The sequence below is a fragment of the Triturus cristatus genome, chromosome 10 (genome assembly GCF_964204655.1).
Source record: "Triturus cristatus chromosome 10, aTriCri1.1, whole genome shotgun sequence".
Classification (NCBI taxonomy): domain Eukaryota; kingdom Metazoa; phylum Chordata; class Amphibia; order Caudata; family Salamandridae; genus Triturus; species Triturus cristatus.
This window is the reverse complement of record NC_140593.1, coordinates 167,071,052-167,215,230: the sequence shown is the minus strand read 5'-3', so window position 1 is coordinate 167,215,230 and position 144,179 is coordinate 167,071,052. Positions and strand designations below refer to the sequence as shown.

Here is a 144,179-nt window from a genome sequence, read left to right as displayed (position 1 = left end):
TAAGAAAAACATGCTAAGAAGTGGCTGTTTTACTTGCGTGTTTTTAACTAATAAACCTTTCAGTTTTACCAAGCATGTTACTGTTAATATTTGGGAAGGAGACCTGATTAAATTACTACCTAACCAAGTACTCATAATGGAGGTAGCCACCATGTTACAATGCCACATAAACACTTTATAATAGCAATTATTAACAAGCTTTAGGTTTCGCCTATATGATTAATAATTAATTTTGGTAAGTTTTAAGCTTGTGAGCAGTTGTGCAATATAGGTTGAAGAAAGTCCATAAAAGTGTTATGACTTGTTTTTTTTGAGAAAGGCAATATTGTGAAGTGTCTGGTGGTTATATAAAGCGGTCCTGTGCCTTCGGGTGAGGTTGTGAAAGTCAGATATATCCACTGTCTGGAATATAAAGGGGGTGGAACGGCGATGCGCAGTCTGTCAATAGGTGTCCCTGCAGGCAGGTCAAAGGGCACTCCAAGTGATAAATGTAATTAATATGGACCAAACTCATGGGAAACGTGCTTTACAACGAAGTTTCAGAACGAAAAGCCTTTACAACGAAACCTGAATCACAACTGTGTCACTACATTGCCAATTATTACAACAAAAGTGTTATTACAATGAATGGCGTCACTACAACGAAATCTAGTACCCGCGCAAGCAGACTCAAGTAATGGGCGGATTTAGGGCTAAGGGGGGGGGGGTGTTTGCCCAGTTGCGTGATTTATGGCTCAGGATTGGGGGGAATAAAATGCGTTCATTAATGACTGTTTTTAGGTCTCGACCTGATCCAGCGCTGGCGCTGATCTGGCCGAGACATTTTGTATACAGGCTTTTCAAAGTGCTGCCGTGGCCTAAAGCTGCAGTGCACGTGAACGTGCACGCGCGCAGCGCCATAACCCCGTCCAGGCGGCGAGCACTCCCTCCCCACTCCCCCATGTTTGTTGCCATCGCTGCGCGCTTTTCCCTTAATTAGCACTTGACCACTTTTTGGTGCCTGAAAAGGTCGCAGTTTTATTTTCACAACAAACATTTTGTTAACAGGAAATCTTCATATTTCAAATTTCAACACTCATGGTCTTATTATAGTCCTTCAATGACCATGTTTCATTTTTATCCATTGCTCATCATTTTTCTATTCGCATTCTGGACCCAGCCGCCTCAATTGCCTGGGAGAGGAGAGAGGGGCCCCAATCCCTGTGTTTCGATTCACGGGTCTAGGCTTCAACTTGCTACCGATTTGGAGGGTGTCCCTTTCTGGGCATGCCCGGGCTGCAAGTGCCGTCCCGCTCGTCCTGTATCCTTTCAGGGGCCCTCCCTTCTCCCAGCGGTCTCTGCCGTTTGGCATCCCAAGGACCTTACTTGAGCATCTACTCTATTTTCTTGCGGCGGGGTCCTCGTCATCTTCTCCGTCTGTACCCCTGCCGTAAGGCATCCCCGGGGTACTGCGGGAGTGTCATCTTTGTTCTTTGTCTGGCGGCACGCCGCCCAATGGCTCCCCCAGTGCCCCTGCCGTGAGTCATGACAAGGACACCATGCGAGCCTTTCATCTATCTCCTAGTAATTTTGTTCTCTACTAGGTTCCTCGTGTCAGCTCCGCTACCCTTCCCCCCTACGGCTGCGACGCCCGTATCCTTAGGTGTGGGTGGGTGGGCTTCTCTTCTTCTTTTGCGGGGGGGGGGAAATTCGAAATGTGGTTTCCCGGGCCGTTGGCCCTTCTTAACCCCCCCCTTGCCTATCTTTCTCGCCCCCTGATTGGGGGGGGGAGCTTCCTTTGTTTGCGGGCCTATCCCTGCCCTCCCCGGCCTAGCCGGGTCTTTTAATTGCGAGGGGCGTGGCGTGGGGGGGTCCCGCCGCCGGCCGGCGTTTTACCCGGGCCTCCATCGGGTCCGGCTTTGCCTTCCCCGGCCCGGGTCCTAACCCCGTCCAGGCGGCGAGCACTCCCTCCCCACTCCCCCATGTTTGTTGCCATCGCTGCGCGCTTTTCCCTTAATTAGCACTTGACCACTTTTTGGTGCCTGAAAAGGTCGCAGTTTTATTTTCACAACAAACATTTTGTTAACAGGAAATCTTCATATTTCAAATTTCAACACTCATGGTCTTATTATAGTCCTTCAATGACCATGTTTCATTTTTATCCATTGCTCATCATTTTTCTATTCGCATTCTGGACCCAGCCGCCTCAATTGCCTGGGAGAGGAGAGAGGGGCCCCAATCCCTGTGTTTCGATTCACGGGTCTAGGCTTCAACTTGCTACCGATTTGGAGGGTGTCCCTTTCTGGGCATGCCCGGGCTGCAAGTGCCGTCCCGCTCGTCCTGTATCCTTTCAGGGGCCCTCCCTTCTCCCAGCGGTCTCTGCCGTTTGGCATCCCAAGGACCTTACTTGAGCATCTACTCTATTTTCTTGCGGCGGGGTCCTCGTCATCTTCTCCGTCTGTACCCCTGCCGTAAGGCATCCCCGGGGTACTGCGGAAGTGTCATCTTTGTTCTTTGTCTGGCGGCACGCCGCCCAATGGCTCCCCCAGTGCCCCTGCCGTGAGTCATGACAAGGACACCATGCGAGCCTTTCATCTATCTCCTAGTAATTTTGTTCTCTACTAGGTTCCTCGTGTCAGCTCCGCCACGCTCCCTACGGTTTTTCGATCGGAGGGAGCTCCCCCCTTAGCTCGACCTAGCCTCGCGACTTCCTTGCCCCCTCCTAGTTCGAATATGCCCGCGATGTTCCGCGTGAACTTGTCTATTCCTATCCCCGAGTGGTGTACCCCCTCCTCCAGGTGTTACCCCAACTGCCAGTTTGTCGGCCCATGCTGCCTGACGCCCGCCCCCGGGCCTTGCAGGCTTTGGCCCTGGTGCTGTGTGGCTCTCTTCTGGATTTTTCTATGCCTTCTAGCTTCGCCCTCTCCGCTATGCTCAGTGTGTGGAGCCGGTATAAAGGGCTGGCTTTTCGTAATTGACACTAGGGGAATTGGTTTGGCCATTCTTTCCCACCGGGCTGGTTGATTGGTGGCGTGCCGGTAATCTGGATTGTTATAGCCCCCAGGCTGTCTTGGTTCCTTTCTGCTGTTTTTCTAGGCCAGCTTGGTGTCCTTTTCTTCCTGGGACCCTCCTCTACCCGAACGGTAACTTTTTTCCCGCCCTGACACTAGGGGAATTGGTTTGGCCATTTTTTCCACCGGGCTGGTTGATTGGTGGCGTGCCGGTAATCCTGATTGTTATAGCCCCCAGGCTGTCTTTCTAGGCCAGCTTGGTGTCCTTTTCTTCCCGGGACCCTCCTCTACCCGAACGGTAACTTTTTTCCCGCCCTGTCCGGGTCCTGCTCTACCCGAAATGCCTCGTATTTAAAATGACACCCAGAGTCGGGTTGTCCTACCCCCTCGGGAAAACCTCGCCCGCACTGCCTGTCTGCCCCCACTATACCTGGTACCACCCCTATGCTTATTTTCCGCACCGATGTTTCTCAGCCAACTTGTCTTTTATCTGCAGTGACCTGCCACTCCCCGATCTTCGTTTAGTGACGAAAGAAAATCATACTGTTTTCCTTGTGTAACTGAATACCAAAGCCCTGGAACATCGTCTGAGAAGAACATCTCTCAAATATTGTGTACTGCATTATTGCCTCATTGGATGTAGAATTTCTATTAGCTGCAATGGGGGCATACATATTTGTTAACCGTATTTTGCACACCAACCTTCTGTGAGATGATCCTCTTGCAACGATAAGCCGGTTGCGCATTCGCTGGCCACTATACCTCCGGATTGCTCTAGCTAAGGAAGCCAAACCCCCCCTGGGTACCTGTAAGTGTGTTTATCGCTGATGGTTTGGTAACTCAAAACGGTGGTACAGGTTGATTCTTTCTGATGGTATTCTGTCAGGTGCTGGGACTTGTGAGGTAGTTGGGTCATTTGTCATGCTGTGTCAAACCAGCCCCGAATTTGTTGTCAAGCTCCACAACCAGGTGCTTTAGCGCTGACCTTGTTATGGGAGCCAACCGTTGCACCCCTCTATTTGTCTGCCGGAGGTGGATGTATTGGTTTGGCCTAGCCCCTCCGGTGGGGCAAAGCGGTGGGCACCTTGCAGCATAATGCCGCCATACAGACTCTTGATTCTGGGCGTTAGCCTGTCACAGCAAGACCCGGTCTTTATTCTTCAATCCCCATGCACGGAGCCACTGGACTTGCCTCTGCTGAGGAATGTTAGTCCCCGATGTACCCAAATTGTTTTCACAGGCGTGCCCCTGACTGAGGCTCGGCTGAAACAGTTATTCACCGCCCCGACACTGGTTGTCTCCTCCTGAATATTTTGGAAGCGGTTTCCGTGATTAGTCAAGTTACGGGCCCTCCGCTCCTCTGTTTGAGACACATGCTTGCCTCCCCGTGCGTGCGTGCGTAGTGCCCAACCCCACTCACTTAAGCTTACTGGGCTAACTGCGCAGCGGGTTAATATGCCTGCTGCAAAGCACTTTTACCAAGCACCTTACAGAATGTGTATGATGTAAACGGGTCCGCCGATTACTGCGTTCGAAAGAGCCTCCTTTCGTTACTTGCGATTTATCCTTAAAGTCCCCATGAGGCGTAGCGAGCTATTAACTTTCCTCCCCGAACTGCATAACCCCCGCCATATTCGCCTTATTATAGCCTCCGTTAATGTCGCCACCAGGTTTTGTTATGGCTGTAGATAGATTCTTATCTTTAAAGAAAGCTCCCGCCTATGCTGTTTCTTTTCCGACTCAGCGTGCGTGCTTCTCCTTCCTGAGCACTCCTAAACTATGCTGCCTACCGGTCTGAATGACCTGTGACTCCTACCCTTTCCGTCCCTTGGCTTCTGTGTCCTTTCCCTAACGCGGATTTACTCCTATGATTGAGTGCCTTTACCGCGTAACAGACAGTGACCAATGTTTTCATAAATATCTATTTGTAACTGCATAGTTAAATACATCTATCTGTGCACAGCCACATAACTATACGAAAGTGTATTTGTAATTTCGCCCTTGCCTCCCTGCGTGTGCTCTTGCAAATAACCGAGGGCTGATATTAAATTGCCTCCGAAAGGATAACAGTGGTCTCCTAACTCAATTATTTCCTTCTCAGCCATGTTCTAGAATAACATTTCATTTGCGGTTTGCATCTGAACAGCAGTTTTCTTTTCAAAAGATGAACTGCAGAGTTCTCTGTGCTAATTAAGATTCGGCGCAGCGATCGTGGTTGTGACAGTGTTACTGCTTTATTTTGCAGGTGCGAATAAATCACAAAGTGTCGGAAGGAGCGCGTTTGTAAAGAACAGCATATTATACAAACCTGTCCAAAACAAATAAACGATGCAAGGAGATCGCTTGCACTTTATTAGGGAATGTTAGATGATTTAAGTTTGCTTTCCAAGAGTTGTGACATAATAGATTCTCCACTAATGGGAGTTTGCAGGTTATAAAGATAGATGGTCTCTCCATACTGCCAACGTAAAATATATTTCTATATATAACTGCAAAACGCTCAGCCGTCATTGGGAAACTGGTGTATGATTTAGAGAAACAATTAAGTGAAGTTCCCTAACTTAAGCGTGAGAAGGTTGTGAGAAGGTTATGAGGAGGCCAATAGTCAGTGCCTAATTATCTGTGTGCAAGTGCACTTTCTCCCCACTACCTCGAACGCATCTGCGTCATCGTGTCCATCTTATCACCATCAATGTGTGCCTGAGGACTTCCACCTCACCGCCTACACACCCCTGAGCCCGCACCCTTCACCTACCTCGCCTTCAATGTCTGCGTACTCCCGCTCCCTTCATTTCAATATGTGCCTGCGTACCATCTCCAATATATACAGCCTGTGTGTGGACACTTACAACCCACACTCCCACGTGTACCTGGAAACTACCGCCCCACATTCAATGTGTGCGTGCGCACTTCTACCGCCATCACGGTCCTTGTGTGCCTGCCTGCTTCCATTCCATCACCTCCAACATGTGCCTGCACATCTACTCCCATCGCCTTTAACACGCAGCGGCCAGGGCTGCCGCCTCGGGAGCTGGGGATCCGGGTTCGAGACACAGCATCGACGCAACCTCCCCGTGCCCATGGACAGCGCCTTGATCCCCTTGCGGGTGAAAAGCCGCGCTCTATAACTCTATGAACTTTTAAAGGCCTGTTCACCTTCACTCCAGCACCTTTTATGCGTGATGCGTACTTCTGCCTCATTACCTCCAATGCCTTCAGGCCCACAATTTGCTTGCGTCTCAAAGCGTCTAGCGGTCTCATGCCTGGGTGAGTGGCCTCCTAGCCACCACCCCACTTACGCCAGGACGCCCGCTGTACACCCGTCCCCCTCAGGACTCCCACACTCTCAGGCCTTTGTGCATGTATCTTTTCCTGTCTACGGATTCACACACCTACTGTTACGGGGTGCTAGTGAGAGAAACCACACGCGACGTTACATTCTCTCTGCGGCCCCCGCTCCTTACCTTCCTATTTTCACTCTTGCTTCCGGGCTCGCTAAGGGGGCACTGCCGCCCGCACCCGTCTTCCTCCATTCGGGGGCACCGCCGCCCGCACCGACCCCCGCGTGGTTCGTCTGCGCCAGTTGCGTGCTCCTACTCTGCTCCTGTTGCTCCGGGCGCTGCCGTCTTGGCTCCAAGTGCCCTTGAGCCTGAGTCTGTGGTGGATCCTGCCCGTACCCTCGCCGACAGATGGGGGAGGGGTGAATGGCCGCCTATTTCCCTTTCGATCAACGGCGCGAAATGTCGTGTAGCGTCCTTGCGTCCCCTTCTCCGGTCCGGTCTGTCAGCTTCCCCGGCATTCCTTTCTGCCTCTTCAGCTTGGATCCTCCCAGCCGGCTTGGAGGCTCCTGCGCCCGCTGCTCCCTTTGTTCCGTGGCTACCAACTTCGCCGCCGGTCCGTGCCCGTGCCCGGTTCCCCCCCCCTTGGGAGCGCAGCCCCGTCGGCCGGAAAGTCGCCTGGAGCCTGTCGCCTGCAGGGGCCTTTGTCCGGCCGGTTTTTGGCGCGAAAGCTCGATGATCTCCGCTCGCTCTTCTCTTCTTCTTTTGCGGGGGGGGGGAAATTCGAAATGTGGTTTCCCGGGCCGTTGGCCCTTCTTAACCCCCCCCTTGCCTATCTTTCTCGCCCCCTGATTGGGGGGGGGAGCTTCCTTTGTTTGCGGGCCTATCCCTGCCCTCCCCGGCCTAGCCGGGTCTTTTAATTGCGAGGGGCGTGGCGTGGGGGGGTCCCGCCGCCGGCCGGCGTTTTACCCGGGCCTCCATCGGGTCCGGCTTTGCCTTCCCCGGCCCGGGTCCTGAGTCTTTCCTCCGTAGCACCGTAGTCACTTTCACTTTCGCGGCCGCGTTGCCAAAGCTTGTGTATGTTAATGCTTTTGTTATTTCAAAGCTTTTGTGAATCGCGGCCGCGTCTGCCTCAATTTCGCCCGCGTGGCCAATGATTGTTTTTTTATTTTCAGTGCGCAAGTACACACACACACCACTGACGCTGTTGTCTCATTTATATTACGTCTTCCTGTGCCGTGTTTGCCCGCCCCCGCCACCGTTCCGAGATACCTGCTTTAAAAAAATTATTTTTAGCACCGCACACCACTTGCGGGACACCTGGGGATCTGCATGGCCGAGGTTACTTTACTGTTTTGGGGATGTGGTGGAGGCCGGGTGCTGGGCCTGCTCCGATGCCATCGCTGCTGCTATCCCAATTCTAAGGCAGTGCTGCTATCTCTCCCTTGTCCCTTCACCAACAGAGCTTTCATCTGTCCTCCACACCCCCTTATAGAGGGTGCTGCTGCTGAGCATACTTCGGGAGCAGGGCCGGCATCTCGCTCGGCAGAGTCAATCGGAGATATCAAACTCTTTTTAATCATGGGATTGCAGCCACGGGAGTTCAGCGACTGCTACCTGGACAGTACGTGGTTGCTGGAAACGATACGAGCTCACGAGGTGGAGCTGGAAAAAACCAACAAGTTTATTAAAGAGCTGCTGAAAGAGGGCAAGAAGAACCTGACCTCTGCGACCAAAAGTAAGTTTAGACGGGTTCTGCTTGAGCAGTAGCAGGGGAGCACAGCTGAAAAAAGCGCATGGCACCAGAATAAGTTGCTCGTTATTTTTTTTTGCTGGTGCCTTACCCTGTCCCTCCTTGCTTGCGTCTCCTGCTTTGGATAGTTACCCTTTTTCTGCCTCCTTCCAACTCATGCGAGTTGTTAAACTTACAATACCTCATCCAATTTGTTCATTTAAAAGAAAAAGCTTCATAATTCCCACATGTTTACATTTTTTATATGTCTTTTTTGTAATACTGATGAATCATATCTGAACAGGGACGACCCTCTTCGTTATTGCAATCCACACTTTAACTGTGTTTATATAGTGATGTTGCGCCCTCTGTAACCCTCTGAGATCAGCTTATTCCTTAATGATAGTTAAGAATTTGTTGGAGGCACATCTTTTGTCATAAAGATTAAGCCAGCGCTGTTGTCCACTACTACGTTTTTCAGTAATTGTGCATGTATAAGCAGATTGTTTGATAAAAGCAATATAATGAAAAAATAAATATGTGGCATTAACCTGTGCTTCAGAAGTGATGCCGTAAAATGTTGTTTACTTTGTTTATATTTTTGTGAAGCAATTAAAATGTTTAAATACATTGCTTTATCAATTATCGTCTCGGGTTATGACTCACAAACCAAAGTCAGAGATGAAATCATTAGATGAGGATAAAATGTGGAGCAAGAGAACCTTTTAATACTTGTATTCTGCACTTTTATGGTTCAACGAACCGAAATAAAGTTACTTGCTGCTGATTAACTTATTGAAATAATTCTAGGTGTCACACTACTTAACCTACCTACACTAACATTTCTTTCAGCATAATGCCAAAACTATTGGAAAATCATTCATAGGACAAAAGGAGCATTTCAAGAAGGCAACAATAAGAGAAATGGCGTAGCTGAGAGAAACCATCATCAGATAGCTTTGGGACTTCATAGCATTTTGGTAGAAGTAATTTTAACGAAACTATTGGAGACAAAAAACAGATTTTATGAAAAAGTACTTTTGCATTCTGTGCTTTCATGTCCAGTTCCGATTCCGAGATTTTTCCTAGAAAGACACACATTTTGGCTGACAAATGCAAAATGGCAAATGTATACTTTTCAGCCTCGGGGTGAGCGCGCACAAGCCTTTCTGAAGGAGGGCAGTGTCTTTGGAGTATTCCTGGAAAATGTTGACCTTCCCACAGGATCTGTTTGTTATATCACGAATAGTCCAAAAAGTTTCTACCTGTTGGTATCGGAGGACTTTGTATACAATGGTCCTTGGAATTTTGAGACTTAGGAGTTGACAGTGTGTGGGCTACTTCACGTTCAAAGTCATTTTTTACGTTGATTATTAGTGCCTTCGGGAACCACATTTCGAGAAATTCCACGCTTGATTTAGGGTCCTCTTTAAACACCACAAGCAGCTGCGAACTTCCAACTCAGCTAAGTCTCTTTGACGAGATAAACATAAGGATTTAGACAAAGCAATTACTCTTTTCTTATTTTTGCTTCTGAGTATCCAACATTGTATATTCTGATTTCAGCTTCTGAGCTTCTTCCTGGTGGATCCCTGTTATGTCAGACTGCATTATTTCCGAGTTTGCCTTGGTGTTGTGTGCGAGATCATTCACTTTCAAATGGTTTTTGAGACTCACTGTGATGGTGCTGTTGATGTCTGTTTTAGTCTTCAATCGGCTTCTGTGGATAATGCTGTGATTGGATCTAATATTGCAGGTGGGGAGTGGGATTACAATACCTACAGAAATGGCTGGCTTGTGCTCTGCTGAGAAATTGCATGCTAAATGTGCAATAGCCCTTTACTATTTAAGTAACATCCAGTGTTGTCCTTGTTTAATCCTGCCCCAGGACTGAAAGATTGTTCCCTAAAAGCATCAACAGGAGTGGCTTCGTTACTAATGTTCCTAGATGTTGAAGCCTGTTTTGCAGAGCTCAGGACTATCCACGCAAAGGATGCTTTTAAAAAGATACAATCCGATTTATAGAAAATGCAAACTCACGATATTTCAGTATGCTCTCAATTTTAGTCTTTGGAGTTATCTTGATGATGGCAGGTAAATGTATGTTGTTTCTTCAGCAGTTCGTAGACAATCCGTTGCCATTTTGTAAAGAAGATTTTGTAGAGAATGTTGAATGTCATAATGAATCAGCAGCAGCCAAGAATCCAGTGTCACCTTGATGTACACAGACAAAAACAAGCATCTGCAATGCAATAGGTCTCGCATTTACGCGAGTTTGAGCTAATGGCATTGTAAATGACAATGCCTTTTATTTATGTTTTGGTTTTTGAAACATAAATGAAACACATTGTCATTTACAATGCTAATAGCTTAAACTCCCGTAAATTCGAGACCTATTGCATTGCAAATGCTTGTTTAAGTTCTGTGTCTCCCACTCAAGGCCAATCAGCTAAGGTTAAGGGTGTTGGAGGGTGGTTTTGCACAGTTGACGAATTTAGGGTTTCAGGGTTGTATAAGGGGCAGTTCTAACGAGCATTAAAAAATGCAATAGGCCTCGCCTTTCATTAAGTTAAAGCCATTTGCTTTGCTATACAATACCATTAGCAAAGCAAATGGCTTTAACTTAATCAAAGGCAAGACCTATTGCATGTTCAATGCTTGTTGGTGATGTGATGTAGTGTGATATTGAAAGATTTGCATGTAGGAGGGCAGAGCACAAGCTTAAAAACCCCTTTTCAAATATGCAGTCAAACACATGGTTAAACATGTATACATCATGGAATTTCATGACTTCTCTATGAACATTAAGACTACTGCTCTATCCCGAGAATTTAGCCCAATAGAACAGGCAGGTCTATCCTTTTGTAAAATGACGCTAATGAAAGCAGCTTTCAACATTTGCAAAAGAAACAAATAAGACACGGGGACAATTCAGTGGAGACGACGGAGTGGGAAAAGGCTACACTGCGCAATAAGTGGACCACTGGTCGGCAACTATTACATTTAAAGAAGCATCAATAGAATTCAAGCCTTTGCTCACAACGATACCCTTTTGGGCTCTTGTCAAAAACCTACTGAAAAAGAATGGAGATTTACACTTTAAAAAATGTGTGCACTAGGTCTGTGCTTTTAAAGACATTTCAAAAGGCCTAATCTCCTTGTACAGGCTCTTCATGTTTTTTCAGATTTATTTTTTACGTTATAGATGGGGCCATATTCACAAACCTTTCCTTTGTGTATGTGGGCCTTACTCTCAGCTTAGGTGTGTCTTCTGAAATTTTGACGAATATGACATGCTGTCAAAAACAATGCTTTGTGAATTGGGCCCAGAGACTACACAGTAATTTTAACAAAAAATCCTTTCAAGAACTAAATACCCTCTACAGAAATCCAGGAAAGAAATATGCTACTTACCAGTATGCATCTGTTCTTGGCATGTAGAGCTGCAGATCTACACACTTTTGCATAGATCGCCATCTGGTGTTGGGCCCGGATGCTTGCAGTTTGTTTTTCCTCTTGGAAAGTCTTTGGAAGTCACGAGGTCGGTGACTCCTCCCTTGGTTCGTATTGCGCATGGGCTTCGGCTCCATCCTCAGATTGTTTTTCGCCAGCAGGGAAAGATGGAGCGTAGTAATCACAGTGAAGAAACCCATGTGTGTTGTATCTAAATAAGATAGACTGGAACAGATACAGGTAGCCGGGGAGGCGGGTGGGCGTGTGTAGATCTGCAGCTCTACATGCCAAGAACAGATGCATAACGTAAGTAAGTAGCATATTCCGTTCGAGGCATATGAGCTGCAGATTACACACTTTTGCATAGACTATATAGCAGTTCCCAACCCTAGTGGCGACCACCGGTATCTGTTGCAGTGGTTTGAAATAGTGTTTTCAGTACAGCCTGGCCCACACTAGCTTGTTGCTTGGTTTGCACATCTACACAGTAATGTTTAGTGAAAGTGTGCGGTGTTGACCATGTAGCTTCTTTGCAGATATCATCTAATGGGATGTTCCCTAGAAAAGCCATAGAAGCCCCTATCTTTCTTGTAGAGTGGGCTTTAGGGGGAACAGATAGCGTGCGTTTTGCTTTGTGGTAGCAAATCTGTATGCATTTTACAATCCACCTAGCTATCCCTTTATGAGGTGGAGAGAAAGAGACAAACAGTCACTGTGGTCCTGTCTGCGGTTGGGGCACTGCTTGGGTGCTACTAACGTATTGAAAGTGGCAACGCCGCCGGTCCTCCGGGATGTCGGCTAAATGGCTGTGTAAGAGTGATTTCAACTGCCTGCACGAGGGGTTCCCCCCCTGTGTTGTGATATGCCCGGAGGGCGACTGTACCTGTATTGCCTCTTTGTATTAATAAAGACTTGTTGAAAACTAAAAAAAAAAAAAAAAAAGAGAGACAAACAGTTGCTTTGTCTTTCTGAAAGTCTGTGTCCTCTGGATGTAGTAAAGTAAGGCCCTTTTAACATCCAGTGTGTGTAGAGCCCTTTCTGCAACGGTGTGAGGTTGTGAGAAAAAAACCGGTAATTCTACCGATTGGTTTAGATGAAAGGGTGAGATGACTTTGGGTAGGAATTTTGGGTTGGTACGGAGAACAACCTTGTTTGGGTGCATTTGGAGAAAAGGTTCTTGTATAGTAAGTGCTTGTATTTCACTGACCCTTCTAAGGGAGGTGATGGCTACCAGGAAAGCTGTTTTCCATGTGAGGAATTGCAGTTCGCATTTATGCAAGGGTTCTAAAGGCGGTCCCATTAGCCTTGTGAGCACTATATTTAATATTCACACAGGTGAGGGTGGCACTCTGGGGGGAATTATTCGTTTTAGGCATTCCATAAAGGCTTTAATGGCAGGCACTTTGAAAAGTGATAGGCGTGGTCTGTTTTGTAAGTAAGCAGCAATTGCTGCGCGGTGTAGCCGAATAGATGTATATGCTAGGTTACATCTTTGTAGATGTAGTAAGTAGCATATGATGTGCTGTATGGATGCGTCTAGAGGGTTGATTGTGTTATGGCAGTAAACAACAAATCTTTTCCACTTGGCAGCGTAGCAGGCTCTAGTGGTAGGGTGTCTAGCTTCTCTGATAACATTCATACAGTCGGGGGGAAGGTTAAGGTATCCAAATTCTATGATCTCAGGAGCCAGATCGCAAGGTTGAGCTGAGCTGGGTCCGGGTGCCTGATCTCTCCATGGTTCTGGGTTAGGAGGCATGGTGAGAGGTGTAGCTTTTGGTGTGGTACTACCGAGAGTTCCAGCAGTGTGGTGTACCACGGTTGTCTGGCCCATGTTGGAGCTACTAGGATCAGCGTGAGGGAATGCTGTTGTAGCTTTCGCACCACTAATGGAATTAGTGGGAGAGGTGGAAAGGCGTATGCAAATTTGCCTGACCAGTTCATCCATATCGCATTGCCTTTGGACAATGGGTGTGGGTATCTGGCGGCGAAGCTTGGGCATTTTTTGTTTTCGTGGGTGGCGAATAGGTCTATTTGTGGATGCCCCCACATTTGAAAGAACGGGTGAAGAACTTGCGGGTGAAGTTCCCACTCGTGGATCTGCTGCGTTTGTCTGCAGAGCAGATCTGCCATGGTGTTCTGGACTCCTGGGACATGTTGGGCTAGGAGAAAGATTTTGTGTGGAATTGCCCATCTCCATATGCTCTGTGCTAGTTGAGAGAGCTGTGGAGAGTGTGTGCCGCCTTGTTTTTGGATGTAGTACATGGCGGTCATGTTGTCCGTGCGGATAAGGACTGCCTTGCCTAGAATCCGTGTGTGAAAGGATTTTAGGGCTAGAAAGATTGCCAGTAACTCCAAACGATTGATGTGGAGTAACTTTTGTTGCGGCGTCCATGTGCCCTGCACTGTGAGGTGTAGCAGATGAGCTCCCCAGCCGGAGAGCGATGCGTCTGTTAGGATTATTTGTGGAACCGGGTCCAGGAACGGTCGACCTCTGGAAAGATTTGTGGTGTTCCACCACTGCAGAGAGCGATGGGTGTGACCGTCTACCAACACCAGATCTGTCAGTTGCCCCTGGGCCTGGTTCCATTGGCGCGCTAAGCACTCTTGGAGTGGACGCATCTGGAGTCTTGCACGAGGTACTATAAAAATGCAAGAGGCAATCATCCCTTTCAGTTGCATAAACACTCTTGCTGGGAGGGAGTGTTGAAGTATGAATTTTTGACGCAAAGCTTGAATGCTTGCGATCCTTGCCGGATTGGGGCAGGCAATGGCTTTTTAGGTGTCTATGGTGGCACCGAGGTATTGCTTTATGTGGGATGGTGTTCACTGGGACTTTTGGTGGTTCTTATAGCTACAAAATAGAAACCTATGGTCAAACTTTGAGAAAAATCAAGAAGCACGTGAGTACCACTACTAGTGGAAATGGTGGTTCACCGTGAAGCCTAGTTGGTGCAGTAGCTGGATTGTAGTGGCGGTGTGGTGTACACATTGGTTGTAAGACGCGGCTTTTATGAGCCAGTCGTCCAGATACGGGAAGACGTGAATGTGCGGTCTTCTGAGGTGTGCTGCCACTACCGCTAGGCACTTGGTAAATACCCGTGGTGCTTTTGTGACCCCGAATGGGAGCACCTTGAACTGGTAGTGTTGCCCGTCCACTACGAATCTGAGGTACTTTTTGTGGGCATGATGTACCGGAGTCCAGTGTGGTGAGAAAGTCGTTCTGGGAGAGGAGCGGAAGTACCTGTTGAAGTGTTACCATGTGAAAATGGTCTGAATGTATGTACATGTTTAGAGGCCGGAGATCTAAGATAGGTCGTAGAGTCTCGTCTCTTTTTGGTATCAGAAAATATAGGGAGTAGACTCCTACATTTTGCTGATGGTGGGGGACCTGTTCTATTGCGTGTTTTTGTAGGAGGGAGATCACCTCCTGCTTTAGTAACGTGGAATGTTCCTGTGACATTGGGCGTTGCCTGGGTGGAATGTTGGGAGGGGTAGATGTGAGTTCCAGGCAGTACCCCGAACGAATAATTTGGGTCATCCACTTGTCTTATGTGATGGACTCCCAGACGTGAAGGAAATTTTGTAGTCTGCCCCCGACTGGAGTGGGATGGTCTGGAGGGAGCAGGGGAAAGTCATTGGGTAGGTGGTGTGGCAGAGCGGGCAGTACTTGTTTTGCCTCTGCCTTTATTGTTATTTCCTCTATATCCGCCCCTTTAATAACCTTTTGTAAAGGTGGACTGAGGAGGGGATTTGTAAGATGTGGCCGTGGTATCTGAGGAGTAGCCTCTGCCCGTGCCACAAAAGGAAGAGCGGCGAAAGGAGCGTCTAGGAGGGTGTGACTGTAGGGCTCCCATAGATTTCGCAGTATCTGTATCTTTTTTCATCTTCTCGAGGGCCTCATCTATTTTTGGGCCGAATAAATGTTCCTGATCGAACGGGTGGTTTAATATAGAGGCTTGTACCTCCGGTTTAAAGCCGGACACTCTCAGCCAAGCGTGCCGACGGAGTAGGACGCTGGTGTTAATGGCCCTGGAAGCTGTGTCTGCTGCGTTTAAGGCACAGCGTATAGAGGTATTGGTTATGGTTTTACCCTCTTGGATTAGTTAATTGGCCCCGTTTTTATATTTTTCTGGGAGATGGTGCATGATGGTTTCTAGCTCATCATAATGCGCCCTGTCGTATCTGGCCAATAGCGCTTGAGTGTTGGCGATACGCCACATGTTAGCTGCCTGTGACGCAGTGCGTTTTCCTGATGTGTCCAGGAGCTTTGAATCCTTGTCAGGTGGTGGTGCTTCACCTGACGCCTGGGAATTTGATCTCTTTCTTGCGGTGGATACCACTAGGGAATCCAGTGGTGCTGGCTCTTTGATGTAGGCAGGGTCTGTAGGGGCAGCTTTGTACTTTTTTTCTATACGGGGGTTTAGGACCCTAGCCCTGACTGGGTCTTTAAAAACCTCTGGCGCATGTTTTATTACCCCTTTGAGCATAGGCAATATAGCAGTAGACCTATGCGCTGTATCAAAGGTATCTAGGAGGAAATCTTCCTCTACTGGGTCAGTGTGTAGCTCTACCCCGTGATAATGTGCCGCCCTCTGAAGTAGGTGGTGAAAACCTAGTGAGTCTTCTGGTGGTGATGGCCTGGATGGATATAGGTCATCTTGTGGGACATCTGGAATGTCTGGATTATTATAATCATCCCAGGGGTCTGGGGATCCTGTAGGGGTGGGGTATTGTGGCACATCTGCTGGGTCGTAGTATGGGTCCCATCATGGTCTGGAGACGGGGTCGGAGAGCGATGAGGCCGGGGTAGAGGGGGGGAGAGGGTGGAGGAGGTGGAGGAGGCGGGGAAGGCACTCTGAAAGGGGAGGTAGCACAGTCATTCCTCTTTGGAGGTGGAGTGGAGCTGGTCTGTCCAAAAGTCTCTTTTTGGAAGAAAGTGCCAAATGTCCAGTTTTTGGATCCTTGGTAAGTGTCTTTTGTAAAGGATCCGGTGTAAAAAGTTCTTGCGACACTGGTTGTTCGGTCGGCGCCGAAGTTTTCGGGGCCGACGGCTTCTTTGGCTTGTCTGTGCCGTGCTTTTTAGGGACCTCTGATTTTTTGTTCGGTGCCGATACAGGCCTCGGCGCGGGAGTGTCGGTGCAGAGGGCCTTATGATGTTTGGTCGGCACCGAGAGGCTAGGTTTCGACACCGAGGTCTTTGGTGTGGAGCTCGGTGTCGAGGTAGAGGCCGATCTTTTCTTCGGTGCCGAAGGGTGTTTTTCGGCACCGCTGGCAGGCTGGCTTGAGCCCGAGCCGCCGGAAGGCTTATTTGGCTTCGTTACCGGGCCCGAAGGTGGGGTGTTCGAAGCAGTGTCTTTGGTCTTGCCTAGGCCCGAAGGTGAAGGCGTGACCGAAGCCTTTTTGGGTGTTGGCGCGGGTGTGGGAGGGGGTATTTTACTCACGACCCTCTGCGCCGGGGTGATGTCCTCCACATCCGATTCGTCGGCTTCGGAAGCACTGACTAGGTCCTCTTCGGTGTGCTGGTGTCCCGGAGCTTCAACGTCGTCCCCGAAAATGCCTACTGGAACGGAGGTCGAGGAGTGCGCCATTTTTCTTCTGGCCCTTCGATCTCGAATAGTCTTTTTAGACCTAAGACTTGCAGGCGGGACAGTCTCGAGCCTCGTGTTCAGGGGGGAGGCAGAAGTTGCACACCTCATGAAGATCGGTGTGGGGGAATTTGGACCCACATCGAGGGCACTTCTTGAATGGAGTTCGTTCCATCAGCCGGGACCGGAGCCTGGAGAGGCCCGAAGGCCGCCGTCGATGACTGGAATCGAAAGTGCGTCGAAGAAGAAGGTGATTGAGGAGATTGGTATCTAAACAATACCGCGGAAAGCGAGGATTTGCTTCGATCGTCGAACTGGAATGTTCGGAGCCGGAGCACGAAGAATTACATCCGAGTCCGATGGCGGAAAAAAACAATCTGAGGATGGAGCCGAAGCCCATGCGCAATACGAACCAAGGGAGGAGTCACCGACCTCGTGACTTCCAAAGACTTTCCAAGAGGAAAAACAAACTGCAAACATCCGGGCCCAACACCAGATGGCGATCTATGCAAAAGTGTGTAATCTGCAGCTCATATGCCTCGAACCTGTATTTTTACACTCTATTTCAATTGGCTTTCACTGCGCCTTAAAGAAAGTATGCGGTCTGGGCACAGTAGCCTACAATACTGTTCCAAGGCTGATCTCTGGAACGCCACCAACACTGGAGCCCTGTGTGACTGAATAGTTTCAAATGAGGAAATAAGGAAATGAATCTGAATGTGGAAGGCTCACTCGACCATTTCCTACACACAAAAATCCCAGCTCCTATTTTTTTCTCTTCTTTTCCTGCCAAGTCTCTCCTAATCAAAGATCTTTCAGGCGCCTCCATAAAAAGCCCTATTCATTTTAAACTACCTTTTCATCTGGTGCACAGAGAACTTACTGCAAATAATTATAACATTTCTGCATTTCTTCTTAATTGAACCCACCAACCAGCTTTAAGGCAGTATGTTTAACTGTTGAAGATTGCATTAATCTCTTAGCATGAGCTGAAAGCCATTTTGTACTTGGCAGCGATTTTAGTTAGCTATGTGCTGGACATTTGCTGTTTCCCTCTCCCAGAGTCTTGCACATGCGTAGATGTGCTTAGCTAGTAGTGTGCACCTGTTCCTAGTATAGAACTGTCAGGCTGTTCTAACTGATGTCAGCAACTTATTACTCCTCCTACTTGTTGACTGTGCAGTTTCTGTATGACCATCTATGTGCATAACTCTTCTCATGTGTACTTGTACCGCCTTTTTCAGCCCCTGTGTGGGTATAAAAGGACCATGCTTCTTCTGTTCAGTGTGCTACTTCACTCAACAGCGAAGGGTGCTGTGTGAATGTAGTTCCACCTCATGAGGTTTATTAAACTTTGTATTTTCTATTCCAGTTTCTGTGCCAACTTCTTCCTATTGGTCTGATGACTCTGTGCAGAGAAGGGCGAACCCCTTGCACTGGTAGGCCTAGCTGAGGTCACCATCAACATAACATTATATTGAAACTACTACAGTCTGAGCGAATTGTAATCTTCCGTTTGATTCAAAGATGAACAATTAAGAAAGGGTAACAACAGAAAAAGCGGCCTGCGCGTTTTAGCACTTCCGTATTTTCCTCGAACATCCATTACCACTTTAAGAGCGGCCGCTAATTCACATGCAATCACACACAGCAGCGGTATGGCTGTGGGCTCTGCATCTGGCACCAGGCATCCATTGCATTCTCTGACAACCAACATTAAAGGCTGCATTTTTGGCAAACAAGTTTCTACTAGCTACATCCCTCCAATAATAAATTATCCGTTGCACCGTCACAGCACCTTCAAAACTGCTCCCCAAGCTTCCCGCTTTGTCTCTAAGACACCTGATAGCAGACGCAGGGCAAAACATAGGGGGGAGAGGGGGACTGGTAACTCATGCTGCCCGTCTAGAAGCAGATGAAACGCATACTTCTGGGTCAGGCTGCATTTGTTCGATTGTCTCAAGCACATCATTATTAGAGTCAAACCATTTAGAAACAAGCGTGGCCAGTCATGGGACGGACAGAAGATGTGCACGCGGGGACTGCCTTTACTAGCGGCGAAAATAAAAAAGTCCCCAGTGTATCACGCCGCCAGTAAAGCATCCAATCCCCGCGTGCACATCTTCTGTCTCGTTTTTCTCCCCGCGTGCATGCTGGAATCGTATCGATTCCAAAAGGCCTCTGCATGGCAGAGCAGCGCATGCGTTGCTTTCGCCAGGCCGAGACCTAAAAAGGCATGTTTTGCTGTCTTGTGACGTGACACAGGAAGCATTGGCCAGTTAGGCCCACAGAAACAAGAACAATCGGAAACAGTACTCACCCATGGCCCCACTGCATATACAGGAAGTAGGAAGAAATCAGAAGCAGCGAACAGAAAAAAAACCTCAGACACTCCTCATTGGTTCTCACTCACGGCCAATCAGCTACACCGAATGCCTTAATCCACCAATCCACTCAACCCCCTTCATACGGAAGCACAGCTCAACTTCTTTTCGACAACGTAATTGTTGTACATGTGTGCATTTAAATGACATTCGTTGACGCCCTCGCCACCATCCCCCGCATCCGAAGAGTGACCTCCGGCGGCAGATTGTTCTCTCACCTTGCCGCCAAGACCTGGAACACCCTCCCCATCCTCCTACGTCAGACCCAGGACCTGCTGACCTTCAGAAGACTCCTCAAGACCTGGCTATTCAAGCAGTAGCAGCATCCCCCCTCTCCCCCCAGCGCCTTGAGACCCTCACGGGTGCGTAGTGCGCTTTACAAATGTTCTGATCGATTGATAGCAGTACTTTTAATAAATACCTATGAGGTGGCGTGATAATGGACTTTGTACCATAACCATGCATTATAAAGGCATTGGCGTTATTCTGCTTTCGTTCTACAGGCCTTCGTTATAAAGACTTTCGTTCTTCCATCATACAATCCAAACGCAAATCTTAATGTCAGAAGAAAGTTTTAGCAGAGATAATAAAAACCCACTGATCGGTACAGTGGGGTCCATAATGCACTCTGATCATCCAGCTTTATGCCAAATTAACCACCATCATGAATATTAGAAGGTTACATAACTGTGCTGCAATGACAAAAGAGCGAAACAAACACTTAATCCTGTCTCTGGATGCCAAAAAGGCATTTTATTCTGTAGAATTGTTCTTAATGTTATGGGTGTTTGAGAAAATGGGATTGGTTTTAAGGCAAGTGGCATGGATTACGCTGCTTTATAGGTCAGCAATGCTTGGGATAGGTTAAACAGGGTTGTCTCACCCCTTATCGAAGAGAGGCTGCAGACAGGTTTTTCCCGCATCATCAGTTCCTGGTGCTGTGGTGCTCAAGGCACTTGCATGTGGGATACAAAGATGCATAATTAGGGGAGTGGGATTGTGCCTGGAGTAAGAAAGACAGAATCAGGTTGCAGGTAGACAATATTTTGTTGCATATTACAAGCCCTTACAAAACAATAAATCCATATTTAATAATATTTCAGTAGTTCAGCTGGTTCTTGGGTTTTTGAATTATCTGGGGAAAGTGAATACTCTACTATGCAAGCGAGAGGCAGCCCACAGCCAACACTACTTCCCCACTTAAACATAAATGCAGAAGGGTTCCAATATCTGAGGATATCTGCAACAAGAACTGAAGAGAGGTTTTTTGAGCTAAGTTAGGAACCACTGCTTGATCGGTCCGGGCGGAGACTGCTGGCAGGTGGACTACCCCCACTGTTTCTACAGGGCAGGTTAGTGTTATAACATGATATAATGCTTTCGAATTCTTTATAATTTGGAAAGTGCCTTTGTGGATTTGCAAAGTGTCCTTGTGGTTCCCAGACTTTAAATAAAAAATAAAAAACACCACATCTTACAGGATTTCGTATGGGAGGGTGGGGGGCCGAGAATCTCATTGCAGATCCTCTTTAAGGGATGATGGAAGAATCTCCCTGACTAATGAGCAGAATTATTATTTGGGAATAATCGACTGGGTTTTTATGGATCAGAGTGAACCATCTTTTAAGATAGCTAGATTTGCAATGGTCTTGAAGGGATACTTGCTCTATTGATTTAGGGGAAGTACACCCCTATCCCTGCTCTCGCCAACGAAGGCGGTGATAAGATAGGCAGGACGGCCAATGGCACAGGGTGGTAAAGAAAGCAATCCATAATACTCCATTATGGATCGAAATATGCATGAAGGAGGTCAGTAACCTCGGTTTCAAAAACCGGGACAAGGACACAATTGGAACAGCCAACATGAGAGACAAATGGAGACTAAATGCTATGCAGTCTTTTTCTCACCTAAATAAGAATTAGAGATGCTTTGGCAGAATTCTTTAGATATCTCTAATTGCACTACACCATAGTAGGGGAAGATGCGACAGATTACTGCTCGAAAATAGTCTGTTGAACCACATGATGGAGAGTAATGTCGTTGCATGGCCATATAAAATATATACAAATAACTGCCAAAGACATGCTAACCAAACTGAAACTAAATAGGGGAAAATATACGGATAATGCAACATGATGAATGACAAGAGGCAAGGTAGTGTTAGAAACGAGAGCAATCTTTATATTCGGGGACGCGCCGGAGGAGCCGAGTACCATCATTTTGTGACTCCACTTACCTGCCGTGAGGGGAACGGCTCTCCTCGTGGGGGAATCTAGCCTCGTGCATCCAACTCCCGTGCCGTGAGGGGAACGGCTGTTCAGATTTCATCCCCCAGCACCCCCTGACACCGGCGCAGCGCCTGACGTCATCCCAGCGCGCCGGTGTCCTACAAAAGCCTCAGGGAGCTTCCGCAGCGCGGGACGCGCCGGAGGAGCTGAGTACCATTATTTTGTGACTCCACTTACCTGCCGTGAGGGGAACAGCTCTCCTCGTGGGGGAATCTAGCCTCGTGCATCCAACTCCCATGCCGTGAGGGGAACAGCTGTTCAGACTTCATCCCCCAGCACCCCCTGACACCGGCGCAGCGCCTGACGTCATCCCAGCGCGCCGGTGTCCTACAAAAGCCTCAGGGAGCTTCCGCAGCGCGGGACGCGCCGGAGGAGCTGAGTACCATCATTTTGTGACTCCACTTACCTGCCGTGTGGGGAACGGCTCTCCTCGTGGGGGAATCTAGCCTTGTGCATCCAACTCCCGTGCCGTGAGGGGAACGGCTGTTCAGACTTCATCCCCCAGCACCCCCTGACACCGGCGCAGCGCCTGACGTCATCCCAGCGCGCCGGTGTCCTACAAAAGCCTCAGGGAGCTTCCGCAGCGCGGGACGCGCGCGGGCAGCGCCCGGGCAAAGCCCGGGCCAAGGGCGGGCCCGTCCTTGCCCGTCAGTGACAGGAAGAGGCAGGGCTGGGCCGCCCCTCTAACAGCGATACTGTGACTGGGAACAAAGGATTGGGAAGCCCGCTTATCGAACTGTGAGTAAAAATTCACCTGAAAGCACTTGTCAAGCAGAACATAACCAGTAGCAAGTATCCAGGACTGACTCCCATTTATACATTAGGTTACTGGGATTCCTGTCAATATAGACTTGCGAGTGTGGCTAAGAGCAACCTGGAAGATACAAAAGACACTGAATAAAGGAACTGGTGATTATTTGGGGCGTTGAAGACTCATACGGGTGTCACAGGAAATCCTGCAGGGGTTGTCGAGTGATTGGCGGGAGCATAAGTTGATATATACCACTAGGTGATTTAAAGAGTAAAACAGAGGTAGCATGGCAGTCACTATTAGAACACGCTCAATTAAATCAAAACTAAGGATACCGACCCAGATACAGCCGTCCACTATGGAAGAAGGCATATTGCCCCTACAGGTCCAACCCACGGCAATTGACCGTATGTTGCAAAAAGCCATAGGAGTGGTCTCTAGTGAAATAGAACGTACTGAGAGACGCCTATCCCTGACCCCAATATTAGAGATATCGTCCCCAACACAGGTGATAGTTTGCGAGAGAGTGGAATCTCCCCTCCACCAAACCCAAGAGTCGAGTTCTCCAGATCTCCCATGTGCCCAGCAGACATCGGAAAGGGACACGGGGGACCAAACTTTGGGTATATCAACAGGGGCATGTAGGAAACGTAAAGCCGGCCCAACGAAAGTTAGATCTAAGAGATCTAAAATTGGCAATGCCCCAATTATAACAAAAACCAAAATTGGGACAGGGAGGGAGGTTGAGCCTAAACAATACGCAATCCCACCACTCTGGCTGTCGCAAATTATGGCTGACCTGCAATTACAACTGGAAACCTTCATAGCCAGCCAGATCAAACCACTTGTGAGTAGATTGGATAAGATAATAAACGAAGTCAAAAGCAGGGATAGGACATGTAAGCCAGTGTCGGATGCCACTCTTACTCTTAGTGTCAGTGGTTCCAATTGTGCCGCAGCGGAGGAGGGACAACTTAGCAATTTAGAGGAGAGACAAGCCCAAGCCATACAGACCTCAGCACGTGAGGTTCACGTAATGCAGCAGATGAAGCCCACAAGCCAAAAGGGGAAGTCCCAGCAAAAGGGAGTGCAAGGGCAGGACCCAAATGTTACACCAAGGGACTACTTAAGTCCCTTAAACACACTACGAAAGAATCAAGTGCCCTGTCAATCGACGAGTGCGCTCAGGTTAGCACCCTTAGTTTCCCTCCCAACGATAAATCTACCACCAGAGGCATGCCCATTAGTAGTGATTCTCACAGGGGTCCCAGAACATAAGGGCGATCAGAAGGAGTCCCATCAGGAATTGAAAAACAAGGTCATACACTGGCTGAGCTGTAATAAACCCTTGCCACAGGGGAAAGATGGAGAGATCCTTTTAGTCAGAAGGGTGAACTGGCTTGGTAACAGGCATAAAGATATCAGCGGAAACTGCATCATTATCAACTTTAGGGATAGTAGTGTGGTTAAATACATCTTAAGAGAGGACATAGTAACACATAGCAGGATTATTAAATCTCTACCCCTGGACTATTTTTATCCTCGCCAATTTGTCCCAAATATGGAAAGACACAGTGAGGGCAGACAAAGGGACACAAGTCGTACAAATCCCCATGTAATTCAAGGATATCAGAGAGTAAGGATGGGGTTGCAGGAAGTAGGCCTGGCTATGTGGGATAATAGATTCACCCCCCTCATGTCCCTAGAGGATAACGACTGACTAACCCATTCTCCTGTTGTAATGTCACATCAAAGTATTGAAGGGGAATTTAACATTCTGAGGGTTGAGACAGATGAAGCGCTGAACACAGTACAGGCTGCCTCCCCTTTAGTTACATGGCAACTGAACAACACAGACCAATTAGTACCATCATCGGAAACGAGAGAGGTCGTGTCCGCTGATCAGCTAAATATCCCCAGTGGAGATACATCACGCCCCGATAGAGCGGAAAGTGAGATAGAGGACGGTGGAACACCTCAGGGGCACGAGGGAATAAGAGGGGAGGGAGGCTTAGGTGGGGTACAAGACACTGTTCAAAGATCGGGCCAGGCAAGGAAGATAGAGGGAGGTTTAAATATTATCTCCTGGAATACGGCTGGATTGGCAAGCAAGTTTCACAATCAGGAGTGGAGGGAATATATTACAAAATTTGAGGTAATAGCCCTGCAGGAAACCTAGGTTACCGAAAATAGCAATTTTCATATAGAGGGTTTTAAATGCTTTTTTTATTCCAGCTTTAAAACCCAGTTCTGGCAGAGCTATGGGGGGTCTATCTATATATGTGGATTTGAGGGTGCAAGGTAAATGGTCAAATATATTAAGTCCATCCCGCAATGTACAGGCCGTAAGGTTCGAGGGGAAAGGACTTGGCCTGATATTATACAATATATATAATCAGGGTGAGGGTAATGAGGAAAATGGCATTTTGGGAGCATTAGACTCGATATTGAGTAAGGATTATCCATATGCAAATGGAGCAATGCATCCATTCCACATAATCATGGGCGATCTAAATACTCATTTATGCCCTTTCCTGTTTCCAATAAGCACTGACTGGTCACGCTGTCCCTCTAAAAAAGGTCCCCATTTTGCCCATACACCGGAATGTAGAGTCCTGAGTAAACTTTTGATTAGTTACAACATGGAACACACAATGGACATGATGGCCATGGGAAGTGACGGCACCCTCCCCCCGACCTTCAAAGGGAGAGGGTGTTCGTCAATCATTGATTATTTTTTAGTCTCCAGGTCCCTCAAGCGCTGGATCGTAGAGGTTGGAATTGAGTGGAACCCATTTAGTGATCACAATCCTTTAATTATGAAATTGCAGTACCAGGTTTCACCCAGGACATGCACAGTGTGTGGAGGTTTAGTGAAGGCAACAGACCAAGGAAGGCGGCTCAAGTGGGCCAAGATTGAGTGTTCAGCATTTTACAGAGCCCTAATTGAGAAAGGCAAACAGCCCATTGAAGAATGTCTTGACATGACAACTGAGGGACCACAACTATTAAGTGCATTATGGAGGATTACCAGTCTGGTCGATGGGCTTCTAACAACGCGAACTGCAAAAAGAATCCCAAACCAACCAAGATGGTTTGATAGTGACAGTTCACGGGCCCTTAGAGAACTAAAAAGTAGCCTAAAACAGAAGCCCAGGAATATAGACAGGGTTACTCAGTGCAGAGTAAAATATAAGGCTGAGGTTAAAAGAAGGAAATTAGTTCTCCAGGGGGAAGTGTGGGCCGATCTAAGGGAGGCAGCAGAAAGTAGGGATCTTTCAAAATTTTGGAGCATAATTAATAAACCCTGCTTTCATGATAGCCGCACCCCGGAGGTTGGTGCAAATATCCTTCCGGAGGAGTGGGTCTCACACTTCAAGAGTTTATATAACCATGAGAAGAAGATTGTCGCCCCCGAAGAAGTTGTTATCCCGCAGGAACAGTGGGTTGAGTTTACCCTAGCGGAAGTAACCATGGGAATTGAGGGCCTATCAAAAAACAAGGCACCAGGTCCCGATGGGGTGCCACCTGACCTGTTCATTAGCAATGTGGAGTTATGGGCCCCATTAATGACCAGGGTAATAAATGCAGCAATTAGGTTTGGTTTGCCGCGAACCTGGTCGACCGCCACTATTGTCACCATCTTCAAGAAAGGCAACAGGGATAACCCCAGTGTTACCGGCCCATCTCACTGATTGACGTCTCCGCTAAGATCCTGGGAAGGGTAATCCTTAATAGACTAATTGAATGGACCGAGGATAACAACATCATCTCGGACATTCAATATGGATTTAGATCAGGAAGGTCAACCAGTGATCAATGTCTGAACCTGTATATGCTAGTCGCCAAGTATACCATGACAAGTAATGAATTCATCCATCTAGGGTTCATGGACTTGGCGGCTGCCTTTGATCATGTAAATAGGGATAAACTGTGGTTAATGATGAGCCAACTTGGGATTGAGCAGGGACTGATTACAATTCTTAGGGAGTTACATAGAGACACAACAGCTAGGGTACGCTATAATACTGAAGGGGGCCTCACTGACGCTTTTGTGTGCTCTAGCGGGATGACAGGGGTGCATACTTGTGCCCTTTTTCTTTTCTCTTTACATTAACAACTTAGAGCAGACCCTGATTGCCTTAAACACTGACTGCCCGAGAATTGGTACGCGTCAAATTCCAGTCCTGCTCTATGCAGATGGCGCAGTTTTGCTAGCTCGTACCCCGAAAAGTTTGCAGATTCTAATAGACGGGTTCGTAAGGTTTATCGGTACTCTAGACTTTTCTGTAAACCTTGGTAAATCATTTGTAATGATGGCAGGCAAGAAATCCCAGTCCAAGTTTACACACAGAATTGGGACTCACTCATTGGACAGTGTACAGATCTTCTCCTATCTAGGGATATTGTTTGATGAAAGGTTAAAATTCACATTCCTGATAGAAGAGAGATGCGGAAAACTAATATCTTCAAATGGTGCAGTGACTAGTTACGGGCGAAGGCTAGGAAGATGGTCCCCAGAACAAGTAATGTATCTGTATAGCTCCATCTGTTGTTCTAAAGCTTTGTATGGAGCAGAAGTCTGGGGCTTCGCAGATACTAAACAACTACAGCGGGAGGAAAATAAAATCTTTCGATCTATACTAAAAATCCCTCAGAGTACCCCAGCTATCATTGCCCATAGAGAGCTAGGGAGGCCATATATTGAAGACATGGTCAAGTATAGACCCATTTCAGCATGGCTCAATGTTTGGTCAAACCCAGAAGCTAAGATAAGTAGGCTAATATTGAGTGACTGTCTAGGAAGAGAAAAATGGATGAATATACCTTGGTTTAAGTATGTTAAGGCTACCTTGGAGAGTTTGGGTCATTTAGAACTTTTCACTAACCCATTAGTAATCAGAGCGCAGGATAAACCCTTGTTAAAAAGCTTGTTCCTGGCCCAAAGAAACGCTAGTAGAGCGTTGGAAGAAGGGACTAAGGGGTCAGTGAACGCACATAGCCTTATCAAGACTACTGTGGGAATGGAACCCTACCTTTGCCTAATGTATAATGCTCAGGACAGATTTTTAATAGCTCGTTTTAGGCTCAATCTTTTATCATATTTATTAGCTGACCCACAAGGCTATACTATTTAGATTGAGCAGAAGGGTGCCTGCGGCTGCGACAATCTGTCTCCGCAGGACACCCTTCATTTTGTATTTTTTTGTTCTTATTATTCCATTCCAAGGCGAAGTTTTTTAATCAATATTTTGAAAAAGGCTAACCTGACCCAAGCCAAACCAGCGCTAATGTTTTTACAAAGGGCAGCTGATCCATTAACCTTGTGGTGTGTATTGAACTTCATTAAAGTAGCATTGAGATTAAGATTAACTAAAGGACAGGTTTAAACTGTGATGCTAAGAAGCCATGTATCTACTATGTGATATGTTCTTTTTCCTTTTATCAAATGTTCTTATGATGCTGATTTAATTGTTTTTTTAAAAAAATTTATATTGTGTATATATGCTCTTTTATGGTGTTTTTAACATCCGAATAAAGAACTTTTGATTGATTGATATTCAATTAAAAAAATAACCTGTAGATGGCAGTGTTGTCCAGTTCTTCCAATATAGGGAGACAGTGAGTAAAAGAACTTAAGCCCACATAAAATGTAAAGTGACACCAAATGAATACTCCTCCGTGGCGTCATGAGGAAAAGATCAGGATTAAACACAGCTGTTTCAATGCGTGCAGCCAGGGAAAGTAAACAAAAAAAAAGGCTCCACACAACAGCCGATGGACACAGTAATTCAGCGACGGGAACTGATAAGAGCCCCCTTTTAAGATATATTAAATTCAAGAGATGTCACGCACAGCGCAAGTGCTGCGCAGGCGAAATCGAAACGTAAAATAAATCCCTATCAAACTGAGCCTCCACTATGCAATTAAAATAATTATACTGTATTTAAAGTTAATATAAACAGATAATATAAAAAAAACACTTTGAAGCTGATTTGTCACGGAAGAGAAAATAACTACTTTTAGGTGGATGAAAACATTTTGCACTGCCTTTGTGTAGTCAATAAAAGTGAAAGGAGTCAATGGGTGAGGTGGGCTGACCCACTAGCCCATGCCGTATGCTGTGATCGGCGGAAGCAAAATGTGAATGGCAATTTAAAAGACCAATGGATGAAGCCTGCAGAGGGAAAAGCCCCTTTACGGATATATTATGTATGAATGTGTTTTTTAGAAAACCAGCAGTCTGGCAAAACAGGTAAGGCTATCAAAGCCAGACATAAAAAAAAGCTTCCCCCACCAACTGAACACACAAGACAGGACGTTCCTTACCGGGAAATAAAGCGTATGATTTTCGTGTGTCTGTGTAGCAAAAATGCACTTCTTACATTTTAGTGGAACTAACTGAATCTCATTAAAGTGTCCTTCTGTCTGTAAAACGCGTGTCTTTATGTTACATCTTTCTCAGACCCTCCTTTTACGCTAACACTTGGATGGAGAGTGGATTTAAGTGTGGCTGGCTCTGGATATTGAACATAGTTACAAAAGCATTGTTTCCCTTCTCCATGCATGTTGTAATTAAATGTAAACACCAACATGGTTTTAGTACGGTAAGCCGAGCAACAAGCAGCAGCAGGAAACATGCCCGAAGACACCCCTTCCAGTTACAGAGCTGGCAAAAGTGTTGCTGGAGTTTCATGTGGAAGTGGGACCGCCAGCGTAGCTCCGTGTGCAATTGTCCCGGCTGCTGCTCAGCCTGCTAATAGTGAAAATAGTAATAATTATAAACTAAAACAGCAAAGTAGCTAGAACCGTAAAACACCCGCCCCTATGAACTAAGGGGCAAATTTAAAAGCCCCTTGTGCGGACAGTGCGTCACTTTTTGTAAACACACCAGCGGCGCAGTGTACTGCCCCATATTCACTAGGCCAGATAAAGCCACCTTGCGTGGCATTTCGTGGCTTTGTAAATAAGGCCCCTTATCACGCATCACTTTGCCATTGGTGGTGGGTGCTGTGGGTGTTCCCACACAACCCCCACGGATTCTGACGCAATTCCAGATTTACTAGAAATCGTAAACGTGGATATGCGTCAGAATGTCTAGGCCTGATAGGTGGAGGGGCAACGAGGAGAAACGTCCCATTTCTCCTCGTTTTTCCCCCTTCATTCTATGCATGCTGCATTCTGCCACCGTGGTGCAACAGTGCCTGCATCGGCGTATGGCACCCGATTGTACGCCAGCGTAGGGGAGAACAGAGGGATCTGTCATGTCATATTGTAGATATGACGCATCCCTTTGCTTCCAAAGTAACGAAGCGTGGCGCAGCCAAATGGCTTGCGGCACCGAGCTGCGTTACCTTGTCGTAAATAAGGCCCCCCAAGTCTTTAATGGCACTGAGGAAAAGGAAAGATTGGCAGGGCGGGGAACTTCTCCGCGGTGTTTAAGCCCACATTATGTCAAGAAGGACAACATTATGCTACCGCAATGCCTAGAAAGGTCACACTTTTGCAAAGGAGGTCCACCATAATGACCAGAATGTCTACAATTTGCCCAGGAGGGACATCTTATGCCTGGGCCACCCTGATGCATAGGACACCCATCAAATTCTTTACCCGAGTCACGATTACCTGACTACCTTTATCTGATTCGATTACTTCAATGTCTCACTTTCTCTCACCTCTATTAACTAACTGGCTTGTCTTTTGCCTGAATGCTAAACTTTTGTTCTTTCCATCCAAACAAATGCTCGGCCACACTTTTCGCCCTGATTTACTGTATAGTTCTCATCACTCCTTTATTATGTCTTTTGCCGTTCCTTATTTCTCTTTTCGTTTTGCTTTATTCTCACCCATCTCCTTCCTCTCATCTCTTCACTCTAATAATGTCAATACATTATTTTGACCATCTTTTCTAAAGTTGAGTAGCCTCAATTTCTTTTGCTACATCCTTTTATGACCCCCTCCTATTTTTTTTCCTTCTTCCGTGGCTTCAGGTTGGCAGTGCATATTTTGATGCCCCATAAAGTTCCTATCAGATACTGAACACAACAAAGTGCATGCAAACATATGTACCGTAAGTGGTGTCTGCGGGAGGATAGTTTTAAAGACAAGCTTACTAGACATGTAAAAAGGGCAGTGCTTTTATTATTGGACAATAAAATAAGATTTAGTAAGAACTGAATGAACGAAAGCACGACCTTCTAACAAAACACAAATTGATGCCATAAAAGAGTCTGCAAGACATTAGCAACTACAGCTTAAAACATCCCAAAATTATCTCAATCAAATATACTTTAGAGTTTTCAAAAAATAAACTGTATATCAGTTTTATTTGCAAACAGATTATTTGACATGTTGGGGTGGTATTAAAAAGTTTATAAGCTTTGAATTTCTCAACTGAAAAGGCATCGTAAGCATGTTATTTCTGTTCTCGGTGTAGAACTGTCTTTGAAAACATTTTAAAGGGCTTATTCAAAAGATGCCACAAGCTTCTTACCAATAGACAGACAACACTGAAAATGGCCTTTATTATTTCCTCGTGCTTCTAGGGGAGCTGATGTAAACCAGGCAAATGATGGATGTTTTACTTTTATATTCAACAGATGTTTCTGTGATACACTAAAGTGTGATGTATTCGTACTTTGTCGCCTGTCATAGTGAATTAATATGGCAAAGTATTGTGAGCGGCACAAGAAACAATATTGCCTAGATCCATGCAGTCTAAGGGTGGTCCGCAAGGCCCCCAGCCATGCCAGGTTTTCAGGATAACCAGTGAGCATCGAGACCATCTTCTGGATAGCTTGACAACCTGCCCTAGCTCTTGCTGCTTTTATGCCCCAAGTTAGTATATCCCTACATACGTGATTTGTCGGGTGTTTGGTAAAAATGATGAGGAAGGACTCTTCATACCAGCCTGTGGTGGGTGAGCATGTGCCATGAATGCCAGGATAAGAGATGGGTAAAAAGACAAATGCAATTACATGGAGGAGGAGAATCAGCTTTGAGACCATCTCTTCAAGCTCTCTGTCTTCACAGTAAAGCAAGTTAGCACAGGATAGCCAGCTAATTACCGAGTACACACAACGTTATGCAAAGTACTGAACTGTGGTACATTCTACAATCTGTGTTTGTGTCGCATCCTCATCCAGGTATTAATATGTTTCTATTGGGTGGACAAATTGTGTAGTTGGGTCTTGCCACTCGAGACAGGCAATCTTGCCGACTGGAGTATTTGATCTTGGAGAGGATTCAATATTTTTTACTGTCTCAGAACGTCTATTTTCTTCCTTCCACCATGATGATGTGGTATCCAAATTTGGTTTTGACAGGAGGGTCTGTGTACACTGGCTTGTCCATGGTACTGACAGGCAAAGCAAAGGCGGCTTCTTGAAAAGGTCCAACCATGGATCCTCTGGTCATCCAACCCAAGTCTCCCTACAAGAATCAAAAGAAAGGTGGAGAATCAGACAAACAAGGTTTTTTCGACATCCTTATTTACAAGAGATTGCTATCACCGTTACTTGCCGTTACATACACTGTAATTGTAAATGGATTTATATAGATCTTATGACTCCTGACAAGGTATTGAACTGCTTTTTTGGACAGCAGTATGCTACTCGTAACGCAAGATTAATAGTTACTGGGTTAGTACAATTTTTTTTCTTGTGCATAAATTGTGTTAGGATTATGCTCTTAATTTCATGTGTGTTGAGTAGAGTTCAGAATAGGGATATATTGATAGGAATGGATATGAAAAGGGGCCGTAGTATTTTTTTAAAGTACTGGTTGTGTGTGCTTGTTAGATGGATGGCAGGGAAAAAAGGAGGGGTGAAAGTTTGAGAAGGATGTTTGGGAGTTTGTGGTATATTTTTTACGGTTTCAAATAACTGCAATTAACATATATTCATACATATACTGCTACCTGAAACAGTGAGATAATGCTCTCTGCTACAACCACACTGGACTTGTACAAACCATCAATACCCTTAAGCCCTGCACACGAGCACCAGATAGGAATAGCAGCACATGAGAACAAGCACTGGCAAAGCCAACAGGAATCACCATTTATTTTTGCCAGTGTGGACCTATTGGCTAAAAAAAAAATATCATAATTGCAATACTGAACCCCATTGGCAAAAATAAATAAAAAATAAACAAGTGTAACGGAGAATGTGTGCATGCTACGTTGAGATGCTCAGACGCCCCCTGTGTCATAACGCATGCGCACTCATGTGTAATAACGTAACAGACATTTTAGGATTTTCATTGATTAAATTCTCTGTTTTAAGATGCTGGAGCCCATCTTGGAACAGGAAAAATAACCTGCATCAACATGAGAACAGTAGCAGCTTGGCAGTAGACCCAATCGAAATTGGCTTTAGTTTAATTAGCATAATTTTAGTAATTTTGTGCGTTACTTCTGTTAAGTGAAATATTCCCAAAATTACAGCTGTGTAAAAAGCAATGATTAACAGTGACACAACACGTGTTGTAAAATAGTACATGTGATAAAACTAGAAAACAAGCATTTCAAAAGCTGCAGGCACAAACAGTATTGCCTGCTGGCTACCACTTAATAGTTAGCACCATTATCACAATAAGTGGTACTTGTTTCAAGCCTCGTTGAAAAGATAACCGTGTAAGTTGGCCCCGTTTGAGTTCGTGAAGCTGCGGCTTACAAACGGGGCTGATGCAGGCGCGTAATCCTCTGAGCTATTTCACCAATGCCAGGAAAAACTTCTAAACTCAGTGAGGTTCAGCAGGACACGCTGAAACTCACGTGAAACAATGAAGAAAAAGAACGAGGCAGACCACAAGCAGGTCAAATAAGTCTTTTGAAAAAAAAAACAGAATGGTACAGTATGCTTTTTTTTTTTTTGCAGAGTTTTATATAGCGCGAACTTGACCCGAATTCAATTGGGTATCAGAGCGCTTTACATAGCACCAGTTACGTTACATGAGGACACATTCATTTTTTGTTGAAGTGGAGATTAAGTTAATAGCGATATTCTCTCTCCCTCCTAAATGCTAAACTGAATAGTCTTAGATGCAGAAAGTTTACAGGTAAAGCATAGACTGACTGGGACGCTGTTGATTGTAAATTCATCTTTAGTGCTCCTCTCCTGAACCCCTTCAAATGTGGATCACAAACACATTGAGTAACAAAACTGTATGTCCTGCCTTATGTAAACTTTGCAACAAATGTCATAAATTGGGTCATTTTCAAAGTGTGCGCAGAAGTGGAAGAAATGTTATTCAAGTGTGGATGTAGATAAAGACTTGAATGATTTAACAAAACTGATTCTCACAGTTGTTGCTAAGATACCGTGAACTAAAACACTGAAAATCCCTTCTGTGAAGTTTAAATTGGCAATGTAACTTTAAATACAATGGCGGAATCTGGAGCACCTATTAAAATAATTTCTGATGTTTTATACAACCAATGATGGTTTAGAAACAAATCTCTTAAACCCACATATATTATTCCCAGGGTCTATGGAGATTAAGACATTGAGATGTTGGGGTACTTTTTGGATGACGTAACACGTCTTGGAAGACATTTTATGACTAAGGTGTATATGGTTTTCAAAGGGAAGAATATTGTAGGTTGACAAGATCTTGCAAAGATGGGTCAGAAACTGGTTCCTGGTTCGAACAACCCAGTTCAACTTAATGATACTTGCATTGCTCTACTTGATAATGAAGCGAAAATGAAATAAATATGATATTAGAAAAGTACCCAGAGGTTTTCTAATATAAATATAGGGAATATTAGCAGGTTTGGACATGCAATCAAACTCAAACAAAATGATGTTCCTGTGGTTCCCAGTGTCTGATTGGTCTTTGAATTTTAGTGACGACCTAAAAAAATTATTGGACTAACTTTCTGAAGAGGGCGTTATTACCACAACGGATTCCTCTGAATGAGTCAGACCAATTATTATTGTGTGAGGGAAAAAACAGGAGATAATCGTCTGTGTGCAGACTTACGGACACTTAATAAAAATATCATAATAGACTGTCACCCTCCTGCCACAAATTCAAGATTTATTGGCCATTATTGCCAATGCCAAATTTTTCTCCTTATCTCAGGTCAGCATATCACCAAACTCCACTCACAGCAGAATTGCTGAATTTTACCACGTTTGTAACCCGATTGGAGCCTACAAATTTTTAAGACTACCGTTTGGTTTAACTTCTGCAGTGAGTGTGTTCCAAAGACTTATGACAAAGTTTTGGTAGCGATTAATGGTGTTCAGGCTTATAAGGACGATGTTCTAATATTTTCTGAAACGGTCACTGAGCACAATAAAATAATGATATACGTTTTAGACATCCTCAGGGATATTGGCATTACCCGGAGACGTGATAAATGTCAGTTTCTAACCAGAGGCTTGGATTATTTATGTCATCACATCACCTCTGTGGGCATCAAACCTAAGTTTTCCCTCATACACCTCAGAAGCTACTCCCTCTAAAGATAAAGATGCACTTATGTAATTTTTGGGCATGAGTGAATAGTATTCAAGATTCATTTGTGACCATGCCAAAGTTGTTCAACCTTTACTTAATCTTTTAAAAGAAAGGAGTCAAATTAGTGTGGGACACAGCTGGGAACAACGCCTTTGAAAAAGTTAAACAATTGATTGTTAATGCACCAGCTCTTTCACCTTTTACAGCAGGAAACAAATGTTTTCTTACTGTGGATGTCAGTCAATTTGGATTAGGTGTTATTTTATCTCAGTGGGTGTGTGGTTAAGAACAATAAGTAGCGTCTGCTTCTAGGAGCTTGAAACAAGCAGAAGTGCATTATAGAGAGTGGAGAGTATTCAGAGTCATGCAGAGATAACTGAACCATACACAAATCCTATTCGAGTTACATAGATAAATTCTCTAGTTGGTGCAACTTCGTGGCGAGATGCTGGAAACCTTCCGGGCGGTGCACCTACTTTGATGTAAATGTGACTACAGGGGGTCACCCCGACACCTCACCAGTTCTAGAGAATTTATCTATGAAACTTGAACACGATTTGTGTGTGGTTCAGGTATCTCTGCATGACTAGGAATCCTCTCCACAGATACCAGAGGTAGGAACACGGGGGACCTCCCCTTTTTGGGTCCTGATGAATGCAGAGTGACCCCTTCTGTATGGGCACACCTTCCACGGCAGAAGCATGTCAACACTTTGGCAGTAAAGGAGGGGTGAAGGAATCCTTAATTTTCTCCTTTCACCTCCATCCTTCACGTTTTTTAATCTAGCCGGATGGCCACGGAATAAAACTGTCAGTGGGTATACATCTGAGCTAGTTTTAAACTTCACTATCAGCACTTTTTCTTTGGTGGTCCCAAAATATTTCATTGTTTGTATTGTATGTCTTCCCCTCCCTGTTGTTTGTATTGTCTTCCCCTCCCTGTTGCTCCACCCCAGGCGTTGGTCTGCGGTGGGGTGTCTGTAGCACGCCCTATGATGAAGGATGTCACAATTTTGGGAGTGAGGGCAGTTTTCTCCACATCACACACGTGCCACTGTTTTCTATGTATACACATTGTTGTACACTTCTCTTTTGCCTATTCCTCTACGTGATATTCAGTGATTGAACGGGGAGGCTGGAGTAAGGAGTTATCCTTTCCCCCCCCTTCCTATTGTGGACATTTTCCATTTGACTTGTTACCTGCTCATAAGAAGTACCTGTTGGTGCTAATTGATTACTATTCCAAATGGGTTTATTTTGATTTCACTTCAGCACCAACCACCATGTTGGTGTTAAACTTGGAGTACATTTTTAACATTGAGGGGCTACCCAAAGAGTTAGTGACAGACAATGGGGCACATTTTACTTCTGTTCAATTAAGGATTTTATTAAATTGCATCACATAAAACATTTGAAAGTGACATTCTCCAACCTCAAATGGATTAGTTGATAGGATGAATACATTTTTAAAGGAGGGAGTTCAATCAGTTTTGGCATGAGGGTTTCAGTTGAATGATTTTTTAGGCAAATGGTGTGGTCATATTTGATTACCCCACACAACAGGCGTATCTCCATTTCATCTTTTGGACAAAAGAGATCCTAGGTCTAAAGGCTGTCCTGATAGGGTTAAAAATGAAGCACCCAAGGCTGATTGTTGTTCCTTTACTGACTGTAAAGAAGTTGCAAAAATAGTTGCATCTCAATCTCTTTAAAAAGTTTGACAACAAACACAAGGTAAAGGAACACGTTTTTAAAGTTGGAGATTGGGTGAGGATTAAATATCTGGCTAGAGTAAAAGAAAAAAGGTGAAGCCATCTTTTTGCCACCTGTTCAGGTCATTAAAGTGTTAAAAGGTTCTCTATTGTTACATTATAAGGGATGGTAGAGCAAGATAGGTTTAGTAAAACTACCTCAAAGCAAGGCAGGGAAATTATGGAGTGTAAAGATTGGTGAAACATTTAATGATATTGAGAAAATAATGTTATAATGCATAGAATTAATGTATAGACTTGACTCAAGAATAAAAGTGTAGTTAAAATACAGAAAATCATACTAGACAGTCATATTAAAACACACTAGGCCTACATAACTGAAGCAACATTTCTCTGACAAGTTGACATGACTGAAAACACTAATTTCATATAAATGTTTTATTTTCCTGACCTTCCCATGGACATGTATTTCTTAATGAATAAAAGTTGCATAAATGTTTTCAACTAATTCTGCACGCTTCTACTTACACAATGTTCGCTGTCAAATGATGAATGAAATGTTATTTAGAGAGATAGGTATGCAGAATACCCCATGTAAAAGTAGTTTTGAATATGAAAAATAACTGCTACGTAGACTAAGAAGAAATTACTGGCCGATAAGTTTTAAAACAGTTGTGATTGAAGCTATTGTGTACCCGGGGAAAAGACAGAGTGATCCTGTTCCCAGGAAAGCATCAAAAGATGATTGAGTGGCTTAAGACCGAAGCCACCGCAAACAGAAACAATGGCAAAATATGTTGCATATAACAAGGAGTGTTCCTAGAGTAGGTTAATGCTATCTTCCCAGCTCTTTGTTCTGTGCCACACTGCAGACCCTTCGGTCATGTTGCTCTAAGACTCTTGGGTTTCTTGAGCCTCTCTTTATGGGAAGTTATGCGTGACAGATGGAGTATTGAGCGGATGTGAAGCTTAATGCTTATGTTCTCACTCTCTCTCAAATTAGAAGTCTTTATGGGTTATGACCGACACCTTTCTGCTCTATATTCTAGGAATAGGGATTCTTTCCTTTATGGAATGCACTTAATGCATTTAATGATCATCAATGACTACTTTTTATTTTCTTTTTATTAAACAATTGTGATGGTACAATAACAGGTCGCAAAGCCACTCTGCAGTAACATCGCAAAGACTGGGCAGCTGTACACATTTACCCATTACATCGCAGCACATTATAATACTAGACGGGAAGAGCATCAATGTCATTAACATTTTAGGGCAATTCAACTGAGGGAGACATACAAATTTCGCCTCTGGATATATTCCACTTTGCCCATTTATGATCCCACTTCGCAGGACACCCTCTATTTTTAAACACATCCTTTTCCGCAATCATGGCATTGTCCATATCAGTGGCCCATTTTGAGTATTTCGGTAGGACACCCGTCCCCCACCCCTGAGCTATATTTCTTTTAGCCAGAGCAAACCCCAGAGATGGCCATGTACGTTCGGTATGAGTCAGGTCCGTGGCTTCCCATGCATTCAATAAACAAAGCTGCGGGGAGATAGTGATAGCTTTCCAGCTCACCCCCGCCAACTCAGACTATTTGATTTGATTTATTATTTTATAAAGCGCAGTGAATCACCCCCGAGAGGGTATCTCAGCGCTCGGAGGCGGCAGTGAAGCATAGATCGAGGTAATCAGGCTGGGAACAGGGCGGTTTTGAGAGCTTTCCTAAATTTCCAGTAGTCGGGGCATTGTCTTAAGGCCAGCGTTAGCTGGTTCCAAATGCGGGGGGCCTGGTAGGAGAAGCATTTTCCTCCTGTCCGTGCTTTCCTAATCTTGGGGACTTGTAAGAGCGATTTGGAGCTGGAGCGTAGGGATCGGAGGGGAGTGTAGAGGTGGAGTTTCTCAGCCAAATAGGGAGGGCTGTTTCCCCAGATCGCTTTGTGGGTGAGGCAGCAGATCTTGAATTTTACGCGTAGTCGTATGGGCAGCCAATGTAGTTGATGGAGGAGGGGGCGAGAGGCAGATCTATAAGGTGCATTTAAGATCAGACGAGCAGCGGTGTTCTGTATCACCTGTAAGCGGTCAAGTGAAGACTCGTTGGCTGCGATCAGGAGAGCATTGCAATAATCTAACTTACTCAGCACTAAGGACTGGGTAAGGGTCTTTCTGATGGAGTCGGGGAGATAGGGGGAAGGCTTTCCTTAGAAGGCTCAGTATGTGAAAGCATGAGCCCACTATGTGTGATACGTGTTTTTTCATAGTGAGGGACTGTTCGAGGAGCACCCCGAGGTTTTTTACTGAAGTTGCCGGGGTGGGAGGGGTGTCCAGTTCTGGAGGCCACCACTGCGGGGTCCACAGGAGATGGGCATCACCGAAGAGCATGACTTCCGGCTTTCCGGCATTCAGCTGGAGGAAGTTGTTTTCCATCCAGCGATATATGGCCATCATGCCGGAAGAGAATGTGCATTGAGCTGTCTGGGAGGTTTTGTTGAAGGAGAATGTGAGCTGTGTATCATCCGCGTAGGATATTGGGACGAATCCATAGTGTCTCAATAAGGTAGCCAGGGGGGAGATGTATATGTTGAACATGGTCGGGCTTAGGCAAGAACCCTGTGGAACTCCCTTGGTAAGATCTTGAGGATTAGACCGGAAAGGTCCGAGATTGATGGTCTGGGAGCGATAAGCAAGGAAGCTGTTCATCCATTTCAGGGCCGTCGCCCCGATTCCTGCCTCTCTGATTCTTGTGAGCAGAATCTGATGATCGACTGTATCGAACGCCGCCGAGAGGTCTAATAGCACGAGGAGGGAAGGTTGGTTTTGATCTAGGGTGCATCTGATGTTGTCGGTGATGGCTACGAGGGCAGATTCTGTGCTATAGTTTGGGCGGAAGCCCGATTGGGTCGGGTCAAGGTAGCCGATTGCTTCGATGTGATCGGATAGATGTTTATTCACATGTTTTTCTATGGTTTTGCTTAGATAACGCAGGAGGGAGATGGGGGGGGAGGTTAGACAAGTTATCTGAGGGTAAGTTAGTGTTTTTCCTGATGGGGATGATTTGGGCTGCTTTCCAGGCGAGAGGTAGATGTCCTTCCTCCAGTGATTGGTTTAGAATGGAGCAGACTGGGTGAGAGAGTTGTTTTGCTAAGGATGCCATGATCTTGGCCGGAATTATGTCTAAGGGAGAGCCGGAGGTGATTTTGGCCATTATGGACTCCGTGTCTTCTTGTGTGAGTGTTGGGAATTTTAGGAGGGTAGTGAGGTTGGGTGGGAAGTGTGGGGGGATATCAGGGGTAGTATCTGAAGAGGGGGGGTTCTTTGAGGAGATGATTTTGTTATAGATGGTGTCTATTTTTTGTATAAAGTGGTTACTAATTTTATCGCAGAGTGTTTGAGAAGGGACTTCTGTAGCCTCACATGCTATGGGATGAGTGAAAGTTTTTCAGAATTTGGTACATTGCTTTAGGGGTGTTTTTAGCTATACTGAGTTGAAGAGCTATGTAAGATTTGCGAGTACGTTTAATATTTTTATGGTAGTGAGACAAGGCGGTTCTGTACTTCTCTTTGTTGGCATCAGGATTGGTGCGACGCCATTTCCTTTCAAGGTTTTTACAGCTGTTTTTTTCTACATGGAGTTCCGAGGAGAACCATGCTGCCTTGGGTGATGTGGGTTTGGATGAGCTCTTTTTTATAGGAGTAATCTTGTCGATGGCCGCTAGGGCGGATTGATTGAAGTGTGCTAGGCTGTCTTCTAGTTTGTCATGGGGAGAGTTTATTGGTGCGATAAAGGTGGCGGCAAACGTGTCAGGGTTGATCTTATACCATTGTCTGTATGAGGGTCGTTTTTGAGTAATAGAACGATGGGTCGCATTAAGTTCCTGTAGCTGGAAATTAATGATGGGATGGTCAGACCAAGTGACTGGTTTAGGAGCGTTGCATGTGAGAAGGGGGAAGTTAGAGAAGATGATGTCCAATGTGTGTCCGGCTGAGTGGGTGGGGCCATGGTTAATTTTATTAAGGTTGAGGGTGGAGAGATTGTTGAGGAAGGATGCGATATCTGTATTGGCTAGGATTTCACTATGGATGTTGAAATCTGCCATTAGCATAAATGTGTTGGAGATCACATGGGGGGCAATTAATTCCAGTAGCAAGAGAGAGAAGTTAGCTAGGGGGCCCGGAGGGCGGTAGACCAGAGCTCCCATCCAGTTTATTTGAGGGGAGAGGTCGAGCTTGAAAATCAGGATCTCAATCGTGTTATTAGAGTGTTTTTCCAGGATGGCTACTTTTGCCCGATCGTTGTGGATTATTGCAATCCCACCGCCGGTTCTGGACTGTCTGTCGAGCCTAAGGATTTTATACCAATCGGGTAAGGTAATGGTGATTGCTGGAGTGTTTGAGGGTTTTAGCCATGTCTCAGTGATGAGGCCAATGTCGGGAGAGTTGTTGTCCAGAAGATCCCAAAGCTCTACTGCGTGCTTAGGGAGAGATCTAACATTTCCCAGGAAGCCTTTCCAGTTACACCGAGGGGGGGAGAGTATTCCCAGAGGGTTTGAGGGAGGGTGCCCACCTTATGTTCTCTTGGTGGTGTGTGGTGGGCGGGGAGGAGGGGGAGCGGGTGTTACAGTGGTCTATAGCGCAATGTACGCTTTGAAATGGACAATGGGGGCAGGAGAAGAAGCCTTCCAGGGTTAGAGGTAGAGTTGGCTCTTTGCTGTGGCAGTGGAGGGGGGGGGGGGGAGGGGAGCTGCTTCCAATCCACATCAGCTCTTTGCTCGAGTAGATGAGTTTGGCGCGGGCGCCATGGTCTATGTTGGATTGGGCAGGGTTTCAGGCAGCAGGCGGGCGCAGACGAGCATGCCTTTGGCGCGCCCGCTGCGCACTCCGTTGCCCTTGAGTTTTATAATGAGCAAGTAAGGAAAAGCTGGTGCGCTGACCTCCTTCCGCCGGAAGTACCTCCCTCCACACAACCGGGATATCCCGTGGTGGACCGGGGAGCCGGCTCAGGAGAGACAGCGAGGGGGGTAAGTGCAAGTTTTAAAAGCGCGAAATTCCTAATGAGTTAAAAGGCGTAGGCTGCTTACAATCTGTCAGGCAAGCGCGATTTCAAAGTTACCGCTATGTTGTCCCCGATGATATTTCTTTTGGGAAGATCAGGGGAGTTAGTCAGCTAGTGCCTGCTGCTCTGCCTAAAATGCTGTCAAAGCATTTGACTTGCAGTAACACTGTTACTGCAAGCACTCCCAGATTATATGAAAGAAGGTACCTTCAGAAGCACACCCCCTAAGGCAACTAGGTCGACGGCCCATCTTAACCAGTGTGTGCGCGGCTAGGTAGGATCTATGTAAAATCTTGAGCTGGACCAGCCAGAGACACATGGGGATGGCAACCACCAGGGGGGAGGAGAGGGCTTCCTGCCAGTCATCGTCCTCTAAGTAACCAAGGTCCTTTTATCAATGACTATTTTTAATTAATGACAAACTAATGATCGATATTGATGAATTTACATCTCATCCTAATAAAGGTGAAATACTAAAAGATTTGATTAATAAAACCCTTTAACTAACTATTAGATTAATGATCATAGAAATGATTTTTGTGATGTACAGTGCCTGATTAATCTCACTCAACGCCAAAGGTCCAGTGACCTGCACAGTGCGGATTTCTCCCTGGTGGTATATTCTCTCGTAAACCAATAACTTAAATGAGACCCCCGCTACAGCAAGATGAATTGCTTTATCCCTCCTCTTGGATTACGGAGAACCTAAATTACAGATGAATGAATGTGTCGATTATTTTGTTTCAAGTTCGCCTCTACTTATTACTGGAAGTTGTAGTACCTCAATTATACAGGACGAAGAGTCATCATTCTCCTTACTAAGTTCTACTACTGAAGTGCATGATAATCAGTCGGATGGATTACAGTCAGTTCAGACAGGGGTTGAGAGGAAACACATCGTTTGGTTGACAGTCAAGATGGTAAACCATCTTGCACTGTATCCATGTTCATGAAGTATAAAGACTTATCTTCATTAGCATTACTGTTTAGGGGGAAGAAAATGTAGTGTATATCTGTAGTCCTTTATTTGTATCCATCCATTTCATTACTTTTTCGTATACTTACTGTGAAATAGAATTGTTTTTGTTTATTCCCTGATCTATGTTCTGCTCCTTGTTCTCTGAGTTCCAGTTCTGGCTGTTGGGACTCACAGGACCAGGACCTGCCGGATGTGGGTTCCTTAAACGTCCACAAATAAACTTACTTAAATAACCTCAATTTGCCATCTGACCACCTTTCTCAACACCAACTCACCTCAGGCCATCACAAATACCATCTCCAGTCCGAGTATTGCATGAGAAACTATTGCGTTCTAGGTGCTGTAATTTTGGCTTATATTGACAGAGCCTTTATGACCGATTTTCAGGGTAAATGGCCCAGGACTTGTATGGCGGGATTGTAATGCCAACGAATGAGGTCACAAGAGAAGTGACAAGTGGTCACAACGAGGACGTTTTCATGGTAAAGGTTTGTGTAAATGCACCTCCTGCTACCCCTGTTTTTTGGTGAACCGGCGTCCATGAAAGAATCCATACAGCACACTTTATTATAGCACACCGCATCTGGGCCCAGTTCGGGTTTGTTGCTGGAATGTTGGATGTCTGTGAATGTCAGTTGGGTGTGGGCTGAGCAGCAGGACAGCTGCTCCTGGTGGGGTTTCTCTTGATCACTTAACAACTTGAATAAAGATCATAACCAATCTACTTAAGAAGATCGGACTATCATTTCATTGATTACAACATTTTGGCGACGAGGATGGGATATTACAATATGCGGCTGTGTGTGTGCCCGGGAAGCTGTCTCATCCCGGGCTGCCACACACGACGGGGGTGGGGGGGGTGGGGGGGGGGGGGGCGGTGATGAAGCCCTTTGAGTCCAATGGGTGTTGCGCGCCTCTTCTGAGGTGCGGAGGGGCTGAGGGAGGTAAAGGAGTCTCGGGCTGGGGATGCCGAACTAGAGCCGCTGAAAAACCATCTATGTGGGCTCGAAACCACGGCCAGGCTCTGGCCTGGAATGCTTCCCACTCTGTTCCTTCCTCACTCTGGGCACTAGCGGTCATTGACTCACACATGTAGCTGCAGATTTAGCTCCAGGTACAAACACAGCACACTGCCAACAGATGAACCTCTGCACCCTTATTACTCCCCTCGTAGTGTTTTTGTAATGCAAATTTTGTTTAACGCCGCCTCTCCTTTGTATGCCAGGTCACTTTCCTGGTTGAAGTAGAGAAAGGTAACTTCTTGACAAGCCAGTGATTGGTACCAAATAAATGACCTAGTTTTGGAAGGGTTTAACTGAATTCAAGTCCCCTTTTCATTTTCTAGGTTTAGGAAGCCGCTGGTGAGATTGGTAGATTGACCGGAACTCCAGGAGTCTAAAAAAAGCTGTGATCCCTTTTGTGTAAGATTGAAAATCCAGCTTGTGGTGCCGGAGGTTTTCAAGAAGTGGTCGCACGAACATGTATAAGAGCGATCCCTGAAGAACTCCACCGGTCAAACCAGAAAGAGACAAAGTTGGCAGAGGCTACTAATTTATTCACATGCACCTTCTGCCAAAGCCAAAACACACCTCCTCACAGCAGACGTCAAAGCATCAACAACGCATGCCTGTTGATGAGACAGACTGGCGTGTTCCACTGCATCAAACTCGGTGGCAAGGTGGTACATTATGAACCGGGGTACGAGACCCTAGGCTTAAGACTATCCAGAACATGCAATGACAGTGTCTCAGAACAGCGCTTAGTATGGAGTTTCTACCTGTTGACATGATCCTGCACGGCACAGAGGGTACTTTATTTTGATCGGGTGTACTTAAGGGTGTCTTAAATCCTAAGGAGCTACTCCCCCCCCCCCCCCCCCCCCATCAACGGTGCATCAATACTGGTTCATGGGAACATAAGACAGAGAACAGGACAAGCCATCGGTCTTGTGTAGAACCTTGCAGATTCCGTGGGCACCATTTTGATAATTGACGTTTTGACCTAATCAATCAGGATTGGTGAGAAGACAAACAGTTACTTCTTGGACTTGGCTCTCTGAAGGTCATCCAAAACCTTTTGCCTTCACCCTCCTCCCACCGTTTTCTGAATCTGTTTTTGTTGGCATTAGGAGTGTAACCAGTGCTAAAGTGCTTGTGCTCTCTCTTTAAAACATGGTAACATTGGCCTACACCGGATTGGCACATTTAATTTACTTGTAAGTCCCTAGTAACATGGTAGTGCATATACTCAAGGCCTGTAAATTAAATGCTAATAGTGGGCCTACAGAAATCATTGTGCCACCCACTTAAGTAGCCTTTTAAACATGTCTCAGATGTGTTGTTGCAGCCTGTAGTACAGTTTTACATTGCCAATTTGACCTCACAAAATAAACATTTTTCCAGGCATAAACCTCACATTTTAAATACATGTACGCCACCCCAAAGGCAGTCCCTAACATGCCCATGGGGTAGGGTGCAGTGTTCTGGTTTGCTTTGATCCTATTTAAATCTTTGTTTGCATCACACTTCTGAATTACAAAAAAAGTACGACCACCTTAGGAGTGGTGCTCGCTGAATGTGGGCCCACCTCCTAATCACATCCTAATCCAACTAATTTTCTCGCCTGTTCTCCTGCCAAAGTTGGGTTCTGGACAGGGGGCTGGCACCCTTCCCTAACTGATGGAGCCTGTGTTGCATTTCAAAAATGGCCTCACCTTTGAAGCTTCCCGCCTTGGAATGCAATTCCTGCGTGGAGGAGGGGTGGAGCGCATCGCCGGAGCAGGCATTGTTCCCGGAATCAGAGAGCGAAGGCTTTCACCCCATGAGGTCAGAAACATGTCTGTTGGAAGCAGGCTAGTAAGAGACCACACCAGTGTTTGGTAAGGTTTGAGGGGGCCCCTCTAAGGGGCCCCTCTAAGGGGCCCTCTGTGTGCATTTATTAATACAGCAAAACTGGCATCAGTGTGGATTTATTAAGACAATATGTGTGGTACCAAACATTCCTGGGTATAGTGAAGCCACCATGGTGCTGGGGATCCCGTAGGGATGGGTGTCCAGCCCATGTACTCTATATGGCTTCCCTGTGCACTGACAATATCCATGAATGGACTTAGATATTGTAGGGACATATCTGCTCAGGCTGATATGACCACACGTGATATAGTGCAGTAAAGCCTGCAGTAAGGGTGGCTTACCTATACCTCATGCTGTGTCTGAGGGCATGGCAAACAGGAACGTGTGCCATGTCGACTCTTTAGTTTTCTCTGCACCAAGGCACGCAGCGTGCAATGGCAGTTTGCATGATCTTGGTAGGGGGTCCCCAGGATGACACAATTTGTGCTGCATCCCTAATGGACCCTCTTTAGTCCCAATGCCCTAGGTACCGGGGTACTATTTACTAGGGACATACAAGGGATGCTGAAGTTGTCCCAATCGTGGTACAGTTTTAGGATAGAGCTCTGGGACTGGGAACCTGGTTAGCAGGAACCCAGTGCACGTTCTCTCGACATCACATCATGTTCAAGGCAAAAAGTGGGGGCTAACCATGTCAAAAGAGGCCCTTATCTACATGACCTCTAACACCCCCCACGCCCCCTTCCCAAACGGAAGAGGATGAAACAAACCTTTCCCTGGGGAGACTAAGTGGAAGAACCTGGAAAGGCCATCTGCATTGGAATGGTCAGTCCCTTGTCTGTCTTCCACTGTAAAGTCCATTCATTCCCTGAAGAGATATGGACTACCTTAACAGTTTGGGGTTTTCACCTTTCATTTGCATGAGCCATCTGTGAGGCCTGTGGTCAGGCTGAATTAAGAAGTGAGAAGCAAACAAGTATGGTCTCAGCTTCTTCAGGGTACAAACCACAGCAAAGGCTTCTCTCTCAATGGCACTCCCAACGCTGCTCTCTGGGGAGTAGGGGAGTAACCTCCTGCTAATGAAAACAACAGGTTGGTCATGGCCATCATTGTTCTGGGATTGGACAGCTCCAATCCCATGAGGCATCTGTCTGCACTATGAACTGCTTGGTATAGCCTGCAGCTTCCAGAATTGCTGCCGAGCACATTGCTTACTTCAGGGTGTGAAAAGACTTTTGAAAGCTCACTGTCCAGCTAACCTTCTTGGACATCATTTGGGTAATTTCTGTGAGGGGGGCTACAATGGATCCATATCCTTTTACAAACCTCCTGTAGTACCGAGTCGAGCCTAGGAACGCCCTGACTTGGGTCTGGGTTGTTGGAGCTACCCAGGCCAGAATTGTCTGGATCTTGGGTTGAAAAGGCTGAACTTGGCCTCCACATACGAGGTGGCCCAAGTACTGAACCGTGCCCTGTCCTATCTGGCACTTGCTTGCCTCGATAGTGAGGCCTGCACTTCTCGGGGCCTCAAGAACCTTGCTAAGGTGGATCAGGTAAACCCGCTAAGTGGAGCTAAAGACAGCAATATCATCAAGATAAGCTGCCCTAAAGGATTCCAACCCAGTAAGGACTTTATTCACACACCTTTGGAAGGTGGCATGGGACATTCTTTAATCCAAAGGGCATTACAGTTAACTGGTAAGGCCCATCTGATGTTGAAAATGCAGATTTTTGTTTTGCTACAGGGGTCCGATCTATCTGCTAGTACCATGATGTGAGATCAAAATGACTGAGATATTTGGCTGCCCCTAATCTGTCAATCAGTTCATCAGCCCTAGGAATTGGGTGTGCATCTGTTTTGGTTACCAAATTGAGCCCCCTATAGTCCATAGAGAACCTCATCTCTTTCTTTCCACCCAGAGTGTGAGCTTTGAGGGCTAAAATAACTGGGCAGGCCCAGGGGCTCTCAGAGGGTTCAATGACTCAATTCCAGCATCTTGCTTACTTCAGTTTTGATGGCCTCCCTAACATGATCAAACTGCTTGTAGATTTTGTTTTTGAGAAGTAGGATGTCCCCAGAGTCCACACCATGTGCACACTAGTTAGTCTGACTAGGGGTCAAGAAGAACAGTTTAGCAAACTGATTTAGGACTTGCCTGCAATCAATCTGCAATGAGGGTGTCTGACAACTGACCCATCTTTAGAATTGTGGGAAGAGGTTCACTCTCTACTTCCTGATTCTCATCTGTGACCATCAACATGGTCACTTCAGCTGTGTCATGATAGAGTTTTAGGCGGTTTATATGGATGACCCACCTGGGGTTCCTGCAAGTGGCAAGGTCCCCCAGGTAGTGGACCTCCCCTTTTCTCTCAAGGATAGAGTAGGGCCAAGTCCATTTGTCCTGAAGAGCCCTAGGAGCCACAGGCTCAAAAACCCACACCTTCTGCCCTGGTTGGAACGCTACCAGGGCATCCTTTTGGTCATATCGGAGATTGCGAGGCTCTTGGCTGGCTACTTTTTCCATGTACTCAGCCATTCTGGAACAAAGGCCAAGCACATAGTCCAGAATATCTTGTTTAGGCTCTTTGAGAGGCTCCTCCCATCCTTTCTTTTTCAAGACACAATGGTCCCCTTACAGGATGATCACACCGAAGTTCAAAGGGGGAAAACCCTACTCCCTTCTGTGGCACCTCCTTGTAGGCAAAAAGCAAGCATGGTAGTAAGACATCCCATCTCCTGAATTTTTCAGGGAGTCCACCAATCAAACTTTTCAATGTCTTCTTTAACCTTTCAATAATTCCATTGGTCTGCAGATTATATGGGGTAGTGAACCTGTACGTCACTCCACAACCAGCCCACGTGTTTAGGTAAGCAGACATAATGCTTGTACCTCTGTCTGATAACACCTCCTTAGGAAATCCCACCCTGGTAAAGATACCAAGGAGAGCCCTAGCCACTGCAGGGGCAGAGGTAGTTCTAAGGGGAATAGATTCAGGATACCTGGTAGCATGATCCACTACTACTAGTATAAATCTGTTTCCTGATACTGTCTGAGGGTCAAGGGGGCCAACAATGTCAATCCCTACCCTTTCAAAAGGAACCCCAACCACTGGAAGTGGAATTAAGGGGGCTTTCAGGTGGCCACCTGTCTTGCCACTGCCTTGACAGGAGGCTCGGGAGCTACAAAACTCTGTTACCTTCTAGGACATACCTGGCAAGTAGAAGTGGTTCACCAACTTACTCCATATTTTGGTCTGGCCAAGATGCCCAGCTAGGGGGATGTCTTGGCCAATGTAAGAAGACACTCTTTAAACTGCTGAGGCACTACCACTGTCCTAGTGGCACCAGATTTGTGGTCTCGGACCTCAGTGTAAAGGAGTACTTACTCCCAATAGGTCCTGTAGGTGCCACTGACATCTCCCTTTTCCTGATCAGCAGCTTGCGGTCTCAGGTCTTCAAGAGTGGGGCAGGTTCCCTGCCCCAGGCACAGATCTTCCCTAGAGGGCCCCCCTGGGCCCAATAGATCTGCCGGGTAAGGCCCAAGCTCCTGGGGCTCAGTTTCCTCTGGGGGTGACAAGTTTTCGCCCTGAGGAGAGGGGACTTGAGCCGGTGTTTTTTTTAGAAGCTGGTTTCCAAGACTTCTTGCCCTTTCTCTTGGAAGGTTGGTCCATAATGTCAGGCTCCAACACTTCTTGTTCACCCAGGGTTCCACTCTGTGCTCTTGTTTGTTTTTACACCCACACCCACTAAAGTATACCCAGCATGGCTGATTGTGTCTTTCTTTCTACCTCAGCCCATGCTGGAGACTCCAGATCATTGCCGAGCAGACACTGTACAGGAATTGCAGAAGATACCACCACCCTTTTGCAGCCAGTAACCTCTACCCATTCTATGGACACCAACGCGTTAGGAGGTTCCCTAGCCCGATTATCAACATTGAGGACTGTATAGGTATCTACAGGCAAGTACTGGTTCAGGACACCAGTTGCTCAGTCACCATGGTGACACTGGAACCATTATCTCTGCTGTCTATATTTCTCCAGATTACTGGGCCAGACTGCCAGGGTAGCTATATCCACCTCACCCTCTATGACTATAGCTGCCTCAATGAGCTCTTTGACATAGTCAGGTCCCACCTGTGATCCCATCTGGAGACTTACCACTGCATTTACTGCAGGTGCACTAGAGGCATTCTTTTTGTTTTAACAGCTCTGGTCTTCAATTTGGTGTCATGACACCAAGTTGTTTTGGGATCCCAGTTCTTACCCTTGTACCACCCTTAGACTGAGAAGACTTGAAGTTTGAAGTAGTAGTTAATCGGCTTTCTAAGAAATTTGTCAAACTCAAAATCACAGAGGAACCAGGCGCCCGTTCACCATGGTCCTGGCTGCCTGCTACCCGTTAACTGTAGTTTTATCCATATCAAGGCATGATTGGTTAAGGCTCGGGAAAGGATTTGGGCATCCATCAGTTTGTGTATGGCCACACAAGGGATGAGGGAGTCAGAGTAGATTGTAAACTGTTCAGCATTTATAAATAGCAGGCGCCATATGTCTGATAGGGTCAGTGTCCGGGCCCATGTGCCTAGTGCGGCAGATTTATGGGGTTGGGCACTCTCAGTATCCACCTCAGGAGCCATGACTGTGTTAAAGTCATGCCCCACTATTGTATGTCCCACTGGAGAATGTAGTAACATGTTGGTAAGTGTTTCTTCAATTAATGAAGAGGGTTGTAAACCAATGCAATGGACCAGTTGACCTCTCCCAGTTTCCCCTTTACCACCACAAATCTACCCAGGTCAACATAGCGCCCCAATGATGTAACCATATGTTGAGGGGAAGGAGGCCCTGACATCTGAGAGTTGCAGTAAAGTCAAGGATATCATTGAACTACCGACCCTGTTTGAACTCTGTAGACTCTTATTATGCTAACATGCTTCAGATATGCAACAGTAACAACCCCTTTCTCCCTTTCTGGTTCCATAGCCCAATATAAATCAGTTCACAAGCTTGAAAGGATACTGACAAGTCAATAAACTTCATGTTCTAAAGTCAGTGTGGGTTTATCTCGGGGCCTGTTTCATCAATGTGATGTATCTCACTGCCACTCTCGCCACCATCTGAGCTATGTCCCTGATCGGGTATTCCTTTTTAGGTCTCGCCTGGCGAACGCAGCGCGAAGCGCTGTCGCCAGCGAGATCTATTTTTGCTGACTTGCCTCGGAAGTGGGACAGGAGATGGGCATGCACAGGCTTTTGGCAGATTGGAGCCTGTATACGCGCTAACAGCCACGCGGCGTGCACATCTCCTGCCCCCTTCCGTCCTCGCAAGCCAGCATGCACTTTCACTAAACCTCGCCCCATCGTTGGAGCGGCCCACAATGGCGGGTCCGCTCAGGAAATAAATATTGACACTGTGCCTTCATCGGCACAACCACTGGACAAATGGAGAATCTCCCACTCACCCGTTCTGCGGGGGGGAATCCTCCTGAACGGCAGCTGGCTCTTCCGGAGCACTCCAGCTCCTCTATACTTCTGGCAGCACGACGCGGGGCTCTCTCCTTAGGCATGGGAGCCCCGCACTTCTGCCTTTTTAGTACGCACGCGTGTCATCGTGCGCATGCGCACTGCGTAGTTTGTCATTCCATTCGAAGCTCCGGTGGCAGCGTTACCTCACTACTACCAGTGATTGTGGAGAATTATCACGCTACAAGGACCAGGCCGGGCGTTTAACCCTTGAGAAGCCCAACCCGAGGACTCGAGAGGCTGTTACAGGTACTGCGCACTATGATATTTGTTTATTTTGAACCTCCCCGTGGCAGGGTTACCCATGGTCATGAAGAGCCTTAGTGCCAGTTGTCCTAAGTGGTCGGATCGGCAGTGCACTTTGTGCCCCTATTTTCTTTTCCATTAAACTGAATGCGCAACACTACAGCTATCCATGTCACTGCGCTTACCATCTGCTTGTGGGCAGGCCTCTGGGGCTGGGCAGGTAGTCCAGTAGCTCGCAAGCCCCTTCGACTGTGAGGAAGCACACACATCGGCCCGGAGAGCGGACTGGTGCGCTGAGGACGTGGGAGCGCCATGTTCGGGTAGCTTCTTCACAGCAGTGTGACAATCATGGCCACCTCAGTAGAAGGCATCTCCTAGTGCCTTGGTGGGGTGTGCAGATCGTGGGCACCTCCGTGGAAGGTGTCTCTTACTCCCTCGGTAGGCCTCCTCAGTGCACAGCGTGGTTGCTGCTGTGGGGAAGCAGGAGGCGGTAAGCTGAGGGGAAGGGAGGTGAGGTAGATGGCTAATAGCGCCGGGGAGAAGGGGCTCGTCGGGCCCTGCATGTCGCCATTGTACTGTCTGCAAGGATGTTGGTGCGTTGGTCACCCTAGTGATAACAGTACCCAGGTGTGCTTTTTAATCCCAGCTATGCTCGGCTGCAGAGAATTTTTATACACAGACCTTGCGTAGCTCTGGCCAAAACACTGCCCCGTGCCAACTGGTGATATTGGGGTCCTCCCCAGTGCTCCCCCCAGTTCAGTCTGCCATCCCCCCTCGACACTACAGGGCTAATCCTTAAACTCCCCATTCAAATGGACCTATCACTCTTTCGTCACCTCTTTTTTTTTTTTGATGCTACCCAGAAAGGCAGAAATTGGTAAGGCCTATTGATAAGACTCAGCCGTCGCTGGCCGTTCGAGGACGGGCGGTGAAGGCTGAGGAGAAAAAGGACTGTCTCTTCCTTTTTTCCCCAGATCAGACAAGGACAGTCTCCAATTCTGCTGCTGGCCATCCCTCCCCATAATTCTGTCTCTCTCCTTACTTAGTGAAAACCACTGACTCTTACCCTAAATATTCTCTCCATTCGTTCCCCTGTAAAATGGACACAAAAAAGAAAAACACTTGTTGGAAATGTTGTCTTTCTATGACATTTTTTAATTCCAAACTGCAGCCTGGAGACGGATAGAAACAAGCATTTGCAATGCAATAGGTCTCGCATTTACGAGACTTTGAGCTATTGGCATTGTAAATGACAATGCCTTTTATTTATGTTATGATTTTTAAAACATAAATAAAAGGAATTTAACAATGCCAATAGCTTAAAACTGTCGCAAATTCGAGACCTATTGCATTGCAAATGCTTGTTATCCTATGCCTTCTGGTTCCACAATCAACGATTTTGGGAGCTCCTTCATCTGCCCAGTCCCATGTGCACCCTCTGTTCCTTTGGGAGCAGCCTCGCTTGTTAGTCTCCGTGTCCTGGTCTTCATATTTTGAGCCAATCCCATACAGACTGTCGCAATACTTCTTGTGTGTAACTTTTAATTGTGTTGGGATCATTAACATATAGGTTAACTGCATAGCTTTCAGTTTCTGTTTTACTGCTACGTAGGACCTTCAAAGCTGCAGCACACATGTGGTATAGTCTTCGTAAATGTGAGTTGAGTCTATTGTTAGGTCGGTGTCAAGTTGGACCTGCCATCGTGTGCTGTCCCTGTCAGCATAGTTCTGGAATTGCAAAAATCACTGGTTGCGGTGAAGCCCCAAGGGTGGCCGGACCATCAGTCATCTGTGTGCCCTCTTGATTGCGAAGCAGGTAGACAGCACATCAGTGGGCATCCAGTATCCTAGCCAAGCAGTTAGGAAGTCTGCCAACTAGAGCCCTCCACTCCCTCTGGCATTCCGACAAAGTGTAGGTTATTCCCTTGAGTTCTGTCCTCTGCATCCTTCATCTGACGTTCAAAGTAAGCTTCTGTTATATGGGTCATATCGTTATCTGCATAGACTTTTGTGCTTTGGAGATCCGAATTTCAGCTTCTGTGACTTTCTCTGCAATTATTCCCATGTCGTGGCTGAACAGCCTGACCTCCAGGTCCACTCCTCCAATCTGAATCTCCACAGTGGAGCACATATAGCCTGGAAGATTTGCTCTTGGATAATCTAATGCTCTGTGCCATCCCCAAGAGCCTCAGCCCTGTCTGGTTTCTTAGGAGTCGCCCTGGTGCATTTGTCAAATTTGTTGTGCTGCTGGAGTGTTTTGTTGTCTGTGGTTTCCCCATGGTAACAACCGTTGGCCCTACTCGTGCCTGGTAGTGTGCTTTTGCTAAGGGCACCTTTGGGCCCCCGACCTCCTGTGGAGGGATTCCTTTCTGGATGGGGTGGGCACCGGCACGCATCCGAATGCGATACTGCACCTACGTTGGACATCTCCTGGCTGGCCTTGCGGTCCAGTTCTCTTGGCTATCAATCTCCCTCTGCTGTAATCAGTGAGAGCGATTGGCCAGCCTCACTATGTCCATTTCTGGCAGCACTCCTTTTTCACTCATGCGGTCATCTGATCAGGCGATAAAGGTGGTACTAGGGCACGACTGCCCTCATGTTCCCTTTTCCTTGGCACGAAAATATTCCAGCTCTAACAACCGTTCACATAAAAGTGTATTATTCTTATAGCACTGTGTATTACAGTAATTAAAGTTTTGATTATGAGATAGAAACAGACTTTTCTTTTCAGACTCACATGCATCAGACAGTGGATGTATTCTGTTGGACATGGTCCTCTCTGCAGGGTTGCCCTCAAACATTTTGCCTTCAACCCTCCTGTTTTCTGAAGTAGGTTTTGTTGGCATTAGGACTTTGTGCATTTTATCACTGCTAACCAATGCTAACATGCATGTGCTCACTCCTTCAAACATTGTAAAACTGACTTATATCCAATAGATATATTTTAATTTACTTGTAAGGTCCCAGTAAAGTGGTACTACATGTACCCAGGGCCCGTAAATTAAATGCTACTAGTCGGCTTGGAGCACTTATTGTGTCACCCACGTTTTAAAACAGGTCTCAGGCCTGCCACTTCAGCCTTTAGTAAATTTGTTTGAAACTGCCATTTTGACCTGGCAAAATAAACCCATCCTTTTAAAGATATGTAAGTCACCTTTTAAGGTAGGCCCTATAGGGCCACAGGGCATGCTGCATTGTATTAAAAATGTAGGGCAGGTGGGTTTAAGTTTTACAGGCTTGGTAGTGAAAAGCTCACAAATTAGTTTTTCACTGCTGCAAGTCCTACCTCTCCCATGGGATAGCATTGGGTTGCATTAGTACATTTAATAAGTGATAGCGTTTGATTGGGAGCAGTTAGAAATTTCTTTTACACTCTAATAAATTGAAATTTAAAATCACCTTTAATGGTAACGTCAGATTTAAAGTCACAATTCTGAAAATGATTTTCTTGTATAAATTGTTTTCTGCCTCTGCCACTGTCCTGTGTTACAGGATTCTGATCTTAGGCTTTGTATATTCCTCCCAAACAGTGTGACAAAAGGGAGTAGGTGTTGGCAGGTGTGCCTTCCTGACAGGATGAGTGGAGGCGGAGCTGCTCCATGACCCACTTGCACTACAAACTGACTTGCATCCAGTACACACAAAGAAACCTAACACTAGTCCTTTGCCACCACAAATTACATTGAGCCTGGAAGGTGACGAGAAGACCTATCCAGAGCTAGAAGTGGGAGGTAGGCCAGGATGTTTTCCCCACTCCATGACTGCCTTGTTCCCCGGAGGACTTTTCTGCTGCTTGAGGCCTGCCTGGACCCCCACAGGGCTGCCCTGCTGCTACCAGAGGACTGCACTACTGCCAGAGGCCTGCCTTGCTCCCAAGAAGACTGCTCTGCTGAATGAGGCCTGCCTTGCTGAAGGAGAACAGGACCATCTCCTTGATCCCAGGCAACCCGAGTGACTACAAGGGTCAGTTGGCTGACCTGTTCTGAGCTACAGGGGCACAAAGTCCACAGGCCTCCCTTAAATTGCTCAGCGGTCCTGTTGGACTGGACCTGCTCAGCTTTGCTGGTGTGAGTCCCTGATCCCCTTGGCTGGAATCAGAGAGCACTCTTCCTTGCCTAACTGAAGGTCCATCAAATCAGGTGGGAAGCGATGCAAAGCGAGAGGTCTCGCCACACAGCTGCAAGATTCATCCTAACTGACCCCGAACGTCACAAAGCCTTGCAAAGAACACTGCACAAACCTCACAAAAAGGACACAAGGTACAACTCCCAGCGGACCAAACTTGGTGCTGTGCCTGGCCTGCGATCCATTACAGTTGGCTTAAACTTGTGACTTCATCCTTGTCCAGCGCGACCAGATAACCACAGATGGTGCTTTGTGCTTTTAGGCACTTACTTAAAACTTTGAAATTACATATATCTGGTTCTACTGGTTTGATTTTTGCTGTTCTAGTGTTATTTTGTTTATTAGAATATACACTATATGTCTAAATTGATTTAGGATTTTTGTTGTGTTTTTACTTCATTACTGCTTGTGTGCTTTATTAATACTTTACCAAGCACCTGTGTTAGTTAAGCCCGACTGCTTTGTACCAAGATACCAGAGGGTTAAGCACAGGTTAATTTAATGACTTTTACGCTTCACCCCGGCAAGGATTATGGTTGTTGCTTGGGAGTGGTTTCACCCCCCTCAAACAATAACCCAATTTCCTACGTATTCTAATTGTGTTTAGTGAGGATAATGAATACATACCCCTTGCCTGGCTTTGTCTTCACTATACTGTGTTGCCACTTCACTGAATCGTACTCCTGACTTCAGCTTTTCCATGGCCTCCATTACTTTGCCATGTTTTTCACAGAGAATGTGTCGAACCTAAGGAGCAATAGCAGTACAAGAAAACAAAAGTTAACATTTTTACTCATGTACAGCATCCATCATTTTGTTGACAATGGGTTTTATCATGAAGATATTCACCTCATTTTGGAGTTTTAGAGATACAATAAAACCTTCAAATGAAACTTTTTTGACAACCATATTAATTCTTGTGTTTTAATGGAGCCCCTCCAGGTCAATCCACAGATTGCATTGATCTTGATTACTACCTTTCTAAGTCATGATTTGTCAACATATTTTTTTGCCTGTAGAAAAACAGTTTAAATTTACACTATACAAACCTGTCAAATTATTTATTATATTTGTTTAAAGTTTTGTATCCATTGTCTATCTTTGACACAGGTGGTAAACATATGCCTTCCCTCTGATCCCTTGAAGTCTCAGCAGGTCTGCACTGGAGCCAAGATATCTACTTCGTTAACATTTAATTTGGTTTACTTCAACGTTCTATCCTTCACTTCTCACTTGTAATGGTATGGAATTTCATGGAAAAACTAGTTGATAGGACAAATTCAGAGAAACCATTTCACTAAACAAATTAATACAATTTTTCAAAATGACTCACATTTACTATTTGGTAGAAACCAACTGTAAGAAAAGGACGTTTTTGTACGGTCACCCCCCTTTTGAGGTTGAGCCTTGGCATTGTGTATTCAGTTAGGGATTTGAAGCTCCGCCGCTCTCCGCCCTTTTTTTTTTTCATTGGCTTGTGTCATTGTCTTGTTAATGCTGGCTTCTGATTCCTTAATCGCCTTGTTAGTCCCTCCTTAGTACCGCCTTGTCTTTATTTGAAACCTCCCTGGAAGACTGTCCCTTTTACTTCAGTTGCTACACGGTATGTTTTATTTTGTCTGTGAGCACTATTTTCTTTAATGCGTTATGCCCTACTGAAGGCACGATGTGCTCGCCTTACACTCAGCGCGCCCTGCGTGCTTTCACTTTCCAAGCAGCCGGGACAATGACGGCTGCATCTTTGCAATGCCATAGGTCTCGCATTTAGGAGAGTTTGAGATATTGGCATTGCAAATATTTTTTTGTTGTGAAAGCCCCCATGTCGCACTTTCACGTGCATGAAGGCAGCATCCCCTTTTTTTTTTTTTTTTTTTAAAGAAGTGCCATGTCTAAGGAAAGGTGCCTGGCCGCTATTGAAAATAATCCGCGGCATGGGGGCTTTTACAACAAAAAAACATATGACAAACAGATGCTTTTTTTTGTAAAAGCCCCCCTCCCCCCCATGCCGTGGGTTCACTTTAATAGCAGCTGTGCATCTTTTTTTAGATACAGCTTTTTTGAAGAAAGGGGCGCAGCCTTCATGCACATGAAAGTGCGGCATGGGGCCTTTGACAACAAAAAATTATTTGCAATGCAATAGGTATTGCATTTGCAAGAGTTTAAGCTATTGGCATTTGAAATGCCAATAGCTCAAACTCTGTTTTCTATACTGATGGTGTTGGGTTCTTTTCATCTGCGCACTGAGACGCTGCTCACAAGGCCCCAGTGCATGTACTCTGACTCCTCAATCATGTCAAATTGGGCTATACTACTGATTGTCATATTTAACTTCCCTATAAATCCCTAGTATATGGTACAGAAGTGTACCCAGGTCCTGTAAGTTAAATGTCAATCGTGGTTTGCAGCACACGTGTGCCACCAGTTCATAGCTTGTCCCCATGCCTGCCCCTACAGACTAAATATGCAGTTTTCAAACTGCGAATTCGACCTAGCCAATTAAATATTTTGCCAGACGCCAGACCTAAACCTTCCCTTTTAAAACTTATAAGTCAACCCTAAGATAGGCCCTAAATGTGTACAGGGCAGGAGCATGGTATTTAAAAAGTAGGACATGTATATTTTATGTTTTACATGTCCCGGCTGTGAAAAAACCACCATAGTTGGTTTTCACTGTAGCAAGTTTCTCTCCATTAGGAAACCACTAGGTTACATTATAACACCTCAACCTAACTTTAGTTTGGGAGTATTATTGAAGAACTCATTTTATTGGTTATTTCAAACACAACTATATGGCCAAGTCAGATTTTACATGACTATTTTGAAAATGACACTTGTAGAAAGTTGTAATTTTCCTCCCTGATCCAAATGTGCTTTCCTGACAGTGTTCACCATCACTCAGGATTGGAGTGGCTTCTTAATTAGCTGTGAAGTGGCTCCCAGAGCTGAGACAAAGGGAGTAGGGCTGACCTTCCACTGACAGAATGGCCACCTGGGCTGTGTTCGCAAACTTAATTAACTTCAACGGATGCCTACACTGTCACAGGTAGATGTAGTCCACATCTGGGCCTGTCTCCCTCCATTGTCTTGCTAGCCATCCAGGCATCAATCACAGAGCTGTCCACCCCCCTCCCCCCCCCCCGAACTGGTTTTGAGTAACCACAAGGGAGAGAGTGAAGACGTTTTGTGACATGTTGGTTTTAGGCAGAGAGGGTACTAGCCTGTAGTAAAATCCACAGGAGGTGCAGCACAAGTGGGTAGGGGTAGGGTCACCCTGCGATCTTTAATCTCATTGGTTAGGGAATGGTGTGGAGTGGTCGCCACCGACAGGCTGGCACTGTGGCACTCCCAGTACCCTCTTTAAAACATCTGTGGACCTGTTGAAGATAGAAGGACTGCACCTGTGTTGCAATCTGTGAGGAGAACCCCAAGGGAAGGACCTGCTCCCACTTGTAACCAGTACTGAGAAGTGGACTCCACGGTTCAGTTGACTGACCTCCTGTTCAGTGACACGAAAGCTATAATAAGCCCAATTTCCTGAAAATCACAGTTGACTAGTTCCAACTGGAAATGCCCTGGACCCAGCTGGTGGCTTCTGCTGGAGTGAGTCCTGACCTGAGTGGTGTACCGAAGGTCTTAGGGCAATTAGATAAGCGGCATAGTGTACTCCTTCCCAAACCTAAAACCTTGTACTTGGAAACGTTTTCAAGGGTTTTTGCCTACAGAACTGAAAGAATACCGGGCCAAACCTGCCAATGTGACAAAGGTGTGTTGTTGCTGGGTCGAAGATTCATGTTGCTCCCACTCTGGGCTTTTACACAGCAGAAAACCAGTTTCAGCGGAGCGTCGCAGAGAAGGTACCTTGTTCAGCTACAACTCCCTTGGCCTGCTGTAAAAATCTGAGCTCCATAAAAATGACTAAGACCAAAAGGTACAAATCTTCACCAGACGGAGGCGCCATAAAAATCCAGCTGGTTAAGGATCTGCCTTGGACGTGAATTTTGAATTTCTCCCGCTCAATTTCAGAGGCTCAGTTAGAAGGTAAAACTAGGATACACCTGGTCTCTGTATCCAACTCATGATCCATTGCTGTCAGCCTTAAAGCTTACCTTTCTCCGGCTATAGCTTGATCTGTTGCCGAAGGCTGGCCCTTGCTCCTTTGACGCTATGTCTATTTAAAACTTCAAAAATTCATATCTCTGGTTCCCCTTATTGGAGTTTAGTTGTTTTGATGCCATTTTGTTCATGAAATGTTCTCTATTATTAATTAGAATGGAATTTTTAATGTTTTGTGTTTTCAACGTTTTAACTCTTTTGGTACTTCTAAATGCTTTCATCTTTTTTTAAGTTAAGCCGGTCTGCTCTGTGCCACGGTTACCAAGGGCTGAGCTCAGGTTTTAGTTACTGAAACCTTTACTGAATCTAAAAAGAATTGCAACATTAGTACTCGCGGTGAACTGCTGTTCACCCAAACTAATATTCCACTTTCTCACACCAACCAACTGAATGTTTTTTTCTACATTTCAGTTTACATGCTTTTTCAATGTGCAATTAATCTTAAAACAGGATCTGTTTTCTATGCAAGGTTTGCATAGACCCAATCTCCATCTCAAATCATCTTATCCCTATCCATGTTCACTCTCCCACCCTGGTCGTCCTCCTTCCCACTTTATTTTTATTTCCTTTAACCATTGTTTAAAATTGGTTTTATAGCAGTTTCCTGTGCAGGGGCACTTGCCCTCATTTCTGCTTTAAACTCTTTCTATGCAATTCTTCACTTTACATTCATCTTCTTCCCTTTTCTTTCTCTTTTAATATTAAAACTAGGTATTCTAAAAAGATTCACTGTAAGTATCCGCATTCTTTCTTTTCAAACTTTTTTTTAAATGAATATTTTTTTTCATTGCTTTGGGTTTTTTCCTAAAAGTTTTAAACAAACCATATTTCCAATCATTTGTTTTTCCACTTGATGGTTTTCAAATATCGGGTCTCAGAATTTCGTTTCTATTTTGGATGTGTGTGAATTTGCAGGCTACATTTATTTCCAACTTTCAGCAATTAGCTTTTTACTTCGTCTTTTATGTGCAGTGCACTTCTGAGGACTTGTAAGTCTCTTCTTTCTTTAACCCTTCCGTTCAAAATCGCTGCACTCTAGTTCTTAAAGATGTTCACAGTTGTCAAACTAGAAAGTCTTGAAAAAATAAGATCTTCAAAACCATTACAAACCAAAAAAACGTTTTTTTGCAGTTGCATCCCAAAAACCTAGTAAAAAGACAATTCATAAAATAAATAATTCAATAAATCCACTTGTTCACTGGAACCCTCTCCTTAATGTAGTACAGAAATTAAAACATGGTTAGTTAGATTATATACAAAAGGTTGCAATCTGAAAAAGCTTATTAAAACTGTTGCAATTATGTCATTTGACATGTCACATGTATTTAAAAGATACACTGTCACTTTCTGATGTGGGTCGAATTACATGTAATCTGATTTATTGTGTTACTGCAGGGCCGGGAACATACAATTTAATTTGGGGTGATGTTGCTTTAACACTATTTGGCGAGTTTACCACCTGAAAAATCCTACCTCTTTTTGGAGTGACAATTTTGGTTAGTCAATGGAGTGTTATGGCATTCTTGGATTCTGGGAACAAGAAACTTTATGAGCCGCCTGCCACAGCAGTGAAGTATGGCAGTTTTAAAACCTTCTTCGAGTCCCTATCCCCCTCGGTCTTACGGAGGATTCAGCAGATGAACTAGACTGAGACATAACGTTAGAGATAACAGAGGATATTTATTCCATGGCCAAAGCTCCCAGAGAGGATAGCTTTCCTATTGAACTCTACAAAATGAACACATGAATTCTGGTGCTATTATTTAATGATAAAGTATTCAAATATACAAGGACCACAGCCACCCTTCACACGAAATCATTGAAGCCAATATTATCATTCTTCCCAAACCACGCAAGGGCAATTTCGCAGATAAATAAAGATATGAAAATAATGACCAAGGCGATTCACAAATCCTAGGTTGGCTTTGTTCCACAAAGGTCATCTACCAACCATATGCGTTTGCTCTCCAACATAATTTGGCAAGCACACAGGGATACAAAAAGAAGGCTGCGATCTCCCTTGATGCTGAAAAGGCATTTGACCGGATTGAGTGGCCATTCCTTTTTAGAATTTTGCAGAGAGCAGGTTTTTAGGAACAATTTGTGCCATTAAATTATTGAACTGATCCTAAACAGCTACCCTTAACTGTAACAACTTTTTTCCAGACACATTCATTGGAACAAGACAGGTTATAAGATACTTTGAGGGAAAAGCAAGGCTTTTCCTCCTAACCTGACAGCAGCCCCAGATGTGTTATTAGGGGCACAATACCAATGGTCAACCACCACCATCGAATATCAAGGAATCCACATTGGCAATGATCTCCCATCAGCATCCCAGAAGAATGTGGACCTCCTGATGACAAATGCGCTTGGTTTCAAGAGGTGGTCTCATTTAAACTGTCAATGTGGGGCCGATTACAAACGATAAAAATGGTGATGGCGCCTCGCTTTAGCTTCCTGTTTAGCATGATCCAGATAGGTGTTCCAATCCATATGGTAACAAGATTGAATAAGATGATTAAAGACTGCAATGGGGAAGGCCAAACCCCCCACCTTTGGATGTCCAAACTACAAGTGGCTACAACTTCAGGAGGCCTACAGCTCACAGACATGTCCCTTTATTACAAAGTGCATTGGCTAGCACACTTGGCATACCTTTTTTCTTACTCACTGGAAAAAACAGAATGGGTGGTTACTGAACAAAGCCTGAGGCTACAACTGTGTTGCTGTATCAAGCAGCCGAGTCAGAAGAGAGCAGAGGCCACCAGATACTGAATGCTAGGACAATGAAGTGGGAAAGAACCCACAAATATCAGCACATACATGTCTATGTTTTCAAACATGCCCCCATTTGGAACAATAAACCTATATGAAGTGATGGTCATATGATCCACTGGTGGCTCAATAACAATAAAGGTATCGTTACTGTAGATCAGTTAATCCATGACATGGATGTGAAACACTTTGTAATGCTACAGGAATAATTAAAGTTGGAGGAAAAGCTACACTGGAGATATCACCAACTGACAAACAAACTCCTTTGTGCCCAGAGACACTTACCTTACTCTCACAAATACCTGAAAAAGTGGAGCTCCTGCTCTGGGGTTGTTTCCGGTCTCTATAGTGCCCTGCTGAAAGAGCACTATTCCCACCCCCTTTGGGTTTCTCTTAGAGAGAAGTGGTTGGGGAAACTGGGGACGGACTACTCGGAATGAGACTGGGATGAACTACTCGAGAATCACAACAGAGGGTTGTGTGAAGCGAGGCTTCCCGTCATTGGGGCGTCCAGTGCCAATCATGGGGGAAGTTTGAAAAAGCGGAGTATAAGCCTCGCTTCAACACAGCTTTTTCAAACTCCCCCATGATTGGCACTGGTCGCCGAAATGACTGCAGAGGGCCAACTGGACACAAACATCTGATAGCTGGAGACATGGTTACATTATTCATCTAATCTACTCATGTGCATCTCTCCAAGACTCTTGGCACCAGGCCTTGACCACAATGAACAATGCCTCCGGCTTGAAACTGAGCCCCTCAATTCCACTGATCTTTCTCTATCATACCCTGAATGTCCCAGACATTGATTGTCATACACAAAGGTGGGTTGACATTGCATTCCAGTGGCTTCAATGAGAATTCTGAGATGCTGGAAACAGGATAACCCTCCAATGCACACTGATTGGAAGAGGGGAGATGTCTGTGGGTGCATAACATGAATAAATTATATACACCCTCCTGGATAACTCTGACCTGTTTGACGACTTCCAGTTGACTTTTTACCTTGAATTTATATCACCCTTTCCACAGGATTCCTTTGGATGCAAAGGTCAGGGGTACCCACTAAGGGGAAGCTGTTATTCCTCAAAATAGTAGTCTCCTCCTGCTGCATCTCGGAGTCCTAACCAATACCCACAAGTCATGTTACTTTGCTTACAAATAGATAAGTGTACGTTGAAGGAAAGTGGATGTAACCATTTTGTTTTGATTATCTTTCGATTCCTTTGCTACTCAGAATTTTTATACAAATCATATCTTACATTGTATGTCATATATTGCTGCGATATTGATAATAATGCTCTGTATTTCATGAAAACTTAATAAAGAAATAAAGTTTTAAATAAGAAAAGCAATGGATACATTATAACACCTTATAATGCATAACATCAGTTTAGCAATAGCTAAAACCATAGTTGAAGGACTCTAAATTAATAGAAATTTAAAATCCAATCTTATGGTCAAGTCTGATTTTAAATAACGGTTTTGGAAATTGTATTTTTAGAAAGTTGGCATTTTCCTGCCAGAAGCCTCTAGTAGCCCTTTCAGAGTTAAATTTCAAATGTCATCTGGCAGCCTACTGGCCTCCTACAAGGTTTGTGTGCTACCAAAACAGCAGAGATCCAAACTTTAGCGCGCCTAAAAACAAAGTGCCACTTGTGGTCATCTGGTCAAGCTAGTCCAGCTGAAAGTCACAATTTCAGGCTGACCGCAATGGTGTCTGGGTTGGATACAGGGACCTGAAAAGGTCCAGCGCTAAGAGTTCCATTTGCGTTGGAGGAGGCCACGAGGAGGAGATAGAGCATCACTGTAGCGTGAAGAGAATGTCAGGCATTGCAGATGCTCGATGCTGTAGCATGATGAGCCAGTAGAGCATGAACTGGGGGGCACCTCTTGGGGACGCGGACTCACTCCAGCAGAGGCCAGCAGCAGGTCTCAGGTAAGTTCAGCTAAAACAGGTCAGCTGGGCAACTGCAGGGACGCCTCTCAAGCACGCTGTGTAGCTCACATAAATGTAAGTGATGCCAACCAAGGCAGGGGCACAATGGTGCCCCACAGGCCTGCAAGGACAGGCCCGATACAGTGTAGACAGGCTATCTGGTGGGTGGCACACTCAGTGCTATGTCCCACTACTAGCCAGTGCATTGCCCTCTCTGGGCATGTGGTGAACCTGTTTACAGGGCACACTGAGGTACGGCACCTAAACCCATCGTGTAGACATCACCTGCCCAATACAGACGCGGCAGTGCGCGCACCTTCCCTCTGCCGTACAGTGAAAAAGTGCCCAGATCCTAAGGTAAGATGGAGGACGGAGAGAGTAGGCAAAGACTGGGAGAAAAAAGCAAAAATGTTTGGAGTATATTCCCCTATGGCGGCTAAGGCAAAGTCTAGTAGGAGAAAAGGAGAAAGCAAAATGTTTTGGGGTAAATTCCCCTAAAGCAGCCATGTCCAACATTGCCAAAACTAACACGATGAGCACTTACAACATAAATCAAAGTGTTCATTTACAGAACTTCTGTCTTTATGATGTAGTTCAGTTGTACACATACAAAAACAATGTGGAAGAAAACATTAAAAGTGGCAAATTTACTTTGCTGGATCTAATGGTTGCTTAGTGAGACACAACAAACCCTGTCTCATCAATCACTGAAAACTCAGTTGTCGACTGCAGATATGAGAGTTCTTTTACTTGGCTCTTCTTAAACTTTTCAAACCTTGGCATAATGAGGAAGAACGATTAGGTCAATAAGACGGTTAGGTTTATGCTTTCAATGCAGTTAAAGACTAAATTGAAAGTTCAGTATTTCATACTTACCTGAAAATGCTGAATGCTGAGATTCAAAAAGAGGAGACAATAGCAGCCGAGGTTGCAAAGGATAGTTCACAAGGCAGCCTGAGATCTGGAACTGATCATCCTAGCCCGCCTATTATTGAGATTGAGGCAACTATGAAAGAGGTTGAAAATGGTATAGATCAAGAGAATACTCAGTCTATTGATCTAGACAATTTAGTAGCTCAACTAAGTAAAAAGAAAACTACAGAAGTATCAGGAAATAACAGACTCAGTGAATCATGAAATTGCGCATGACAAATCTGAATGTGCATGCCCCACATACAAGTTTACACTTCTGTACTTTAGTGGATAGGCAACAATTGGGAAAGGTTTCCTGATAAAAGTTCTTACTGCGTTTGTCCATAAAAAGACAGATTGTAATCTTTCCTGTGCTGTGACAGCATCTACTAGACCCGCTACACACAATATAAAAGTGGCTAATTTGCATTGACTTCTCATGTTGAGAGTAGAGCTTGACAACTAACGGGAGAACTACAACTTATCTGGTGATGCCTGTCATGAAGTGGCAGGGATTCTTACAAAATTGAAGGTCTTGATTGTGGAGGAGTTTTATTTTTTTAGTCTTTTATATAGCACATACATGACCCACGGGCATTAGAGTGATGTACAATATATGTAGAACGTTCTTTTGTACATATGTGTAAACAAAAATCAGAGGGCAGTGTCCATTTTTCACCCAGTTCTGGATTGCTTGCTGAGAGGGGTTTAAAATTTGCAAAGATTATGAGGGGTAGATGGTTTGCTATCTGTGTCCAAGGATCAGACTGTTTGACACCCCAATGTTGTCTCAGGTACTCTAATGTTCCCCATAGTTGCCAGTTGTTGGGGTTTGGGGAGCTTCTTGGTATGGAGCTGCAGTTTTTCTTTATCCTTTCTTATTTCCTTCCAGGTAGCAGACCAGTGATACTATGTGTTAAGGTTCTAGTGAGTTTGGCGACTAGTGTTGAGATGTTTATTTCCTCAAGATACCAAGTTGTCTTTCTAGCAGTAAGGATTTTACACTTTCCCTGAAGTAGGCTGTTGATGAGTTAGCACTGATTTGTGGTTGAATCGAGTTCCATATCCTCAGCATATTTCCTGTGAATGTGTGTGAATACGATCTATGTTAATTGATCTTTGGCAGCTGCACAAGCATCATATCTGTGCTCCCGAGTATGTAGTTTCGTCTTGATCTGAACAGCTTTTTGATAGGTATTCCGGTGTGAGTTCAGCTGGGCTGTAGTGCAGAGCGGAGAATGAACACAGGAAGGTAATAAAGGCAAAAAACGGAGGGTTGATTGTGTCCGTAGTGCGTTATAGAATTTCTTTATTTACCAAAACTGCTTCATCAAACTCTTCACTGATGTCACCTATGCTGCCATTCTCAGCATCACTGTGTTGGCTATTGGCATATAATGAATGCATCGGGCGTCACCCAAGCACCCTAACATAACATTCTACCAACCCTCGCGTCTTGTGCTTTACAAATTCTGTCCATTCTATACTGAACATTAGTTGCAATATTTCAGTGGAAGTGTCCTCTGCCAGAGACAAGTGCCTCCTTTAGCAACCTTTACTCTGTGGATGATCACCTTTTTTAAGGCAGTAAGGAAGGGGACAGATACCTGTCCAGGGTCACACGTGGACATGCTGTTGGAATCAGAACTCAGATCACCTCGATTGACAGTCTCCAGTTCAGCCCCCAGACCACATCACTTCCCAGAAACTTGTGAAGCCATTTAAATGAAGGTGGCATCAGTGCTTTGAATGGGCCGGTACTGTCAGGTACTGAGTACCGGCACTTTTTTATTGTGTGAGAGAGTACCTGCACTTCTCAAGAAAAACGTAATACTTTTAATTGGAGAGTACCGGATCCTCTCAGAAACAAGCAGGTACTCTGTTAAATAGTACCTGCACTTCTATTTTTCCATTTCAAGCACTGGATGGCATGCGAGTTCGTACCATTGTCAGTATTGTATTTTATCAGTTTTGTAGCGTCTCATACCTCCCGACGAGGCATCGAAGTGTTTATTACTCTGTACGCACCTTGTAATCCTAAAGTTGATAACAAGGTCACCGTAGGCTTCTCTTCGAGCTGGTTTTAGTTATGCCGCTGCAAAATTCCTTGTGTATATACAGCAGTTTTCTCCGACAATATAATTGTCAAAATATCTCTGGGGATTAATCTTCCTGCTGGAATGAGCTGGAGTTTTGTCGAGTGGCAGTTTTGACTAATCTATGGTAGCGCAAAAGGGTTAATATGCCTGCTGCAAAGACTGTGCACCACGCAGATCACAGAAGTGTATTGTATGTGTATTGTATGTGCATAGCTTTGTGGGTTACTGCTTTTGTCACAGAGATCCATTTGTTACTGTGCAGTTCATAATTCACAATAGTAATCTAGCACAGTCCATCAAACAGCGGCATGCAAACACACTTGTGCATGCAGTCATATATTCAAACACTTAGGGCAGGATTACCATAGATGCAACTGGGGTATACTCTTATAGTATTACAGACTTACTCCCGAATTTCAAGAGTAAGCCAGGACTTAGCGCAGCATGGCTAAACACTTATAGGACCCCCAATGGCGAGACTTATTGGCTATGCCAATGCTTGTTTTTGCTTGTGGGTGGCTTGGTGTCGCCTAGTATCACGATGAGTAGGTGTGGTCATCATATCCGTGAGTCATGTGGAGATGTAGTTCCGGTGCGTCTGTGTTCATTTAGTTATTAGTGGATGACTGGTGTCGTGCTTGGTCATACTGCCTATGTTGTATTGTGGATTCGGTTGTGTATCGGTTGCAGGGTAGTTTTGTGATCAGGTCTGGCGGTGACCTTGCATGGAGTGCTTCTTGATGGTGACATTTGTACTGAGTGGTAGTGTTTTGATTTGGATGTAGAGGGTGTGCGGTTTTACTTAGTAGATCTGTTGAGAGTTCCAGGGTGTTTTGGTTGTGAATTTGTTTGGTGTTTTTCTGGTCCCCAAGTGTGGGAAAGTAAAGGTCAAATGCATGAAGGTTGTGTTCAACTGCTTGTATCAGGATAGTTGCAACTTTGTATATTAATATAAACCCTTCTTCTTTGAAGTTCCTTGACGGAGAGATTGTTAACTTTAGTCCGTAGTGGTTTCTCGCTGAGATGGTAATGCATAGTTTGTCTGAAGATTTCTTTCCATCTCACGGGCCGATGTGTATAAAATATTTGGTCTATTTTCTGTCTGCCTTTTTGTGTGCAGTAGTAGATGTTTAAAATTGGGGTTTTGGGTCATGCTTTGAGCAGTCCATTTCAGATTTGTTGCTGCATGTTTGGAGAGATTTGGGGAGTAGAGAATTCTGAAAGAGTTGGGACCAGATGGCTGCAGCCTGTAGTATCACCGGTGTGTCTCTTTTCTTTGTTCGGTGTGGAGACTGTGCCTATTTCAGTGTTCGTGTTGAGGTGAAAGCAGTTTAACTTACTGAGCGATCTATTTATTGTTCTGCTCTGTTATAGGTTGTTTTTTGTGTCAGATATTGAGCTTTCTTTGCGTACGTGGGTATTTGGTGTGTTGTCTGTTTATTTTTTTGTGTTGCAAATTTTTAAAGTAAAGAAAAGCCATACAGTATGGGTGAGGGTCATCCAACAGCTAGATGTGATATTGTTATTATTATTGGGGATTTATAGAGCGCATGGATGCCCTAAGGCTTCCCAGCACTTATAAGATTAGTGACTAAGTAGGTTGCCGGTGACTTAATATTTTGCTTAAACAGCCAAGTCTTGATCTCCTTTCATAATTGCGTTCGCTGTCTATCTGTCTGTATTCAACGGAATGGAGTTCCTGAGTCTGGTAGCCAGATGGGAGAATGCTCTTCCGCCCCATCTTTCCCTTCTGGCCTTTGTTTGTGTAAGGCGTTCTTCCGTACTGGAACATAGCCGCCAATTTGTAGTGTAAGGAGAGATTAACTTCCTGATTTTTTCCAGACCTTTTTTATGGCGTGCTCTGTGGGTGATGATCAAGACTTTGAATTTTATTCTTGCTTCTATCGGCAGCCAGTGGAGATCTATTAAATGCTTTTTTACTGACTCCTGTGTTGAAACATTACAGAGCAGCCTGGCGGCTGCATTCTGTGTGACCTGCAGTCTGCGTGTAACATATTTAGGGGCCCCCAAGAACAGTGAGCTTCCATTATCTAGTCGAGAAGTGACCAGAGAGTGGGCCACTGTCTTACTGAGCTGTATTGGTGGGAGGGATCCATTTCCCTGATGTAGGTCTGGCCCCCATATGTCACGTGTGACAAGGACTGATAGGTCTAGGGCTTTCGGTGGGGGGGGGGGGGGCTTGTCGGGGACATCTCTTCTCATGACTATCAAAAATTGGATTTTAATCATAATGTTCCACTAATAACTCGTAAATGTACAGATTCACCGTTGACATCGTGATGTTTACAATCTAAAGATTAGCCTTGAGAAAGCCCTGGCTCTAATAGCCACATAGGGCGAAACACGTGTCGGCTGTTCCCTTTTCCTATAATTTGCACTATGAAAAATCAAAAAAGAGTGAAATGATCATAATATTGTGGTGAATTAAAAGAACTACTTTCACTCAAATGAACCAGGATCAATGTGTGTTATTTGAACGAGGAATTATCCTTTGAAAATCATATTCTTTTGGAAAGGAGGTACATCTGCTCATAACCCTTCGCTACTCTGTGTGTTGAGGTTAGCACCTGGGTAGAAGGCATCGCCTGTATTGAGGAGTGGTGGGGCAATTAAGTAGGACGCCTGGGATCGGATGGTGCAGGCAGCGGATGGGGCAATGGTCAAGGTTGTGTCAGAGAACAAGGAGAAAAGAAGAGAGGCCCTCTGTCCTTGTTGCCAGTGATTTACCAATGTTTTATTGAGAGGGTGGGTGGTGTCTTGAAGGAAGAGGTAAAATATAGGGCTGATGGGGCTGGGGGCAGCGTCTGTTACCCTTGGCACAGGAAGGGGATGGCGGGGAGGGGAGGAGGAGAGGGGTCTTGTCATTTAGTGGGTCTGCCTCCGGGGAGGGAGAAGGGGGGATTATATGAGGAACTGGGGGGATAGTGGGGCAGAAAAAAGATGAAAATAAGGGGGTTGGGGCATGAGGGGAAAGGGGTGTGAGAGGAAATGGGTGGGATCAGGTGTAGGGTTCAGAAGGGCATAAGGGAAGGAGGGGCGAAAGAAGGGGGTAAATTTGGGGAGGGGGGAAGGTAAAGTGTGGTAGGAGTGGGAGGGGAGGCAGACATTGGCATTATGCAGGTAGCGAGGGTGGGGGGGGAATTAGGTAGAGGAAGGGAGATAAGAATCCAGTGTTACAACAGTAATCAATTATGCTCTTCAATGTAGTTCAGTGCGATTCAAGTGGGTCTGTCATGGTCTCCTCGCGGAGGAAGGGTTCCCACGTCTGTAGAAATAACTCAGTCTGGTCCTGCAGGTTATAGATGATGCATTAGTGTTAGGCTGTTTGAATCGTTGCCACCAGCCAGGCCTCCTGTCATTGGGGTAAGGGTGACCTCCACTGGCGGAGAATACATATCTTGGCTGTGGTCAAGGTGGTATAGAGGAGGCGATGCTGTGGGCAAGAGAGTTCCGGTGAATTTCTTATGTTGTGGAGGAGGATAACTGAGGAGGTAGGTGGTAGCTGTACTGGCATGGAGACACTAGACTGATCCGATGTGTAGCCAGAAGGGTTGGATCACAGGACATTCGCAGATGATGTGTTATATCACAGGGGGTGTTCGTGCATCACCAGCACTTCGCATGGGGGAGAAGTCCTACACCGTTCAATTTTGTCGGTGTCCAGGGCCAGTCATGCCACGTCTTGAAAAGGCAGAACTTCAAGCGGGCCTCCCTCATGCCCTTATCCAGAGCTTCTAGGATGTCTGCCCATTCATCATCCTCATAGGTGACTTGTAAGCATGTGTGCCACTTGGCATGAAGAACTAGCAAAAGGGGTTGCGAGAAACGGTGGAATGAGAGCGTGCGTGTGGGGGCGTCACAAAGGAGTGATGTCTCCTTTGTGACGCCCCCACAGGTACAGATAAGATACTACAGGTGAGTGCTGTAGGGACCAGTGGTGAGGGCCCAAGCAACTCCTCAGGCAGTGCTGCAATTGCATGTAGCGCAAACCTTGTATCGGGTAGGCCGAATTCGTCTCCTAGACAGAGGTCAAATGTCAGCTTACGTCTTCTTATAAATTGCTGTTTATTTTACACTGGAGCTTGGGGTTTACTTTTCTTTCCCCGACAGCAAAGTTAGAGAATTTGTAAAGTGAACTGTCTGAGAATTGCACTGGCGTGCATAGCATGTAAAATGGTTTAAGCATCTTTATCAAAGTGAACTCAAGTGTAGCTCTATATCTAAAACACAAGACATTTATAAGCATTACAGTATTCACCCTCCACACTCTAGAGATTTGATGGGTGATTCTTTGGAGGTCTATCAAATGAGGCTAATTAAACGGACCCAATTAGTGTAAGGGAAAAGAGTAGTTATGATGATCATCTAATGCAGAGTCCTGCTTCGGAGTATAGGTAAAATATTCTGAAGATCCACGGATCAGACAGAATGTTTATTATTTGGTTTATAATCAGTTTGAAAGTGATCTGGCTGTGATGCGCTATGCTGTAGCACATGTTTGTAAAAAGCTAGCAGGATTCCTCAATTTGAAAATCTGAGAAGGAAGTTTTTTGCAAAGATTGAATTCTTAACTGCAACCTCATGAATCTAATAGCCTGTCAACTTGTTGCGAACAAGTACTGGCTCCATCAGCATGGTGTGCTAAAGTGCTGTTCTGCTCGATTTTCCCGGCCTTCTTGTGAGGAAAGGTGATTGAATGTGACTTCAGTCTCTTACCATTCAAGTCTAAGGGTTAGAGTAGTGAATGGAGCCTATTTACTAGGCACTTCGACATGATCCTGTGCTCTTCCCCATAGATCAGGGCTTGCACACATAGCCTAGGGGATAGATTCGTTAGTATTAGGGATAACCTGTCCTGTAGTGAGGGTATTTCATGGAGCCGTGCTGAATTCAGGCCTGGTAGGCCTCAAACGGGAGAGACTCCATCTTTCTTTCTGCTCCGGCAGCTTGGGATGCTTCTAGGTCAAATGTAATGTTTTAGTTAGGAGGTGTTATTCGCTTGGAGAGAACCGGTTCAGGCCGGCCCTTATCGAAGGATTGTATTTTTCTTCATGCCGAAGACACTACATCAGGCCGGCCGGCTGGGAACGTGTCCTTGGTACGGGGAGGTACAAGAATTTGGTGGGCGGCAGGTTACGGGCCGGAATTTTCCATGAGGAAACGCACCTCTATATTAGTGAAAGTCTGAGGCAGTTACATGTTCAGTCCGTAGGCGGCATCTAGCCGTTAGCAGTAAAGCTACTACTTATTCCAGGGAAGACAGACGCCATCTTGGAGGCGGAGAAAAAACCGAGAGACAGATACTCTCCTAGCAGAATAGCCAGAGAGGAGAGAGTAGCCGATAAGGAAGAGGTCCCAGTGACTCGGAGAAGGGTGAAGGGAACAGCGCATAGTGGTGCAGACGTGTATCCGTGACTGCGGAGGTGTGACTTCCAGGTGAGCCGAGGCACAGACGAGAAGGGAACCTAGATGACCACTGAGTGCAGGCTACACACTACTAAGGTGATGTCGACCCTTTCTTATTAGAGTGCACAACTTAATCTTTCACTTTTCTTTGCAGGTTATGTGTTATATTGTAATGTTATGTGATTGCGTATGTAATGAGTAATAAAGTACCCAGTTTGTAGTGAACCAACATGTGCTGCGTGTTCTTGTATGAGAGGGTAGCCTATTCTTCTAGTCAGCTGCGGCTACATGAACAGATGTTAACCCTGATCAGGTAAGTGGTAACTGAATAAGGGAGAGAGGAGCCCCTCGAACCGGAGAACAGGCTATGCTCGAACTGGCAGTCCTTGTGTGATCTGATGAATAGTGAGACTGATTCCCTTTTTGTATGTTATGGTGATCATAGGATGAACTGTCGTATGAACTGTCGTCTGGGTAGAGAGGTCTGGATCCGTATGGGATCGCGAGGCCGCCGATTGTGCTGAGACTGCCATCTGGGTAGAGAGGTCTGGATTCGTATGGGATCGCGAGGCCGCCACTTGTGAGACTGCCGTCTGGGTAGAGAGGTCTGGATTCGTATGGGATCGCGAGGCCGCCACTTGTGCTGAGACTGCCGTCTGGGTAGAGAGGTCTGGATTCGTATGGGATCGCGAGGCCGCCACTTGTGCTGAGACTGCCGTCTGGGTAGAGAGGTCTGGATTCGTATGGGATCGCGAGGCCGCCACTTGTGCTGAGACTGCCGTCTGGGTAGAGAGGTCTGGATTCGTATGGGATCGCGAGGCCGCCACTTGTGCTGAGACTGCCGTCTGGGTAGAGAGGTCTGGATTCGTATGGGATCGCGAGGCCGCCACTTGTGATACTGTCGTATGGGCAGAGAGGTCTGGATCCGTATGGGATCGCGAGGCCGCCACTTGTGATACTGTCGTATGGGCAGAGAGGTCTGGATCCGTATGGGATCGCGAGGCCGCCGATTATAAGAGGTCTTGGTATGTATGAGTAGGAATTCCCTGTCCTTAGGTGGTAGATATATGTGGTTACCTATTGTAAATAGGCCCTAGGGAGGGGGAGGGGGTAACGTTCTGGCTGGGTTAGTGAGGCTCTGATGAGCGGGTTCTATCTGATCCGAAAACCCAAGCAGAACATTTGGCGTCACGAACCGTTTACGAAACCTGTGTGCGTTGTGGTTGTATCGTGTTTGCTTTCGGCGCGTGCGTGGTTTCGTTTGTATATTATTTGTATATAATTGTGTGTATAGTTTTTTTTTTTTTCTTCTTTCTTTTCCGAGATGTTTTCTAGAAAGTCGAAATCTACTTTTAAGTTGCCCGTTGATATTCCCGGCTGGGATTCAACGCCTTATGAAGCCTTAGCCCGTGAGTGGGCTGATTCTACTGGTTTGAGTGAGAATTGGAATTCTTTTTTGGAGCTGGCGGAGCCGGCTAATGTGATTACTTGTTTACAGAAGGCGCCGGTATCTAAGGGTGATGAGCTTCCCGTTTTGGGGCGCAGAGGTTGGATTGTTCTGTCTGCGTACAGGATTCTGCATGAGAGGTTGTTGAAGTTACAGAAATTGCATAAGGATGTGGAAGCGAACTTTGTTGAGATTCAGAATGCTCATACTTTGTTGCGGTGTCAAAATAAGTTGCTTGCTGACAAACTTGAGACGTACCAAACTATTGCCGAGAGGGCGGCTGTGCGAATTGCTTGTTATAAATACAAGAATCGGCGTGGTCGGGTTTCGACGCGAAAGGTGCGTCTGGTCGTGGCGAAAGCCGGACTGGATTGGAATCCTGATGAATGGGATGGTAATATCTGGAACTCGAGTGATTCTCGTTCCTCGGGTGAGGAGTCTGCCAAGCGCGAGTCCTCTCGCTCCGGCCGTGATTATAAGTCTGCTTCTTGCGCCTCTGATGGTGCACCCCGTGATTGCGCTCGTCCTTTGAGTGGGGTCGATGCTTCTTACACTGATTGTTCCTCTACGTGTACTGATCGAGCTCCTTGTGATGCTCGTCCCGCGGTCTCGGTGCGTCCAGTTTTTCGGCGGAAGTTGCAGCAGGCTCCCGGTGCTCCGAATGGTATTGCTTTAGACTCTTTGGAGGATTTTACTCAACAAGAAATTAGTGATATTTTGCAGCGATTTCGGCAGCGAGCTGGTGAGACCTTACTCACATGGATGGTGCGCCTTTATGAACTGGGCGCTGCTGGCATTATGTTGGATGCTGGCGATTGTTTGAAGTTTTGTTCCTTGAGTTCGGATTCTACTGTACAGGATCATTTTCGTAACTTTAATGGTGGTGGTCAAATTACTTTGCTTCAATTGGCGACTGAGGGTTGTAATCAAAAATATCCTACTGAGTCTGACTGGCCTGTGAATGACAAACCGTGGTATACTTTGCGCGATGCTGCACAACGTCTCAAAGAGGAGGTGATGAAAACGGCAATTTTTCTGAATACTGCTGACAGGTTGCTTGATGGTTTGTTGACATCTTCTGTGCGGAATCGTATTATTCGTTCTTCCCCTGTTGCTTATAAGCAGGTCATGATGACTTTATTGATTAATCAGACTGGTAACATTTTATCTATGGTGCTGGAATCGGTACGCCAACTCGGTGAGTTGGGTGAGTGGTTTAAACCTGAACGGCAGCCCCGGCCTGACACTCGTACTCCTGGTGACAATAAACTTACTAGACGTGATATGTTTTTTGGTCTTATGGCCGATGGTGTGCGGAAGGAGGACATTGACGGTGAGACTACTCCTCGTTTGTGGGAAATGTTTCGCAAACGTGGCTTGAATCGAAAGGAGGGTGCCCGGCGTGTTCGGACGACTGAGTGTGATCGTGGTTTTTCTGACGGTAGCGGTGATGACGACCGCCGTGGGCGCTCTAATCGTCGTGAGGATCGACGTTATGTACGTGATTTGTCCCCCCGTCGTGAGAGAGACAGAGAGAGAGAGGGGGAAAGAGAAAGGGGGAGAGATGATTATGTTAACAGCAGACGTAGAGATGATAGGGATCAATCCCCTGAGTTGAGAAGGAGAGAGGATCGACACAGATTGGCCGATCGAAACCCGCAGTACAATGCAGAGGACAGGAATCCATTTCGTAATAGAGATGGATATGAACAGGAGGTATCGATACCTGAGAAACGTGAGAGTCTTTATCCTGATTTATCCTGGTACACAGAACGCAGTAAAAATGACTAGGAAATAGGTCAAGCTCCAGTACACAGATGGGCTCACAGAGATAATAGACCCTATGTAGATATTGATATTTATTGGAGACATCGTAATGTCCAAAGGGCCCGAGCATTGGTAGATACAGGAGCGGAGGCCACTCTTATTCATGGAAAATCAAAGAAGTTTAAAGGTCAGCCTTTTACAATTACCGGATTAGGTGGAAAGGAAACTCCCGCAGTTCAAACTTTACTTGAAATGAGAATAGGTAGAATTCCTAGAAAATAATACTCTGTATTAGTGGTGCCACTCTTAGAATTCATAATTGGAATTGATATTTTGAAAGGAATGACTTTGCACTTAGATGATGGATGTTACCAATTTGGAACTAAACATTATATATCGTCCAGGCCTGTACGGGTTGGTCGTTTAAGAATGCCCCCCATAAAAGTTCCCCAGGCGACAAAAGTGGTTTGTCAGAAGCAGTATCGTATTCCAGGTGGTCATGAAGAGATTAGTACCACTATTCAGGAGTTGGTGGATGCAGGAGTTATAACCCCAGTTACTTCTGCTTGGAATAATCCTGTTTGGCCTGTACGTAAGAGTGATAATTCTTGGCGCATGACTGTTGATTATCGAGAATTGAATAGACACACACCCTCTTTGACTGTTGCAGTACCGGATGTTATTACCCTAATTGAAAGAATCCAAAAACATCCAGGTACATGGTATGCGTCCATTGATATTGCTAATGCTTTCTTTTCGATTCCGATTGCCCCTGAGTGTCAGGAACAATTCAGTTTTACGTGGAACGGGCGTCAGATGACGTTTAGAAGTCTTCCCCAGGGCTATGTGCATAGTCCTACGATATGTCACCGGCTGGTGGCAGAGCATTTGGCTGAGGTACCGGTTCATCCGCAAATTCAGATATGTCACTATATTGATGATATTTTGATCCAAGGCGAAACACAAGAGGAAGTTCAGACCCAATTGGACAGAGTCATTGAGTGCCTGCGTGAGAAAGGTTGGGAAATCAACCCGGATAAATTACAAGGTCCGTCCCAGGCTGTGAAATTTTTGGGTATTAACTGGCATGAGGGGCACCGAGAAGTGATCCCTCAGGTTAAACAGAAAATTCTTGATTTTGCAGTTCCGAGGAATAGGAAAGAAGCCCAAAGCTTCATTGGTTTGTTTGGTTTTTGGCGCCAGCATATTCCTCATTTGAGTCAAATATTGGCCCCTTTGTACCATGTCACTCGTAAAAAGAATGCATTTGAATGGGATAAACCACAGCAAGATGCGTTCAGTCTGGCAAAAGAAGCAATTCAGCATGCTCTGGATTTATGGCCTGTATGTGATGGTGATGTGGATTTGAATGTGTCTGTACAAGGCCTTTATGCGAATTGGAGTTTGTGGCAGAAACAAGGCAAGAGTAGAGTACCGTTAGGTTTCTGGACCAAAAAGTTACCTGATGCTGGTGAGCGTTATACACCTTTTGAGAAACAGTTACTTGCATGTTATTGGGCTCTGGTGGATACCGAGCAATTGACTTTGGGACATGATATAGTTTTGCGACCTGAAATTCCTATCATGCAGTGGGTTATGAGTTCGCCGAAAACTCACCGAATTGGACACGCTCAAGAGGCGAGTGTGATTAAATGGAAATGGTATATACAAGACAGGGCACGTGTGGGACAAAAAGGAGTTGCATCTTTGCATGAGCAGGTGGCGCGGGCGCCATCGACTGAGACTGAGAGTGAATGTTCCGTACCTTTAGTACAGGAGTCTCCTGTTAAGTGGGGTAGACCTTTTGATGACTTGTCCGCGGAGGACAGAAACCATGTCTGGTTTACGGATGGTTCAGCAAGGTTCATAGGGACGAAACGGCATTGGAAGGCGGTGTCCTATAATCCGATCACACAAAAATTGCTGAGTACAACTGGTGAGGGTAAGAGCAGTCAATTTGCTGAACTCTATGCTGTTTATCAAGTTCTGAAACAAGAGTTACCTGGCACATGTCATATTTTCACCGATTCTTGGTCTACTGCCAATGGACTGGCAGTTTGGTTACCGACTTGGCATTCCCATAGTTGGAAATTGCATTCAAAAGAACTGTGGGGAAAAGAATTATGGCAGGAGATTTGGGAAATGCTCCCACAGAGTACTGTTACAATCTTCCATGTGGATGCTCATACCCCGATAGACTCTCTTGACAAATTCTTTCATAACATTGCAGATGAGAAATCTAAAATTGCTGAGGCAGTGGTGGACAGGCAAGATTCTGATATTGCGGGATTGGCGAAATTGGCCCACCAGAAAGCAGGACACTTTGGAGAGAAAGCCACTAGCAGGTGGGCTGCTGATCGAGGAATTTATATTCCCCTAGATTTAATCAAAAATGTTATTCTACATTGTCCCATTTGTCAGCATATCAGGCAGCGCAAAGTGCCCCAAATTGTTAAAGGTCATTTACATCGCGGGAAATTGCCCGCTCAAATTTGGCAGATTGATTACATCGGTCCACTTCCTATGAGTAGGAATTGTCAATATGTTTGCACTATTGTTGATACATACAGTGGCCTGCTGGTGGCCCTTCCCTGTAAGCAAGCTACCCAATTGAATACTATTAAAACATTGGAATTGATTATGATGTATTATGGTGTGCCATTCCAAATTCAATCTGATAATGCATCCCATTTTCGTGGAAGATTGGTACAGGAATTCTGTGTGGAAAACAATATTGAATGGGTGTTTCATATACCATATTATCCACAGGCCTCGGGTCTTGTGGAGAGGTTGAATGGCCTGCTGAAAGATCAGTTACGTAAATTAACAGATGACAAGTATAAGAATTGGCGAGACTTTTTGCCTCAAGCGCTATTGATTTTGAATAACCGTCCTTTTCTAAATGCTGAATCCCCACTTATGCGTTTGTTTCCTCCGAATGTTGATGCTAAGCCCAATGAAATCAGAGAGACTGTGATGTACTGGGAAATTACTCCCGGAGCTTTGGCTCCATGTAGAGCGACCCCAGGGTCGGTAGGTTTAGACTTGCATGCCATGGATGACACCGTTATAAAAAGTAAGAATCAAGTCATCATTGAAACTGGTGTTGGTGTTCATATACCAACTGGGAATTTCGGATTAATCGCCCCTAGATCGGGGCTGGCTGTAAAAGGCGTTCAGGTGCTTGGAGGAATCATTGACAGTGATTATCAGGGAGAGATTAAGGTGCTCCTGCTGAATAGCAGTGAGGTTGACTTACTGATACATCAAACTGACCGAGTGGCTCAATTGCTAATAATGCCTGTTTTCAGTGGTGAGATCACAAAAGGCACTGCCCCAACGTTGCTAACTGTACGAGGCCAGAAAGGTTTTGGCTCCACAGATAATCCTGGGGCCAGAGTTTGGGTGCAGTCGCCTAAGAATCCCCCTGAACAAGCAGAGGTCATTGCAACCGGTCAAGACAACACCATTTTAGTTATGAGACCAGGGAAGGATAGCTGGGAAGCAGTCCCGGCTGACAAATGTTACTTACGAGAATGAATAATGCCTGTATTTGATTCTCTTTCAGATCATTCTTTGGATTGTTGCTGCAGGATGTGTCGGCGTTGGACTCCTTTTGGGCTGGTACGACGAGAGAGGAGGGATCCCATCAACCCGGGCTGAGTTGAGAACCCGAGTGTCGCGTTCCTTCGCTGCGTGGGATTCGTCGTCGAACTTTTGGACTACGTTAGCCAAACGAGTGACTAAAGCCCCTCATTTCTGCTTGACACCGATGAGATCGGTGACTGATATTCTAGCGACTTGTTTAGTTGCTGTCCCTGCTTCATTGGAGACTTTGACTCATATTTTCAATATATCGAATGCTCGCCCCAATGTTCTTCTGGGCGATTTTGCTACCTATGAGTATTGCCCCTTGTGTACTGTACTGTCAGACCCGATACCCCCCATCCAGTCCCAAATAGTTACCTATAATATCACACAGGGTGATGTGTTTTTTCCTTACTTGTGATCCTAGTGCGATTTCTGAATGTATGCGTTTAAGATTGAAAGGTGCCACTTCATTCACCGCTCATGAACGAACTTTGTGCCTTCAAAGGACACCGAAAACATGTACTTCTGTTCAGAATAACATGACTTGCAAGAGTTTGGTAGTTACCCCCAGTCATTATCGCACGATGTTACTACCTGCCGGATGGCTTTTCTCATGTGGTAATACTTCCTGGCCATATATCCCCGCAAATATTTCTGGAGGCCCTTGTGCCATTACTAGACTGAGCTTGTTAATGTTTTCATCACATCCGAATGCCAACTCTCGTGTGATTCGAGATACAGTGAGGTTACAGGAGGATTGTGACTCATCTTTGCATTTATATTCCAAGTCTGAATACCTTAGCCTGGCTATTTCAATTGTTGGTGTTCCTGCTTTGGCAGTTTATAATGCCAAATCTATTGGGAAAATGGCCTGCTGGATGGTAAAATCCATTAATCATACTTCTACAGTCCTGTCTGACATGCTATTAGACGCCCAGGGTGAACGTAGAGCTATCTTGCAAAATCGAGCGGCCATTGATTATCTTTTGCTTAAACATGGACACGATTGTTCTGATTTTGAGGGTCTTTGTTGTTTTAACTTGTCTGATCATACAAAATCCATTCAAGCTCACATTGATAAACTACATGACTTGACAGAAGAAGTTAGAAAACACATTGACCAGGGCTGGTTTGACTGGCTCTTTAATTGGTTACCTGATTTGCATATGTTACGTCAGATATTAGGAGGTATTCTGGTTACTTTCGGCATTTTGATTTCTATCTGTTGCTTTATTCAGTGTATTCCTTCACTACTTCAATTCTGCACACCTGGTACTAGACATAGATCAGTTAGTTTTGTTTCATATTATTCTTCCACAGATATTAGTTCTGTTTAATGGATGTATAATAGACTGAAGTCAAGGGTGAAATGTTCTGCTCGATTTTCCCGGCCTTCTTGTGAGGAAAGGTGATTGAATGTGACTTCAGTCTCTTACCATTCAAGTCTAAGGGTTAGAGTAGTGAATGGAGCCTATTTACTAGGCACTTCGACATGATCCTGTGCTCTTCCCCATAGATCAGGGCTTGCACACATAGCCTAGGGGATAGATTCATTAGTATTAGGGATAACCTGTCCTGTAGTGAGGGTATTTCATGGAGCTGTGCTGAATTCAGGCCTGGTAGGCCTCAAACGGGAGAGACTCCATCTTTCTTTCTGCTCCGGCAGCTTGGGATGCTTCTAGGTCAAATGTAATGTTTTAGTTATGAGGTGTTATTCGCTTGGAGAGAACCGGTTCAGGCCGGCCCTTATCGAAGGATTGTATTTTTCTTCATGCCGAAGACACTACATCAGGCCGGCCGGCTGGGAACGTGTCCTTGGTACGGGGAGGTACAAGAATTTGGTGGGCGGCAGGTTACGGGCCGGAATTTTCCATGAGGAAACGCACCTCTATATTAGTGAAAGTCTGAGGCAGTTACATGTTCAGTCCGTAGGCGGCATCTAGCCGTTAGCAGTAAAGCTACTACTTATTCCAGGGAAGACAGACGCCATCTTGGAGGCGGAGAAAAAACCGAGAGACAGATACTCTCCTAGCAGAATAGCCAGAGAGGAGAGAGTAGCCGATAAGGAAGAGGTCCCAGTGACTCGGAGAAGGGTGAAGGGAACAGCGCATAGTGGTGCAGACGTGTATCCGTGACTGCGGAAGTGTGACTTCCAGGCGAGCCGAGGCACAGACGAGAAGGGAACCTAGATGACCACTGAGTGCAGGCTACACACTACTAAGGTGATGTCGACCCTTTCTTATTAGAGTGCACAACTTAATCTTTCACTTTTCTTTGCAGGTTATGTGTTATATTGTAATGTTATGTGATTGCGTATGTAATGAGTAATAAAGTACCCAGTTTGTAGTGAACCAACATGTGCTGCGTGCTCTTGTATGAGAGGGTAGCCTATTCTTCTAGTCAGCTGCGGCTACATGAACAGATGTTAACCCTGATCAGGTAAGTGGTAACTGAATAAGGGAGAGAGGAGCCCCTCGAACCGGAGAACAGGCTATGCTCGAACTGGCAGTCCTTGTGTGATCTGATGAATAGTGATACTGATTCCCTTTTTGTATGTTATGGTGATCATAGGATGAACTGTCGTATGAACTGTCATCTGGGTAGAGAGGTCTGGATCCGTATGGGATCGCGAGGCCGCCGATTGTGCTGAGACTGCCGTCTGGGTAGAGAGGTCTGGATTCGTATGGGATCGCGAGGCCGCCACTTGTGCTGAGACTGCCGTCTGGGTAGAGAGGTCTGGATTCGTATGGGATCGCGAGGCCGCCACTTGTGCTGAGACTGCCGTCTGGGTAGAGAGGTCTGGATTCGTATGGGATCGCGAGGCCGCCACTTGTGCTGAGACTGCCGTCTGGGTAGAGAGGTCTGGATTCGTATGGGATCGCGAGCCGCCGATTGTGCTGAGACTGCCGTCTGGGTAGAGAGGTCTGGATTCGTATGGGATCGCGAGGCCGCCACTTGTGCGGAGACTGCCGTCTGGGTAGAGAGGTCTGGATTCGTATGGGATCGCGAGGCCGCCACTTGTGATACTGTCGTATGGGCAGAGAGGTCTGGATCCGTATGGGATCGCGAGGCCGCCACTTGTGATACTGTCGTATGGGCAGAGAGGTCTGGATCCGTATGGGATCGCGAGGCCGCCGATTATAAGAGGTCTTGGTATGTATAGTAGGAATTCCCTGTCCTTAGGTGGTAGATATATGTGGTTACCTATTGTAAATAGGCCCTAGGGAGGGGGAGGGGGTAACGTTCTGGCTGGGTTAGTGAGGCTCTGATGAGCGGGTTCTATCTGATCCGAAAACCCAAGCAGAACAAGTGCATGTTATGTAACTTAGGTGCAGCTACCCGTTTTGTAACTCTTAGCTGTGCAGAGTGTGGTTGAGATGATCAGCAGAACTTCCTCAGCCTAGCTAACTGAAATATTGCTGGTATCAATTTCTAGAAGCCTGGAGAACTGAGCTCCATGGATTCAGCAAATGCCCGCAAGTACTTCAATCAGAGGCTTCAAGCCTTACTTCGGTTCATCTGCAGCAAAAAAAATGCTCCACTTGGTAAGGTTACCAATATCTTTTGGAGACTAAAGTACTGACATTTCTATTGATTATATGTTCCTTCATATACAACAAGATCTCGAAAGACAAATTAAATTGTGGAAAGAGATCTCTTGCCCCCACCACTCCCCCCGGGGGACTGGACATTTGCCCCAATCTACTTATTCTAGGGTAAGGGTGGGGTGAGCAGAAGACACCTAGACACCAGGGAATTAATATATACACACACACACACACATATATATATATATATATATATATATATATATATATATATATTTTCACACACACAAAAACATTAGAGGGACGTTGAGGTTTACGTTTAACTCACACAAAACCAGAGGAATTGATGAGTTTTAGTTATACTTATGTTAAGAAGCTAAAACTCATGGCCTAAGGTTACTTAACGGCACAAGTTATCGTTTCATCAGATAAGTATAACTATAAGTATACCTGCTCAATTTCTATGGTTTTGTGTGGGTAAAACTTAAACTTAACTATAACGTCCCTCTAACTTTTTTTTCCCCAGTGACTTTCTAAGGTATTTTTAACGCAAAGTAATATATAATTACCGTACATTAAAACAAGCACCGCCACACACTGCTTTCAGCCGAGGGCAGCGGGAGATGGCTGCAGGGCCTGGGCAGTGGCCAGGTCCTGCACCTAACCCCACGCTTTTGTAGAAGGAATATGGTGTGTGAGTGTGTAAGCTCTTTTTTTCCCTCAAGTTGGGCTCCGGATCTGTGGTTATCAGCGAAGGATCCGCATCCCATATATCGAAAATTTTATTTCTGTAATAACTCCAAAACTACGGAACAGATTTACACCAAACTACAAAAAGGACTCTTTCGGTATCTCCTCCACAGTCAGTTTCCCGAACCTTCCCCTGTCACCGTTTCCCGCTAACGGCCCTTCGGTTCGGGACTGTACACCCCGCGAGAACGCGGAAACTTCGGGCGTGCTGTTGAATCCCTTCACATCAGAGCGGGGCCTCATTTTCCTGAGTGGATGCCAGGTGATGTACACAGACGGGTAGATTCACCAGGGCTGCCTGCCATCGAGAGTAAGGACTTGGGTGTTGCCCTGACGTGGTGGTGAAGTTGGGGGACCCACAGAAAATCCTACCTGCTCTTCCTGGTGAACGCTGTGGGTGCTGCTGGCCTCATTACCTCCCGCCGCCGCTCTGTTGATGACGCGGCCGCTGTGAGGAGGAAACTATAGTCCCCAGAATCCCCAGCTCCGGAGAGCGGAACAGCTGATGATAATCAGGCGCACGGAGGCGTTATAAAAGCAAGCATACCTCCGCGGGCAGCGCCGGGCGAAGCCCGGGCAAAGGGCGGGCCCTCTGTGGCCCTCAGAGGCCAGAGGAGACAGGGCTGGGCCACGGACCCTGTATTTATTCGCTGTGGAACTTGTTCATTCACTATATTGTGAATTTTATTGTGCTTAACTTTATGTGTCACTAGAAGTTAGCCGCTTGGTACAGTCCCTGGTAAACCTGTATTGTTTTAAGGATTATTGTTACGTTTGATAACATGGCTAAGGTTAAGACTAATAAACCCGTAATGGGGGTTGGTTCCATGGAAAACTATCTTGTTCAAAAGGTGAATCAAATTAATAATACCCGCAGAGCTTCTCTAGGGCGAGGTAACGATTCTGTCTTATCTGCAGAGTTGCCCTCTCCCTTGGTGTTTGTAGCTGCCACAGATAGACAGGAAGGGGGCAGTGGGGCTGTCGTAACTACTGAAGTACAGGTACATGTAGACCAGACTGTAGATCACCCAGAATTAGTACCCGACTTAATAGGGGAAGAGACATCACTCTCATCTCCCCACCATAGACCAGTAAGACTGTGCAGGAAGGTACAAGCTAAGCGAGGGGGGAAGAACTGTAAGCTTAGAACAGGGAGTAACAGAGTTTCTAATAGCGGGGTAGCGCAAAAGGACCTAGAGGAAGGTAGTGGCATGGGTGGAACTAGTTCCAACATTGACCTGGAACCATTTACTCTTCTAATTCATTCTCTGGAGGAAAAAATAGAGGCAAAAATCATTGAGTTGATGCAACCTTTGCTATCTAAATTAGATATAATGGCCCTGGAAGTGGAAAGATTAGGTGGGTTGTTAAAATCGCATTTGGCTGTAGCATCAGGAAACTCAGATGTAGTAAATAATAAATTAATTGTGGAGGGTATGGGCACAAGCAGAGGAAATTTACCAAATAATTTACCAAATAACAGGCAGAATACTTTAGTTGTTGCTGAATCTGCCCTACCTGATCCCAATATACCAATTATGCAGAACACCAGGGTTACTGGAATTCCTGAGGGCAAGCTAGCTTACAGTCATGTAAAGAAAATTCGTCATGTCAATCTTCCACCGGATTGTGCACCTTATGTGGCTGTACTTACAAATGTCCCTCCCATTGAGTCTCACGCATATCACGCGCCTGAGGAAACTCATGACTCTTTAAAGAATAGGACGGTCTTTTGGCTTAATAAGAACTGTGGGTTTCCCGTTAAATTTGCCGATCAAATAATAACAACAAGAAGGGTGAGTTGGATCGGACCATCTAGCAAGGCTACAAATGGTGACTGCATTATCGTCAATTTTAGGCATCCTCAACATGCTGCCACAGTCTTACTCAGAGCCGCTGCATTGGCTAACATTCCTAATAGTATTTGTATACGCCCCTTGGGGTATTTTTACTCCCACCTGATTAGAAATCCACCGACCCCTGGTCCTCTTAGATCATGTACACCCCCACAGTCACTGCCTCCCAATGGAGAATACGTATACAATGTTGGTAGCCAGAGAGGGAATGGTTTCAATATTGTAACTCATAACAGATTTGATGCCCTATCGGGATTAGAGTCATGTGACTGACATGAGGTATCTGTTGGGCAGGTAACTCGGAGATCAGAGGTTCTGGAATGTATGGAGAGTATCTCGGCTGTTATAAATTCAAATAACAATTTCTTGGAACATTGCGGGTTTAGGTACAAAAATGATGGACTGCAATTGGATTGAGTACATTAAGAAGTACCAAGTTATCTGTTTACAGGAAACTTGGACAATTGACTGCAATTACTTCCTGGAAGGGTACAAGGCCTATTATGTCCCGGCAGTAGCGACTACTAGGGGCAGACCCAAAGGGGGATTGGTTGTGTTTATTTCTATAGCACTCTGTTGTAAGGTTCGGAGAATCATAACAAACCACACTGGTATTATTGGGTTAGTTTTAATAGGGGATAACTGTAGGGCTGGCCTGGTCAATTTTTACAATACTATTAATTTTAGCACTAACTCTAGTCAGATAGTAACACTGAATACTTTTATTAGTAACTCTATGAAGGATTGTATTCACAATCTCATGGTGGTGGGGGATTTTAATGTGCATCCCTGTGGTGACCCTCTTTTTAAAATGATTACTGAACTTAATTGCCCGCACTGTGAGAATTTCCATTTTGAGCATTCAATTGAGGGGGAATACCTCAACGATATGCTTAATGAGTTGGATCTAACACCTATGATGGCTTTGATGGCCCTGAATAAGTGCTTTGATACCCCGACATTTAAGGGGAATGGTAGGGCAACCTTTATAGATTTTATTCTGTTAACAACTGTAATGCAGTCTTTTGTGGGATCCTTCTCTATTGAAGCTAATGAATTCAGTGACCATAATCCCCTCACTGCTCTTATGAGGGGTCCACTGATAGTTAAAGAAAGAGAAGACTCCCTTATTGGTAGGGTGAATACCACAGATGGCAGACGTCGGCTGAGATGGTCTAAGGTTACCCCCGATTTGTTGTACAATGAAATTAAAGTTACATGTGCAGACGAAATTACGCTATGCACACAAGAGGGTGCATTCCCAAACATTGTCCTAAATGCTTTCCGTTGTCTAGCGGCTAAGGTGTCTCAGTTATTATCAGTACCTGTAAAAAAGTCGGATTTCAAAAAAGGACCTAGGTGGTTTAATCAGGATTGTTCAAAAGCCGCCAGAAATCTAAGAGCAGCATTGGCGTCAAAACCTAGGATAAAAGCTGATGTCCAGCTGTGTAGAAAGACCTATAAAAATATTATCGCTAGACATAAGGAATCTCTTAGGGAAGAGGCGTGGATTTTAAATCCTGCCACCCTTCGAAGTAGTACTGGATTTTGGGCCCCGATGAGGAAACCGTTTCTGGCTAAGGATCCGGGTGATGGTCTAGAAAGTTATATATCCAAGGAGGAGTGGGAAGTGCATTTTAAGAAGTTATACTGTTGTACAGGGGACACGAATACGACTTCTGCCTGTAGTAATACTGGTGTACAAATTGTTTTTAACAGAGGCAAAGTTTTGGAGGGCATACTGGGAATTACAGGCGGGAAAGCTCCCGGCCCTGATGGGATTCCCCCTGATTTATTCAAATCTGATCCTAATTTCTGGGCACCCATCTTAGAGTCTGTTTTTAATGCTGCTGTAAAAGAAGGATGTCCACGATCATGGGGTGTTTCTACAATTGTCCCGGTTTTCAAAAAGGGTGACAAGGGTAGCCCACACTGCTATCGACCCATTTCTCTGATAGACTCTATGGTTAAGATTGTAGGAAGAATCGTACTGCAAAGACTGTCAGACTGGGTGGAGGAAAAGAATATTATGTCTCCCTCGCAGTATGGTTTTTGCAAAGGCCGCTCGACAATAACTCAATGCCTTAACCTCTTCCTGATACTACGTAAATATACCATAATACAGAAAGGCACCATTCATCTTGCCTTTATGGACTTGTCCTCCGCCTTCGACTGTGTAAATCGGGGAAAGCTGTGGCAGTCCATGAGGTCGAAAGGGGTTGATAGCGGTCTGGTTGATTTTTTGGTTGACCTACACTGTAATACCAGAGCCAACGTGAGATACTCCGAAGATCTGAGTGTAACAAATAATTTTAGCATTGGAAAGGGTGTCCGGCAGGGTTGCATTTTGGCCCCTTTTCTTTTTAACTTTTATATTAATGACTTAGATGGTGTGTTACAGGATGTTTTTGCTGACTGCCCAAGAGTTGGCAGGCGTGGAATTCCAATACTTCTTTATGCAGATGATGCAGTCTTAATTTCTAGAACAGAGAAGGGACTTCAATCTTTGTTAACTGTCTTTAATTCATTTATGAGAGATAGAGACCTTCTGGTAAATAATACAACATCATTTGTTTTACAAATTGGTCAGCAACCAAAAAGACCCTTCCTTTTTAGGATTGGTGAAGAAATAATCCCTCTAACTAAAACTTTCTCCTATTTAGGAGTTCTCTTTGATACAAAATTAAACTGGGAACCTCATCTTGCAAAAAAAAAAAAAAAAGGAGAAATGGTGAGGGTTAATGCTTCTATTTTTAATTTTGCTGCTAAATTGGGGAAAAAACCCATTTGCGCTATGCTGAAATTGTATAATGCTAAGTCCGTGGCAACTGCATCTTATGGCAGCGAAATTTGGGGGTATGTCGGTGGAGAGCAATTACAGACTGTAGAAAACTTAATTTATGAAGCGTCTTTTGTGTGTCCCTATTGGTACGTCTAACCTCGCTGTACATGAGGAGTTGGGGTCACAATATTTATGTGATTTACTTTCCCTACGCCCCTTGATTTTTTGGCTCAAATTATGGCTAAATGAGGACATACCCCTAACACATTTAATTGTGAAGGACTTTATGACCCTGGACAAGGCATTGAGCTCTCCCTGGTTAAGCTATTTAAAATCAAACTTCGCTAAACTTGGTCGTTCTGAACTTTTTGCCAATCCACGTCTAATTTCAAAGGGAGATCTGGAGTCCATTAAACAAGCATTTCTGCTGGATAGGAGGACTGCGAGAGAAGAAGTGGAGCATCAGAAACAGAGTGTGAGGAAGTTTGTTATGTTAAAGACTACTGTGGCCATCGAGCCATATTTGGAAGGGTCCTTGACCTCACATGAGAAATTCTTACTGACCAGATTTAGGTTTAACCTGTTCCATCACCTGCTTATTAGACCCAAGTGTGTTATTTTTAACAAATCGGCAGCGCCTTGCGGCTGCGACGGAAAGTCTCCGAAGGACATGCTGCATTTTATTTTTTAATGTAAATTTTATGAATTTTCACGTAAACAATATTAGTAACTCTTTTAAAAAAACTTGGTTTTAAACAAATCAGGCCGGCACTTTTGTACTTGCAGCTTTTGCACAGTGACAGTATCCTCCAACTCAAGGAGTTTTTAAAATTATGCATTAGATTGAGAAAATGCTTGGACCAGTGAAACTCTGTCCTTTCTTTGTGCCTATATTGTCAATGTATTCTTTCCCTTGCATTTGTACCTGGTGACATGTTTGGCTTTCTGTGATAATGTATTGTATATTTTATGTGTCTTTTATGGTTTGCAAATAACCGAAATAAAGTATTAGGATGATGATGACTCTTTTTAGACCAAGACCTAGATTTCTGCCAAATTTGGTGTAAATCCATTCAGTGATTTGGTCTGTAGTAGTGTTTAAAAAATGCAAAAACCTCAGACATTGCAAAGTGTTTTAGGACCCCGACGCGCTCCACTGACAAATCACCCTGAACATTTCCAGACAGCTGAAAAAGTGAGTGGTGAACTAGTTTTGAAAATGTTGTAAAAATTCATCAAACTGTGCCAAAGTTATTAGCAAAGCAAAAAAACTGCGTTGTATATGGAGGAAAACTTGGTCCCAAGTATAACTAATAGATAGAACTATACATAAAATATGGCTGGGTGCTGCGGGAGCAAATTGGAGGTTGCCCCAAATATGCCCTATAGGGGGTGGGGATAGAAACAGAAAGAAAACAGGGGAGGAAGCTGCCGATCAAGGTCATGGCCATGCTCCCACCCGAAAAAGAAATGCAAAGAAAATTAGGTTTTTTAGCTACAATGAGGTTTGCAAAGGCTTATGGGTAAGGCAAAGATTGGTGAGAGCCACAAAAAAGTGACCCCACCCTGGACTCCCCTGGATGTCTAGTTCTCAGATGTGTGGGTTTGGTAGGTTTCCCTAGGTGCCGGCCGAACTAGGGCCCAAATCCACAGCTACCCAAACTGCAAAAAAAGTGTCAGTTTTGAGTGGAAAAATGTTATCTGTCCATGTTGCGTTTTGGGACCCTTTCCTGTCATGTGCGCCAGGCCCACCCACACAAGTAACGATTCATATTTATCTGAAGCCCTTGGAGAATGGTAGGTGGTAGGAAAGTCGCGGCTCTCTGCAAATGACAGAACTTTTCCTCACACAAATTTGAAGAAAATTTGTGGTTTTTAGCCAAAGTTTGAAGTTTGCAAGGGCTTCTGGGTACAGAAACTGGGTCAGAGCCACACAAGTCACACCACCCATGAAAGCCTTAGGTGTCTAGCTTTCAGAAATGTATAGGTATGGTAGGTTTCCCTGGGCAGAGGCTAAGTTAAGGAACAAAATCCACAGTTATCCACATTGTAAATTTTTTTTTTTTTTTTTAAGTGTGGATTCTCGCTGTGTGAATTATGATGTCCGCAGGTTGGATTTTGGGCATTGTGTCTCGCAGGTGCCAGAACCAGCCATATAAGTAAAGGACCATTTTTGTTGAAAAACAAGTGGGTACAGAGACAAGTAGAACATCTGCTATTATCAATTAGAATTCTCTACATTACGGCTTCAAAATGTAAACGAAATGCAGCTATATTTTGGCTATTTTCCTATAATTTTCCTCTATATGCCCAAAATATAGCATGGGTAGCCGCGTCAAAACCTTTTTGTTCGAGGCATATGGGCTGCAGATCACACACTAGTGCATAGATCGCTATCAGGTGGTGGGCCCAGATGATTACACTTTGTTGTTGTACTGGAAGAGTCTTTGTATGGTAGATGACTCCTCTGGAGTATAGTGCGCATGGGCATCCACTCCATCTTCAGATTGTTTTTTCCGCCATTGAGCTCGGATTTGTATGTCGCTCCCGCTCGGTTTCGTTACCGATCTCATTACGATGCGCATTCCTTGATTTCTACCGTCGGTATTGTTTTCGATCGACACTTCCTTATACACGCGTCTAGAACAACCTTCACTTCTCAATTCCGGGGCTCGTTGAGGGCTGTCGGGCCCAACTGTGCCATTGGGCCTTCGGCTCATGGAAAGAACACCATTCAAGAAGTGCCCTCAGTGTGGACACGAATTCCCCCACACTGATCTACATGAGGTGTGCAATCTGTGCTTGTCCCCAGAGCACGAAAGCCGAGATTGCCAGGCCTGTGCTTCGTTCTGGTCGAAAAAGACAATCAGAGACCGTCGAGCTTGGAGAGTCATGGCACAATCTTCTTCATCGGCACCAGACACCCTCGTCCAGGAGACTCCAGTCCAACCGGAGTCCGAAGAAAAAGAACAGCAGGAAGACGTCATCGTTTACGAAGCAGAGGATTCAGCTTCCAGAGCCGACGAGCAGGCAGAAGAGGACTATCCCCTTCCAGCTGGTCAGCAGGTCGTAAGTACAGACATCGACCCTCTTGATACCCCCGCACCAGTTGAGGCTTCGGTTCCACCTTCAGATCCAGGTACACACCGATCACAAACTTCCGATGCCCCGCCTTCCAGGCCGGCATCGAAGACTTCCAAAAAGCCTCTAGGCGACTCGGGCTCGAGTCAGTCCTGATAAACAGATGGTTCTCAAACCGAAAGTGAAACCTGTACAAACTCCGGCACCGAAGAAAACTTCGGCACCTAAAACTGTCGAACTAAAGTGAAGTCCGACACCAAAGCAAACTTCGGCACCTAAAACAGTCGAACCGAAGCCAAGTCCGGCACCGAAGCAAGCTTCGGCACCTAAAACTGTCGACCCGAAACATGCTTCGGAACCAACAACTCCGGATCCGAAAAAAATCTCCGATCCGAAGAAAAAACTCAAACCGAAAAAAGCTTCCGACCACAAGTCTTTGGAACCCAAACCTCAATCTACTCCTAAGACTGTATTAAACATTGCTAAACCCAGCAACCAGCTCGGTCCCAAACACGACAAGCCGGTTCCGAGAAAGGTTTCTCCCATAGAAGAGCTTTTCCATCCAGATCCAAAGCAAAAGACTCTTCTTATTCATCCAAAGACAGGACATATCACCACTTTACCTGCTAAAAGGAAACTGGAACCTCCTCCCACACCTCTAGTCCCTCTCAAAAACCATGCTCAAACTTCTCCCATAAGAGTACCTTCACCACTTCCAGAAGTGCTAGACCCTTATATTTCCCCCACACACTCATCACTCATAGCCCTGCACCAGCAGATAACGATGAGGATGATATTTCTGGGGCGGGGGGGGGGCGGGGCGGCAGAAGATGAGCAACCCTTAAATGATCCAGGTGAGATTACTGGCCCATCAGATGATGCTTGGGAAGACTACAATGCACCAGATGCCCCAGATCTACCCCAAGATGACGCATACCGTTCTAGGCCATCTCCTCCAGATGACACCATAGGGTTCACACAACTAATTCACAGAGCAGCAGCCTTTCATGGGGTCGATCTCCATACTGATCCAGTGGAGGACGACTTCCTTATGGACACACTATTACCCTCTCATAAGACCACAACAATCTTACCAATGCTTAAAGGGGTTATAAAACAAGCATCAGACGTATTTAAAGATCCCTACAGGGCCAGGGTAATTAATCCCAGGTTGGAGAAAAAGTACAAAGCCGCTCCAACTGACCCAGCCTATATCAAGGGCCATCTACCATTAGACTCTTTAGTGGTCTCCAACGCACGAAAAAGAGCTAACTCTCAGACAACAGGGGACGCTCCATCCCCTGAAAGAATCCAACCTCTTAGATGCTTCAGGCAAACGTATGACATCTCAAGCAGCCAACGTCTGGAGAATCGCCAACACCCAAGCTCTGTTGGCAAGATACGATAGGGCTCGCTACGATGAGCTTCAAACACTTATACAACATCTACCAGAAAAATACAAGACCACAGCTACTGATTTGATACAGGAAGGGAAGGTCATTACTAACACTTCCATCCGTTGCGCTCTAGATGCTGCGGACACAGCCTCAAGGGCAATAAATACCGGCATACTTTTACGCAGGCATGCCTGGCTGCGTATTTCTGGTTTCAAACCAGAAGTACAAACCAGTATTCTCAATCAACCCTTTGACCAACAATATCCGTTTGGTCCCACAGTTGATACCTCTCTCGAAAAAATGAAAAAGGACACTGACACTGCAAAATCCATGGGAGCTTTACAAAATCAAACTCCCAGAGCGTCCTTTTGACGCTCCTCGTATAGGGGATCCTCAGCAATTATTCCTACCAGTACTGCCTCCTCCTCTTAAAAAAATCCCACCCAATCCTCGCCCAATAAAGGTTAATACAGAGGAGGATACAGAGGCAACAATACTAAAGGTAGAGGCAGAGGTAACAACACCGTACCACCTCCGCCCCCAAGCAGTGACTTCCCTCCCCTCCCCCCAGTCCATTCCACTCCTGTCGGGGGGAGATTACAACAGTACCTACCTGTCTGGAACGACATCATAACAGACAAATAATTCAGTCAGGTTACTGCCTGGAGCTCACTTCCACTCCTCACCAATACCACCCAAACAGCGTCCCATGTCAATAGAGCATCTCACAATCCTAAACCAGGAGGTCGTCGCTCTACTGCACAAACATGCAATAGAACCAGTTCCACTACTCCATCAAAACACAGGAGTTTACTCTCTATATTTCCTTATTCCCAAAAAGGACGGCTCCCTCAGACCTATACTGGACCGGAGACCCCTGAACCTTTACATACAGTCAGACCACTTCCATATGGTCACATTACAACAGGTCCTTCCTCTGCTAAAACAAGGCGCTTTCCTAGCTACCCTAGATCTCAAGGACGCCTACTTTCACATTCCCATTCACCAAGCTCACAGGAAGTACCTTCGGTTTGTAGTGGACGGTCAGCATTACTAATTCAGAGTTGTCCCCTTCGGTGTCACTACAGCCCCCCGAGTCTTCACAAAGTGTCTCGCAGTAGTAGCAGCACACTTGAGAAGGGAAAACATCCATGTCTTCCCATATCTGGACGACTGGTTAATAAAAGCCAAGTCACACCAGCAATGTGTCCAGCACACACACAAGGCCATTCACCTCTTACACAAACTCGGTTTCACTATAAACAAAACAAAGTTGCACCTCCAACCATCCCGGTCTCAACAGTATCTATGTACCACAATAGACACCTCCAAAGGACTTGCATCCCCCAATCCAATAAGAATACAAGGCATGCAAGCTCTTATGCAAAAATTTCAACCGCAACACTCACTACCAGCTCGAGTGTTCATGCAACTAATTGGAAGGATGGCATCTTGCATTTTCATAGTACCGCACGCAAGACTCCAGATGCGCCCCCTGCAAGAGTGCTTAGCAAGCCAGTGGAACCAGGCTCAAGGTCAATTGACAGATCTTGTGGTGGTCGACGGCCGGACACATCGCTCTCTGCCGTATTGGAACACCAAAAACCTTTCCAAAGGACGGCCGTTCCTCAGGTAGTACTAACCACAGACGCATCCCTCACTGGCTGGGGAGCTCATTTGTCAGAGCACACAGTACAGGGCAGGTGAACACAACAGAAGCTACTCCACACAAACCATCTGGAGTTACTAGCCATTTTTCTAGCTCTAAAATAATTTCAAATTGACCTATGGGGCAAGGTTGTCTTAGTCGGCACAGACAATAGGACAGTCATGTACTACATTCAAAAACAGCTCTCCCGGCTGGCGCAGAGCATATGGAGGTGGGCCATTCCTCAAAACATCTACCTACTAGCAGAACATCTACCAGGAGTTCAAAATCAGGTTGCAGATCCGTTGAGTCGTCAGAGACAACAGATTCACGAGTGGGAACTTCATTCGCAAGTTCTCCAACCTTTCTTTCAAGTATGGGGACAGCCACAAATAGATCTGTTCGCCACACACCTAAACTCCAAATGCCCAAGCTTCACCGCCAGGTATCCACACCCATTGTCCAAAGGCAATGCGATATGAAGCGGTTGGTCAGGTGGGTTTGCGTACGCTTTTCCGCCTCTCCCACTCATTCCGTTAGTGGTGTGCAGGCTGCAGCAACACTCCCTCACACTGATTCTCATTGCACCAACATGGGCAAGGCAACCGTGGTACACCACACTACTGGAACTCTCAGTGGTACCACATCAAAAACTGCAACTCTCACCACACCGGTTAACACAGAACCATGGAGAGATCATGCATTCGGACCCCATGCAGCTCAACCTAGCAATTTGGCTCCGGAGGTCTTAGAATTTGGATATCTCAACCTCCCACCTGATTGCATGAACATTATCAAAGAAGCTAGACGTCCCACCACTAGAGCTTGCTACGCAGCTAAATGGAAAAGATTTGTTATATATTGCACCAATAACATCAACCCACTAGATGTTTCCATCCAGAACATCATATGCTACTTGCTGCATCTCCACAAATGCAGTTTAGCATACTCCTCAATCAGGTTACATCTTTCTGCTATAGCAGCTTACCTTCAAAACAGACAACATCTATCTTTATTCAAAGATCCTGCCATCAAAGCCTTCATGGAAGGTCTCAAAAGAATAATTCCTCCCAGGGTACCACGCCCCCCTATATGGAACCTCAACATTGTTCCCACCAGGTCATGGGTCCACCATTTGAGCCTTTGCATAAGGGGGAATTACAATTTATTTCATGGAAAGTTACTTTTCTAGTAGCTATTACATCACTCAGAAAGGTGAGTGAGATCCAGGCACTAACAATTCAAGAACCATTCTTGCAACTACATCATAACAAGGTGGTTCTAAGGACATATCCCAAATTCCTTCCAAAAGTCATTTCACCATTCCATCTCAATCAGTCTGTTGAGTTGCCAGTATTCTTCTCCCAACCTGAAACAGTTGCTGAGAGAGCTCTCCATACATTAGATGTTAAAAGAGCTCTCCTCTACTAAATTGATAGGACAAAGCCATTTCGTTAAAAAAACAGCTATTTGTGTCCTTTTCTCCTCCACACAAAGGTAATCCCATTTCAAAAACTGGGATTGCAAGGTGGATTGTTAAATGCATTCAAGTTTGCTACCAAAAAGCAAAACACACTCTATCCATTCCCCCTATGGCTCATTCCACCAGTAAACTAGAGGCATCTATGGCATTTTTAGGGAACATTTCCTTAGATGATATCTGCAAAGCAGCTACATGGTCTACACCACACACATTCACAAAGCACTACTGTGTAGATGTGCAAGCAAAACAACAAGCTAGTGTGGGCCAGGCTGTACTCAAAACACTATTTCAAACCACTGCAACAGATATCGGTAATCGCCGCTAAGGGAGAGAACTGCTATGCAATCTATGCACTAGTGTGTGATCTGCAGCCCATATGCCTCGAACGGAAAATGCTACTTACCAGTATGCATCTGTTCTTGGCATGTAGGGCTGCAGATTCACACCCACCCACCCGCCTCCCCGGCTACCTCCATCTGTTCTAGTAATATCTTAATTAGATACACTATACATGGACATCTCTTTCTGTTCTCACACAACTCCATCATTTCCCGTAATGGCGAAAAAGAATCTGAAGATGGAGTCGATGCCCATGCGCACTATACTCCAGAGGAGGAGTCATCTACCATGCAAAGACTCTTCCAGGACAACAACAAAGTGTAATCATCCGGGCCCACCACTTGATCTATGCACTAATGTGTGAATCTGCAGCCCTACATGCCAAGAACAGATGCATACTGGTAAGTAGCATTTTCCTTTTTATTCTTTACCCATGCCCCTGAGGTGAGACTAATAGGTTTTGCATAGCCTTGTTTCCCAAGTGTATTTTGCAGCTACAAATGTCTTTTTGGATTATTTACTTACGTTTATCACATTTATCACCAGGCTGTTTCGCACAAGTACATAATTAGACCCATCAACAAAACTTTGCAGTTTGTGAGGATTCATCCTTGTTCCACCATGACCTCTTGAAGGAATTGCAGAGGAAGTAATGGTGCTGGCAGATTTAACATTAATTCTTTATTAGTGAGCAGTGAAATTTCCCGTGCACAGTCCGTGCACTTTGTTGGGCAAGGGACGTTTTGTTTTTAAAGAAAACAAAATATGTATATTAATGAACTGAGCTGGCAAATAATCACGATGTGAGAGCTATTGGCTTTTCAAAAGTGTTAATGTCTTTTAGCCATGTATCATCCCAAGAGCACACAATGTAAAGGGAAGTGGTGATTTGTCCTTGTTTTCTGGCCTTTCCGTTTAATTTTTTCTATTTTTTGTTTCGTACAAATCACATTAAGGCAGCTCTAAATACAAGTAGACATCACCAAAATGCATAAATAAATAACTAAGCAGGATGCTAAGATTAGTGCGGAGAGGTTGTTGCGGCTTTCATCCAATTAGTCCAATCAAAAGCAACATGTTTTGAACCAGAGTACACTTATTTTTCTGTTTGTATTTCAAAAAGAATATTTGCCAGAAAAGATGTGCTTCAACAGAGAGGAAGTATAAAGTGCAAAATCATAGCAGAAATTATATAAGTTCATTTCGCAAAGCCTTTTCTATTATGTTTGGCAGATGAAACAGCTTGTTTTTAGGTCTCGCCTAGCGTTGCTGCGCACAGGCGCAGCTCACTCGGCGATATTTATTGTTGAGGAGTACTTTTAGAAGAGGGCTTTAAGCCCCGCCCCTTATTTCCATTGGCTGGCGTCACTGTTTATGGTAAACGGTGGCCTGCCATTGGGAATTAGGGTTTTTGGTGGCCGCCCTTTGGCCTCCGAGCCGGACTCAATAGCCTGCTTTGCGTCTGTTGCAAAGCAGTTTCTTATCTTTATGGGGACATGTGTTAGAAACACATGGCCCCATAAAGATAAGAGATCAACGCTTGTTTCAGTTCAGAAACGGAAACTAAGGTTAGAGTGTATTTCTCATAGCTTTTAACTAAAACAATGTTTATTCAAGCCACAACTTATTTCTGGTTGTTACGTGTAATAAATGTGAAATTGGGACACCAATCGTCGATGCCCGCATTTATTTCCTTTTCCATCGTGACTGATTACGGGCCAGTCATTTAATATGCGCTTCAATAACTTTATCTTAAAAAATGGTAAGTACTCACAAACGCGCTCATTTCTGGTATGCAGTTGTATATGAACACTTGCAATTTCAGCATTTTGTAGCAACAGAGGAAAACAATAAATAAAACCATAACTTTTCATGAAATCAAAGGAAAACGGTGTTTTTCAAAATAATAACGTTTTATTCAGTAAACGGCACGCAGCTCTCACACGCCCAAGTCCCTCTGCCCCTCTCTGGGGGTGCCACAGTAGCAGTGGGCTCTGTGCCCCCATGCAGTCCAAAGCCCCAGGCTGGCACGCCGCTTCATGGGGAGGGGTTAGGGCATCGTCTGCAGGGCACAGCTCGGGCAGGATCACAGCTCTCCTGCAGCTCTGTCCTCCTGACACTGCCTCACTGCTCTGTAGCACCTCAGGGCAGTCCCGCCTCCCAGAGTGGCAGGGGGAGGATCGCTGGGCAACTGGGAACAATAGACCAGCCTCCACTGGTAACTGGAACATGCCCCCTTATCGCTGCCCACTACATCCCCTGCCAGGTGCGTACAGGTACCTGCAGTCTCACCGAGAAAGCCTTACAGTTTTATTTAATCGAGGCTGGGACATACACCAGTCCCCAATGGCAACTGGCAGGGGCGGGGCACCAAAGCTCAGGCCATGTGACTGGCTGCCCCAGCCCATCAGGCTCCTCCCAAGGTGCATGCTGTCTCAGCCAGACTGACGCCTTCACTTAAGATAAATGCAGTCATGAATACACAAGTTTTCACAGGAAACTGGCAGAGGAGGGACACCTGAGAGGGCATGGAGGCACAGGCCGGGCACTTCAGACCTACCTGCAGTCTCAGGTGGATCGACACCTTTAAGTGACACAGACCAGCAGTCTATGGAGACTGGGGGCACACAGCCGGCTGCAGAGAGCCTGCGAGGGTCCCCTGCGCTGCACCCCGGGGTCCCTTTCAGAGTGCGCAGGAGGTGCCTGCAGTCTCAGCTGAGATGACACCATAAGAGACACACCCCAGCAGTCACTGGCAGCCAATAGAGACCTGCGGCCGAGAACGTCCGAGGGTCACCCGACCTTTACTGGGCACTGGTGGGAGAGGGCATCTGCTGCACCTCCCCAATCAGGCTGCTTACCAGGTGCCGCATGCCGTGTCAGCTGGACTGGCACCTTTTGGGGACATACCAACCTCTGGTTGACACGGGGTGTTGCTTCCACAGAAGGCACAAGCAGTCTCAGCTGGAGTGGACAGAACCTTTAAAGTGACAGCCCGGCTCCAGAGGCCACTGAAGGAGGTGGGCGCTGGACCTGCTCTTGCACAATGAGCGTGGCAATATTGGATTCAGCTGTGTTTTAAATATATTTATGTAGTGCACACTGTCCCTGACGAGACATTAAAGCGCTTTACGGCGGCAGCACACTACTCCATAGCCCAAAGTTAGTGGTTACTGCAGAGCCCACAGTTGGTGGTTAATCCAGTGGTTATTTCGGTTGATTTTCCTTCTTGTTAAGATTAGGCCTGCGCTGCCCATTCGTTTACATCAGCTTCTTTGCGGAACATTAAATAGTGATTATTAACGCTGTGCTCTCAAGCCAATGCCTTTTGGGGTGAGCAAATACGGCAGATATTATGGTCTTTTTCTAGAGATGAAGCTTTAAAGAGATGGGTCGGGGTCCATAATGTGGGGATATGTGCAGTCTGCAGAAACACAAGCATAGCAGGAACGAAAAACATGCCGGTGACTTGCAGAAGGTGACATGGGGAGAGAGTAAGGCGTGGTGAGGATGGAGGGTAAGGGAGCGTCATCCGTTCGACAATTTCATTCATGGTTTGGGGACTACTGTGGAAGGAAGCTGTTTGAGGTGGCATGCAATCTGAGGATGTAAAACTAGGGAGAGAAAACATCATTTGGCGGTGACCTAGCACACTGCACTGTAGCACATGTACAGCGGGCACCATCACCGTGTGTGTGGAGGGGGGACCTGGCCCACGCAGGTAGCATGCCAGGGATATGTCAAATGATGTAGACAAACGTCTGCACCATAACAGAAACATAACTACAATACACTCGCAGTTACGGGCACTGCCACTCCAGCCCGTGCCCAGCAGCAGTGGCTGGCAGCGCATGGAGGGGGCAGTGCCCACCAGGCACGCCTGCTCTCTGAGCCGCAGGCGAGGGATGAACGGGACACAGGCCAGGCCCACCCTCTGCGGTTCAGCAGGAATGGTGCCGTTATTGACATGAACAGTGCTGCCATCTAGAGGTGTCTGGAGGTTCTGCACTGGGAAATGGACGTCCGAGCGGTGTATAATGCAGGAGAGTACAGAGAAAAAGGAGGACACTGCACTAATTGTATCGTGTGATTCATGTATGCATGGACTGAGGCAAACTAAACAAGCATTGAAAATGCAATAGGTCTCGCCTTTGATTAATTTAAAGCCATTTGCTTTGCTAATGGTATTGTATAGCAAAGCATTTGGCTTTAACTTAATGAAAGGCGAGACCTATTGCATTTTTAATGCTGGTTTCTTTGGCAGTGTGCTGTAGTAAACTCGGGTCTCTGCTCACTTAAGAAGCCTGGAAACACTTATTACACATGGAGGCAAGGTCACCAAGTTGCAGCTGGAGGCAGATTGTGTAGAACTTCTCAGTGCGCGTCCATATTTACCTTATTAGAGAAACTGTGCAGAGGAAGCAGAGCCTAGCTGCTTGTTATAAGCGGACACAAACCTGTGGCGGCTTCAAGTCTCTTATCCCGGCCAGAATTCTTGCTCTGTACCACCTTCTGCCGCGTGTGCCAGAAGCTTGCACCACACAGGGTTAACAAAGAGAATAATGGAATTAAACAGAATATAAAAATCAGCTGCAATTTCATTGCACAAAAAAGTGGATCAGGTTGTACCAGAGTCAACAAGGGAAGGAAGACCAGGGTCATCTTGATTGCTTTAAGATCGATTTCCTGTGCACCATGTGTGTATAAACCCAGATAAAGCAGAGTTGCCGTGGCCTGGGAGTGACAGACGCAATAAAACACTAATGGAGGACCACATACGAAAGGGACAGGCGAAAGGAGGGTAGAGGAAACCTCCAATGAGAGCACGCACGGCTCTTTGCATTTAGTCAAGGAGCATTTTGTGAATGTAGGAACAGCCCAAAAAAGTAATGTTTTGGAAGTAAATATGTGGCAACATACATTTATATTCAAGTTTGTGTCGGTAAAGTCAGCTGTGCCTAGTGACCAGTTTATAACGGTTTACTTTTCACCCCAACATGTTTAACCTGCTTACTTCTTACACAAGCATTAACAGTTTTCTAGTCTTGAATCTCATATACAGAGTTGAACTTATGAATCTCATATAGAGTTGAACTTCGTTCGGATGTGAGAGCGATCTGGTTGGGATGGGCAGGTGGGAGGGGGAAAGAGGTAGCGGGTGACAGAGAACAGAGCGAGCGAAAACACCAGCACTTGTGAAGAGTGCTGAAACACAAAGAAAAAGTAGCTCCTAAAACGGGACCAGTGGATGGACACAAATACTTGGTCCATGCTCTGGGAGAAGGCTAAGCATACGGGAGGGCTGAAGCCCACAGATTGTAAACATGTCTCTTCAAGACAGTGAATGCGGTGTCTAGCCAACACCAAAAGAGAGACTTACTGGGGCAAGTAGCTACAAGGCTGGAATGTAGACTCACCTTTACTGCAGTCCCGCCTTTGGGAGCCTGAGCCTTTTTATCACCACCATCACTGCCAGATGCTCCTCCACCTTCAAAGAAAAAGGGAAGAAAAAAAAAAAAGACTGCTATCACAGTTGAAGGGTCAGATGTACACAGCACTGCATGACGAGGACATCATTGCATTTCAGTTGTATACAAGCTAACTGTAAACAAGCACTGGCTAAGCCAATAGGTCTCACCTATGCGAGAGCCACTGGGTTTGGCAATGTATTTTAGCCATGTCGTACACCAGTGTGGCTGTTGTTCAGAAAGGCAAAAAGTTAGTTACGTGGAGTGGATTGCGGTAGAGTGCAATGGGGTAGATTGAGGCAGAGTGGGGTGGGGTGAAGTGTAGTTGGGTCGACTGGGGTAGATTTTAGTGGAGTAGATTTGGGTAGAGTGGAGTGGGTGGAGAAGGGTCAACTGGGTTAGAGTGGGGTATATTGCAGTGGCGGCTCGTGAGCGTGTGCTACGGGCGTTGGGGCGGGGCGGTGGAAGGGCAGGGTGGGAGGTAGTAAACTCTGGCATACGGCTGAACCTAGTTAAGTAAATAAATAAATAAAACAATTTACATTGCGCGCGCTACAACACCAACTCGTCAATGCAGCGCGCGCAATGTAAATTGTTTTATTTATTTACTTAACTAGGTTCAGCCGTATGCCATAACTCCATTATGCCATAAGCTGGAATTTACCCCCACCCCCACTCTGCCCCTCCCCCACCCCACAGCACTCGCTCAGCGATCCGCCACTGGTATATTGAAGTGGAGCAGAGTGGTGTAGAGTGGAGTTGAGAGGGGTGGATTGTAGCATGGTGAGTTGCTGTGGGGTAGATTGGAGTGGGGTAGACTGGAGTAGATTGGCGCAGTAGATTGGATTGGGATAGATTGGGGTGGAGTGAGGTAGATTGACGTGGGGTAGATCAGGGTAGACGAAGTGGGATGGATCTGGTTAGACTGAAGTGGGATAGATCTGGGTAGACTGAAGTAGGGTAGATCGGGGTAGACTGGAATGGAGTGGGGTAGATAGTATTGGAGAGGAGTAAATTGGAGGGATGACGATGATGAAATTCACTGGTATCGCGCACAGCTACTCCATGGAGCGTCCCGGCACCAAGCACGGCTCAGATGTGATAGAAGGTACCGACTTTTAATCCTACATAAAAAGACAGGTTTTTCAGCCTTTCGATTTCCAGTGGTTAGATTGGAGCAGCGTGGGGTAGATTTGGTTATACTGAGTGGAGTGGGGAAGAGGGGAGTGGTGTAGATTGGAGTGGACTTGAGTGGAGTGGGATAGATTGGAATTGGGTATATTGGGGTAGAATAGATTCAATCATAGTGGAGTAGAGTGGGGTGGGAAAGATTGGAGTGGGTTTATTGGGAAGAAGTGGTTTCTTTTGGGGTGGAATGGGTTAGATTGGAGTGCAGTATATTTGAGTGGAGTGTGGTAGATTGAGGGGGGTGGATTGGAGTGGAGTAGACTGCAGCAGATTGAAGTAGAGAGAAGTGAGGTAGATTGGGATAAAGTGGATAAAGGAATGGAGGGGCACAGATCAGAGTGGAGTGGGGTAGACTGGAGTGGGCCAGTCTGTGGTAGACTGGAGCAGATTGAAGTGGGGTAGATTAGAGAGTGGGGTAAAATGGAATGCAGTGAGGTAGACTGAGGTGGGGTCAATTGTAGAGGAGTCGGGTAGAGTAGAATGGAGTCATATATAGTGGGGTAGATTGGGGTGGGGGGGTAGGCTGGATTAGGGTAGTGTGGGTGGATTGAGGTAGAGTGGAGCGAGGTAGATTGGAGTGGGGTAGAATTCTAGTGGATTGGAGAGGGTAGATTGAAGCGGCATAGGGTTGATTGGGTTAGACTGAGTGGAGTGGGGTAGGTTGGATTGGACTGGAGTGGGGTGGGGTGGAGTGAAGCAGATTGGAATGGAGTTCATTGGGGTAGACGATCGCAGTGGAGTGGACTGGAGCGAGGTAGTGTGAAGTGGACTGGACTGGGGTAGGCTGAGGTATATTGGGGTGGAGTAGATTAGGGTGGAGTGGAGTAGATTGGATAGTAGTGGAGTGGATTAGGGTACATTAGACTCAGGTAAACTGGAGAGTGTGGTCTATTGGAGTGGGGTAGATTGGAATGACGTGAAATGGTGTAGATTGGGGTAGGTTAGACTAGGGTGGAGTAGGATGGATTTGGTTAGATTGCAGTGGGGTAGATTGAGATAGATTGTAGTGGGGAGGGGTAGAGTCGGTAGACTGGAATGGGCTGGGGTGGAGTAGGGTAGACTGAGTGGGGTAGAATGGAGTGGAGTAGATTGTAGTGGACTGGATTGGGGTAGATTGGAGTGGGGTGATGTAAGTGGAGGGGCATAGAGTGGAGTGGTTTGGCATGTCTTAGAAGGTCTTACGAGCAGAGGGCCGTAGAGTGGATAGGCATGTTGTAGAGTGGAGTGTCGTAGAGTACTGTGGCAGAGTGGCATAGAGTGGAATGGCGTAGTGTTGAATATGTATGGTGTGGCAACACATTTTCAATTTAAATGAACATTTCAGTTGCACAGACTTACAGTTTTACAGCTTGTGTGGGAATGTCATCACCTAGTGTATTGATGTGTTTTGATCAGATTCAAATATTTTTTTCCACCACACTTTAGAATTACAAAACAAATGTGGTTCATTTGTAATTCCCTAATTCTGATATATTCTGAAATATTAGCACAGTTAATATTTGTTGTGTGTTAGAAAAAATAATATCATACAGCCTCTCCTCTCTCGTGGGTTACCCAGCAGGATTGTCAGATAAATTCTCTCACTTTGAAGTCAGAAAAATAAAAGTGTAGACCCAGCTCCCACTGAAGACAGAGCCTGACAATTGACCTCAGTCTTTGAAAGCACAGCAAATGCGACAAGATAAGAACAAGATTTAAAGGCTTGTTTACAGAAAGCAAGTACTCAGAAGGATACAGTAAACAAGGGTTGCTCCACAGGGGGGATGAACAAGCTGGGCAGCCTAGAACAAATAAGGCCAGCAAATAGAAAGCAAGCAACCGAGTTAGAAACCACAAAGCCAATGGTAAGCAATGGCCAAAATGTATTCCCAGGGAAGCTTTTAGAATGTCCACAAAAAGTCATTAGCCTCGACCTAAATAGAACTTGGTGGTCCTTAAAACACCACAAATTAAATTGTGGTTACTTTGTGCACTGACGGACAGAGTTTCAAATGCTGAGAATGTTTGCGTTATTTTCACTCTAGTAGGGCATGTTTAAACTTTAACCCAGATTCTACAGAGCTGACCGATGACTACAGCAGTCAAACATGATTTCGATCACTGAGCTATGTCTCAAACAGGTTACAATGCATTTGAGAGTGCAGTTCACCCCAGATAGGAATCGGGATCCAATGCTATTGGAAAATGGTTAGGACTCGCGTTGTGATCTTTGTGCATTTTGCTCACCACAGCTACATTGCAAACCGCAACATGAGAAATACTTTTCTTTGTATCAAAGGCTCCTTTTTTATCTCACTATTATTAAATATCTATAAGAATAGGGCTACTCACTGGCCACTATGGCAAATGCTTTCTTTTTTGTGGCCTACTTAAGAACCTATAGGGTATTATGAGGAGTGACTAAGTAGCAACCAGCAATGTTGTGAAATTTTGTAAAATTTCTAACTGTCCAAGAGACTAGATGCTTCAGAAATCGACTGTAATGTAAAAATACTTGACTTGCCCCATTTGGTGCCATGTATTGAGGCAAACCAATAGCAGCATGCACAATAGATCTGAAATTTGATAATAACTTATTCAATTATAGCAAGGCTCATGTTGGATCAGAGTTTGGATTCTAGCAAGGCTCTGTTTGTGCATCTTTCTGATTATCTGCAACTCTGAAAAATACCAGAGAGCTAGTTATATCAGATCATTGAATACTCACAGCCTTTACAAATGCAGAGGCTCTGCTTATGAATGGGCTCTGGTAAGGCTAGCATTCCAACCACGATAGGACTCTGAATATGCTAGCACTTTTGGAATTCGGATTATTGCAGGGGTTCAGGATATATCATTGCTCTCTTCCTTACTTTCGTTTCTGATGTAGTGTCTTGTAAGTTGGTCTGGCAAATGTTCTTTTAAGCATTCACTCAATTTCATAAAATGTTGCTGCAAATAAACTCAGATTTTACTTGTGGTTGAGTACCTAGGTTGCCAACTGAGGATCACTGAATTCCTGCAAATCCTAAATCTGCACCAATGAATGGTTAAAGGCCTGCAGGTGCAGTTTTGTGACTTTCTTGAAGAATGAGACCCTTTTTAAGTCTCGCCTAGCATTGCAGCGCGAATGTGCTGCCATCGCTTTGAGAGACATGCAGTATATACTGTAGTGTGGAAGCTTTGTGGAAGCTCCGCCCACTCTCTGTCCATTGGCTTTTGTCTTAAATGCTGCCTTCTGATTGGTTTGAGGCTTGTTAGTCCCTCCTCATTCATCATTTGTATCCTTCCACGGGTATTGGCCCCTTTACTCCTAACACTATTTTCTTCCCTGTCTCCCCACCCCACTGCCCCCTCCCTCAGTCTGTGGTCTGTGACTTCTCACCCTCCCCCGCCCCACTCGTGTTTTTTTGCCAGCGGCACTTCCGTTTTCATCTTTATTATTGCCATCTTGAAATATGAGAGTTCAAGATGCGTGCTGTACAAAAACTTCTCGTGTTTAATGAACTAGATTTTAATGTTACTCTAAATATAATAAGACTCTAGGCAACATTCGAGGTATGCATGGCAACTGACGCCTCTTAGTTCACAAATGGCATTGTCGTCGGGCGGGAGGAGCGGCAGTGTTTTAACTTATGCTTAAAACGAGCACTTTTAATAACTTCCTCTCAATTCAGTGCTATAATCTTGTGTACTGAGGTGACGTGCTAAAGAAATGCACTTTTTTGAATTCTGAAGAGACATTATCGCACATTTACATCATGTTTACTGATGAATAGGGACATGACAGGGAGCCCGGTAGATGGTAGAGAAATAGACGGGTGCAGACTAACAGACAAAGTCGGTCTCCATTGCCTCACGTCAGAATCACTTTCAGTAACCTGGAAATCTGCAGGCAACTCCCGCATGCCCCAACCTCATCCCCCTCACATATTCTTAGCAGAAGCAGCAGATTCTGAGCTGTGCCCTGCTGGTGCAGAGTAGCACGGCAGAGTCTGTAGAAGCACTGGGATCCCTAGCATCTCCGGGCGGGCACCTAAACCTTCCGGGTGCCTTCACACTCAGGATAAATTAATACATTTTGTTCTGAGCTTTATTCGCCCCTCTGTGAGCACTGTCTGGTAGATGAAGCTCTGTGTTAATAAACACATTCAGAGAGGTGGTTGTGTACAAACAAACAACAGCCACAATACCGTACGTTTTGAACGTGTAGTTAAATACCTGCTCATCGAGTACCTCATTGGCTGATCATTCCATGGCACTACCAAATTACATTTGGACACATTTGCTCAACTGTAAAACACTCCCTTCTATGGGTCATTTAACAACTCGGGCATTGGGGTTAGGTAACCTACTTTGGATGCTGTGTAAAAGAGTAAATACAAAAATTAATTCAATGAAACTAAGCAACCAGTACTGTCTTAAACACTGTTAAAACTGACACGCATTCTGGCATTTTGTTTAGTTAATGTCGATTTTCTCATAGATGCGAGTAAAGTACTCTTAATATCTTAATGAAATCTGCACACTTTTAACTAATAGCACCGGGCGACCTCTGACAACTAGGCAATGAATACATTTTTATGTACCCCCGAAGCCCCCCGCCCCCTTGGCAAACTTCATTGCCTCTCAGTGTTTGGGGGATAACCAAGATGCAGGAGAGTGAGTCAAATAGTCTAGAAAATGAAAGAGAAGCCGGGATTCGGATTCACATGCTCTGATCCCGATCGCATTGGTTAGTCTGTAAGCACTACTTTTATTAAGGAGTTTCGCATTAGTAAAGCACCAAGGTGTGCATGCGTGGCGACACTTCACACATGAGGTACGTGCCAAGCAATTGTTCATACAATCCACACTTTGCGTCTTTTTCAATGTATTTATTACGAAGTGCAGGACCTTTCCAAGGGATTTTGCACACTACATACATTCACTCCAAAAATAAAACTTAGAGGTAAAAAACATTGCCATTTACAATGTCAATAGCTCTAACTCACAAATGCGAGACCTATTTGCATTGTAAATGCTTGTTTAATATATTGTCCATATTGATTTCTCATTGATTCCACTTTTCTTTTTTTTTTTTTTAATATTGGCATGCATCAAACAGAAATTATACTTTTGGATACAGTATGTAAAGCTGTCTTTCAAGAATACATTAGAGCAGCACGCCCAAACTTAGAAGAACAGCAACCCACTTTTTAGTACAACAAAACGTTTGCGACCCACGTAGCTTTAATGAACATGAGGTGGGCGATTTTTTAACGTAACCAAAGCATCGTGTGGTAGCGCAGTTATTTGCAGACAGCACATTTTCTGTTGAAATGGTCACTAAATATGCACAGACATACATTTTTATAGATAAAACTATACTGTACACAAATGATAATGTGTGGAAAACGGGTTCGTGTGAATATTTATTATTTGGGCATCACCCAGTAAAGTGTCTTGATTTGTTTTGATCCCGCTAAAATCTTAGCTTCCATCACACTTCAGAATTACAAAAACAAATGTGCTTGATTTTGCTTTCCTAACTGCTGAATGAGTGCAGTTAATTTACAGGTATTTACAGATTGTTGCCGAGTGTATGACAATACAACTCATGCTTTTACCCCGCATGCCATTGCAACTCAATTTTTTACCCCGACCTGCTGTCGGGGGTACGCTGGATGTTGGAAAAGTATAATTTACTATTCCAACTCCAATCTGTGCAACAGTAGGGAAAGTGTTGGAGTTAAATCCAACACCTTATACCCCCTACAGCAAGCCAATTGCGTTATAATGGCATGCGGGGTAAAAGCATGCGTTGTAATGCATGCATCCTGTTGTGGCCTATTAGAAAAAAATATCTTCCAGCTTTCATTCACACTTCATGTACTCCATCAGGATTGTCGTATAATTTACTTTAATTTTCTTTCTCAGACTGCAAAGTAAGGAGAGTTTGTAAGCACCAGTGTTGTTTTAAAAACATAAGCAGTAGAAAACCTAGCCTAACATTTGACCTCGGTCTTTGAAGCTGCAGCTAAGGTGACACGATAAATACAGAATTTAACAACATCTTTATTTAATGCCTGTACTTTAGTGGCCAATCAAATATCGGCTCGCACCCGGACCCACAGTGTGGAAATCACTGCATTAGAGTTTATCAAAATTGTCTATGACTTTTGTTTTCTTAGCTTGTAAATATTTTAGGTGAAAGATTAATTTTGAAAGCAAATACACTGCAAAATAGCTTACCAAAATTGTAACTTTAATACGCTTTTTTAAAGTCGAAAATATTTCTTGGATACATTATTTACTTACAAAATAAAATCACCAATCCTGTTTCCATTCGTCTGTATGTAGTTAATTTCAATAAAGAAATGCTCTCTAGGTATTATAAATATCCGAAGAGTTGTGAACTTTGCAAACGTGCACACATTTTTTTTTATGGAACCACTGTCCTAAATTCACACAGAGTTTACAACTAAGTGCATTTCTTAGAACTCTCAAACATGCGGCAATGAACTATCCATGTTCATATGGATGCATAACTTGCTTAGCAGCAGACAATCCTCTTACTGTGGCATTGCAAACTGGCCGCTAAAAGGTTTGTGATGCAGGGCAATTGGACCAATCTTGTGGACAAAATAAACATGCAGACTTGTTATCCTTGCACTCAATATACATTGGCGTCGGCGAAAGGAATTCTACACATCTCCATACAACACACTTGGAAACATGGGACAAATAGTTCTTGCTATATCATTCCCTCCATCTAGTTACCTCCCTCGGCTGCCAGACGATACGCTGTTGCGGCCCTTCTACCTTTAGGGGAGGGTACGTGTCATTGATCGTTTTTGACTTGTTTTCTACTTATTATTCAGTCTACCTTACAATACTATGTTACTTTGACTCGGCGCTGATATATCTCTCACTATTATCGCCGCCTGTCTCTCGTCCTTGTTTCCCCCCGTCCCCTGCCTCAGTTTCTCTGCCTGAGTATTTTCGCTAACGCTAGCGCGATACTTTCCGTTGTGCTCCCACACCGGATGCCTTGCCACCTAGGATATTTTCCTTCACCCGGCCCCGGATACCTTCTCTACACTTACACAAACGGGACGCATATTCCCAATTAGGCACCTCTCACCCAGGACCCCAATAAGTCCTCCTCACTCCCCCTTCTCTTTACAGATGCGGCCAGCTCAGCTCGCCAACCCGGGCAGGTCCAATCGCACTGATTTCGAGTGTTACACTCGCCTGCTTACAATTCTTCCATGCAGCTAGTTCTTTCCCAATCACCATCCAAGCGCTAAGTATCCCGCCACCCTGACACCTCATTATACGTGTCCTCATTACCCCCTATGTGGTTGCACTCTCACCACATGCACACAGTCCATAGTTCACATGGACCTCTTTCATAACTATCACATGCCCCGTTCTGTGTCCAGATTCTGCCTTCCTTGGATTTTAACGAACCCCTTCTGGGTCCTTTAGATGGGCACTATATTAATACCCAGTCTAGTAGTTTAGCCCTTCTAAGACGCTTATTCTTGCGCTCTACAGTAGCGACAGAACCACGCAACTTCGGTACTGTCATTGTTTATTACTATAATTTCTTTCACAACTACTGGTTGATTCCACATACAACCATGGTGGATTCTTGTCCCCTCTCTGTCTCCTACAGGTTCGGTTTTGTTTTGTTGAGAACATGGACAACACGTTCTCGGACGCAGAGACGTCTTACATATCCTGACTTCAGTTGACATGGTAGTATAGGGTGTCTTTCCCTGACTCCCACCATAATCCCCCCCCCCTTAATTTTAGACACACAGTCCTGAAGAAGTGCACCAGGATCCATTAGGGACCACTAGATTGCGCGAAACATGTCGACCATCACTTATCCTTAGCACATCACACACCTCATTCACGGTTTAAGAGCAGGTGGGAACACACTAGTCCCTCCCCTCTATTTAGTCCAAAGGAGAGTCTCCAAACCACATTACAATTTTTTATTTACCTTGTGGACCCTTCATTAAACTTACTGAGGTCCCGAGAGGTAATTTTAACATCACTCACACTCACCACTTTGGCCCACACACCCACATGCACAAATACGGCACCTCCTTCAAAAGATCTCCAACAAAGAGCCCTCTTGTAGGGCCCGTGAGGGACTGCAGCACCACCCCCACGAGGAGCACCGCCCAATGATGATGCTTTACACTCGCAAGAGTGTGTGAGGGCACAAAAGAAAAGTAGGAGGTATACCCCCACCTCGAGCACACTCAACCATCTTTTTGGAGACAGTGACTAATGACTCACAACCATCAGATTGTTGAGCATTTGTTAGTCTTTCCTTCCTCTTCAGGAACTGTTACCACTTGGTTATAACAAATAGATCTGGCTCATACTCATTTGTAATTGTATATTTCAGATAACATCCAAACAAATTACAAATATTAATCCACATAAATTATCAAATAGTATATATGTTAAACATATTATATTCATCACATTTCTACAAGTACAGGCTCATTAAACTAACGCCTTTTGCAATAACATGGACATTCCAGAGCCATTATGTCCCATTGATCGTTAGAATTTTTTCAGACTTCTCAATGTCCAAGTATCCCAACTGTTTTAGAATGAACACTATCCAGTGGATCATAATGTTGTATGCATAATCTATCCTTATCATTTACTATTTTTTTACATGGCTTAATCCATCTAATAATAAGATGATGACTCAATTCGTTTTCTTTATTAAATGCATGGTTTTATTTCATTAACAGTTGAATATTAGCCAAAATAAATCATGTAGACATAATGCACAAATACATAGTTACATTCAACAAAAACATATGGTGAATTGGGACATATCAATTTAGATGTCCACTTGTTTGACATACTCCCAAAAATGTCTCACTAGTAATTCATTAGACCTAAAAAATAAAGTTCAGACAGAAACACTAGTACCGCTATCAATTCAGTGCGGCCTATATGTTGTAGCATGGACATGACAAAAATAGGTGCAAAAAAAGTAAAACGGGTTCCAAGGACTCAAAGAACAGCAGTAAAACAGCGATATTCTATTCCAGGTGAAGCCAATTCAAGCGCTTGCACACTCAAATGCCTGGACTTGGCCTCGGCTCATTTGTAGAGATTGAAGCCATATCCAAGCTTCAATAAGAATGTTCAAATAAACTGGCAACTCAACTGGCACACACAACAACGTAAGTGGACTGTAAGGACGCTTCTTAGTAAATGCATACATATCAGATAACTGGACAAATATTAACTGATTTGTAAATTTCTGTGTTGCCAATAAAGAATGGCTGAATATACGGTCACATTTCAAAACTGCTAATCAGTCAAAGCAGAAGGATAGGCAAGTATCAATATTCTTCATTTGCTGCTTCATGCATACAACATCTAAAAATTAACTGTACCACAAAGTCACCTTGTGCCATGTAAAATCAGGACCAATCCGAAATGAATCCCAACAGTCTTACACTCCTATCCACATGCCGTCCTCCTACCTTGCATATTTTACACAACACACCCTTGGAACGTCAAAACAATGGTCTTGGTGTCCTTTATGAGGGACAGTGGGTGCCACCCTCCCCCTGAATGGGAGTAAAAGGTCTGTTCAGTGGTAGAATTATAAAAATGCTATGCTGCCACCACTGCTTAATGTTGACGATCCTGGACATGGACAATAGTTGCACGTCCAGTAGAAGGCATGCTTGGTGTGCCCCTCCAGGATTCAGAACCGGGCATTGAACCGCAGAGTCCAAGGACAGGTCTAGGCATCAGCATAAACACTGGATTAGCAGGTGAGTTGAACCACAAAGGGTCAGAATACCAGATATCACATTAAGGTGGCCCACTCGGGCAGTGATACATAATTTATCATGCAGGGGTCATTGTTTTCCCAACAGGAACAACTGGAGAAACTTTTCTTAAGTCATCCTGCTCCCTCAACAAAAGATATGCTTAAGGATGCATATGTATCCCTCCAGAACCACAAAATGGGGGCAGACACAGGGGAGAACTAAAAATGCCTTAAAACTGACAATACAGAAAAACATGCAGTTGGAATGAAGCTGACTAGGGAGGTCTGACAGCACACTAAGGAAAGTTTGGATACAGTAATTGGCAAAGTTAAAATCTGACTGCCAAATTTTGTTCAAAGGACTGCCTAACAACCATACTCTAAGCAAACACCAATCCCATCCATCTAGCAACAAGGTTTGGTGAGGAAAACCAAATGAAAGCTGAAGATGAACACTTGACTTGTCAAAATGTCTAAAGTTGTAACCCTGAAGAGTGCTGCCGTTAAGCTATGAGGACACCTGTGGAATGCTCATCAAACGCAACTGCATTCCATCTTTGATTATAAATCTTTCACATAAAAAACACCTTACCGAGAGGCTACTAGTGACCTTTACCAACTCCAATAATAGAAACTAACAAGATCGTAGGAAAATATTGAATAGCTACTTCGAACTCCCCGATTGTTACAGTGTGTATCGTATGGAGAGGAGTTTATATTTAGGGATGGCTGCCTCTGAGCATTTTTAGATCTTCTAAGGAGCGTTATACACTGGCTTGGCAGTTCGACCAGGACTGTTCCCATGAGGCACAGGGTCAAGACTGATTTGCAAATGGCTGGGTTCAAACTGGGGTGGCGTAGTGGGCAAAAGAATGATGGATTTAACCCAGATCTCTTGACTGGGGGAGAATGTTTGAATCATTTAGCATTCCGTCCATCATTTGTTGCAGTTACACTTTTCACTCTAAGTGGGATGGGTATGCCCAGACGTGGGTCCCTTGCTCACTGTGCCACTGGATTCAAGCTAGCCTGGCTGATGAAGGGTGACATACCCCGAAACCGGTCCCAGAATGCTTGTTTCCAGTCAAGGGAGGACCTGGCTTGGCAGTTCGGTCTGGACTGTTCCCATGAGGCACAGGGTCAAGACTGATTTGCATATGGCTTGGTCCAAACTGGGGTGGCGTAGTGGGCAAAAGAACTATGGCTTTAACCCAGATCTCTTGGTTGGGGGAGAATGTTTAAATCATTCAGCATTCCGTCCATCATTTGTTGCAGTTACACTCATATGAATATGTGGCATAACTACTTGACAACATTAATGACATTACTAAATTACTCAGTAAACTTCTTTCAAGTGCAACATTATTAATTCATCCCTTACAACTTGATACATTTTCAAAACCTTCAAACTTCGGAAATAATTTTTGCTCGACATTACACATTTTCACATGTTAAAAAACCCTTCTATAATTCTAAGACAGACATCAGTGACAAAAGATCTGAACCGCCACATTGGCGCTGGGGTGCAGGAAAATGGGGCATTTCTAAAGAATTTGTAAGAATATGATCAATATATGAGCTAAAGTATCCCCTTTTGAACAGTATAAGGATTTTGCAAGCCTCCAAGGAATACCATGATCATACATAGGAACCAAGCAGAAGGCGGAGTTCGTTTATAAGGTCATGGAACTCTCAAGTGACTCGCAATATCCTTATGATGTACAGCATGAGTTTGTTTGTTTTTTTAAAGTTTTTTTAGTTTTTTAAGGATACATGGCTACTCCACTGCCTTCCCACAAACTGCTTAAATCCTTGGTGTCTTGCTCTTACATATAAAAGATATAGAACGGTTGTAGAGAAAGAATAAAAGTCAACAGTGCTAAAAAACAAAAAACACCAAAATCCAGGGAGTAATGTGATACAAAAAGATATTGGGATCAGTTTACTGTAAACTGTAAAGTAGATGTATGCAGTAGCTCAAAATGTACAGAAACACGCAGGACGGGTCTATCTTTCCTATAAAAATCTGCTGCATGCAAAAACAAACAGGTTACCAAAAATATATTCTCGCTGTTGATTATTGTTCACTTAAGAAAAGTCACACCAAAAGAAAAAACAGTTCTCGTTTTCTTTCTTTAAACTGCAGCTATAGTTATTTTCTGTGACTTACCTTTCACCTTGATTGCTGGTTCTGGAAGCAAACATTATGACATCACAACCTAACTGTAATAACACTATTACAGTTTAGCAGCTATGTCATCTCTATATTACATGTTACCAAATATGTCACAACACGACTATATTAAAAAAATAATAGGGACTGGGTTTTCTTCAGAGATTACAAACATCCATGTATTATAGCAAAATAAATTCAGATAGGAATGACGTGAAGGAGACAGACTTAAACCCTTCTGTAGTTCTCAGTGTGGAGCAGACAAAGGGGAAAGTAAAGGATTCCTAAAATGTAGAATCTATGATAGTCTCTTGCACCCGATTTATCATTTTGCAGATGGTCCTAGTAGATAAATTAAAAGGAAAATAGGGAATTAGTTCACACAGATGTCCTCCCTGAAAGGTATGCCCTGTGTACAATGGATCTTGCAGGTTATTTCTGAGCACAAATGGAGTTACGGCGAAACAAGAAAGAAGTGTGCCTCAATTTCAGGTTTCCCTCTCCTCAGGAGGCTATGGGAATCAGATTGTAACACTAGATGTGAGGAACAGAATTATCAACCAGTGCCACACTGGGCATGTATAGATGGCAGGTACCAAGAGGAGAGCTAGGCAATTTTATTGGTGGTATTGAGTGGATTATTGACAGAAAGGCAAGTAAACGTGTAGGAAGGTAGGATCCTTCTGCATGGTTTCTCCCACTTTTTGCCAGGTGCTAAGCTGTTTTTGACTAGTCTCCTGCTAATCAGGATGCCAGTCTCTCTGCTTTCTCCCTTAAATTGTTGTGTTCAGTAATTGGGTACATCCCAGATTGAATACTAGGGTAACCTTATTAGTCCCTAGTATATGGAACTAAGGTACCCAGGGCATAGGTACCCCAGAGGTCCCCCATGGGCTGATGCATGCATTATGCCACCCATCGGAGACCATTCAAACTGTAATTACAGGCCTGTGTAAGCTGGTGCTAGTACCACTGACTAAAGATATAGGTTTCCTATATCTAGGGTCACTGCACTTAAAACCTATAAGTCACCCCTATAGCAGGTGTTATAATCCTGAAGGCAGGGTGCTTGGTTCTAAGTGTGAGGGTGCCCCTGCATGAGCAGGACACCCCTACAGCCTACGGAGTCCATTCTCCCGGGTTGTAAGTAAAGCAGCCATATACCATATAGAGGGGCACCACGTAATTAAGCAATGACCATCTCAAAACTGGCTGCAACGAATCCTTTCATGTTTGGTATCAAACATGTTGGAATCATACCCCCACATCGTAAACTGTGTGAGAGGTATGATTCCAAGCACTGGAAGAGCCCTCCGTTAGGGTCTCCATGTCTCCCGTACCAGTCTTCCAAACCCGGACAGCACAAAATGGTTGCTGCCAACCAGAGACACGATTCTGCCCGCCTGCTGTTGAGCCAAGCTCGAGCAGGGGAAGGCAGAACAATAGGCATCCTGTCACAGGGAGGTGTGACCACCTCCCAGACAGGAGTGTATTGGGGCAGGGTGGGTGCACCGCTCAGTCTGCATAATGGACACATTTGGTGTCCCCATGCATAGTCCAGTTTAAACCAGCTCCGGGAGCTGTTGGCTCCCGCTCTGGCACAAAACTGGACAAAGGACATGGGAGTAACCTCCTCACTTTCCAGACCCTCCCCTGGGAGCGTCCCCTGAATTGTCCCAAAACTTTCCTTAGGATACTCAAGGGCTTATCTGTGGGTGGGTCCCTAGATACGTCGTGGGACACGATTCAATTCAGATACCATTTCACCTTCTACCGTCTGGGCACTCTAGACTTAGTTTGGGCTCGACTGAGTTCCCCTTTCAGTCTGCTGCATCGTCTGTGCCTGTGCACCATACAGGGGACCTTCCAAGGCCTGTGAGCATCCAAAACACTTAAAGGAATCTCCTTTGACGTGAAATTAGTCACTTCACTGCTTTCGCAGGCACCACAACCAAGCTGACGGGTCTGCTGCTCCTGAGCTCCTACAGACTCCAAAACTTTCTGCAACCCAGGTGGTGGTTCTCCACAGCTCCCAAGGCCTGCCCTGCCCTCTCACCAAGTTTGAGGCCAGTATTCCTTGTGGAAGCGGCAGGAACTGAACCCCTGTGCACCGTGTTGACTTGCCGTTGCCAAGGCTTGTCAGCTTCCTTCCATCAAGATGTTCGGGCTCCAAGTAGCCCCAACCTCGAGCATCTCCAGTGACCAAAATCTTCGCCCACACACATTGCCTGCATCTTTTGGTGAACTTCAAGGTCCTCTTGCAACTCTAGTGCCTCCGGCCTGTGGGTCCTGTTGAGGGTCATCTTTGTTTCTTTTGGGCTCCCCTTATTGCTCAGGGCCTGCCCTGACTCCTCGGCTTGAGGTGAGTCCCTGGACCTTGCTGGTCCTGACATTGCACCTTCTTCGACATCCACGTAGGTTGCAGTTGCCAAGGCTTGTTTGTGCTTCGGACAGACACCGACCCCTCAAATAACGACATCTGACGTGGGACAGCTAGTGCATGGCGCCAGGTCTTCTTCAGCTTCACCTGGTCGGTCCTCATAGCTGCATAGTAAAGGTCACCGTCAACTCTCCTGCAACACCGGTGGGCATTCGTCTTCCAGATCTTCTGGTCACACCTGAATGACACAGACTGTCACCTCTGCTTGCAGGTACCTCTCAAATAGTATCCACCTTTGGATTCCACCGGACACTTTCTCCTTCTCCAGCAGTGGCACTTTCGTGAATTACTCCATTGGAAAAGACGGTGGTTTCCGACACCACTTCGCACCTATGCAGCCGGCTTCCCTGCTGTAGGTAACGTGGGTACTAGACTTTACACAAGACCAAAAGACAAAAATCCACATTACGGTAATAAAAATATGACTTTCAGATGGTAGAAATAGCTTAGTTCAATGTAGATGGTAAAAGTGACACTTTACTCTCAAAGTACCTTAAATCACGCAATACAAACAAAAGCGTCGCAAGAAAGTGATGCGTCGGTTCCTTGCTTCGGGGGAGGTGATGAGTCGGTTCCTTACTGCAGCGCAGTGGAGGTGATGTGTCGGTTATTTACTGCATTCCGGTTACGATGCGACAAGTTGGCACCTAGATGCGATGATCTGGTGCGATGGGACCAAATGGCGTCTTTGATGCAATTCGACAACGTGGATGCAATACGTGCACGCCCGACAGCCGTGCAGCGAAATCAATGTACTTTGTAGCCGCGACAGGCCCTGCGACACGCTTTTCTAGTGATGTGACGGCAATCTCTGCGGATGCGACATGCTTCTCCAATGATGCAACACGCTTCTTCGGCGATGCGACGGCGAACAGCTGCAGCGGCGACACGCTTCCTCAGTGATACGACGGCAACTGTTGCGGCGGAGATACACTTCTTCCTCGTTGCGCCGCGCTTCCAGCCTCCAGTGACATGCAGTCTCCAGAGGGACCAAAACAACAGCAGGCACCTCACTGCAGGTAGAATACCCAGCAAGGAAATTCAGGTGGAGCTGGTGGTGAAGTCTTTGTGTCCCTGAGACTTCAGAACAAGAGGCAAGCTCAGCTTCAAGCCCTAGGAGAACTTCCTCAAGATAGTAAAAGTTTACACAAAGTTCCTTTTCTCCTTTCCTTGGCAAGGAAGTAATCACTGCAGGCCAACCCCAAACAGCAACAGCAAGGGGGCAGTAATCTTCCTTCAGCTTCTCTGGTTCTTCTACTTGGCAAAGGGTCCGTCTTGATTCCCAGAAGTGATCTAAAGTTCTGGACCCCAATATTTATACTGCAAAATACTTTGTTCTATGAAGGCAGAGAGTGTCTGTGCCCAGCAGCCAAAACCAGTTCTCTTTCTCCCTGGTGCAGCTTCCTGGCAGGAGGTGGAGAATGCATTTTTTAAAGCAGGCCTGGCCCAGGTAGCTGAAAGGAAAACTCCTCCCCCTACTCTCTATTCTATGAAGGATCAGGTCAGTAAAAGGAAATCTCCTCCCCCCTACTCTCTATTTAATGCAGGCCCTATACAGCCAAGCCCTGACCCATCAGACTGTTGGAGCCAAGGCCCTCTCCAGCTCCCTGCTACTCACAAACCAGACATGGAATACACAAACCTAGCGAGGCCTGGTGGATGGTTAGGCAAGAAAATACCTACTTTCTAAAAGTGGTATTTTCAAACACAGAATGTAAAAATCACCCACACTAAGATATATTTTAACACTCTGAAACTAAACTTTATTTTCCCATCTTGTTCCTAGGGTCAGTTATGATTGTAAGATGTTATAATCAAACGGTCCATTCTGGCCTATGAGAACAGATAGCCTTGCAATAGTGAAAAATGAAATTGGCTGTAATTCACTATTAGGACATGCCACACACATCAGGGCATGTCCTACCTTTTACATACAATGCACCCTGCCCTTGGGCCTACCTTAGGGGTGACTAACATGTAGAAAAGGGAATGTTTAAGGACTGGCGAGTGTGTGCACTTGCCAAGTCGACATGGCAGTCCCAGACTGCACACAGGCTCTGCAATGGCAGGCCTGAGCCACACTTTACAAGCTGCTTCTGTGGGTGGCACAACCAGTGCTACAAGCCCTCCAGCAGCATTTGATTTACAAGCCCTGGCCCACATGGTGCACTGTACTATGGTCTGACAAGTAAATCAAATAAGCCAATCATGGAGTCACTAATCCATTACCACAATTTACAATAAGGAGCACTTGCACTTTGGCACTGAATAGCAGTGGCAAAGTGCCCAAAGCATCTAGACCAGCAAAAACATAGCAAAAACACAGGAGGAAACAGTGAAAAGATGGAAGGGCGACCCACGCCAATGGTGCCAGGTCTAACAAAGACCTTATAAAGTGGTTCCCAAATAGGAAGCGTTTGACATAGTTCTTGTGGATTATTTTACCAAGTGGCAAGAAGTCCCGATGGTGGAGAGACACCTCGGGATTATCACAGAATTCCTGGAAACAAATATTGTATGGAAGGACTACTAAACTGCGTGGTTGGTGTCTAATAATGAACCTTTGACAATGAAACTCCATAAGCTCCGCTTGCTGATGCACACACAGTCTTCAAAGCTGGCTGACTCATTTTCAAAGCAATCACATTCAGCAGCCCTGCTCAACTCGCAGACAAGCTCACCATTTCTGGTGGTTCTCACACACCTGTAGCAAGTACACCATCAGACTGCAGTCTAATGAGTATAAAAAAGAAAAACCAAGATAGCAGTCCTTTCCCACCTGTCCACCCAGGATCTAGAACAACATCCCCATATCCATCAGGACCACCCCAAAGATGCTCCAATTTCGGCAAGAATAAACTTCTAAATGAACACTACATCAATTCAGGGCTCGAAAAATCCGAAAAATGGTACTAGTCCTGCAGGTCTAGTGCCTTGGAAAATCACCTCGACCTCACTTCAACCTACTTGACCTCCGTCTCCGAAAACGGAGCAAAAGTGACAAGATAACAAGATTTAAAGGCATCTTTATTGCTCATTCCCTTTGTAAGCAATAAAAATGCCTTTAAATCTTGTTAACTTGTCACTTTTGCTTTGTTTTCACAGACAGAGGACAAAATTTAGTTTCTCTTCCTACTCGCCAGAAAGGGCGATTAGGACCTAAAAATAGCTCTGTCAAACAGACTAGCCACTACTCAAGTAATATAAGCAGTGTTTGGTAATTTAGTCTCTATATCCTCCAAAGGATAGACATATCATGAAGTGAAGTACATTCAGTCTATCCCAATGCTTCTATTCCTTCAGAAAATCCAAGAAGTGCTGATGAATAAGCACACCCAAATTAGAAGTCTACGGAGACTGGCGAAAGAGATTCCTCAGATGTTCCAGCAGTCTCAGATGAAGTAACATCCATATCCACTACAATATTGGAAATAAAACGTGGAAGCATATGCTTGGAAATATATTTCCCTTACAAGAGCTGTCTCGTCACTTTCCTCGAAGCCTAATACATCGAAATATAACTAACCTCCAGTTGTTATCCTTGGCCAGGATTTTTTTTCTGTAGTGAAGCTAAAGTTTCAAGAACAATGCTTCTTACCCTCTACTCATCTTACTCCCTCTGTCATGCTTGGAACTCTTTGGCAAAAGAGACCTAGAGGAGCTTGATGAGGAAGTATGTCTCTTCTTTGCTGAATGCTTCCCCGTGATATCCCAGGAATACCTGTGCTTGGAACTCTTTGGCAAAAGAGACCTAGAGGAGCAAGCTCCTATGTGTGTATGTGATCAGGATACATGCCTCTTCTTTACTGAATGCTTCTCTGTGACATTCCAGGAATACCCAGCCGAGCAGTCCAGGAATCAATAGTGCCAAATTAGCTTGCCAGTAGGACTAAAAAAAAAAACACTACTGTGAGAATAAGGTTCCAAGATTTCCAAACAGCAAGAAGAAGAATTAACACCAAGCAAAATGCTTTTACACACAATCTCGTGACCCCAGTCGCAATACTTTGGGATGTGCAGCTTTAATTAGTCTCAAAGGATCTGATGATGCTGCACCAAACCCACCGCCAGGAATTAAAGCTGATGCATGTTCAGAACCTTTCTCTCTCTGTGCATGTGATGCTTCTGGGTATTTGTAGAGCGCATGTACACAATAGGTTCCTTGGCACTAGAATGTCACAAAATTCTGCGTGCTGTCCGTAATTATCCATAGTCTAGTCTTGTACTTAGTAGCTGCCTAACCTTTGCATTGTTAGATGTGGATCCGATTTCCTGAGGGAAGGAATTCCATAAGTTAGGAGCACATACAGCAAATCGGGCGCCTCCAGTTCATTTTTGTTTAACTTTGGGACCATCAGAAGATTCATGGATATGGATCTTAGATTACGGGTGGGAGTGTATCGCTTGATTTGGCAGATATGAAAACTGGGCTTTTATTGTTCAGTGATTTAAAGAGGATACATCCCATCTCTAAAAAATTGATCTTTGCACCATTAGGAGCCAGTGTAGCCTTTCCTTTACGGGGCAGATGTGACAGTGTCTGGGCAATTGGCAGATCAGCCTAGCTGCTCGATTCTGTACCGATTGCCATATGCAATTCAGGCCAACTGAGAAATTCAGGTGAAGGGTATTGGCATAGTCTATCCGGGATATCACCATGGCAATAACAATTTGGATGATCATGGGTGAAATAGTTCCAGATTTTCCATACTTGATAGAAGCATGAAGAAATTACTGCTCCTATCTGAGACTTCATCAATGAGGACCCCTAGGGTTTTCACAGCCTTCTTCGGAGTTGGGGCCAGGCCCATCTCTGGGGGCCAGCAAGATGGGGTCCAGTGCTGGATTTTGTTTTATGGTGACAACAATTTCAGTTTTTTCTGAATTTAGTTTTAGCTGATTGTTGTTCATCCAGTCACATATGTGTAGCATTGGGTTGCAGAAAACTTCCCTGGATTCTGCAGTGTTATCGATGGTGAACAGGGGCTGCATATCATCTGCGTAGTTGTAAATCCTCATTTTTTTCTTCTTTAAGGAGTGTGCCGGTGGGCGGATATAAGAGGTTGAATAAGTGAGGGGGGATAGGGAAGATCCCTGCAGGACTCCACAGTTGAGTTGGACTCTAGAAGAACACAAAAGGGGGGGGGGGGGGGGGGGGGGATGTATGACCTGGGAGATCTCTCTCAGGAAGGAATCCAGTCAGTCGAGGGCAGGTACTTCCAGACCCACAGCTTCGACACGATCAACCAAGAGAGTATGGTCGACCGTGTTGATAGCCGCAGAGAGGTCCATGAGGACCAATGCCTGAGTGATGTCTCGATCTACCTCCTCTCTCATGTCATCCACCACTGAGAGGATGACTGATTCTGAGGAGTGGATAGGTCGGAAACCTGTCTGATCTGAGAGTCTAGGAATTTTGTGTCCTCGAGGAAGGAACTAAGATGCTGGGCAACATGAGCCTCTAATATTTTTGCTGGGTACAGGAGAAGGGATATAGGCCAATAGGTTTTTTAGGAAGAGAATGTCCTCACCAGGTTTTTTTAAGAGTGGGACCACAATCGCCTCTTTGAAAGCTTTGGGAACCCCGCCCTGATTCAGCGAGTGATTGTGGACGGAGGTGAAGGAGTCGGGGAAGGTGGAGAAGATAGTTTCTAGGAACTGTGGAAGACAGGTGTCTTTTGGTGATCCTGATTTAACTTATGTTAGTAGCTCTATTAGGCAATCTGTGTCGATTGCAGAGTAAGTCAAGTGTGTATGTGCAGCACTTGGACGCTTCTCACATAAGAAATCAAACAATACCGGCTGGTGAGTTTCCAACCATGCGCATGTAGGAGGCAAATCAAGGTCCGTTATTAAATATCCTCCGAAATGGCTAGCGTTCAGTCCCACACGCTCCTACCGCCATTGGTCCCTCGACACTTCTCAGTCTATCTCGCCCAGTAGGAAAGGAGACTAAAGACAAGAAGTGGAGGACCAAGCCGATGGGGACTCCACTCCCGACATATTTGTCAACTCAATAGAGAATACAAACAGAAGGATGCTCGGAATTACAGCCCTGTTGCGGGGCCAAGATTACGGGCAGGCTGAGCTGTATTTTCAGATCTCCTGATGTTTCCTACCTTTGAAGTGGGATTCATCTCGCAAATAATCACTGGAACAAAGGGCTTTGAGCCATCACGAATGGTCCAGACAATCTCTCGGTCTTCAAAAAGAACTAAATAATAACTTAACAAACAAGGCTGTGGACCCTGACAGTCACTCAAGGATGCCAATTTGTAGCAGACCTGGGCCCAAAAGTACCATATATTTATTACCTCTCTGATTCATGAACAATAGTTATTTGTATTTGTAATCACGTTTTGAGTTCAGTGAGGGACTACTGTGGGCCAACGCGACATATTGGTGCTAAATTTAAATCCTTAATTCACTAAAGTATAGCAGTAAGAGCTATAGCTCTAATAAGGAGGGGGTTGCCGTTTCTCCTATGCTACTTTCAGAAGCATAAATATCTGGGGGCTGCTTTACATGTCTGCAGTAACTTTGCAGACCTCCTAATTCCTAATGTGGCCGATATCAGAGTTACCACCCCCATAGGGAATTATAGATCACAAACCATTGTCTCGGTTAGATCTGTTAACTCACTTCGGAATCGCTGATCTCAGTCAAGGGGGAAAAAAACAGGAACTCTGGGCAATCTGGGAAGCTTCGTGCAGTTTTAAGATCCAAAATAGCTATGCAAGAAGAGAGAAATATCCATGTAGCGGACTAGAAGTTAGGGCCAAGAAATCAGTAGATACCAGAAAAATAAAGACACCACTTGGCAGAGTTCACACCTCTGCGAAAAACTAGCGAACGGAGCAGGTAAATTAACCAAAATATATTAATTGTTCAACCTTAAAATACAGAAGTTAACAGAGGATTACAAGACTGTCCATTCACAGTACCTTTGCTGCTTTTTGCACCACCTTTCCCCTTTGGAGGCATATCCACAGCCTACAGCGTGCACTGTCCGCACACACAGATTTACTCATTCGGAGGACTTCAACAGCATAGACATAAAGGAAGGGTGAGCAAACCGCGCGCAGCTTCTTAGACGCTGAAATGCTTGCAGTTGTTAGAACAAGCGGGGAATCTCCGTGTACGAGAAAGCAGGATACAAGTTTGCTCATTCAGACCTTTCCCTATACAGATATAATTTAAAAACGTGTAATAATGGGGTAACTGTTCTATAAACTCCGTGAACATTTATACTTTTGTCATTTAAAAAATCTACCTTATTATATATAAAATTGAATTAAAGATTGCAAATAAAGATTTATGTATAAAAAAAAAATCTCGGCAATTTCTATCGTGAACATAGCAATTTAATCGTTCCAATATGGCCGCTACTTGTCGTGACAGTTGAAGGCCTCTCGGACGCTGGAATCTCTAGTCTTTTTTTTACTTTTAAAGTATCGCATACGTAATTTCCGCATCGAATACTTTAAATGAAAAATACAAGACGTTTACACTTTGAGTTCGTTTCAAGTCTCCGGTTTGATACGAAGGATGGTAGAGCTGGCTTAAGGCATGGAAGTCTGTTTCCGCGGCGTTAATATTTGTATATATGGGCTGTAACCCGACTAGAGCGGTCGACTTTGAAGCTGGGGAACCGGGTTCGAGTCTGGCGGGAGGTTCAAACATCCCCGTGGTTCTGGACAAATCCTTTAATCTCCCCATGCCTAGAAATGAATGTGTCCCTCTGTAATGCAACTGGTGCTTATATAAAGTGCTCTGATCCCTTCGGGTCGAGATTGCCTTATTAAAACTGCAAAAAACACAAATTGCCACCGTTTTGATGTCTATGCTATTTTCCTTTGCATCGACCGCCTCACAGTTAATTAAATGTATTATTCTGGAGACACCCCTTTGCCATCATCCACTTAAAATGTGACTTTTATTTATTTATTTTTTTAGGTCGCCATCCTTTAAAAATACTCCATTACAGCTTTACTGTTCTTGTTTTATCTTAAAATCTCCATGAATGATACTAGATTTACATGAATTTGAAAGGCAAGCGACGTCACCCACCCGAATATTTTGCAGTAGCTGCTGTCCAGTGAGAGAGAAAGAGAACAAGTAAATGTGTTTTTAGGAACTTCTCTCTCATTTTTCCCCTTACATTTCTGAAAGCTAGTTTCAGTAATTCATGTGGAGATGGGAGTTGAAGGGTTCGGCCTCAAGTATTTTTGTGACAGTTGTGTGACATGGTGACTTTTTGTGATGCAGCGGCTGCGTTAGAATGTGGCCCATTTACAACTTGACGCATCTAGGGAGATGCATCAAGTTGTAAAGCCCTATGTCACATTATACCTGCGTATATTGTATGCAGGGTGGGCGTTCCCTCGCAAAAAAACCTGATAGAAGTGAAGAAGTGAAATCTACAAGATTTCACTGCACCACTTCTAGGATGCCACTGCATCAAAACCTTACGCCTGCAGGCGTAAGTAGTGAAGCAGCACAATGAAGATAGGCCTCCCCATGTATTGCTGGAGTTGAGTCGTTTGCGACACAACTCCAGCAATGCGTGACTTGCGCAAACATGCGTCCGAATTTCTGACGCATCTGTCAATCCTTGCGTCATATTGTAAATATTTGTTGGTCAAGTCCCTACTGGTGACTGACTACTGAACAATCTAAGCATCAATACATTTCTTCAAAAATGATTAATCTGTGATAAACAATTTCGCAACACAGGAATGTATTTTTAAGACTAAACAAATTTCATGTGAACAAATCATGAGGGGGAACATAGGGTTATAACAAAACACTATGATAGAGGGTATTGATGTTGTACAAAAAATAAACCTTCGAATCATAAGTGTAATCATCTATTCCAAATAATATACAGTAGGACATGAATCTGAAAACAGCAGAAAAATCCTAAACGCAAAACAAAATGCTGAGGAATTAGATGAGTTTGTCGACGTTTCGGTTTTTCTTGGCAAATCTGTCCGTCAGACCATCTTGAGGACAAAGAGTAAGATGTTAGAATAGTCCCTTATGTATGGTCAAATACTGAATATGTACCAAAAGGGGGATCACAACTTAAAAACAATCCCAGGTCACAGACACCGGAAAGGCCTGATGAATAGGCTAAGATAGGTATCCACACTGTGAACAAAAAATGATATATCATGCAGGCGCAATCCTGGTATCGTATTGCTGATGCTGCTTGCAATGATCGATTTAATAAAAAAGGTGAGCCCAATGTTCATAAAGATTTTATGGGCGCCACTCAAGGTCTGTCTATGGAGCAGCACGCGTTTAGAGCCACGAAGCAATTAACAGAATCCAGACCTTGTAATTGGCGCCAACAAGATTTCGACCAGCTTACTTTTCATGAAATCGACCGTGTGAGTGGCGCCCATTAAATCTTTATGAACATTAGGCTCACCTTTTTTATTAAATCGATCATTGCAAGCAGCGTCAGCAATACCATACAGGTTTTAAATAGATGTTAAAAAAAGAACGCATTCAATTTCAGAAATACTCATTAAAATTACAAAAAGTTAAAATAGTTGCATAAAATGTCACACAAAGAATCTAATCTTATGTAGGAATGAGACAATGATGAAACAATGAGTTTGTATTTTTATTGTGTGTTTAAAGCAGTTCTGAAAAATTTATTTATGTACAATTGTGACTTGGTTGTGCTTTTCAAAAGCAAACACTAGGGCACATTGGTGCATTTTTTAACACTAAAACGAAGAATACACAAGAGAATGGTTTTTAAAGCAGTTCAGTTTACAAGAAAATGTTTTCTGTCTAGAACCACAGCGTCACCTGTGTAGCAAATGCCCAATTCCAACAGTAATGAACACAAGTGAACAAACGTTCAGAACTGATACCAAATATTCAATACTTCACTTCGAAATATCCCCAAATCTTCAGGGTCTCTATTTGGGATGTCAGGTGATGTTTTTCAGTGTGATATTGACTTTTCAACCATTCTCTTCAGGTCCACACATGGCTTTCTGGATTTCTCCAGGCCATCCCAGTGCACTCTGTATCTTTGGAACCTCTTCCCATCACAGCCTTTATGAGAGTAGATGAACAGCAGTGCCCATCTTCGTTCAGTGTGAGGTCTCTTCATTGCAAAACCAGCAAGAGGTCAGTTTCTATAGAGCATGACATTAGCCTTAAGATCTTGGAAGTCAAATGAAATCAGGAATTCAGTCTTAGGTCTCCTGTGGTAGGAGTATGTCAGTAGCATTCCTTTTCTATTTCCAGATATCAGCAGCATTCTGAGTTCCAGAGGGTGGGAGCCCTACTCTGTATTGGTAATCCTGCTGTGATTGATGGTGACGCTATACTTATAACAGAAATATTCCTTAACTGTCCTCTGCTGTATTTTGCAGCATTTGCTGCATTTTCTAAAACTGCATGATCTCACAAAACCTCTCTCCTAGTCTGCCTGTGCTAATCACTAGCTTCCTATCCATATCTAAGGATATCTATCATTTCCTGTTTGGGGGAGGTGTAGGATTAGGGCAGACAGGATCTACTGGTCCCCAGCTTTTGGGGTTGAGGTAATTTGCCTATGGGGTCCGTCCTACTACGGCTCTGCAAATGGGCGAAGTACACCCTTTTCACACAAGACTTAGGTAGCGAGGGTGAGCAGTCAAAGAGTTCTCAATGAGGTAGTATAGGGAGTAAGAGATCAGAACTAAAAAAACAGACATTAAATCTGTTGTCCAGTACAGTATGAGTCAGCCCCGGCTTTGCTCCCTAGGACAATCAGCTACTTCTTGATATTCCTCACTCCGGGAACGCAGCTGGATTCTCCCACTGGGCAGTCTCTCTTCCTGCATGTCCAGGCACTCTCCTTTCATCATTGAGCAGGCAGGCTTTTAGATGCTAGTAGAACTTCACCTCCTCACGCAAGTTGTTTAGACTTAGGTAATATCCCCTTACCTGTGGGAGACTGGCTGTAATGCTGACACCATCTGTGGTCACTTTGAGTACTTTGTGAAGCACTCCCTTAATCAAGAAAAACTTGCAACTGGAGTAAAGTGGGGTGGGTTGGATCCCACTATAATACACATTTTCTATAGGTGGTGTGGATCCTCTGTGCACTGTTTTAAAATTGGTTAGAAGTGGTTCCCTTTCACATTTTCTGTCTGCTCCTCAGACACAGCTTTTATGCAAGGTGATGACTCTCACAGCTGGCCACAACAGTGTTTCTTCAAGCAGGACTATTCTGACCAAGGGTAAATGAAGTGTGAGATCTCTCAACTTCTCTGGTATCAGCTTTCCTAAAGCAGTAATTGGGGAAAGGCTTGGTATAGAAATGTCTTCACTTAGAACAACAGAACTTGCAGTCCCACACCTCACCCTTAACATCTACCAAATAACAGTGCTCAGGAAGAACTAATCAGCAGACTTTGGCCAACGTGATCCTCATTGAATTTGTAAGTGGAGCTTAGTCTCCACCCTTCCTCACACCATGGTTAGAGATTCCACCCTACAGAAATAGGAAAAAAACAATACACTTCCACTATTTGAGGACGCTGTCTGCTTCTATCTTGTCCTATGCTAACATATGGCATCCAAAATAGTCCTATGCATCTCATACCACACACAGTCATGCTTCACGCTCAATTTACAAACACGCTCAAAATGTACATGGAATGCCAGAGCAAGGTTCTGGGGCTCACATAACAGAGGGAGTTTGCATGAAAGGAGTCAGTAGACAGCACTCTCTCTGACAGAGAAAAATGTGTGGTCAAACTAAAAATTAGCAAAAAACGGCACACTGCCAAAACAACTTCAAGTGATGCACCCAAGGCAGGGACAGTAGTTCAATATCCACTGTGAGGATTTGGTGCGCCCCACCAGGTCACAGAACAGGTTCTTGGCCTCACATTACTAGGGACAGTCCAAGGTCTGTACGCACATGCTAGAGTCACGCGATGCCAGTCTCAAAATAAAATGTCACTATATCAGTTTCGTAAGCAGCTGAGCACTCAGGACAGCGATACACTCTCATCTACCATGCAGGGACTATTTCTGTTCCAACAATATCACCACCACACTGGTCACCTATTGATTCACACCCCCTCTCCCCACGTTGAAATGGGGACAAGTGTGTCTCTGGAAAGTCCCTTTTTCAAAGGCAGGGTTCTTTCTTTAGCATTTGGGTGGGTTTATAATAGACCAAGTCTTTGTATGTATGGTTCAATTGGCAAACTACACTTTCACTTCACAAATGGTCTCTAATCACTGGGCTGAACGGCTTGTGAGCACCAAACTCCTTTAATCACATTTCCTTGTCTCCCTGATGGCCTTCCCCCAGCTGGGGCCAGAGAGCCCAAAAGTCCATTGTGTCTTGGCAGAGCACTAGTTATGCAGGAAGTTCACAGTACTTCTTAGTGTTTGGGCTGAAGAAAAACCTAAATAAGATTCACAGCAGGGGGTTCCTATGAGTGCGAAATGGTTAATTTTCTAGTTTATTGAATAGCAAAGCTTACCTCTTTTCTGAAAATCATTATAGTGACCTTTGTAGCATATATCTTACGTCAACATAGAATTACATTTTCAGGAATCTAGTTCTAATATAGATCCTAGCCTGAACTACTCAAACAAGCTTTTTTTAATTTGAAAAGTAGATTTATGCAATTAAAAAGATAACTTTTTTTTATCATCATTATCGGCATGCCAAAAATAAAAAATAAAGGGACCGTACAAACGGGAGATAGAGGCTAATTTAACAAGTGAGAAAGACACATAGCTAATTTGTGAAAAGACAACATGACAAAAGAAGTACCTGCACTTATTCAAACATGCTGCTAAGATAATTAATTGACTTTGGCTTCTATGTCTCTTAAAAATGTATAGATTAGGCTACTGTTTGTTGGCCAATAGCCATGTCATGTGAGAAAGATCTCTGTTCTGTCTTTAAAGTCTTGTTTTCTGCTTGCATCGCACTTATAACTTTTGAAGCGCAATGTTCGCAATCTTCATTCACATCTAGAGTTTTCCGGGTTGCAGAGAGTGGTCTTCGGTTGTTGGTCGATCGTGACAGTGCACAGTCAAAATGTGGCTTTTCTGGTTTGCTTTTTACAATTACAGCCTTTTTGGGAATGTAGCAATCAGCATCATTTTTCCGTAGTGCTGACAGCATTCTTTCTTGCTTCTTGTGTATTACATTGGAGCTAGGTCTGAATTCCAAAAGAAATAAACTTCCAGGTTCTATGGTCCACTGTTTTCTTGTATTTTGAATTTCTGACTCACTCCTTTTCATATGTGAAGCTGTGTTTGTATACAGATTTTTACAACTGTTGTCTGTTTCTGCTTCTGGATCCCATTCTTCAAGAACATCTTCTTCAATAGAGGCAGGTTCCTTATTCGTTTGGCGACTGTTTGACAGCTCTGGGCTTGCCCGCACTGCCTTGGAGTCATCAGCAATAAGGTCATCTATACCCATGTTAACGCTTTCATACGTTTCAAAATCTTCTGAGTATTTGGGAGGGCGATCGATGTCCACACAAGGACCAGTTTCAGTTTTCATTTTCAACGAGTCCTGACTCCATCTCTTGCGTTGTGTCTTGGCAGGTGCGCAGTGGCTTTTGGGATCATGGGGTGCTTTGATCAGCTCTCTAGCTGTGGATTCCTCTTTTCGAGGGTGCCGGCGGGGAGAAGCCGAAGATCGACCATTTGTTTTTGCAGTCTGAGTCCCACTTCTTAATTCATCACTTAGGACTGGATGTCGAGGCTGCTTTTTAAGCTCCGAATTTGCTCCATTTAAGTATACAGAAAACCCCTGTTCCATAGACTCCAACTTAATTTGCAGTAGGTCCTTTGTTTTCGATTGCTTTATTATCCGGTTTCGTTGCTGGAGCAATAGTAAACCTTCATCATATTTTTCTTCAAAGTCAACATCCATGTTCTTCATAAAACTCTCATTCCTTTTCTTGGAATCGGACTCGTTTCTTTCTAATTTTCTCAAAGACTGCCCCTCCATTCTGCGCTCTCGTTTTCGTGTTGCTAAGGGATGCTTCCTTGTTGTTCGGTAGTGCTGCGGTTGCTAAGCCCAGCTCTGCTAACAAGCGCAACTGCCTAAGGAAATAAGATGGAAAGAAATGCCTCCACGGCAGACAGTGATCGGTGAAGCAACTTAATAGTAGGACGACCAGGCGTCCTGGAGTTACGCGGACAGTCCCGGTTTTCAAAGGACTGTCCTATTGTCCCGACGCTTTTCTTAATTTTAAACTAATGTCCAGGTGTGGTGTAATATATGGTATCCCGACAAGATCGTGTACAGGATCGTGTATCTCCTGCTCCTTTTTAGGTCTCGCTGAGACAGCGAAAGCTGTCTCTTTGAGACATTTTGTAAGTGAGTTTTTGAAAGTGCTTCCCCTGGCATAAAGCTACAGTGCACGAGGCGTGCACGCGCGCAAAGCAGCCACGAGGCGTGCACGCGCGCAAAGCAGCCAAATGGCTTTACGTCGCTCTCCCTCGTAGCCCCTCTCCGCCCCCTTCCCTGCTGCTATTTCACATCAATTTATCAAAACTCGCGCTTCTCTCCCCCACACCCCACCATCGCGTCTCGTGCGTCAATGCTTGAACTCGCGCTTCTCTCCCCCCCCCTCCCCCCCCCCCCCACCGTCGCGTCTCGCGCGTCCAATGCTTGTTGGCGTTTGTTATCTGCATTTTATGCTTCCCCCCACCATCTCGTCTCGCGCGTCCAATGCTTGTTGGCGTTTGTTATCTGCATTTTATGCTTCCTCAACACTACTTATTGAAGCCATTCCTTCAGTTTTCCTACATTTCTGGGACGCGTTGGCTGCTTTAGTACATTTCAGTGCAAATTCGGGTCTTTTTTTAATATTTGCAATTTGCTGCGGGATGTCTCGTGGAGTTAAATACTCGCTACTGAGGTACGTGGTGAACTGCAGTCAGAACTTTGAATCACGACTCACTTTTCCGAAGTTTGTAAACTGAGTGCCATCGCAATGGGCAGTACCAGCCCCTTTTATTTACAACACTGAGAAATAGCAGAGACGTGGTATATTGGCCCGAGAGCATCAAAGCGCTTTAGCCGAGCATCAGTTACATTACACAAAGTTATGTCACGGGGAGATGAAGTGATTTGCCCAGGATCACAGAATGTTGAGCCGAAACCGGTACTCGATCCTGGTTCCCCAATTCTAAATCCGGCAGGTCCTTCTCTTAGGCCACATCTGCTCAGTATTTACTTGAAACACTAAATGAATAAAAATGTAATTCTAAGATGCTTGGCAAGCCTCACGGGTCGGTTAACATCAGGGAGACTGTGCAGGCCTGCCAAGCCTCTCTGGGGCCCACAAACATCATCCTTCTGGAGGACACGACATGGCCACGCCCCATTCGGTAAATGCATTTCTCACACAAAGTACACACTGTCCTCGCGTGTGATCCTCTGCATTAGAAGCCACAGTTCATGTGACACTTCTCATTCCGTTGGCTGCATGGCCTCAGACGAGAATCCGCCCCCAATCTACACTCCCTGCTTCACGCTTCCAAGTGCAGATTTTCAGTTTTTCGGGAATCCCAACGCTTACTGGAGTGTCCTTGGAAAACTAGGGTGAACTCCCTTTACGTTTCTGCCAAGCCGTGTTCTCAAATCCAGACCGGTGAGCATCATGCACACAGAAGTGACCTTGCATTGGTGCAAATGCGCGTCAGGGTTTCTCTCAAATATTTATGACCTATGCAAAAACCCTCCCCTTTATTGTTTTGTGTTGTTTTTTTTCAGCTTTCAATAGCGCAAACTCGACCCGAAGGAATTGGAGCGCTTTGCACAAGCACCAGTTACGTTACACAAGAACACATTCATTTTGTTTGGCACGGGGAGCGATTTGCACAGAATCACAGGATGTTGAGCGTCACTGCTGAGACTCTAACCTGGTTTCCCAGTTCCAAAGAGAGCTGCTCTGGCTGTTCCTCCGCCTTCCTTTTTGTGAGGTGGTTCCTACCCATTCCTACCCTGGATAGGGATTTACTCCTGCTTCAGGCGGATGAACTCTCCATCACCAGGTTCCAAACTCAGCACCTCTGGCCGTTATGCCACAAACCAGCCCCCCCATCCCCCTTACCTCCCCTCTTTCATGTCTGTTACCTGTTCTTCACTCTCACTGCTCCAACACTCTGTCTCTCCATCTCTGTTTATATCACTCAGTTTCACTCTAGTAGTGCAACAGTCTGTGAACTATAATTCTACATCCACTAGCACAGTGCTGCTTCTGGCACTATCATTCAAGGTCAGCTGTCACATTCTGATGGGGAGTGTAGGTTTGCTAGTTTTTTTCATCGTTAAATACATCCAGCTATATGTGAATGTTTGCCCAATACTCCAATGTGTAATACAACTACAGAACATAAACCTATTGTGGCTTGTACTTCTGTCAGCGGTCTATTTTATAAATGTGAAGCCTCCTCAGAATGGTATGTTAAAATTATCTTTTGTCCGGAATTTTGACACTTTGGCCTGAATTTTTATTATCAATGTCCAGAATGTGCCCTCTTGCCAGATGGTCACCCTAGTCCCTAAAGGATAGGACTCTGGGGTAGTTTGCTAAGCCCACGGCTCCCAAGGACAGCAGAAAGGATGTATGAGTGACAGGCCATGGAGAACAAGTGGGCGTGCACGAGAGGTCATCAGTGAAGGGTCACAAAACAGGGGTTGTCAGGGCACTGAGCAGTCCCGTTCCAAGTCTGGTCGAGGGACGGGAACCAGACGCGTTCTCGTAACGCTTTCTTCGTGGCCACCACTCCTCTGTGTCCTTCGTGTGCCAGGTTTACGATTCCTTGCCTTAACCTTTGAGGGATCACGATTCTTCTGTCTCTCAGTAGTAGTCCGTCGGTACTGATAGACAGTTCTTCTTCGACGTGTTTGAACGCTGCAAGTTCTTGAGTGTTGACAGCTTCATTTCTGTGGGCGTCTTCTAAGTGTCTCCACGAATTGGTACGGATTCGGTGCATAATGTTTTGAATTGTGGCATCTTGGGCGGACGCTTCTCGGATGGCTTCTAGCGGGACTGCCGGTGGACAGGCGTGGTCGATGACGAATTGGAGGTATTCCTCCACCACAGAACGTCGCACTTGTATTCAGGTTTGTGGATGTCACGATATGTAATCCACCGGGTTTTCCGCCTTCCCCGGTTTGTGGGTAATGGTGTAGGTGTAGTCTTGTAGGTGAATTCCCCACCGTTCAATCCGTGGGGGCATCTTGGCCCGCGGGTTGCCAAAGATGGTTGTTAGCGCCTGATGATCAGTGATGAGCGTGAAGTGTTTCTCGTAGATGAAGAGATGGAAATGCTCACACGCCCACACAACCGCAAGGCTTTCTTTTTCCGGTTGTGAGTATGCCTTTTCTGTGTCGGTGAAGCTATGACTGGCGTATGCGACAATGTGGCATTGGTCAGCTTCATCATCATATTGTGCCAGGATTGCACCTAACCCCACTGGGCTGGCGTCCACAGTGATTTCGGTCTTGAAGTAAGCTAAATTGATCGCAGTGCTCACCGCCTCTTTGATCTTTTTGAAGGCGTGTTCGCAGGTAGCTGACCATAGGAATTGCTGTCCTTGACGTGTCAGTTCTCTGAGTAGATAGCTGATGGTGGCATAGTCTTTGATATAGCGGACGCAGTAGCTGGCCGTCCCTAGAAACGAACGGAGATCACTTACATCACGTGGTTGTGTATTGTCCGAAAGGGCAGACACTTTCTCCGGGTCAGGTCTCATGCCGTCCTTTGAGAAGATATGGCCGTAGAATTTGAGTGTTGACTTATGAAACTCGCACTTGTCTTGGTTGAGTGTGAGGTAGGCATTGAGGAGGGCGTGACATACCGATCGAGTGCTTTGTCATGTTCTTTCTGATTCTCCCCGAAGACCAAGATGTCGTCGCTGTAGTTGAATGCGTTCGGAATGTCTTGAATCACCCGCCGGACGGCCTCCTGAAAAATCTCGGCTGCCGAGGAGATTCCGAAATTGAGACGTTTGTATCTGAAGAGGCCTTGGTGAGTGGTGAATGTGGTAATGTATCTCGACTTCTCATGTAGTTCTAGTTGGTGATATTTTTTGTTAAGATCCAATTTCGAGAAGACCGTCGCTCCGTTTGGGCGCGTGATCATGTCGCTGATATGGGGTCCTGGGTGCTGCTCTCTCTCGATAGCCGTATTCGGGGCTCGCATGTCCACACACAGGCGTACCTTGTTGTCTTGACCTCTCTTGGGCACAAAAGCGACTGGTGACACCCATGGGGTGGGTCCTGTTGATCGCTCTATGATGTCCGCTCTCAGTAGGTCTTGCAGTTCGTCATCTACTGCCTGTTGCAAGTGGAATGGTAGCTTCCTGTGATGCAGCGCTATCGGTGTTATTTGTTCGTTGATATGTAGCTTGACTTTGAAGTGAGTTCGTTTTCCTAGTCCACTGAATAGTTTCGGGAATTTGTTGACAATGTCCGGCGAGTCATCCACCTTGTATAGGATTTCAACTAGCTTCAGACTTTCTACTGTTGGCAGGCTGAGGAGGCAGTCTGCTGCTTCAGGGCCTTCAATCACATGAATATGTGCTTGGATTTGTCGATCTTTGTATGTCAGGGTGATGCGGAACTGTCCTAGACATGGCAGTGGTTTTCTGGACATCCACGTGTAAACTCTCAGTGCCGCTGGTTCTAGTTTCGGTTTGGGATTCATGCTCTGATATTCTGTGGTACAGATGTAGTTAAGTGATTCGCCCGTATCTAGTACAAACTTGGCGGAGTGGCTTCCTATTTGGATATCTAGCCGTGGATATTTCTTTAGTGTATCTGGGTCTGCCACCATGCACACGTATTCATCACTGTCTTGTGTTATAGGAGTGAGGGAAGATGATTCTCTGGACGTCGACCGTGGAGATCTTTAGGAGTTTACTGATTGAGCGCTTGACCTTAATGAGCTGGAGGAGCGGTCTCTCCGTCCCTGTACAGCTCTGGCATGGTGACGTGATTCTGTGCTCTGTCTTGTCTGTTTTGCCTCCGAGCGGCAAGTTTGGCAGACAGCTTCAAAGTGGTTCTCTCTTCCGCATCGATGGCACTGTTGACCAACTGCGGGGCATTGACCGGTGTGAGGGTAGTCTTGGCCACACCGATAGCATTGCGATGATTTTTTTCTGGGTTGGCTGTTTCGGGTCCTGCTGCGAGGAGAGTTCGCGTGATGTGTTCTCGCGAATCTTCCAGATTAGTGACGGTCAGGATGACGCCTCGAGTCGGTGTGGGACTGTACTCGAAGAGCTTGCTCTCTTTTCTCAGTTTTGCTAGCCTCCATCTTTTTTGCGTGCTCTTCCGCTTGATCATTGATGCGGGTGAGTTCTTCTATCTCCTCGAGAGTGTAGGGCTTTTTTAGTAGTCGACGACGTAGTGATTCTGATTGGCATCCCTCAATGATGCGCAGATGGAGTGCATCTTTGGTGTTGAATTTGTCGAATTCGCAGTATCGGGCGAGACGCCTGATGCGGGCAATGAAGTCACTCACTGACTCCTCCTTTTCTTGCGAGGCTAGGTTGAACGTATAGCATTCATAGTCTAGGTTCCGTTTGTGGAGAAACTTCCTATCTAGAGCTTCTTTCACATCGTTGTAGGATGCGGTATTGGCAGCCGGTAGTTCTTTGATGATTTGCACAATGTCTTTACCCACCAGATTCCGCAGGGCTATGAGTTTCTGATTGGGATCACGAACTTGCGACCCCGTCATGAAATCTTCAAAATCTTCAGCCCAGCTTTTCCATTTGGGCCCCATGCTGTTCCCAGACGTCAGCGTTAGGGGCTCGGGAGGGCGCAGGAAAGGTACTCCCATGAGCACCAGTCCAAGTTGCAGGGCATTTTGGGTGGACCCAGTGGCTGCTGGCTGCGTGGAATAGGCCTCTACTGACATGGTGGGTGAAGATGTGACTCCAGCAGACCGTGGGGGCTTCTAATCCGCAGAATTTGTAGGTTCTTTTTGAGTTTTTTTTGTAAATTGCCTGACCCCAAAATAGCCGCCGTGATAGGGTCCAATGTTATCCTATGCACGGTGCCTGGCTTCAAGATGGCCGCCGGAGAGACGTGAATACTTCACTCCTACTAAGTGATTTGCATGTTCATTTCTTTGCCAGGGTAGTCATTTGGCTGGACTCACCCTGATCTTTCTCTTTGTGCGCATCCAGGGTCGCGCTCTGCAGGTCGCAGACCGCTTCAGCAAGTCAGCCCGGTGCTCGCGCTTGTTTTCAGCTGCCGGAGTGCTCCGCAGCTGCGTCTTCTTCCCCGCGCTCTTCTTGCGCTGCAGTAGTTGTAGGGGACAGGTGCAGTGGGTCAGCTGATCCCACCCTCATCGCCAGTTTAGTTGAATTTCCCCCCCCCCAAGAAGACGCGGGACGCGGGAGCTCTGTTATAGCTTCTTTATTCTTACCGTGTCTGCCTGATACTGCCTCTTCCTCCTCCCGCCTCCTTCCTGGCTCTCACTTTTCCTTTCTTGCCTGCCCTGTCTGACTGCCAGGGTCAGGCATAGCGACACGACATCTGGTATCCCATGGAATCGTGTATCCTTGCACTCAGCCTGAGGAGAGATCGACTCCTTTTGTCTGATTCTGCCCGGGCTGAGTTAATTCTCCGAAGACAACCGAAGAGCAGGGGATACACGATCGATCCAAGGGGATACCAGATATCAGGGCTTTAAGTGGGATGAAAAAACTGGGGGGAGTGATCTCAAAGGGGCGTGGTCAATGTAATTAAGGGCGTGGCTTAAAACACGTAAGCTAAAAATCTGTGTTTAGCTGTTCCTGTCATTGCGTCCAGATATATGATACAACAAGTCATATTATACCTACAAGTCAGGACTATTGGCTTTGTCAATGGTGCTAGTTGCATAAGATAAATAAGCAGCAACTATGGCATGTATATAATACTGAAAAAACTTCCACTTAAAGCCCTGGTGACATCACAACAACGTTGCTACTCCTGAGTTTCAAAAAGAGAAGGGAAATCCAGAGAGAAAATGACTCTCTTTAAGGATTTCCCTTCCTCTACCACACTCACCACGCGCACATCGACGTGCCTGAAGAAAACCGGACCGCCTGTGCTAGGGCACAAAACAGAGCCCGATAGAGACCCGTTTCGAGGCCCCCATAAAAAAACTGCCGGTGCTCAGACCCGGTGAGACCCGGCCCATTTAAAGCCCTGCCAGATATTACACAACACATCAGCTTTTGGGACAAAGGTCAAGTCATCCAGAAAGGAGAACTAAAGGTGTGCTCTCCTTAAGTAAACTGCTTTCTTTCACAGTTCGCCATGCCCTCCATACCCACACTGTCTCTCTATGTGCTGTAGCTGACCTGCTGCGCTACTGAAAGGAGCTTCATATGAATTAGGATCCCACATGCCCATTTATAAGAAATAGCATAATAATTCCGCAACTAGCTGGGTGAGAGCATCTGTATTTTGAGTGACGCACTGTCGATTGTTGAGAGAATGAAGTAACGAAGTGGGCGTCCAGGTGATTTTGAAACCGTCGGTAGGACGGAGCCCTGCTTGCAGGGCATTTGGATTGGATACGAGAAGTTTCCTTACCCTTGTCCTGAGGAGGCCAAGAAGGAGTACGAGGCCGAAACGCGCACGCGTCGACAGTCTTTTACAAGATGAGTCTGAATATAATTGAGATTATTTTCTTATTAGTGAATGCACACTTATGATTTGTTATTTGGAGAGGGATCATTACCTCGTGTGCTGAGTTGACTACCTCATGAGTGGATCTCCTTTGTTTAAGAGGCAACCATTGTTTTCTATTTTTGTAGGGGGTGTAGAAATGTAATAATATATTTTTGTGATGTGTATCTATTTGTATTGACGTTTAGCTGTTTGAAAGAAGATAAAAGATTGTTAAAATATTGATGACTAAGAATCAGTATAACTAATCATGAAAACAAATGAAGATAACTAAAAATTATTTTTATAAAAGATATACTTGTGGTATGTGACTCTGTTGAATTAATATTTAAGAATTGACAACAGGACTGTGTACTGTTCATAAGGAAATATAGAGTTCCTTAGATGCTAAGAGATAGATCTTTTTTCCTCCTTGCCAACTTGCTTCTATGTTCTGCTGAGCTACTCAAACAAGCTTTTAAAAACTCTTGTGTTCTTTGCCAATATAATACTACCACAGACCTTTGCAGTAGTAGCACTTTGTTGTCTCTGTTACTGTTGAAACGTGGTAAATCTGATTACTGTGCAAATGGGTTTTGTAGGCATCAATGTATACTTACTGTTGGCTTACTTGGTGTCTGATGTAGCCTACATGTGTCAGAACTAGTTGGTTTGAGAACCCAGCACTGTAGATTGCTCTGTGTTGTTACAGTGTTCCCTGTCTGCCCATTTTATATGTTGGTAGTCTCACATATGGGTGGTGTAAGGCCATTCTGCATCCCACATGTTGTATTTGGCATTTATATCACATGTGCAGTTATTATGCACATGTGCATTTTCCAGTCCGTCCCTGGAAGAAATTGGGTTATTATTTAAGAGGGGTGTGCGCCGTACGCAAGTAATAAGCAATCCTTGTCAGGGTTAACCACAAAATTCACTTAATTAACCTGTGCTTAACTTTCTGGTAGGTTGGCACAAAAACAATCAGGCTTGACTCAGAGGCAACGTGTAAAGTATTTCTGCCGCACTCAAATCAATTTAGACAAATAGAGTAAAGTTTAATAAATAAAATGATACAAAAACAACAAAAATCCAATCAACAGAACTAGATTTATGATGTTTTTATAGTTTCAGGTGAAAATTGTTCCAAAAAGCACAGAGCTCCCCTCTGGGTTATCTGGTCGCGCTGGACCAGATCAAAATCACAAGTTCAGGCCAAATGTGATGGAGTGTAGGTCGGTTACAGGGGCCAGGCTTTTCCTGGTGGAGGTTTTACCTTCTCAGAGACTGGATCTTTGCATTGTGGGGGGGTGATGTTGTGGGGAGGTCTGTCTCGGCATGAGGGGCAGGTCGCCGCTGAAACTTCATGTTAGCAGGCGGTCACTGTTTGGCGGAAAAGCAGCCTGTCACTGGGGTTTTGATTGGCCGAAGATGCAGCGATCGTTGTGGTCGCGGACGGTTGTCACTGATGCGAGAGCAGGTCAACACTGGAACTTCACATTGGCGGGTGTCAGAGATGTTCATTTCACAATGCAAAGAGTCTGCTCACGGACACAGGGAGCCCAAAACCTTTTGGTTTCACCTGGAGTTCAAGAGGAGTACACTCTAATGCTAGCCAAGAGTCCAGGACCTGAGGGGCACCTCCTTGGAATCATGACTTACTCCAGTAGAGTCCAGCAGCAAGGCTTAGACTGGTCCATTTCATACTGGTCAGCTGGACAGTTGCTGAAAGGTCTTGGGAAGCTTGTTGTTTCCGTCTAACTCAAACAGGTGATCAGCCAGCTGGACCCTTGGAGTCACTTCTGGGGAGCTGGGTTCAAGGCAAGCAGGCCCAGCCTTCCTTCTTCAGTCAGCAGGGCAGTCCTTCTTCTGAATATCCCATAGAGTCAGGAGTGTTCTTAAGAAAGGTTCTGAAGGTTCCACATTTATACCCAATGCCAGTCGTTGTATGGGGGAAAATCCCTGGTATACTCCCTAACTGGTTCTGGATAGTTCTGCCTCTTGGTTTGGCTCCATACTGTCCGGGGTGACAAAAGCAAGGGCAGGCCTAGTGTCAGGTTTCTTTGTGTGTGCTGCAGGCAGAGTCATTGGAAGTGTAATCAAGGCAGGGCACAAATCCTCCACAGCCATCCTACCATGAAGGCCCAGACTGGCAGAAAGTCACATTTGGGTTAGACAGAAAAATGCCAACTTTTAAAAGTATTTATGACAGGGGGCAGCGCACTCCTGCTTATTCAGGTTAGAGCTAAAATTAAATCACTAATGACTTAGGTGCTGCAGTGATATGCTCGCTGTCAATCGGGTATAGAGTCAATGAAGAAAACAAAACAAACTGACCATGCGGTAGTTGTCACTGCGCACAGTGCTAGGGGTAGCTAAGACCCTTGATTATTAGTCACCTTGACTTATGAAAAGTAATCAAACAAATCAATTGAGTTCAAAAAGACATATATTGATTCATATATGTAAAATATAAGTACACATATACTTGTGAATCATTTCATAAACAATAACACATCATTTGTACAATATCCATAAGCAAGTACAATTGTATCAGTAGACAAACAAATTACATTTTTGATTCATTCAATTGAATACATGAGAGAGTAAAGATGAGCCCAATGCATTTCGGGACAGGCACGTCCCTTCGTCAGGGGCAATCTACGGACAAAGATAATAATGAACATTACTGAAAATGAACATTTTTTGATACTCAAAGAGAACCATTGATTATGATGCAACAAACTGTTAGTCTCACTCTATAGGTAGTTGAAACAGGCCACTATTTATGGGAATATAACGATGAAATTTGGAAAAAAGCCAAGCAACAGAAACAACGTCACCAGGAAAGAGAATACACCATGGTGATGGTGAAGAAGGTAGTTTGTTTATATCTTGTGAAGAATGTGGGGAAAAGGAAAGTACGAGGGTAATGCATAACGAGGTGAACTCACCTCATGTAATGAAACATAGGGGATCTCAAATGAAAGTGAAAAATGGAAGTACCAGCCGATGCGCTGTTATGGGAAAACACAACGACAGGGGGTGAGTGACAAAGGCAATAAGCCAAAGTGTATACAAACTGGATGAAAGTGTAACCTCACTTACCAGCAACTGTTGTCGTGGAGGACACGTGAATATTAAACTAAAAAAAACAACAAGAAGTGTATGGTTGGAAGATGGGGGGATCCATCATAACAAAAAATGTCCAGTGCAACGAAGGATATAGGAGAAAACGAGACTAAAGACTCATGTCGTGCTTGTGGAGATAAAACCTGACCTTAACTAATCTGTCATCGCTTTAAAAAAATCAAACTAGATTGAATGTTGATTTGTTTGTGTAGTCAATTTGTCATCAATGTTATTTACACCATCATGTTATGCCATAACTTAAATGCACATAGTTGTTTAGTTTGTAAAAAATACATGTTTATTAAAAACAAACATTTATGATGTGTTAATCAATAGGTCTCGTTGACATTCTATCATGATCCTTATAATTTCTGTTATGGCCCCAAATGTACCTGCAGTAAGTGTGGCTAAAACTATATTGCACACAAATGATAAGGTGTGGAAATCAAGTTTCAGTGAATATATATCATGTGTGCATCACCAAGTAAAGTGTTTTTATTTCTTTTGATTTTCTTAAAATCTTTGTTTCCATCCCACCTCAGATTTACAAAAACATTGCTTTATTTATGCTTTCCCAACTGCTACAGTTCATTTACAGGTATTTACATGTTATTGTGCGTTACAAGAAATGACCTCCTGCACCATTTCCTTTCACACTCTCTTTTACCCTGCGAGATTGTCACAGAATTCACTTGGATTTACTTTCTCTGACTGTAAAGTCAGATGAGTTTGGAAACACCAATCTCCATGTACAAAATTAAGTGACAATTTGTGAGAGGACATAGCCTGACATTTGACCTCTATCTTTGAAGCACAACAAATTTGACAAGATAATTAAAGAATTTAAAAGCATCTATATTTATTGCTTGTACTCTCACAACCTGCCAAAAATCGTGTTGCGACCCACAGTTTGGGAAACACTATATTAACATATTGTATTTGATTGTCATCGAAATTTTTGTATGATTTTAATCAATCAGTAACAATTCTTTTACTTACTAAGTCACAGCTAGCAATGTACGCAGACTGGGGTTTTTGAAAATTAGTATAACGGAAAGGTGCAGGACTTTTTTTTTTACATAGTGACAGATCATACTGTGGGAATGGTGGTTATTGATTAGAGCACCAAAAACCGCCAATTTACCATGTAAAAGACCCTGTGCAGTATATAAAGTATACACTATATCCATTAATATAAACCATTTGCCACTATTTTCCCCTAAGTCTCCTTAGGTACAGCAAAAACATTTCTCTGTGAGATTTTAAAATCACATCAAGTGCCAAGCAAATGTATTACCTCAACATGCTTAACAATTTGCAAGTTCTAATTTTCAAGCAGTCCTTGGGATAGAATCCCTTTGGAAGTGGTATTGAAGCCTTACTGTGTTTGCAACAGTTTTATTGCTCCAAACCTTTTGCTTAACAATGGATTTATTTTAAAATGTTTTTCTCCAAAACAAAAGCAGAAAAAATAGAAACTAAATGTGCTGAATCCATCAGGGACACTAATTCGGCATACATCAGTTCTTAGGCTGCCAGAAGTAGTTCGGGAAAGATCTTGCCGCAGGTTTGTACCCTGTTCTCAAGTAATACTCACACTGACACATTGCCTTTGTTTAGATGTATACTTCCCAGCTCTGTACCTAATTCTTTAATACTTTTCCTGGCTCTGACATCTTCCCAAACCACCTCTAATTTCATACACGACCCTTTCTGCAGACAAAAAATTCATGCCTCTGCACCGTCTTCCAGACTGACGCAACTGCGATTCCTCACCTTCATTCTATAGCTCTATGTGCAACCATCAATCCCATGGAAAACATCATTTTGTTGTACTTTATTAGGGCAGGGTCAACTCACATCCCCATTTGTGTCAATACAATATTAATTTCAGGGTCAGAGTGGTTACTCTCACTTCTTT

The 144,179-nt window shown here is 45.0% G+C and overlaps 1 protein-coding gene across 1 annotated transcript; it reads right to left on the bottom strand.

Moving 5' to 3' along the window:
- Nucleotides 1-30,584: 30,584 nt before the first annotated feature.
- PIN4 (peptidylprolyl cis/trans isomerase, NIMA-interacting 4) lies at nt 30,585-124,536 on the bottom strand. Its single transcript, XM_085630760.1, has 4 exons — nt 124,392-124,536; nt 101,806-101,876; nt 56,059-56,178; nt 30,585-31,894 (listed from the first exon to the last, which is right to left on the bottom strand). The coding sequence occupies exons 1-4, from the start codon at nt 124,429-124,431 to the stop codon at nt 31,736-31,738; spliced, it is 390 nt and encodes a 129-aa protein (XP_085486886.1). The 5' UTR covers nt 124,432-124,536; the 3' UTR covers nt 30,585-31,735.
- Between the last annotated feature and the right edge of the window lie 19,643 nt (nt 124,537-144,179).

Excerpts from the sequence above, each read along its gene's own strand:
- PIN4 (XM_085630760.1), bottom strand. The coding sequence starts at position 124,431 with ATGCCTCCAAAGGGGAAAGGTGGTGCAAAAAGCAGCAAAG. Across the intron at positions 101,877-124,391 it reads TGGTGCAAAAAGCAGCAAAG|GTGGAGGAGCATCTGGCAGT; the intron begins GTACTGTGAATG and ends TTTTCTTTGAAG. Across the intron at positions 56,179-101,805 it reads AAGGCGGGACTGCAGTAAAG|GTTCGACACATTCTCTGTGA; the intron begins GTGAGTCTACAT and ends ATTGCTCCTTAG.